The 144,179-nt window shown below is 36.3% G+C and overlaps 3 protein-coding genes and 1 pseudogene across 16 annotated transcripts in view; 2 read left to right on the forward strand and 2 right to left on the reverse strand.

Annotated features, from left to right (window-relative positions):
- Positions 1 to 6,827: 6,827 nt before the first annotated feature.
- LARP7 (La ribonucleoprotein 7, transcriptional regulator) lies at positions 6,828 to 34,572 on the reverse strand. 7 transcript variants are annotated; one of them, XM_037001168.2, is made up of 13 exons: positions 34,422 to 34,572; positions 28,515 to 28,724; positions 27,792 to 27,892; positions 27,629 to 27,712; positions 27,327 to 27,491; positions 27,157 to 27,250; positions 26,745 to 27,086; positions 26,522 to 26,666; positions 24,706 to 24,857; positions 23,707 to 23,828; positions 20,709 to 20,868; positions 20,415 to 20,506; positions 6,828 to 7,906 (listed from the first exon to the last, which is right to left on the reverse strand). In XM_037001168.2, exons 2-13 carry the CDS (start codon positions 28,714 to 28,716, stop codon positions 7,724 to 7,726), a joined length of 1,842 nt encoding a protein of 613 aa, XP_036857063.2. In that variant the 5' UTR covers positions 28,717 to 28,724; positions 34,422 to 34,572; the 3' UTR covers positions 6,828 to 7,723. The 7 variants fall into 7 exon arrangements, with proteins under 7 accessions (XP_036857063.2, XP_036857065.2, XP_036857062.2 ...); XM_037001170.2 differs by having other exon boundaries at positions 6,831 to 7,906; positions 26,522 to 26,660; positions 26,745 to 27,089; XM_037001167.2 differs by having other exon boundaries at positions 6,831 to 7,906; positions 23,707 to 23,825; positions 26,745 to 27,089.
- Positions 34,573 to 34,701: 129 nt separating this feature from the next.
- ZGRF1 (zinc finger GRF-type containing 1) lies at positions 34,702 to 107,587 on the forward strand. 8 transcript variants are annotated; one of them, XM_037001198.2, is made up of 27 exons: positions 34,709 to 34,912; positions 36,788 to 36,877; positions 38,075 to 38,155; positions 47,458 to 47,517; positions 48,898 to 49,077; positions 49,397 to 51,644; positions 53,691 to 53,761; positions 55,634 to 55,717; positions 57,758 to 57,943; positions 63,496 to 63,619; positions 66,293 to 66,957; positions 67,662 to 67,800; positions 68,266 to 68,450; positions 69,686 to 69,882; positions 70,994 to 71,133; positions 76,087 to 76,230; positions 77,515 to 77,629; positions 79,043 to 79,305; positions 81,486 to 81,645; positions 84,038 to 84,115; positions 91,949 to 92,096; positions 97,376 to 97,503; positions 98,882 to 99,005; positions 105,705 to 105,881; positions 106,013 to 106,147; positions 106,849 to 106,977; positions 107,287 to 107,587. In XM_037001198.2, the coding sequence occupies exons 2-27, from the start codon at positions 36,857 to 36,859 to the stop codon at positions 107,332 to 107,334; spliced, it is 6,030 nt and encodes a 2,009-aa protein (XP_036857093.2). In that variant the 5' UTR covers positions 34,709 to 34,912; positions 36,788 to 36,856; the 3' UTR covers positions 107,335 to 107,587. The 8 variants fall into 8 exon arrangements, with proteins under 8 accessions (XP_073093261.1, XP_036857093.2, XP_036857097.2 ...); XM_037001202.2 differs by having other exon boundaries at positions 106,849 to 106,962; XM_037001197.2 differs by having other exon boundaries at positions 34,710 to 34,912; positions 106,849 to 107,110.
- On the reverse strand, positions 100,932 to 101,027 carry LOC118968878 (U6 spliceosomal RNA; annotated as a pseudogene).
- A 34,935-nt stretch (positions 107,588 to 142,522) lies between the features above and the next one.
- NEUROG2 (neurogenin 2) overlaps positions 142,523 to 144,179 on the forward strand; it is a 2,432-nt gene continuing 775 nt past the window's right edge. Inside the window, exon 1 of the mRNA XM_017667293.2 lies at positions 142,523 to 144,179. This exon is cut by the window's right edge and continues 775 nt beyond it. Within this exon, the coding sequence (XP_017522782.1) occupies positions 142,523 to 143,338 (816 nt within the window). The 3' untranslated portion in view covers positions 143,339 to 144,179.

Here is a 144,179-nt window from a genome sequence, read left to right on the forward strand (position 1 = left end):
CAGCAAGAATAGTGTCTCATGTGTATTTGTTTCAACTGAATTAAATAGATGAGCAATACAAGCACAGGGTCAATGCTTTGCTGGCACAGGCACATGAGAATTTGTGTAGGGAAAGAGAAAGTTCCTTGGTCTCTCAATGTCACAAAATGGTACCCAGCACTATCATTCCCTTACACATATCCCACATCATGGAGTCTACTTGGGCACATGTCAGAGAAAAGAAAGGGACTGATAAATTGGAAGAGTGGTCAGTAGGGCACAGACTCAGGAATTTTCAGCATGTTGCCATAGAACTTGCCCTACTGAACTAACAGCAAGGTTGCATAGCCATCAGCTTCAGAGACTCTCAATATGGATCCAGTTCAAGCAAAGAATTTAGAAAGGAAAAAGAAGAGAAATAATTGCCCTGCATCATCTTACAAAGAATCTGGATCCAAGAGGAGAGAGCCATGCACACAGCATTGAGTAAATAGGAAGTGCTAAGAATTGGCCAGCATTTTTTTTCATGATCAGTTAGCAATGATCTGTTCCCCTGATGGGTTAACAGTAAGAGTGATATTTCTGGAACAATGTACTCTGAAACTTTCCTCTTTATTTCTTATTTTACCTCTTGTTACTAAAAGAGTAGTTTAATTGTCACAGCACCAGCAAAATTCAGGGTATTTCATGGCTGGTCTTGCCTATAGATAGGGGAAGAAAGGAAATGAGGAAAGAAGACATGCCCTGCCTAAAAATATCTTCCTATCCTTGAAATTCTATTTCACAATCTCTTTGTGAAAGGCTTACATAGTGTCTGCACATATTAATTGTTCAATATATGATGGGTATTTCTACTAACATTGTAATATACATAGCATTATATATTGTCATTTGTTTAACTCTACAATTTTGTAATCCTTGAAGGGACAGTACTCATAATTCTCCTGTGGCTTCATATCTCCCTCAGAATCAAAATAAAATTTTTTTACACTGATCCCCCCAAGGCCTTACATGATCTGACCTATAGTTCCATTCTTGGCCTCATCTCTTACCACTCTACTTGATGGACTACACACCAGCCATGCTGGCCTTCTTGTTGTACTTCAATATCTAAGGCACCCTCCCACCCCAGGCCCTTTGCATGTGCTGTTCCTAGGCTTGAAAGGTGGAGAGTTGCCTACACACATCCTTCAAGTCTTTGCTCAAATGTCATCTTGTCAGTGAGACAAACTCTTAGTGCCCTATTTAAATCACAATATCTGTATATACATCATTCTCTAGAACTTTCTATCTCTTTTCTTGGTGGTATTTTTCTCCATAAGTACATATTATAAATATATGTATTTATATATTCATTGCTACCTTCCTCCACTAGAGTATAAGCTCAGCAAGGGCAGATATGTAATTTTGTTGCTAATGCTTAGCCCTTCATAGCTGGACGTTAAATATCTGCTGAATGAATACATGAATGAATCATACACATTGCCATTTGTAATGGAAGATCTAAGAAAATATTTTAATGAAAGTACAATCATGAAAGGGGGCATGAGAATCAGATGGGACACAACTCAAGTAGGTGAAGGGTATAGTCTTGGAGATCTAAAGGTGAACTTGTCTACTTGATCATTTTGTAGAAGTCCAATTCTCTTCAGTGAGCCAGAAATAATATCACATTCACCCTGGCAATTGAGGAAAACCTAACTCTTGTGCCAGAAATTCCACTGCTTGTATTAAAACCCTTTAGTGACCATTTCTCATTCATATTAATAACTCTCTACCCCTCTAAGGGCAGTAGAGCAAAAAAACCTTTAAGAGCCTAGAAGGGAACAACTAACTAAATATAGCCACATCATACTGTCTTGTAAGAAAGTCTGTGTAAGTCTGCCAAAATAAGACTCCATCAACAAGGGATGCATTATGTTGTTCCTGGTTTCAACCTTGAGATAGGAAAGCTTACGTAACCAAGATTTGCAGTTCTCTATTTCTCACATAATAATCAGAAATCTAAAATGATCTGGTGTTTGGACCATCCTTTCAAAGTGCAACCTGATTATTTAAAGTCAGGGACTACGTGACTCCAGGCAAAAATATCCTGTATCACCCTGGAAGCTATGAATGCCTTTCCAGCTGCTGCAAGAACATTTGTCATGTGGTGACAGCATTCTTCTCACTTCAGAGAGCACGCAAGCTCTCAAACCAGTACGGGCAGCCTCTGCTGCAGTTTCTGTGTCTTGCAGACGTTAATATTCAAGAGCCTTTTGAGAGCAGAGCAACAGAAGGAAGGTCTTAAGTGCTCTCCTACTCTTTCAAACCTTTCCAAAGTTAAGTGTATTATCAGAAGAGACTACATTTCTGTGATAATGCAATTTGGGGCCAGAGGTGCCGTGAAACCAAACATCTCTTCAGGCTTGCGCAGTGTCTCACAACTCCTGGTTTAAACATCAGCTTTGGATGTCCACTAAAAAGGGGCAATAAAAACTTGCTCTGGAAAACATTTAATTATACCCCTATTCTCTTTCTTGGCATCGCTAAGCCAGACAGGAGGCAGTGATGGAGGGAAGTTCTCTTTTAGAGGATGGTGATCTTTTTTACATAGCCACCTACAGGGAGGAAAATTAAGCATAAACAGAGGGGCTATGTTGGAAGCAGACAATAGATGAGTTCACAAAGGGATCTGATGTGGGATTAAAGTAAGCAGAAGAAGCCAGATAATATGCAAAAATCTATCATCTGAGATGATAATCTATTTACACGTACTTGGTCCTCCAAGTGTGGTCCCTAGACCAGCAGTATCAGCATCACCTGGAAACTTATTCAAAATGCAATTTTCAGGCCCTACCAGACCTACAGAACCAGAGATGGTGGGTGGAGACCAGCAAGTCCTCCAAGGGACTCGTATGCACACAGAAGTGTGAGAACCACTGGACTCGTGGATCATGTGCCCTAGTGCATGAGTATGCCAACATTAATGAGCACAAGTTATCAGCCGGTGAGAGATCACAGCCTTCAGTGCCCTGCCCAGAATGGGTACCTCATTTTCCTCTTGGGCACTTGTGCAGGGAAGGAAAGGAGGGGGCCAGGGAGCATACTCATATATATCAAAGAGGCAGAACTTCTCAACTTCCATCGCTCATCTCTGGCATTTTCTCTTTTATTATACTCAAATTATGGGAAAAAAATTATTCCTTAACACCATTTACATCATATGAAGTAAATGTACGTAATATTCTACCAAGCTGAAATCAGTGTTTGTGTACTATTTTGTGATGCATTTTTATTTTTTATTTATGCTAACAGTTACCTATAAGGGATTTGAGGCTACTTCTTTTTTTTCACTTGGTTTATGTACACACTTCCACATATCAGTTCAGCCCAGATGCTTGTCATTTTTATGCTTTACAACCTTTCTGTGTGTTTCCTCTTCGGTGGCTTCTAAATAGGAAACAACTAACTTATATTTATGACAAGAGGTGGCATCAGCATTTGAGTCTCCTACAGAAGACAGCATTGAGGGCTGCCATGTGCTCTGTTCAGCTCAAAGAGCAAAGAAACAGAATCAGTCCCAGTTCAATAGAGACAACAGTCATGTGAAGCAATTTAAGGAAATTAACAAAGACCATAGTAAGAAGCACCAGAGAGCATAAGGGATGAGGGAATATACTCAGTGAAAAAGAGATCTGAGTGGGAAGTTTTGGATCAGCACTTAGAGGAAGTGATGGATATAGATTGGCCAAGAGTGGGACAGCCATTCCAGGTTTAGAGAATGGCCTTTCCAAGAGCTGAAAGAGAGGAACTAGCAAGTCATGTGCTGGGTACTATTTGCCAATTTACTTGTCTCCAGAAGAAGGTCATGCTAGGGAATCACAAAGGAGGAGGTTGGAGAGTTGACAGGGAGCCCAGAGTGCTAAACTGAGAGATATGGTAACTAGTAAACAGGGGATCCTGATAGATTCACAAATGAGGCAGCAATATGATGAAAACAAACAAAAAAGTTGACATCCAAAATGAATATTGATATAGAAGTAAAATCCTGGATTTATGTTGTTGCCCATATAAGCTACTTAAAGCAAGAATCATTGTGAATAACATATATAATAATTATTTGCACTATTATCTCCTTTATATATTTAAAGTGTTTTGACAACTTTCTACCCTATTTCCTCCAGCACCACAGTGTAAAATACTACTGATGTACATTTGTGCTGGAAACAATAACCCTTGACTGGCACACCAAATTCTATCATTTAGAAATAGTAAAGTTTTTCTGGAACCAATCCTAATGCTGTATTTCTGAACTACATGTCTGAACCCCTTCTACTTGCACTGAGCTATGAAGGCTGTACCATTTAGCCTTAGCCAAACCAGGCAAGCTACTTAGTCAAACTTTACATATGCTGTCAGCTTCATTAAGGCAATTGCTTCTATACTTACATTTCACCATCTTCAACTGAAGCAGTAACAAGGCTGAAAATTGTTCTTAAAAATCTTTTTTAAGTATTTTAAATATGCCAAAAATATTAGATACAAGGAAAAATGTGATGCTATACTGTCCAGTACTAATCCTGAGTTCTACTTTCTCTTTTTAATTTATATATATATATATATATATATATATATAATTGAGCTATAATTGCTCACTCTGGGGTCCACATAACTCAAGGATACTATGGTGAATTTAATCAAGGGCAGAACTGATGGTAAAAAATCAATGTAGGAATTTTGCCAAGGCTTAGTAGCCTAGGAAGTAATGATTTCAATGTGAAACTTTTCCAAACCCCTCAAGGACACTAAGAGCTGGGAGAGTGAAGGATTGAAAAGAACCCCTGGATTTAGTTCAACATGTTTAAGGGTCAGCACTAACTTTTTAGCCAAACTGTATCAAGTATCGAGAAATGAGGTCTGAGCTTTGAGATTAAGTCATTGGGATTGCTGAGAAAAGAGGTGTAATGATTTCCTACTTGATGTAAGCCAAAGAGAATCACTAGGAAGATTCCTTGCTTAGGGATTCATTATCATTCTTATATTTTTTTCTCCGGTTCCACTATTCCAGTTCCTCCTGTGGTCCTATGGGCCCATCAACTGTGATGGAGTGAGAAAACACATACATTGACCTTAATTAACAAATCTGACAAGCTCAAAAGGAAACGGAGAAAACGAGGGAGACGAGTGAAGAAAAGGAGAGTGATGATTAATTAGGATGGAAAAATCTTCTTAATTGGGAAATGGAAATGTGCTTTTCCATGACTTCACTTTCCACATTCTTTTCTACTGAGTGTGAACATAGAAATCCACTGGAGTGTGCCTTAGCATTGAAAGATTCACTTGTCATATGACCTGACCCTCATATACATTGGTGTCTGCCTGAGAAAACAGGGGCTCTTTCTAACAGTGGTGGGGAGATTGGCCCTTTTGAGCTTAAAGAATGAATTTTTCCAATGAGGCATATTCCTGCGGGATATTTTTTTCCCCTGGGATAAATGGGACTTTTAGTGGTGTTTCTCTTTATTGTTGGCTTTAGCACCTAACCCCAGCATCTGGGACCACTCCACTTGTCCTGTGACTTTGGGTAAGTAATTAAACAACTCTATAGGCTTCTGTTTCTCATCTGCAACATAAGGAATATTTACTAGATGCTTGTATGTCTTCTTGCACACAAAAGCTTCCATCCGTGATCATTCCAAGTGCAGCCCTCCCTCCTCAGGCCTGCCCATCCCTGCCTTGAAAAGAATCTGAACTTTGGAACCAACAACAGAAATGTTTAATCTCTGCAGCTGTCCTTGGGTTCTCCAACTTTATAGGAGGAGAAAAGCGACTTTTTGTTCCTAGTTAGATCTCAACAGCAAGTATAAGGGATGAAAATTATTTAATATTGCAAACCTTTATTACAGAGATTAAAGAAGTTTCCTAAATGAATTCCATATGTAGATTTGAGAGCGAGTTTTGTTTTGTTTGGTGTAAAAGTGTTATTTAGTTAGAATGAAAGAGAGACTAAGTTTTTATGTTTCCTTTATTGATTCATAATGGAAACTGTGCTTTATAAGGAAAGAACCTAACGAAAATGAGGAATTTATACAAAGAACTAGATAAGAAGAAACTGAAGACAAGAATGAGAAAAGAAAAATGAGTAGAAAAAAAAATAGGTCAAAGAAATGTGTAAAATGTGCCAGTGAAGAAAGATTACTCAGGCTTGCTTACAGGTCAGTCAGTAAGCATTTATGGTTCCCCTTTTACTGTGCACCTCAAAATGATACTTATTACATTGGGACCTAAAAATTATTTAATGTTTTCAATAAATTTCAGAAGTACTGGTGGGTGGGGAGTGTGAGGGCGATAATGGGGCATGAAAATCTCACTCATAATATAAGTTGGTCATGGGGATAGAAGTGCAGCATGGAGAATATAGCCAGTGGTTTTGTAACATCTTCCTATATTGTCAGATAGTAACTGCACTAGTGGGGGTGAGGATTTAATAATGTGTGTAATTGTTGAACCACTCTGTTGTGTACTTGAAACCAATATAATATTGTATATCAACTATACTTCAATTAAAACAATAAATGTATAGTGCTTGTATTACAAGTAAGTACCTGTATTAGCTTTTATAATGAATAATTCAGAGACTAAAAAGTGAAAGTCTACACCCCGTCCCACTTTTCAGACATACCCACTGTTAATAGTTTGGTTTATATTTGCCCACATTTTTATATATGCATATACAAATTTTATATCTATATGTTTATTTATAATTGTTTTATATAAGTGAGATCATTCTGCTCTTCAACTTAGTTTTTCTTTTAACTGTATTTATTTTATAATCAGAAATAAATGAATATCCACTATATATTATGTAGAATTAAATACACCAAATACAAGTTAAGCCCCTCCCCCACACTCATAATCAAACAGGGATAGGGAGATGACTTTCAGGTCACCTGGAAAACCAAGCTAGTTAGTTCTGGTTGGAGAGGTTAAATATATAATAGAGAATATGGGCCATTAATAAACTGGTAAATCTATTTATTCATTGATGTTAAATAAGGTCATCTTTTCTTCTTTAAAAGTAATCTAAGAGAATTTGATATATTAAAGCTGAGCCTAATATCAGATCCATCTAAACCAAGATATGTCCACAGAAGCAGAGAGCAGTCCTGAGGACTAGAATCCTGGATAGGATCAGTGGGGCATGCAAGTGAAAAGCAAGATGTGTTCAGAAGCTTACAGACAGCTTATTCTTAGAAAGGCAATGTTTTTAATCAGATTACTAAAATATTGAACCTGCAAGTGGGAAGAAACAGCACATATGAATACTCATGCTGGCATGGATAAAGAGCAACAGTTCAGATGGTGCTCAGATCCATGACAGGCATATTCACAGCTAACTAAGATTTATAGTGCCTTATAAATGTCTACTAAGGTCTTTCCTTCCTTCTAGTTTCCCCTATTTCATTTCGAATGTGGAAGTTTAGGCCCTTTGAGGGGTGGGAGAGGGCTATGCCCAGAGTACTTCAGTATATGATAATGATGTTAATTCATCAGCCATTCATTCCGTCAAGCCTGCGTTAGATGTCCTCTGGAAGAACCACTGCAGGAGCTCAACTTACTTGTGAGAGTACTACCACCCAAGAGAGATGATTCTGGGCCCAGGAGCACACTAACTCGGTGTGCTTCAATGCCCAGCCACCCTGGAGACTCTTGGCCAGCCTCCCAGGTCTGACTTACATGCTTGCCTTTGGCTCTGGTCTAGTCAGTCACGGTCATGGTAGCAAGGTAGTTTCCTGACATGCATGGCACAAACCACCTCAGCTTTACAGGAGTTGGGAAAAAAGCTTTTCAGAATATTTAGGAGGCCCTTACTTAAGAATCCACGGACCACCTCTTTTGTACTCCAGCTCTTCTTGCCTGTCATGAACACTTCTACGATGTTACCCTAAGAACACATAAAAATCAAAAAACAGAAAACTGAATATGAAGCAACAAGATTGATTAATAAGTTGTTATAGATGACACAATGGCATGCAAATAGATTTTAAAGATAATGATGCTATTTTTGACAGTTGGTGAATGATTACCATTTGACAAGCATGTGCTAGATGGTAGACAATACTACTCTCTATTTTGCAAATTAAAAACCTGACTTGTAGAAAATAGTATTTATTGACAGAAAAATCTTTACAGTATACTATTCAGTAAACATAGGAAGTTGTGAAATTGTAATAATACATATAGAATTTAGGTGATTTCCTTTCTTTTTTGTTCTTACATATTTTCTAATTTTTTCCTCAGTGAGTTTGTTATTTATGAAACTGAAATATAATAACAGGAGTTATTTTTTTTAATTAAAGAAGATGTTTTTTGAATTAAAACTTTAATGTTATTTTTCAGTACTTGAGATAATTAAAAAACATATCTTCATTCCTTTATTTAGCCTTTCTTCTTTATTCTTTGTCAAACTTTTTGGCTTATTTTTTTTAAATCTAGAGACAGGGCAAATAGTGTTGGTTTCCTTAGTAATAGCAACTAAAGCTCTCAAACATTCTTTTCTTTTTGTTTTTTCCATTACTTTCTTTTAAAAGTGTTTGGATTTCCTGAGTAATAGATATGCATACTAATTATCAGTTCAATTTTATTCTAGGAGTTTGAAAATGATGACTGTGAAAACAGCCTGGTTCAAAGTTTAAACTAACAATTTTAAGTGGGTCACCAGTTACTCCTAGAATCTCAGACACTTTTCAATACTGTAATTTAAGTTCAAGGGTTGATAATATTGTACAGATGTCAACAAGGGATCTCATATTAAACATGAAGATTGTTATTTGGAGGATTCTTCAACTTTCTATTCATATTTTTAAAATTAAATAAGAGGAATGCATGTTTACTAAAATATGTGAACAGAACATAGAAAAGTCTCCCTTTAATTCTTCACCAAAGAGATTACTGATACCATTTTTCTGTACATTATTCTAAAATGTGTTTAGTGTACAAAACAGCACATACAACGTTTTCTTAAGGCAGATGTGTTCTCTTGAATATGTTTACCCAGATGGGCTTACACTATATTACTGACATGACATCTTTTCTCTACTGCAAAGTATTCAATTGTATAAATGTAGCATAATGTAAACAACTAACCCATTTTTGATGAATTTGGGTTTTTCTTTTAGAAACAAATCTGGAATGAGCAAACTGGTAACACAAAAGAACAACTACATGTTTGATTCTGTTTAAATAAAGCACAAAATCAGGTGAAAGTAGTCTATGCTGTTAAGAGTCCAACCTTGGGGGAGGGAGAAGTGACTGGAAGAAGGGTTTCTGGGTACTTATAATAAGCCGTTTCTTTATTTGGGTGCTGGTTACCCATGTGTGTTCTTGTAAAATTCCATCCATCTTTACTAAACTTTAAACTACAGTTTGCAGTGCACATACTTCAGTATGAAGTTGAAGAGATAGGTGTAAGTGCAATTGCTGTTTGTAAGACTCAAACTCTGGTGCTTTATGCAACATAGAGTGATTAGTTAGGTTAGTTTTATTGAGTTTTTAGTTGTGCTTTTGCATATTTAGATGATGAAATACATAATAGTTACAAATATATGACTGACATGTATAACTTTTCCTTATCCTCTCCAGAGTGCAGCTCGAGTATCACAGCTCCAATGCCCAGCTGTTTGAGGAGAAGTCCAAGTCCCCTGCTTGCTAGGCCTCCTGCTAGTATCTGAATTACTGACTGTAGTTCCTTTTGGTCCAACAGTCTGTAGAACATGTCCATTCAGAACTCCACTGTCAAATTAACACATATTAAAAAGCTTACAATCACACTCGGCCCCACCAGCCAGCCTCCTGAAAATCAACTCTCAATCTTTTTTTTTCTTAAAATCAACTTGTGTTCTACCAGACAGCCTAAAACCTCAGGTAGTTATGGATTTTCCATTTTCATCAACATTTATATCTGATCAGCCACCAAGGATTGCCAGCTTTTCCTCTCACCCAGGCCTCGCATTCATAACATCCTTTCCATTTTCACTGCACTCCATTTCTTCATGACTGAAATATTCTAGTGGTTTTCTAATCTTGTTTCACTGACATATATTCCTTCTTTACTCAAATCGTTAATGTTGATGTTGGTTTTATGAGACTATTTCATGATAACTTTCCATTGTTTAAAGTCTTCAACTGCCCACAGGACAAACCCCTGAGTCTGACATTTGAAAAATTTCTATGGACTGATCCATATCAACCTATTCCATTCTTTTATCTTTTCCTACTCTTTTTACCAACTTCTTCAGCTGCTGAGATTCTTCACTGTGTCTCAAACACACCAGGCAAGGTCCTTCTTTAGTACTTACACATGTGCTATTCTCTCAACTCTACTACTATGTGGGATAGGAGCTTGGTTAATCACCTTTGCCCTCTTTAAGAAATTATCCCAAACCTGTAGTCCTAGTGTTGAGTATGCAGAGAATCTCCTCCTTTTGCTACAACCGATTGATCCAAGAAAACACCTGACCCAAGCTTGGTCCATCACATTCTGTCTCCTGGGAACTGGTAATTTTTAACTGAGAGTTCATGGGGCTGGAGAGGCTTGTTGCTGAGTCAACTGAATATCAACTGACCCTGCAGTAGTCTCTTTAGGAACACCTACTGTCAAGAGGTCCAGAGCTGTCTGGGCTCCTGCTTTTTGAGGCTTTATTATTCATCTAGTTTCTCCTCAGATTTCAGAGCCTTCCTTGTATCCATGCAATAATATTTTCTGTTAGCATAATAGAGTTAGTTTCTATTTCTTGCAATCAAAAGAATCTTAAATAATACCATTTCCTCTCACTTGCCCTTGAATACATTGAAATACTTTTCACTTACTGTAACTACATTGCTGGGTCTTCTATTCATCTATCCTTACTCTGGAAAGTGAAGAAAACTGAATCAGCAATCACTGAGTGTTTACTTCACGATCTGCGCAACTGTCTTGCCCACAGGTTTCAGCCCCGGGCAAGTTCACTATGGATTCAGTGAAACCAAAAAAATGACAGTAGAACGTTCTTGGGGTGAGTTATATCTAACTTTATTTCCATGGTGAAAGGTCAATCACTAAAATTCCGTTCACTCAGAGCGAGTCTGCATGCAGCAAGCTGGTCTCTGCCTCTGGGCCTCTCGGCCCACAAGGCCGTCCTCTGGGCCTCTGTCCTTGGCACTGTCACCACTCCAGCCTCTGCTCTGCTCTCCTGCAGCCTGCAGCCATGCCACTGTGTCTCCCAGGGTACTGAGCAGGGCTTTTTTATATAGAGTCAATAACAACGTATTGCCCATATGGGTGTAGTGAGCTAGCCAACCAGGGCCAGGGGAGAATCCTGGCCATAGGAACCTTCGCTTGATCCACAGCAAGTTACAGCACAGCACACAGTTCTGGAGTTATTCTTGTGCCCTGTGCATGGCCTGGAAAAAGCATGAAACCCACTGGGCCAAGCACGCAGGAACAAAGCATTCCTACCCACCTGGAGTGAATTCATGACTTGGAACTAATTAGGACAGTGGCCATCTGAGATATATGTCTGGAAACAAATGAGTCCCCACTAACTTGGTATTGTATAAGCCTCCAGAATTTTGGAGAGAGAACCCTAAATTGACTTAGATTATTATTAGCCCTTTGTGGGATGCAGGGCTTGAAGTAGAGATTAAGGTCAATTATAGGAAAATAAAGTTTAATTTCACACTTTAACTTGTGCTCTGAGATTTATATTGCAACGAAAGAACGGATTTTATACTACTTTAGGTAAATATGATGAAGTGTATACTATTATTTGACCATACCCATCTAGTTCAAAATCTAATTTATCGAATGCACAATGAATTCACTAGTAAACCCACAAGATAAGAAGTTATTAAATAACCATCCCATTTTTGTATATATTACTTTATAAGGATCAGGCAGATGTATGTTTGAATGGTTAATTTCTAAGTAATTCCATGAAATGTTCAAGTATAGGAAAATAAAAAACTCTTAAATCTTGACAACTTTTATTTAGTCATACCACTAGAGACTTATGGAAATACAAATGCAGATCTATTCCATACAAGAGAACAAAGCTTATCAAACAGATTCAAGACATAAAATTGCTTTTTCTTTTTCTGGCATCAGCTAAACCTTTTGTAAAGACAGAAGTGTTTATACTTTGATTCTTCAATACCAGTGAGCCAGTGTAAGCTATTACCATAAACGCTGCCACTGATTCTGGCTGCACTCTGGCTCCTCCATGACAGCACTATCCAACTGAAATGCAGTGAGTGCCACATTAAGTCAGTTAAAATTTTCTAGTAGCCACATTAAAAAAAGTAAAAATAAACAGGTAAAGTTAATTTTAGTAATATACTTTAATACAATCAACAAAAAAATTACAATGTTTCCCATATGAAGACTATTAATGACATTATTTTACCAAGTCTTCAAAAAATTGGTATGTATTCTATACTTACATTTCAATTCAGACTAGACACATTTCACGTGTTTTAATAGCCTCATGTGTATTGGGCAGTGCAGCTTTAAGTAATTATAAATTAATGACATTTTTAGAGAAAAAAGTTATATAATCTTTGGGATTTCATCATTCTAAAGAAGTACCCGTTTGCTCCTACATCAATCCCTAAAGGTAACTCCAAGAATGAAATTAATGAAAAACCTAACTGTAATATTGTTCTATAAATTTGCATGCTGTTGTATGCTTGGCTTACTCTTATGGACACAAAAGAAACTGGCTTTTTTTTCTACACATGCATCTTATCGTCTCCCCATGAAAACATAGTAATTTCTTTCTCTATACATTTGTAATGAAGTCATTACTGTCAGATTGTTTTATTCATTTCAAAACAACTGAAATGTGTTAAGGGTTATATTTTAAACACATTTTTATCAAGTAATGAGCATTCACAAAAGAAAAAGGCTGCTTACTGAGATCTTCAATAAGGCTGCAGTTATAAAACTTCATGATCTCTGCTAACTATATAGGTGGGGAATAAGTACAAGTGATAGTGTTTACTCTTTCCTAGTGTGACTCCTTCCTAGTTTTTCATTCCAACTGCTCTTTTATATTACAAACTTCTCAAGGCATTTAAGAAATAAAATGTGATTTATTTTTCAAAGAAAGTATTGCTTTAAGGCTGCAAAGAACAAACATACTCACACTAACTCAAGAAAGAGCCTTGCTTCTACCCAGTCTTCTGGACATTAGAAAATAAGAAATGAAGTACAGACAGACTAGAATCATAATTCCCAGACTGGGAAAAAAATTTATTTTAAAAGCAGATTAAAAGATATGGCTCTGTAAAAATATAAAATATCTATACAATAACTGTACAATAAAGTAACCTGAAAGCCAAGTGGTCCAATTTGGGAAAATATATTTACAGGTATATGTTAATAGTATGAAAAGTTCTCCTGCATACTGACCATTAAAAAAAATCTCTAGCCTTTAAAAAACTTAGAAAATTCACTGAGGACATACAAATATTTAACAAGCCTGTGAAAGTACTCAATCTTTTAATTAGGGAGATTCACATGAAGGCAGCAATGAGATACTTTCACCTCTCAAAGATCAGTAGAAATGAAAAAGACTGATTAGCTCCTGTATTAATGAATTTAATACACACACAAAAAAGCTAAAATGTACCCTTAAACTTGTACAGCATTTTTGGACTATTTTGGACACTAAATAAAATGTATCTTTGCCCCAGCAATTCCAGTCAGAAATCTATCCTGCAGACTCATTCACACACAGTAAAGGTGGATGTCATGTTCACTGGCATTGCTTTCAGTAGCAAAAAAGAGCAGACAAGTGCAATAGATGCATAGCTTACAGTACTCTGAGATGCAAAACACTGGTAGGAAAGAAGGGAGGCAAGCAGGTAGGGATAGAGGGTGGTAGAGATGAAGGTTATCATAGTTGTTAAATGTGTGGTCTTCAGATTTAGAGAAATTGAGTTTAAATCCCAGACTAGTTAGCTATTATGATGACCTTTGGCAAGTGCTTCAGTGCCTTCTTTTTAAAGTAGTGATAATAAGGGTACCTACTTCACTGAGATGACACAACTAACATGTAACAGAAAAGAGCCAATATGGTTCTCTTTATGAAAGTAGTTCTGAGCTCTTCTTGCAAGGTGCTTAAATAAAATTAGTTTTAGAGTTAAGTAAGCAAATCCCACTGACATGTACAAAGACCAGTATGTAGTAGGCCCTTTTAAAAAAGTAATGTGACTACTGAATGAGCAATTTGAAAAATATCCTTTATGGGATTAAATCATAACATGTCCTTGGGGAACATCCTGAAGTACACATTCAATTTCACTCAATTAAAACAAATATTAAGCAATTACTATGTGCTAAGTGTTGGATAAGGGATACACTTACCCAAAAGATCAAAGGTTCAGAAACCTTGGAAGGTCATGTGGAATTGATTTTGCTTTGAGGACAGCATCCAGTATAATCTGGAGTAACTTGTTACATCACTTACATTGTACAGCAATTATATGTTGACTTGTCTTTCCCAAGGCTATAAATTCTTCAAGGATAGGGGACTTTATCTTTTCTTTTTATCTCTAATGTCTTTGGTATCAGTATCTGATATCTGCCATGGGCTAAATAAATATCCCTTTAATTAAATGAAGAATAAATGAAGGAATGAACTAATGGGGTTTCTCCTTTATTTTGATTTATCCTATGGACTTTATTTAACAAACTGTAATTTTCACTTATTTTTGTTTATTGTCTCTATCTATTGCTGGAACGTAAGCTCCACAAAAGTGAGATCTTCGATTTGCTTCACTAATATCTCCCAAGTGCTACAACAGTGTTCAAAGATACTTGAGTGTGTGCTTATCTTGTTTAGTAACTGCCAAGGGGAGAATTTCTGAAATCTTACTTGGTAACTTCTTCAAAGTCACCTTAAGACAGTACTCACTGAGATCAACTCAATTCTTGAAATATACATCTGCTTTTGATTACTTGGGATCAACTGGAGTATATTTAGTCATAATCTTCATAAAAGACCTCAGCAACTATTCACAGATCTTTTCCTCCAAGAGTATATATGCTAGCTTTTCTTCATGGAGAAAAATGAGTGTGTCAGTGGCAATTTGCCAGGATACCTATTTTTGGTAGTAATAAGCTGTTGTCACCCAGCTAGTAAGGTAGCCAATCTTCCAAAATCTCTGGCCCAAAGAAGTGAATAGATTCCTGATTGTAGGCTTTCCACAAAGCACAGAAAGAGCAGCCAAATTAGGTCCCCCACTTCCGTACAAAACTGATGGAACTAGGAATCGGTTTGTAGCCCTAGGAAATGAATCCCATGGTGTCCCTGTTCAGAGTACTTTCTTGATATTCTAATAAGACACTAAGAAGCCAGTCATACATAGACCCAGTAGATTCAGTTCTGTGAAGGCCTTAAATGCTCCAGTCTGTGATTTTTCTGAATAAAATCATAGACCTCAGTTATGCCTGAGGCTGATTCCTAGATTTTTTTTTTTCCATATTCACAGCATCTGGTACATTTTATTTTGGTTAGACTTCATTTATTTGGTTGACTTCATTTATTTAGTTAACTTCATTTATGAAAAACAAACTCAGTACTTAAAAATTTTAACAAATTTCAATTGGAAACAGTTCATATGTGTGCTCAAAGGAAGCTCAGATAGGTAAAGCACAACAAACATCACACACATGCCTCTGCATAAATTAACAAAGCGATACTCAAGATACTTGGAATAGAAAAAGCCACAAATAAGTACAGTGAGAGTCCACTGTTAAACATTTTTTCTAAACTATATATTTATGTAGTATTGTATTTGAAAATATATTGTCTTTGTAGCATTAAAAACAAAATTAATGAAAATGTTCAAAATGCTTTTATTTACTGTCACTTTGAGGTTGCTTTCTGTAAGATAAATTTCAACAAATAAAATGTTCAGTGAAAAGTGATAGTATACAATGTACTTGTCTATAGAAAAAGGTCTTATATATGAGTTAAGGAACAAAGATATTTCTTTTAATTGAATATAGGTTTTAGAAAAACATTCATTATGCATTACTGCCATAATAAAAATGGATTTTGTAAGATCAGCTCAAGTCCAGTGAAATTTTAAGAGGTGAACCAAAAGTTTTTTCAGTCATATTCAGAAAATCTAATGTGTTTACTTGCTTGTTGAGTCTTTGCAAGTCTAATCTTTTCAGCTTTGGTGATTAACTACAGAGAAAAAAATCAGAAATTAGAATGTATTGGATACCTAAAACAAAAAGAAAATTACTATAAAAATTTTACAACTATCAGCTTGAAAAACATTTTTTTAAAAAGGGGAAGAGTAGACAAATGAGATAATTTAGCTTAGGTCAAATCAAGTACAAAGAGAACTGTCTAGACAATGGCTTATTAAGTATAACAAATATTAAATCTTCGGGTTATCCAAAAACCTTCCCATTTTAGTTCCAAAGTACTAAAAAATTTTCAATTGAAAATGGCCATTTCACACTGGCAATTTTTTAAACCCTTTAACAGAGTTCAAGACCTTTATTTGTTAGTTGTTTTCTATTCCCTTAGGAATGAGTATTAATTACCAAGACATTTCTTAAATGACATGTAGTTCTTAGTAATTATATTATGCTTGAGAATCCATGTATTATTTGAATTAGACAGCATGTTTTGGGGTGAGTCCTAAACAAAGGTTTGCTTACAAATTGCTTAAACATTTGAAAATTCACATATTCCAAATAAGGATCTATTTTTTTTTTCAGGGAAATTGTTTTCATTTTGTTGACAAAAAAATTCAAGGTAAAGTAGTTCTCTATTATAAGATTAATTCTCACAACTTTCAAATTGCTTCCTATTTGATGTTGTATTTCTTTACAGCACATCTGAGTGTTATTACAAAACCTAAGTCCTATTTAACATAGAGGTTATTTTTGCAACAGTATGTATAATTCCATTTTATCATAATTGGGCACAGAAAACACACAAAATTCTACATGAAGCAAAAGGCTATACAGATTGTCTTAGATACTATGGTGGCCCTAATCTCCTCTGTTTTGACCAGCTCTGGTCCACCAGAACCATTCACAATATTCTAACTCGTGTGTGTGTGTGTTTTACTAAGGTATCATTGATACACAATCCTATGAAGGTTTCAATTGAGTAACATTGTGCTTACTACATTCACCCATATTATCAAGTCCCCCTCACCCACCCCACTGCAGTCAGTCTCCATCAGCATAGTAAGATGCTACAGTCACTACCTGTCTTCTCTGTGGGATCTGCTATTAAGAGTACTTATTATTTATTACACCTAACATAAATACTTCAATAGTTTTAAAGAGGACAAATGAAATTATATGGAATGTAGAAGACCATTTAAAATGTCTAAATATTCCAAAACCTTTCTCAATGGAAAAATTTTAGCTTTCTTATCTAGCTTTGCGAGAAATGAAAATCTTATTCTCTTAGAGATACAGATTCTAATGAGCAGTCATTAAAATAGTTTCTTTAAAGTTGTGACATATGGCCATTAGCAGGAAGTCACTTTTATTTATTTTTCAGTTTCTTAAAATGTTTACTGAAACATAAGCTTACTTGTGAAGAGTGTGACTCAGCCTTTAGAGAATGGCTGGAAAGTTACAAAGTATTTTAAAAAAATTCAAAAGTTGCCGAAGTCTCCAAATTGTTTATGACAGAAAACAGTGACTACCACAACGTGAGGATTACATTCATAAAGGTCATTAGGAATTAGCAAAGCTAGAATCAGGGTTTATTCCTATAGAAGTCCAGGTTTATGGGACATTTAAGTATTTCTTATATTTTTTTTACTTTGGAACCAAAAATAGGGTGACCCTGTGTTTGTTATTTTTGTAGGGAATCACTTTTAAACTAAAAACCTATTCAGCAGTGAGATGAGTCAAAATACAAGTGTTTAAAACTTTGTCACACCAATATGCTGTTCACAAACTATATGAATTCTCCTTTAGGTGCTGAATATCTGACATTATAAGTAATTTGTAAAGACTATTTTGATAAAAACAACAAAAAATTCAAATATGCTTTGAAAGCTAAGGAGAAAAGCCTCATTCTGTCTCCAGTAGTGGTCACCTGTTTACCAATGTGCTCAAAGTAATAAGGTACAATACAAAGATTTGGAATAGCAAGAATGAGTTAGATCCCATTTGGCAGAATTTTTTCTTTATTTTACTGATATTTTGTGAGACATCTAAATTTAATTTGCCCGTACCTGGTTTTTGTATATAAAAATGTCACATGTAGAAAATAAAAATTTTACCATTCTTTTTTTCTTCTCTTTTAATTCTTTATAAACTAACTGGGGCTTAGGAAATTGTTCCCAGTATCCTTCTATTCCATAATGTGAAAAAAAAAAAGGGATTTTTAATTAGTGCTTTTCTTTCACTCAATAATATAATCCTACCAAATAAAATACTACTGTGGAAACATTGGGCTGTCATGTCAATAGGTATTCATATCATACATTCGGCTAATTTTTTCTAATACTTAACTCCCATTACTAAGGTACTTGCTCCTAGTACTCCATCTATACTGGCCTCCCACTTTGACAATCTCCTCTCAAGGCCTCTGCATTTTCTATTGCTTCTGCCTGGAAAAACTCTGCATCTGAACTTCACTTGCTTGTCTGCCCACTTCCCTAAAGTCACTGTTACAGAGGAGAACTTCCCAGACAACCATATCTGATATAAAGCTATCCCACAATACCTTTTCATATGACTTTTCTGCACAGCAGTTGTCATCACCTGACTTTTATATTGTTTATCTGTAAGCTTCATGAAAACAGGGGACTTTGTTATGTATGGCTGTATTGCAGTCCCCAGAACAGTAGCTAACACAGACAATCAAAAAATATTAATTAAATGAATTAAGAAAAAGGTAAGTTAACAAGCTAATTATGGTTTATCCCTCTCCTCTGAAAAGCTTCTATAGTCCCTACTTTGTGTGGTATCGTTTTCATTTCTTGAGATAAGCCAACTAGCTACTTCCATAGCTTCAGCTAGAATCCTATACTTTCAGGGGTTTCTGTTTATTAAACGAATCATGTTAATGAACAAGCCTGATGGTGCAACAGGTAAATGAAACCAGGACAAGAACTCTTCAACTCAATGATAGAACCAATCATTGTGTTCCAACCTAATTTATAAAATTCCCTAGTCAATGTTTATTTCCTTGCCTCAAATTTAATTTATGGAGATGGGATTTTTATGGAAAAACAAAATTACTAATTCCTAGTTTTAAAAAATATACAATTTAAATGAAATTTCACACCAATTGTAAGGGTAAAGTTATATAACAAAGTGATTTCGTTTCAGTTGGGAGTTCTGGGTGAATGATTTTAACATATAAATAATCTCACACAGGCATTGAGATTTACAACTCATAGACCTGAAAAGAGTTCTTAGGAAGGAAGGAAGGAAGCCTCCCCATCTCAGCAAATTCAACCTGCATTATGGAAACAGAATTAACAAAGACAAAGGAAACCTCTCTCAAATAATCTATTCCAATGAATCCTTGATGTTCTAAGACTGATGAAAAAACTTGATTTTTAATTGAAAAAACAAAAATTATATAAGTATGACCCAAATCAACAAACATAGAATACAGGAAGTATCACTTTTTTAGTGCTAACCAATCATAAAAGGATGTACATCTTTGTAGATTTTTCTGACTTGTATAATCTACATTTTAAAATTTTGCTAGTAGTAATATTAGTTATTATGTGCCCTATTTTGTTCTAAGATGTACTAACTTCTACATGTATAAAAATTTGTTTTAAAATAATAAACCTGATAGCTCATAACAATATTTGATAAATTATTCAGGACCATTTAAGATAAAATTATTGAAAGAGAATAGTTTTATAATTATTTAATGTATTTAAACTTGCTTATATCACTTGATGACTATTCTAGAAAAATAAAGGAATAAAGCTTATAATTGGTATAGGGAATGTCTTGTATAGTTTCTCAATCTTATCTTGGAGGCTCATATCTTTAAAAACTACACCCTAAGTACATTGTGTTTTCACCATTAAGACAATCTTTAAGTAATCATTTACCACCAAACTACAAAACACATCAGAAAGAAGTCAAGACTGTTTAAATTTAAATTATATCACTAGTTAATTTAAAAAAAGGAAAAAAAACTTTAGCAGTATGTAACATGGTTGGAGTATACAATTCTAATTTTGTGTATTTTAAAACCGAGAGAAATAAGTATTACTTCTCAATTTTAACAGCAATACATACCATGAAAATCTTTGTTACGTACAGCAAAACCAACATTATTTTAGGATTACCCACTACTGACTTTAGACATTCAACCTCTGAAAAGCTTAGGCTACAAAAAAAAAAACAAAACCACACCAAAAAACAAAAAACAAAATGAATTGATTACCTTCTCAGTGCCTCTTTTCTTTTCACGAGGCTGATTAAGTTTGGCCTGCCTATCTACCAGAATCTTTTGCCAGTATCTCTGTTCATGATCACCTTAAACAAACAAAAACAGTAATAACTCAAAAATACACATGAAAAGACATTCAAGGAATTACATTCTTAATAATAGAACAGTTATCTGATTATATTCACCTACTTCATGCACAGATGAAAAAGAAATACTAATTAGCCAAACTCAGAAAATACAATACCCTCACAAGAATTGTTAAAAAAAAAAGATTCAATAATGCTTTACCAGAAAGGATCTCGAGTTTCCAGCAGTGTTTCTTTTTAATTTCCATATATGCATTTATTACTGCTTGAGCATCTTCAGGAGTTTTAAATCTAGCATGGCATTCTGTATCTCCTTCTAGCAAATCAACATAAACAACTTCTGAGATAGCTGCCAAAGTATCCTGCATTAGAGTTAGGAAAGACTTAAAATAAATAATAAAAATGTTTCATAATAATTCTAAAAATTATTCCAATGGTTGTGTCAGAATGTATTATATATAAATAAGCCACATGTAGCTTAAAATACAGAGTAACTATCCTACATCAAATATTTCTTCTAAGATAATACTCAAAGCTCTTAAAAATTGACATAAAGTTGAGAAGCAATTTAACATCAGCTCTAGTCATAACTTAGTTTCTTCTATTCAACAACAATCTTAAAATCTTAACTAGAATGGGAATATTGCATAGGGGCAACAGATTTGTGGAGCAGAATGTACAAGTACGCCCCCCTACCCTCAAATCAAAAAGAGGGGTCCAAAGTCAGAGTGCAGTTAAAGGAATAAAATTAAAATAAAAAAACAGGTTGAAAGAGGTGTTTCCACTCAACTTGCACAAAATCACTTATCACGTAAAATATGTTTAAAAAATTCACCCTTTTGTAACAACTCGGGGAAAAAGAAGTTTCATCAGAACCTACAAAAATCCCAGGTTCCTGAGTGACTCTGGGAATATAGCTCAAGAGCTCTTACTTTCTGATAAAATACCTAAGTAACCTCTTCTAAACAAGTTGCAGTCACCCAGCAAGGAAAAGTTTTACCTATAATGCCTGCTGTGAGGGCAAATTAACAAGATTCCTGCATTCCTAATCATTTTTTTTTTTCACAGCAGGTTCTACAGTGTCTACCATGCAATTATGCAGGAATGTTACACTAATTCTTAATTCATCAACTTCCATTCTAAAACTAAAGAAATACTGGGGATTCCAATTAGAAAAAAAAAGCATTTTATCCATCTGGCTTTTTTGATCCAAAATTTCAAGCAACAAGTAATTTAGATTACTTTAAGGTGTTGGATTTAAGAAGTTTGAATTACAGAAAGAACCAAGCAATACATGGATATATTATTCCATTATAGAATAAGAGAAGTTCATTAGTTAATAACAAAGAATAAGTAGTAAAAACCTGCGAGTCTGAAAAACCAGGAACTAAGTCTTAAATCCCATCTCTTAGCATACTATCTAAATGTTTGCTAATTCAATGAAAAAAGTAAGAGAACTAGAAATATACTTGCCAATTCTTCCACTGGTAGTTGTGAGAGTTTTGTAACTGATTTATCAGACAGATTAGATTACTACAACTCAAAAGATATTTACTTAATATCCATTATAATGTCAGGCTAATCTCCAGATTTAAATCCTTCTTAGAATGACAAATAAGCCTGGTAATCACATGGGCAAGTCACAGACAGCAGGGACCATTACCCTAGCTCAATTTTGTTCCAGCAAAATTTAAGTAACTACTAAGTTGATTAATGCAGTTATTTTATGATTTGATGATCATAGAAGAATTTGTAGTTGATGAAATTACAATGTAGATAATAAAAGTTATTTGATAAATAGCATAAAAAGTTATCAGTCATTCCAAATCACTTTAATTTTTCTATTAAATATTTTGTAATCTAATCATAACATCAGTTACATCCTCAATTTTTTTAATCCTTATTTGAAATTCTATACTGCTACCATACTCTGAAGTTAAAACTGGTAATACCAAATTGGATTCATCAAATCCCTTCTCAACATGGTAAAGAGAATCTAAATCTGTATGTTAGTGACAGCTACTGGATTTTAGGATAGGATTTCAGATAAAGAGTACGTACATATTATTACAGTGAGCAACCTCAGTGGTTATACAAGTTAAAAAAGGTGGACTGGTAAAAGTCTGAAAACTAAAAATATAAGACATGGTGCTTAATGTTAGTATAACAATGTGAAATATATTTGCTATGCTATAGAACATCTTACATAGTTTAAAAACAAAGTATCTCACCTAAATTTGGGTGATAGACTAAGTAAATAAGATATGGTATTTTCACCCAAAGGAATATGTCAATAACAAACATTGTTGCATTGGTATAAACTGTAAGATAAGCTATATAAAGTGAAAACAGAAGATTGTAGAAGAGTATGTGGGATTTACTTGCACATGCATGCAAAATTTGTGCAGCTTTTCAAAGAACTTTATAAGTTTCTGTAATTTCTTCAAATTTTTAAAACAATTGACATGGATTGAAAGTACCAAAAAAATTTAAAAGATAGAACTAAAGAAGACTCTTTTCACACCCAAATCCTACATACCATTGAGGAAAAAATTTCATTTCCCAAGAGGATTCATTAACAGACAAAAATAAAATGCACTGTATGTGAAAAATATGCATATTATGCCTTTTATTCCAAAATAGTTTCAACTTTCTTAGGTCACAAATTCTTTTAGTTATTTATTGAAAGCTATGAGCTCTAGTGAAAACAAACTACAAATTCTCTAATTCCCTCCAAAACCAGACAACAGCAGGTGATGCTGATTAAATCTTTTTAAAAGTTTTGACATTAAGTATTTTCTAAAGTCCATTTTCTCTGAAATCCCTAAAAAATGAATACTGAGAAAAGCATTTTACTATATCTACTCAATTAGTTATAATGACTATAGTACGGTTTCTTCTGTCAACTACACAAAACCATTAGAAGCACCAATAAAATAAGCACAAATTGCAGTTTTCTTATGGAAGGACGTTTAAAGTGTGCTTGCTCACTGTAAATTTGATCCAGTGAGAAAATTCAGTCTTTAGATTTTGCTGCTTCATGTCAAACTTGAGTTACTATGAAATCAAAACTGTAGAAGCAATTTGCCACAGAAGAATAAATTCTAATTTGATTTGTTTTCGGTATTCAAAACATTTTCACAAGGGAGAGTTTTTAAGAGGAAGGGGGACCAACTACCATGGGGACTCAGAAGCATTACCCTGACTTGTTTTCTGCCAGGTAGAGGCTCGGTGCTGATTATCTTCACAATCACACCACTCACAAACTGTGGTCCTGCTGTATTAACCTTCTCCTGGGGACAACACTCTTCACTGTTTGCTGCTGGTTTGCAAAGGAAAAGACCAGAAAAAAGTCTCTTACATTTAACAAATTAATATTTAGAAGGCCCAGTTTAGAATACCAACAATGATTTTCTAGGCTGATATAAGTAATTTACATTTACTTGATTTAAAATGTACTTGTAAAATAATTAATTAAAGTGATTATTAAGAAAATTATGTTTAAGTCATACTGTTTATTGCAGAGTACTATGAAATAAAATACAAAACTCATTATCCCAAATGCAAACTTACTGGTAGAAGAGCATGGTAAAACCTTAAAAAGCTCCTTTTCCCTATCTGAATCAAGTAACAAAGTACTCTACTTAAATAAATAAAATAAACAGGCATAGGATAATATATAAGAATATTCTACATATGTATTGATTCAATGTGAACATTTATATTTTTAATTTATAGGAATTTGAAATATACCCTAATATTGAAGATTTTATAAGAATCTTGTTTTGTTCCTAGTTATAGGTAATACTATGGAATTAAAACACAGGTGTGAAATTAGTCTTTATTTCTACAAACTTGCTCAATTTGTCAACTAGGCACCCTCTACTAAATCTGATAAATAATGAAAACTGCAGAGAAAACTTGTGTGATTAAAATAAGAAATTGTTTAACAGTCTTAAATATATTTTTATATCAAGAATAAATCACATCTGGACAACTGGAGAAATCAATTTTTCTAATAATTGTTAAATAATTTTTTAAAAATTAAAATAAGTTTTATTTTTAATAATTCTTTTCTAATTGTTAAATAAGTTTTATTTATTGTATAAATAAGTTTTAAAAATTAAAGTTTCTCCTATAATAACTCAGAAATAGTTATAAGTACAATATAATGCTATAAAAGCTATCACAATGCTTACCTTTCTCATTTTTCATTCCAGACTTATTAGGTACTCCATGGTCTGTTTCCATTTCCGACTCTGATTTTATTTGGGATATTGTTTTTTTTAAGGAAGCCATGCTGGCTTTTTGCAGTGCTAAATACTCTTTTTTCAAATCTATCCATTCACTCCTATAATGAAAAAAATTGACTTTTGAAATAGTGACAAAAGATGATTAAATAAAAATTAATTATCTAAATACATACTCACTGTGACTTGCAACCACTCCTCCTCCCAGCTTTTCTTTCTTTAAACACATACACTCAAATTATTTCCTGAATTTTAAGTCTATCTAGCAAAGCAAAGGGGGATCCCCCTTTCCCCAACATTCAGATTAAATGTTTTAAATTTGCCAGTTCAGTTCTTGAGTATGCTTCCGTAATCGAATTTATGAAAATAAAAGTTTAGAATTAACTAACTAGTAACATTTACTATAACAGTCCTCTCTGAACAAAAATGAGAGACTAAAATTTAAAGATTATTTGTTAAACTGCTTCCAACTTGAGAGATAACATTCCTCAGCATTTACTCGAATCAAAAGGAATTTCTAAGACGAAAATACCACCCCATGGAAGCAATTTATTTATTTACATATATTTAACATGTAGATGTTTCTTCAAACTGCTAGAGCTCCTCTAGATAGAAACACAATGTCTCTTCTGGCTCCACAGGAGCACTCATTGTTACCCTAATCTATGCCATCAAGCAAGCAGGGGATTTTTTTTTAAGGGGAGGATATCTTTTGGTAATGGTTTTAGCTGTTAACATTGACATCTGTATACTTCAAAAAAAAAAAAAAGTATCCAGACCCACCCAGGATCGTAATTCTCAGAGAGCTGATACATTAGAATAACAAAAGGCTCTTGTAATGATTCTCTGAGATAAAAAGGCAAAAGGAATTCAGGAGTTAAGAATAGTATAAATAGAAGTGCCTGAAGTCCTTGCCTTTTAACCTTCAGGAGGAGAACACGACACTTTGGAAACTAAAATTCAGGAAGGTACAGAAAAACTTTCTTCAAAAGGTATGACGTTTTGTTTCATTCTATTTGGACTCTGAGCCCTCAAGTGTGTATGGACTCCCTTTAACTTTAACATGGAAGTGCTTTCTGTGACTTTTAATAGTAAGTGCTTCCATGTTTTAGTAGAAGTGAATCCAAATTATTCCCCTGGATCAACTTGGCAGCCTTACTTATTTGTAGAGCCAAGGGGATACCCTCTGCTTTAACATGGGGGTACCTGCTGTGTAAAATGAAAGTAAGTGCTTCCATGTTTCAGTGGAGGTGTCTCCAAACAGACACACCACTTGTTTTGACTCAAGATTATTTTCTAAGTTTATAAGTTAAAGGATGTTCCTGATTCCCGCTCTTCCCAAGACTGGGCTCCCCACCACTTAAACGTGGATGTACTTGCTTTGAAATAAAAAAAGTAAGTGCTTCCATGTTTTAGTGATGGTAAGTCTTCCTTTTAATTCACAAGTTCATAAGACGTCTGGAGTACTTCACAGAACTGTCCGTCTATGGTAGTATTCTTAAATTGGATCTTTAAATCTGTTAAGGAACACTCTCTACTTGAACATGGAGGCACTTGCGGTGACGTGATAAAAATAAGTGCTTCCATGTTTTAGTGTGGTGGTTCCCTTTTAATTCTTTATTGTGTTATAACTACCACTATGCAGAGAGCTTGGCTACAGGCCATTACTGTTGCTAATATGCAACTCTGTTCAATACAAATTGGAATTGCACTTTAGCAATGGTGATGGAGTGTGTCAACTGCAAACAATATAACATCAACTTACTTTGATAGTACTCTTAATGGTATGACCTCTTCTCCCATTTTATGCCTCTCCTTGTGTTTTTTCTTATGTTTCCTTTTTGCCTTTAAGAGTGATCCGTCTTTCATATCTCCGGTATCCTTTTCCTCCTCAGTAGAGACTTCTAAATCTCAAAAGTTAAAAATCAAGAAATGAAGATAAGAAATAACCTTATTTACTTAATCCTAACCTGAAATTTACTAGATACCTTTGTTTTCTTTGGAGACTTCTGAAGCTTCTTTTTTAATGTTTTTCTGACCCATTTTCTTCACTTTAGATCTGGGAGTTAAGTATTCTGCATCTCCAGAACTACTTCTCTTTCTCTTCCCTGTTCTGACTAAGGGTAAGCTGGATACTTCAGCTTTTTCCCGTTTTTTCTTTTTCTTTGAAGGTGGCTTTTGGGGTTCAGTTATCTCTGCTTCAGAGCCCTCGGACGTGATCCTGGATCTCTTCATTTTGCAGACGCTCTCCTTGCTTGTGTCTACACTAGACTCTTTCTGGATATTGTCCTTTTTCATTCTGCCTTTCTTCTTCTTCTTCTTTTTCTTCTCTTCTGTAACAATGCTATAATTAGTTTACTAATTTTATTCCCATACCTACTTAAATATTAAATAACTCACCTGGTACTCCAAGGGCAGGAATGGGCTTATTTTTCACTGTCTTAGGAAATATACCAGGCTTTCTAGGTGCTTCTTCTGGCGGGTTGTTAAGAAACTGAAATCGGCAAAACAAGTTTTTATTATTTAGAACCAATAATTTCTTTGCTTTTCTTTTCAGGTTCTGGACCTACCTCAATAGCTTTTGCTGCTTGTTCTTTGGTTTCAAATTCTACAAAGGCAAATCCCTTTGGATCTCCAGTAGATTTATAATGTGGTATGCTTATATAAACAACATTGCCACATTTCCCAAATACTCTTTCAATCCAGCTGTGATTAACATTTTTGGGAAGTAATTCCTATGATAAATGAGAAGCAGTGCCAAATGTTAGAGTTCTTAACCCAGATCAATAAATTTTTACTTGACTATTAAAATGTTTGTTGTACTTGGAGTTGGGGGACATCAGCTCTGAGCTTTTCTAGCAAAATCACTTACCACGTACACTGTCCGCTCATCCTCATCCTTTGGTCTTTCACCCAGAGGCTTTTTTCTTCTGATTCTCGTGCCTTCTAAATCCAGCTTTAAAATGGTACATAGAGTTTTAATATATTAATGTGTATGTTTTAATATATAGTCACAAAAAAATAACAATTCTTACCTCTACAACAGCTGAGCTCTTCAGTGCTCTGGCAATTAGCTTTCCATCAGTGGTCAATTTTTTCATTTTGTTAAAAGACACGAGAAGTGATATATCAACATCTAGTGGAAATCAAAAGTGAATAAACAAAAAGCAGGATAATGCCCAATTGGGATAAATTCAATTTTCTCTAGGTGCAGCGTACGTGACAGTCATGCTCACTGTCATGTTACATTAACACTAGTTGAACACATTTCCCTCTTAAAACTAGGAAAGGTTGGGATTTGGACTACTAGGTAAAATTCCCTGGTGTGAATTAACCCCTTAAGCATATGCCTCTTTTATTAAAACAGGTCACATTTTGATTTGGAATAACTTAGGAGTCCTTTTGTCATTAAGCCTAGAAATACATAGTTGGGAGGGGCATTGGCAAATGTCAAGGGGGTCGATATAACTACATTATCTGGTGAAAGGTACAGCTTGGGGAACAGTTAATGTAATATAATTTTCTGTGATAACAATCACATCAACTTCCAGTGAAAAGTGTCAAGCTAAAAGTTCAGGAAAAATGTCTGCAGATGATGGCACAGTGAATAGTATAGTACTTAACCTATATACTATATTACTGTATATACAATACAGTAATATATGTAGTGTATACAGTACACAGTACAGATACAATTTTGAAAGTCAAATGGAACACATCTAAAGAAGTGTTTCTACCGTATATTGAAGCAAACTTACATCCATCTCTAGATTTTTCTATATGCTCTCGGAGAAATCTATCCTTGTGAAGATTTGCATCTCCAAACCAGAAGTCCACTTGCTTAGCAATATCTGCAAGCACCTGTTTAACTCGAGACCGTTTCTTTTTTTCTACTTCTTTTTTCTTGTCAGTGCTTTCCTCTTCCATTGCCTTTTCTGGATTTCCACTTTCTGTTTCCATTCCTGGAACTGGAATAAATACTTAAGTCACCACAAGTAACTGGTAATTAGAAAAATATTTAAATTAACCCTTAATTGTCTGAAGGGAAAATAGACTCAAATTTGGCTACCAGATGGCAAATTTTTCAGGGGAACACTTCCCAGACATTTTCATTAATTAGCTTGAGGAAACTCACTGGCCTTGTAGTTCTTAAACTTAAATTTTATTTCAGCTCTTCTCTGTTAACTGGCCTTTTGCTTTTAAAATAATTTACCTCCTATGTCATATACTTGGCAGTTTTGTATGCCTTTTAAATTGCAGGACCTGATTATCCTAGTACAGAATAAAATATATATATACATCTATATCCCCGCAAAGCTACACTTAAAGTCAGTAAAAGTATAAGATTAGGTGATGCATTCTTTATCTCAGATCTCAATGAAAGTTACATTTTTAAAACTACAATCTCTAATGAAATAACAGATTTTTGATCTTTTTAAAATGTTAATTTCTGCTCACTAGAAGCAGAATTCAACTGGTAAGCTGTAGAAGTGGCCATCTCTTTCAGGTGACCTTCCTATCCCAGAGTTTATTTCTTGGGCAGCAATTCCTAACCCTGCCTGTCCCTCAGGTTACTTTGCAGGTCTCTTCTCCTTTGTTCCCTCAGCTCCAGCAACACTGGTCTTGCTGTTCCTAAAACTCAGACAGCAAACTCTTAACAGAAGGCCTTTTGAACTAGCTTTTCTCTCTGAAACACTTGTCCCCTAGATAACATGGCCGGCCTGTTCCTCACTTGCTGATATCTTCAAATTTCACCTCAGTGAGGTCTCCTCCCACAGCCAGATTTAAAACTGCAAATTTCTGGACCGATATAATGTGCCTTGCCTTATTTTTCTCCATTACACCTATTACCTAATACAACTATGTTTTTATTCTTTATTCTTAGGATGTAAGACTGATAAAGTTTGTCTGTTTTGTTTACTGATGTATCACCAGTCCCTAGCACATGGTAGTCACTCAAAAATTTGAATGGTGTCATCTTACTCTCTAGGGGGAGGGACACAAAAATGAGTATATGAGCAAATGCTTAATAAGAGGCTTGGGATGACGTAGGTCTGCCCAAGAACAACTTTAATCTTTCATAATACGGTTTTCTTGGAAACTGGACAGTTAAGACAAATGGGGAGGGTTGCATCTGTTTCCCTGTTTGCTGCAGGGTGGGAGCCACTACTAGCTGATATGCAGGCCTTAGGCCTGTATGACCAGAATGACATAATAGACTGGTGGGCCAAAGGAGCTAAAGCTTTACATGTCAAAGTGACCTAACATGCCTTGGGCCCTTACCTGTGGAAGCCATACTTGTCTGCTATAGGTAAGGGCAAACTACAACAACCAACCAAAACAGTGGATCTGGATTTATTGCTGGATTTCGTTAAGTGTTGGGTCTGTGCCTGCAGTTGAGATGAAGATGCTGTTCCCACTGTATCTTCTTGCCATGTATTTTTTAAAGCTCAGTAAACACAGTATTAGACTAAAGCCTATTTGCATTTCCTGAGTAACTGCTAGAATCCATCACAGCAGCAGGGATGCTGCACACAGTAACAGAAATAGATAATGTGTTTCAAAATGACATTCAGTAAGAGGGTACAAAGCCTCACGCATTTTATTTAAAATCTCCAACTAAACAAGCATCTCACCAAGGTCAACAGAAGAGTAGTTTGGCATCTTTAGAGCAGGCTTCAGTTGATTAGGCAAGTACCAATTTTGGAAATATGTTACTAATATTTATTTAGACGTTGCTAGCATAACACATGAAATGGAGCAAGAGTAAGAATTCATCATTAGAGAAACAATCAGATGTCATTTAGTGCTGCCATATAACCATATTGCTCACCTCATACACTCATTTCAACTAATCCTGTCAGGTTTTTCTTCCCACCATTCTAGTGAAAACAATGATCTCAACTATCAACTGCACACGCTGCTGAGAGGGCAAGTAGATTCCCCTCCTTGAAAACATTTCTCTTCATTCCAGGAGAGTCTTTCTCCTCAGTTTCCTTTTCTGGACTCTTCTACTCAGCTTTACCTTTACATGCTGCTTACGACTGCATTCAGTCCTGGGCTCCTTCAACTATACACACATCTTTTCCGAGGGTCCCTGGCTTTAGGCTTCTTGGCTCTATGCTGATGTTTCACAAATCTATATTCTCTACCCCTGATCTCTCCCATTAGCTCTCCATTCCAGTATTCAACTGTCCACTTGACATCTGCACCTATTTATCTATGAATATCTCAAGTTTAAAACAACAAAAATTGAACTCTCAAATTTAAACAAATCTATTTTTTGACTAGTTTACCCCACCTCAGACAACACCAATCAAAAGGGCAAAAATCTTGAAATTCTCCTTAATTCTTTTCCTCATACCCCACAGTCAATTAGCATTTATTAACTCCACCTTTATAAAATATAACCTGAATATGAATACTTCTCATTTCTTCCATCACAACCACCTAGTCCAAACTACGACTGTGTCTTCCCTGAAGACAAGAGCATTACCCCAAGAGCATTCCAAAGGGCACTTGTTCTACTCCTCTTCATTACCATCAGTTTCCATAGCAGCCGAATAATCACTTAAATATGTAAATCATACCATGTCACTCTCTTGCACTCAATTCTTCAAAGGTTTTTATCATACTCAGAATAAAATTCAAAATCCTTACTGTGGTCCAGCAGGCCTTACATGATCAGGCCTGGTGATTTTTAACTTTATCTCTTACAATTATTTCCTGTGGACTTACTCCAAACACAATATACCATCTTTCTGTTCCTTAAACATGCTAAGGCCTTTCCCATTTTAAGGCCTTTGCTCTTGCTCCTATCTTTACCTTAACCACCACATCTATAGGGATTATTTCCTTATTCATTCAGGTCTCTGCAAATGTAACTTTCTCAAAGAGGCTTTCTCTGTTACCCAACTTAAAATATTCCCTCCTCACAATCTTAACCCAACCCACCACCTCAGTCACCACTTTTTATCCTTGTATATCCTCTTACCAATACCTAGAATTATAGTTTTATTGTCTGTCTACCCCACTGGAATGTAAACAATATGAGAGCAGGGACTTTAGCTTGTAGCTTGATCATGACCTAAGCATTTGTTCAATAATTAAACAAATAATGTATTAAAAAAGATCTTATAAGCTGTAAAATGTTAAGCATTTCAAATCATTTTGTATAGGGGTAGGAATATAAATAAAATACAAATATAGGCTATGATTATCACTACAGCAGGATCTACTGCTGACTTTCCTTGGCGAAAAAACTACAATTTATAAAGGGCAGACTACCAGCTCTCCATTCCTTTCCTTGTCAAAGCCACCACTGAAAGAAATAGTGGACAGAACTGCATGAATAGAAAATACCCATAGTTTTCCCAGAAACAGACTTTTCCCATTAATTGCCTCATTCTAATTTGTGGCTTGGAGAATTAAGCTCAAACTACTGCCTAGTGTGCATAACACATATCTATAATTTGTTATCTTAAAAATATCCATTCTGTATATCATCAAATAAACCTTCATTTTAGAGGAAGCTATGGTACAAATTGGTACAATTGGTACAATATGGTACAATCAATGGCTGTGGAAGATCAGGAAGTTATGTGGCTGTACTTCTGTTACTGCCTTGATTCTCAAAGTCTACCTTCTCAATGGCCTGTGATAACATATGTGTGCTGTCATTTCATACATTCCAAATGAAACTTACTGTCTTTCTGACCCAGGTCTGTTCTTCTCATCATCCTCATCTTATCTGATGATGCCATATTCCTCTGAGTTAACCAAGCAAACTATTTATAAGTGAATTACACACCTCATCTCTCCATGGTCTACAAAATGTGGATAAAAATTATACGTACATAATGGGGTTGGTGAAGATTAACCAAAACAATGCAAATAAAGCACTTCTAAGTGCTACTATACAGCACACACATAATAATACGTAACTATTATTATTTAATCATTTACCAATTTGTCACTAAGTCCTATCAACTCCACCTCTAGAATGGCTCTTATCTCTCTATCCAGGGTTGTCCATACTGTCATATTATATGGGAATAGGTTATAAATTGTTCCAGAAGTCACCCATCCTTCACAGAAGCTGTGTAACATGTCTAAAACACACTTCTAAACAGGGGCTTTAAACAAGAATAAAAGTTACTCTGTAACAACACTAGTTACTCACATACATTGTTTTAAATCCTCACAATCCCACTAAGTTGTTTCTTCCAACTTCTTTTTTTCACAGAGGCTCAAAGGTTTAGTTATTTAGCCAAAGTTAGCCAGGTAAGTAAGCTCAGGTTTGTTTGCCTCCCACATTGCCTACCTAGTAGGACTTCTTGCAACCTGTCAGTCACCTTGCGTTCTATGTGGACTCAGGAATTCTTACCCTGAAGTCCATGGAATCTTGGGTGGGTTTCAAGAATCCTTGTGTATCCCATGCAATTGTTAAAAAATAACTTTAAAGAAAAGGTAAAATAATGATTCTTGTACAAATATAAAACAAACACATGTCAAAGATTTTATTTAATTAATTTAGATTTATATTAAGTAGTTAACCGGGGAACTAGTTAAGTGTTAAAAACCAGTTCAAAGGATAATTCAGAAACCAGACAGACACACAAATATCAGCAATCAGGAACGCTGCAAGGAATACGTTAATAGATGCAAAACTGGTCAAGGCAATAACTGCAAAATTAATTTAACAAATCGCAAGATTAATTTCCATTATTACTGTTTCCTACAACTTACACAACGGTAAAATAGCTTCATAACAATGAAAGGCAGAGATAACCTGGAAGAGTGACCTAGGCAAGACATATGGTATTTTTTTTCTTGTCTATTTCAGTCTTTCGCAGTTTTTCCTGACGAAATTACACGTAAAATACTTCCACATGTAGATGAATTTTCCTGTCTCTTCCATAACTTCTACCACGTTTTTTAAAGTACTTGGTGTGCCAAAAAGGTTAAGAACCCTTCAAAGGTTAAGATGACTACTCAAGTTACGCGAAACCGAGCCTGGCTTTGCTTTGAAATGTTTTTTCGTCTTTCTGGCCTTAAGGGTCCCTATTCTGTTTTCAAGGCCCAAGTTAAACAACATCTTAACTCTCCGTCGCTTTCCACCGACTCCCCCAATTAATTGACTCTTCATCAGTTTTCCCTTTAGTATGTCTATTAACGCACTTAGTACACTGTATTGCACTGATTTGTTAGCTCCCTCCCATAACTGGATTTTCAACTCTTGATGACATGGACTAGAGTCTTCAAAGAGGAAATTACTTAATTTTAAAATATAAGTCTTTACACACTAGCTATCCTTTGGCTGGCAAAACTCAAATCCGCGATGTAAAGCAATTTCCCTTTGGACTACTGCCCCTCTCGGCACCGGTCCTTCCGCCCGACGCCGCAAATCCCGGGGAGCCACAAGCCTCCCCAAAAACCGACAATTCGCGCCCCCTATCTCTGAAAACTAGAACTACAAGAGCTGCCAGAGGACTTTGCGCGTGCGCACAGAGAACTGGAACAAGTAAACTGACGGGTGGTAGGAGGGGGCGGGATGAAAGGGACGACAGATGATAGAAATGGGTTTCATGAAAACGGAATGGGGAATTTTGACCTCAGCCAACCTGTGTGACCTTATATATATGCATATTCCACTTGGAACTTACTCCGTTCAATTCCCAAATACAGGGCCAGTGACTGCGTTCTTCAGCCCTTTCCGTCTCCCGTTCCTTACAGTCGTGGTTGGTTTCGCGTCATAAGATGAGCGACACCGTTCTCCCAAACGCCTCGGAGAAGACGGGCCCGGAGGCGGTGCGTCCGTCTTTTACGTCACAGGCGTGGGCTGGCACGGGGTTGACCAGGGGGCCCGCAGCCAATGAAGAATTTGATTGGCGGTTTGAAAACGGAGTTTCTGGCTGGCGCGGTGGAGGGCGGTCTAAGTAGTGGGTCCTGATGTGCTACGGTCCCGGGCTAATGACGTCACAGTCTTTCGCGGGAGAAATTCGAAAGTGGATTTCTATGTAATGGAAAGGTGAAGTGAACTGGTTCCTGTGTTTTCGGGGAGTGAAGGTGGATACACAGGGGGATTTGAGCGAGAAGCAGCGTCACTGGTTTGGGGCGAAGGGACGAAAGAGTCTGCTCTCCCGGAAGCTAACCGGTAGGGATGCAGCCTGTAACCAGGATTGGGTAGTGACAATCACAGCTTGTTGGGACTCTCTAATAATTAGTGCCTCGTTTTTACTGCTTTTCCCAGCCCCTTCTTTGCAGTTTCCGCATACGTGTGAAGACCAGAGAGGACTTAGCTGTTTGTCTTTAGGGACTGACAAAGGGTTAAGTCTCCACTGTCATTTGGTTACACAGAAATCATGATAATTAGAATCTTGGCAAATGAAATGCGAGCTTCTTTTGTTTTTGGTTATTTGGACTGGATGGTTTTTTAAAACAAGATGTTCAGTTCGTGCTTTTGAACTTTTTACGCCTGTGAACCTTTTAGGGATTCGAAAGATCCTTCTTGTTCCAAAACAGAAGGACCAAAAACTTCTTGTCGTTCTTAACATGTAGAATGGTGCTTATTTTGGTGAGAGCACGAAATATTATGTATAAATGTGTGAAGCAGCACAATAACGTATGTGTATATATATATATATATGTATATATATCTGTGTAGATATGTAGGTATGTCTGTACTTGTATCATTATCAGAGCATCTGTGGTCTCTGATATCAGGTATCGGATAACCTGATAGTGATGCCAGGTTATCAGGCATCACTATCAGAGCACCACTTAAAAAACTTCTTTGCGCATTAAACTTTCACCCTTTAGAGGTGGGTCAAGACTTGAATTGTTTGATAGATGTGGGTAGATGAAGACTTTCAGAAAATGTTTTATCCTTGCACTTCACTTAAATATATGATGGTGATGGCTAAAACCATTTTTCCTGTTTAATGACAAGAAAGGGATGTTAACTCTCCTTTGAATGTAAGAATTAGGGCTTTCTAAATATTTTAAAATCCAGTTAGCCTTCTTTTTTGAGGTTTCATCCCAAAACTAATTTACCACTTATGAGAGTTTGGACCTCCTCAGTTCCTTTTAAATAGTAAATCCTACAAGTAATATCTCTAATTTAGGAAAATAATGTAGAGTTTATCTTGCAATTCCTAAGTAGTATATTAGTAGTCCTTAATTAGTGAATATTGGACTCTTAATCCATAAATTGTGACGACAATATCTACTCTTCAGAATTATGAGACTGATATTATATGTAAAGTATCTATCCCTGTATGACATAGTATCATATGGTATTATGGTATTTGTGAGTATATATGGTATTTGAATTTCTAACCAGTTCCCAGGTGATATTGATGTTGTTGGTCCAGGGGTCATATTTTGGAACCACTGCTTTAGAAAAAAGAGTAGTTTTCTTTGGCATCTATATTTATACTTCTTCAGTTCACCATCAGTGATTTTAGGTCTGTAAATTTTCCCATAGTAACAGTTTTATCCAATAGCACAGGATAACTACAGTACTCATTGCAGTGATACTGAAAAGATTTTTTCCTTGCAGAGGCTTTATAATGTATATTTAGTACTAGATGCTGTGATGGTATCTAGCTATATATTGACTAAGATGTAAAAAAAAATTAAAATGCAAGGGGACCATCTTGTGCTGACCATCGCAATTCAGAAAACTTGAAAAATTGAACCACTTTCTCAAGGGAACCAAGTGTTCACAGGAGAGAGGAATCATGTTTACTGATACATATTAAGGCACATGGAAAAAGGTTTACAGAATACTAATTATTTTGAATATTTTATTTAGTTTCTCTTTACTTGACAAATTATTTTTCCACAGTGTGGTGTCACTTTAATGTGCTCCCAGTAGAATTTGATTACACCTGAGGTTCCCTTGGTAGTTACATAGTCTTGGAACTCTTCAGTTCTCCTCTCTGGTCAAGAATCTGTGGGGGAAAAAATTGCATTTGATAGTTATTCTTTTCATCAGTGTTGAATCTTCTTTGCCATTTCATTTTAGGTAATATAAATAATTTAATAACCACTATTATTTTCTGGACCTGATTGGTTTTTAACTTCAGAAGAAACAATGGAAAACCAAGAATTTATTGTAAGTCTTACTAGTTTTTACTATTTCCTTTTTCTCCCTTTCTTCCGTATTTCACAAATGTCTTGCTAGGGTTGACCGAGTTAGCAAAATAAAAAAACAAAACAAAACAAAACAAAAAGCCCAAAACCTAAAAGTAGTATGCTCAATTACTTTGGAATTTCAGATAAACAGTGAGTAATTTTTTAGTGTAAGTATGTATGTATCAAATTGCCCTACATTTTATCTGGCAGCCCTGTCACTTGCCTACTATTCATGTTTGTTAAGCAGAGTCCTCTGAAACAAATTCTCTGAAAGTTTGGGACCAAGAAATGATTTCTTTCTCTTGAAGAACTGTAATGCTTCTTCTGTCTAGTTTAGTGGTTCTTAAACTGCTTGATCTCAGGACCTTTTTGTACTCTTAAAAATTATTGAAGGCTCCTAAGAATTTTTTATTCTGAGGCTTATATCTGTGGATGTCTTTCATACTAGAAATGAAAACAAAATTTAAAAATATTTATTAATTCACTAAAACTAATAAACCCATTATACTTAACATAAATACACTTTTATGAAAATAGCTATACTTTCTAAAACAATTAACAGCAGAAAAAAGTACTGAAAAGAGTAGCATTGCTGTATAATTTTTGCAAATCCCTTTAATATTTGACTTAATAGAAGAGAGATTCTCAGATCTGTTTCTGCATTCAGTCTGAAATTGAGTCTTGCAATATTGCACATACACGTAATGTTGGGAAACTTCACAATGCATGGCCAAAGGAATAAAAGCAAAAGGCAAATAATGTAATGAAAATAGTTTTGACCCCACAGACTCCTAAAAAAGTCTTGGGGATCTCCAGGAGTCTCTGGACTATAGCTTGAGAACTGTACAGATTATAGTTACAGTGTGACACAACAAATTTTTCCCTTTCCAATGAATAGAAAGCTCAGAATTACTAAGAATATTATTTTTTTGAAGTTATTTTTGTTGCTCAGTTAACATTTCAGTTTCTTCCTTAGATTTTACCTCTCCTTTCCCCCTCCCTTGGCTTTTACGACCTAGTTTGTTTTTTGTGGTTGATGTTCTGTTATTATTTTTATGGAATCTGTGCTTTCATTTTAATAAAAGATGTGTTAAGTATTTTTTGTATGTAGTAAGGGTATAAAAACACATGACATTTCATACATATAAGTATGTATGTTTCTTCTTTTTAAAATAAGGTTCTATATACTCATCAAAAGATGAAGAAGTCAAAAGTGTGGCAAGATGGAATTCTGAAGACCACTCATTTAGGAAACAAAGTAAGTGCAAAACAGTTCACTACAGAGTCCAAGAGCTAGTTTCTTGCCTCTTGACTGAATATTAAGAAAACTCAGAGAAAGACGAGTACCAAATGATTTCACTCATCTGTGGAGTATAACAACAAAGAAAAAACTGAAGGAACAAAACAGCAGCAGACTCGCAGACTCCAAGAATGGACTAACAGTTACCAAAGGGGAAGGGCCTGGGGAGGGTGGGTTGGAAGGGAGGGAGAAGGGGAATATAAGGGGCATTACAATTAGCACACATAACAGAGGGGGACACAGGGAAGGCAGTATAGCACAGAGAAGACAAGTAGTGACTCTACAGCACCTTATTATGCTTATGGACAGTGACTGTAATGGGGTATGTGGTGGGGACTTGATAATGAGGTTAATCTAGTAATCACAATGTTGCTCATGTAATTGTATATTAATGAAACCAAAAAATAAAAATAAATAAAATTGAAAAAAATAGAAAAAGAAAACTCTGTAGATGATAATATGTTAGATATGTCCATAAGCTGACATAATGTGAGAGCAGAAGTTGTAAAATGATTTCCATATCACAATGATTAATTTGTGTATTATAAAGATTGAATAAATATTATTTGATTTTCCTTTAATTTAAACTTGATTTTCTATGAAACTTTTTCATAATTTAGGCACATTTTTTTCTTGGTAGGCAATAAGAGTAACTATACAAACAAAACTACCTATTAAAATGTTTCTAACACAGTAATGCTCAGAGTTAAGTGGTACCTATAGAGTTGACATACTATTATTAGAAAAGCTGCAGACTCCTGAAATTATGTAGAGAATTCTACTCCTCTATTTTGAAATTTTCTTTGAATCCATCACTTTGATTGTGATGGACCTATTAGTTTTAAAACTTATTTACTAGGGTGATCTTTCACTATTAGGTACAGTATCCTGCCTTGTGGGTTTCTTTCCCACCCCCAGTTATCTCCATCTACCAAATGTTAATGTTCTCCTTTTAACAGTTCTCATTACCTTGTTTAACACTCTTGCTTTCTCCCTTCTTCACAACACCTCTTCTTCATTTAAATTCTGTGATACCACACTCTTCTGATGTTGCTTACTGACCACTTCTAAATATTTTCTTTGGTCTCTTTCTCTTCCCAAACTTTACATTTGTACTTAGGACTCAGTCCTATGTGCTCTTACAAAGAGATATATAAAGATATATAAATCTTTCTCTCCCTTTGTGCCCCTCCATATATTAATATAACTCGATATGTGTCTATATATACATAGTTCTATTAGTTAGGTACTATTTATACATATGTAACATATTTTCTAGAGGGAGAGAGAGAGAGCAAGGGTGAGAGAGACTGAACTGGCTCATGTGATTGTGGAGGCTGACAAGTCCCAAGATCTGTGGCAAGCACAAGACCCAGAAGAGCCGATAATGTAGTTTCGGTGTAAATTTCGGCAGGCAACAGCCAAGAGTTTCTCTTTGAGTCAGAAGACAGGAAAAAGATAGGCAGGCAGGAGGATTCTTTTGTTACTTGGCCTTTTTGTTTTACTCAGGCCTTCCACTGACTGGATGAGAACCATCCACATTAGGGAGAGCAATCTGTTTTATTTACATATTTTTGAAATTGAGTGGTAATTGATAAGTAACATTATATTAGTTTCAGGTGAACAATGTAATGATTTGATATAGGTATACATTGTCAAATGATTACCACAATAAGTCTAGTTATCATCCACCACCATACAGTTACAAAAATGTTTTTCTTTATTTTCTTTGTGATGAGAACTTTTAAATTTAATTAATCAAAGTATCATTGATACACAATCTTATGAAGGTTTCACATGAACAACATTGTGGTTTCAGCATTTACCCATATTATCAAGTCCTCACCCTCGCATTGCAGTCACTGTCTATCAGTGTAGTAAAATGCTACAGAGTCATTACTTGTCTTCCATGAAAACTTTTAAGATTTACTCTCCTAGCAACTTTCAAGTATGTAATGTAGTATTATTAACTATAGTCACCATGCTGTACTCTACATCCCCAGGACTTATTTATTTTATAACTGGAAGTTTGTACCTTGGGACACCCCCCTCACCCTTCTGACCTTCCCCCAATTTGATATTTTTAAAAAACTTATTAAGTGCTTACTATATGCTAGGCAAAATGCTTAAATGTCTCAAATTCCTTAATTCTATATAACTCTCCTGTTAGGTACGAGCTTTATATTTATTTTACTAATGAGGAAACTGAGGCACAGAGAGGTGAAGTAGCTTACCACCACTCTCACAGCTAAAGTGGAGGACACATATATAAACCCAGGCTTTTTGGCTCCAGAGCCTATGTCCTAATCATTCTATTGTCTCTCTTTAAAACAGTCTCTAATTTAAAAGAAAAAATTTACTACAGATGAGTTAAGAGTATATAGGGCATACTGACAAGATGGTGATCTCCATCCATACTCCTCAACCTAGCAGTTAAAGTTCTCCATATTCTGTCCTTGTTCTATATACCTGTCATAAAGTTATTACTAAGGGAAGCTTTTTACATAGAAAGGTTACTTATTATTTTTAAAATAACATTTATTAAAACAAAACTCAAAGAAAAACTTACAGCTTGAATCTTAAACCTTCAAACTCAATTTATAAATTTTTCAAATTTATAAACTTAGTTTGATTGGGGTCCTAACTTAATGTTCAGTTCTAAGAGGAAAGTATATTGCAAATACAGGCTTACCTCAAGAAAGAAGACCAATCCCAAATGAACAGTCTAAACTCACAATTAATGAAACTAGAAAAAGAAGAACAAGTGAGGCCCAAAGTCAGTAAAAGAAGGGACATAATAAAGATCAGAGAAGAAATAAATAGAGAAGAATAAAACAATAGAAAGATCAATGAAACCAGGAGCTGGTTCTTCAGGAAAATAAACAAAATAGATAAACCCCTGAGAAGTCTTATCAACAAAGAAAGAGAGTGTACACACATAAACAGAATCAGAAACAAGAAAGGAGAAATCACTATGGACACCACAGAAATACAAAGAATTATTAGAGAACACTATGAAAAATTATATGCTAAAAAATTGTATAGCCTAGAAGAAATAGAAGCTTTCTAGAAAAATGCAAATTTCCAAGGCTGACCCAGGAAGAAACAGAAAATCTGAACAGACCAATCACCAGCAATGAAATTGAATTGGTAATCAAAAAATTACCTAAGAACAAAATCCCTGGACCAGATGGCATCATCAATGAATTTCATCAAACATTTAGGTAAGAGCTAATACCCATTCTCCTTAAAGTTTTCCAAAAAGAAAAAGAGGACATACTTCCATATTCATTCCATGAGCCCTGTATCACTCTAATACCAAAACCAGGCAAAGACACCACACACAAAAAAAAATTACAGACCAATATCTGTGATGAACATAGGTGCAAAAATGCTCAACAAAATGTTAGCAAGCCAAATTTAAAAATACATCAGAAAGCCCATCCATCATGATCAAGTAAGATTTTTGGGATGCAAGGATGGTGCAATATTAGAAAATCCATCAATGTCATCCACCACATCAACAAAAAGGACAAAAACCACATGATCATCTCCATAGAGGCTGAAGAAGCATTTAACAAAATTCAACATCCATTCATGATAAAAACCCTCAACAAAATGGATATAGAGGGCAAGTACCTCAACATAATAAAGGCCAGATACAACAAAACCACAGTCCATATCATACTTAACAGTGAAAAGCTGAAAGCTTTTCCTCTAAGATTGGGAACACGTTAAGGATGCACACTCTCCCCATTTTTATTCAACATAGTACTGGAGGTCGTGGCCATGGCAATCAGACAACACAAAGAAATAAAAGGCATCCAGATTGGTAAGGAAGAAGTCAAATTGTCACTATTTGCAGATGCATGATACTGTACATAAAAATCACTAACAATCCATCCCAAAACTACTAGAACTAATAACTGAATTCAGCAAAGTTACAGGATACAAATTTAATACACAGAAATCTGATGTATTCCTATATACTAACAATGAACTAGCAGAAAGAGAAATCAGGAAAAGAATTCCATTTAAAATTGCATCAAAAAGAATAAAATACCTATAAATAAACCTAACCAAGGAAGTGAAAGACCTATACCCTGAAAACTACAAAACAGCTTGAGAGAAATTAAAGAAGATACCAATAAATGGAAATACATCCCATGCTCTTGGATAGGAAGAATTAACACTGTCAAAATGGCCATGCTGCCTATAGCAATGTACAGATTCAATGCAATGCCTACCAAAATATCAACAACATTCTTCAACGAACTAAAATTCATATGGAAACACCAAAGACCACGAATAGCCAAAGCAATCCTGAGAAAGAAGAAGAAAGCTGGGGAGATTCCACTCCTTGACTTCAAGCTCTACTACAAAGCCACAGTAATCAAGATAATTTGGTACACGTGCAGGAACAGACCCATAGATCAATGGAACAGAATAGAGAGCCCGGATATAAACCCAACCATATATGGTCAATTAATACACGATAAAGGAGCCATGGACATACAATGGGGAAATGACAGTCTCTTCAACAACTGGCGTTGGCAAAACTGGATAGCTACATGTAAGAGAATGAAAATGGATTATTGTCTAACTCCATACACAAAAGTAATCTTGAAATGGATCAAAGACCTGAATATAAGTCATGAAAACATAAAACTCTTAGAAGAAAACAGGCAAAATTCTCTTGAATATAAACATGGACAACTTTTTCATGAACACATCTGCTCAGGCAAGAGAAACAAAAGCAAAAATGAACAAATGGCCCCACTGTTATTCAACATAGTACTGGAGGTCCTAGCCACAGCAATTAGACAAAACAAAGAAATACAAGGAATCCAAATTGGTAAAGAAGAAGTCAAACTGTCACTATTTGCAGATGACATAAAAAACCCTAAAGACTCCACTCCAAAAATACTAGGACTGATATCGGAATACAGCAAAGTTGCAGGATACAAAGTTAATACACAGAAATCTGAGACTTTCCTATATACTAACAATGAACTAATAGAAAGAGAAACGAGGAAAACAGTTACATTCACAATTGCATCAAAAAAATAAAATACCTAGGAATAAAGCTAACCAAGGAAGTGAGACCTATACCCCGAAAACTACAAGACGTTCTTAAAAGAAATTAAAGAGGACACTAACAAATGGAAACTCATCCCATGCTCTTGGCTAGGAAGAATTAATATTGTCAAAATGGCCATCCTGCCCAAAGCAATCTACAGATTTAATGCAATCCCTATCAAATTACCAACAGCATTGTTCAACGAACTGGAACACATAGTTCTAAAATTCGTATGGAACCACCAAAGACTCCAAATAGCCAAAGCAATCCTGAGAAGGAAGAATAAAGTGGGGGTATCTCATTCCCCAATTTCAAGCTCTACTACAAAGCCACAATAATTGAGACAATTTGGTATTGGCACAAGAACAGAGCCGACCAGTGGAACAGAATAGAGATTCCAGACATTAAACCAAACATACATGGTCAATTAATATATGATAAAGGAGCCATGGACATACAATGGGGTAATGACAGTCTCTTCAAGAGATGGTGCTGGCAAAACTGGACAGCTACATGTAAGAGAATGAAACTGGATCACTGTCTAACCCCATACACAAAAGTAAATTCAAAATGGATTGAAGACCTGAATGTAAGTCATGAAACCATAAAAAGTCTTAGAAAAAAACATAGGCAAAAATCTCCTGGACATAAACATGAGCGACTTCTTCATGAACATATCTCCCTGGGCAAGGGAAACAAAAGCAAAAACTAACAAGTGGGACTATATCAAGTGGGAAAACTTCTGTATAGCAAAGGACAGCATTGATAAAACAAAAAGGTATCCTACAGTATGGGAGAATATATTCATAAATGACAGATCTGATAAAGGCTTGACATCCAAAATATATAAAGAGCTCATGCACCTCAACAAACAAAAAGTGAACAATCCAATTAAAAAATGGGCAGAGTTGCTGAACAGACAGTTCTCCAAAGAAGAAATTCAGATGGTCAACAGACACATGAAAAGATGCTCCACATCGCTAGTCACCAGAGAAATACAAATTAAAACCACAATGAGTTATCACCTCACACCAGTAAGGATCGCCACCATCCAAAAGACAACAACAAATGTTGGCGAGGTTGTGGAGAAAGGGGAAGCCTCCTACACTGCTAGTGGAAATGTAAATTAGTTCAACTATTGTGGAAAGCAGTATGGAGGTTCCTCAAAAAGCTCAAAATAGAAATACCATTTGACCCAGGAATCCCACTTCTAGGAATTTACCCACTTCTAGGAATGCAGCACTCCAGTTTGAAAAAGAGAGATGCACCCCTATGTTTATTGTAGGACTATTTACAATAGCCAAGAATCGGAAGCAACCTAAGTGTCCATCAGTAGATGAATGGATAAAGAAGATGTGGTACATATACACAATGGAATGTTATTCAGCCATAAGAAGAAAACAAATCCTACCATTTACAACAACATGGATGGAGCTAGAGGGTATTATGCTCAGTGAAATAAGCCAGGTGGAGAAAGACAAGTACCAAATGATTTCACTCATATGTGGAATATAAGAACAAAGGAAAAACTGAAGAAACAAAACAGCAGATTCACAGAACCCAAGAATGGACTAACAGTTACCAAAGGGAAAGGGACTGGGAGGATGGGTGGGAAGGGAGGGATAAAGGCAGGGAAAAAGAAAGGGGGCATTACAATTAGCATGTATAATGGGGGATCACGAGGAGGGCTGTGCAACAGAGAGAAGACAAGTAGTGATTTTACAGCGTCTTACTACACTGATGGACAGTGACTAATGGGGTATGTGGGGGGGACTTGATGAAGGGGGGAATCTAGTAAACATTAATGTTCCTCATGTAAGTGTAGATTAATGATACAAAAAAAATATGTATATATATGTTGATTGAATAAAAAAGAAATGAACAATGGGATATCATCAAACTTAAAAGCTTTTGTACAACAAAGGACACCATCAGTAGAACAGAAAGGCATCCTACAGTATGGGAGAATATATTCATAAATGAAATACCTGACAAGGGGTTAACATCCAAAATGTATAAAGAACTCACATGCCTCAACACCGAAAAGGTAAATAACCCGATTGAAAAATGCGTGGAGGAAATCAAGACACTTCTCCAAAGAAGAAATTCAGATGGCCAGCAGACACATGAGAAGATGCTCCACATCATTAATTATCAGGAAAATGCAAATTAAAACCACAGTGAGATATCACCTCACACCAGTTAGGATGGCCAGCATCAAAAAGGGACAACAACAAATGCTGACGAGGATGCAGAGAAAGGAGAGCCCTCCTGCACTGTTGGTGGGAATGTAAGTTAGTTCAATCATTGTGGAAAGTAATATGGAGGTTCCTCAGAAAACTAAAAATAGAAAAACCATTTGACCCAGAAATCCCACTCCTAGGAATTTACCTGAGGAAAACAAGATACCAGATTCAAAAAAACATGCAACCCAATGTTCATCACAGCACTGTTTATAGTAGATGGAAGTAACCTAAGTGTCCATCAGTAGATGAATGGATAAAGAAGATGTAGCACATACACACAATGGAATATTATTCAGGCATAAGAAGAAAATAAATCCTACCATTTGCAACAACATGTATGGAGCTTGAGGTTATTATGCTCAGTGAATAAGCCAGATTGGAGAAAGACAAGTACCAAATGATTTCACTCAACAAAGCAAAACTGAAGGAACAAAACTGCAACAGACTCACAGACTCCAAGAAGGGACTAGCAGTTCCTAAAGGGAAGGTCTTGGGGAAGGTGGGTGGGGAGGGAGGCAGAAGGGCATTAAGGGGTATTATGATAATCACCCATAATGTAAGTGGCTCACAGGGAAGGCAATATAGCCCAGAGAAAACAAGTAGTGAGTGTATAGTGTCTTTCTATGCTGATGGATGGTGACTGCAAGGGGGTTTGAGGGGGAGTGGACTTGATATATGGGTGGATATTGAAATCACAATGTTGCTCATGTGAAACCTTCATAAGATTGTATATCGGTGATGCCTTAATATTAAAAAAAAAGGATGGAGGGAAAAGGAGCCCTTGGAAATACCAATTTTTTAACACCTTTTTTGAGATTTAATTTCACTTTTCAATTTACTTCTTTAAAGTATACAATTGGACAGTTATTAGTATATTCACAGAATTTATTAACTATCCCTACAGTCTAATTTTAAAACATTTTTGTCACCCCAAAAAGAAATTCCATACTCATTAGAGGTCACTCCTGAGTACCAACTCTCAGCCCTAAGCAACCACAAATCCACATACTATTTCAACAAATGTTTCTATTCTAGACCCTTCACATGAATGGAATTATGCAGTATGTGGTCTTTTGTGAATATGTTCATTTAGTATGTTTCCAAGGTTCATCTATGTTGAAACGTGTAACAATACTTTATTCCTTTTTATTGCTGAATAATATTCTATTGTATGGATATATCATATTTTATTTATCCATTCCTTTATTGATGTACATTTGGATTGTTTCCACTTTTTGCCTATTAAGAATAATGCTGCTATGGACATTTGGTGCAAGTTTTTGGGAATGCATACATTTTCATTTCAGTGTTTATATACCTAGGAATGGAATTGCAGGACCATGTGATAACTGTATTTAATCTCTTAAGGAACTGCCAAACTTTTCCAAAGTGATGGGATATTTAAGAGTCCAGTGGAGAAACTACTGTGAAGACTGCCTAGAGAGACCCAAGGAGTAAACCAGAAAATTACAATCTCATTAGCTTCCTTTTTCTCCCTTAGCCCTCACATTCAATAAGTTTTATTCATTATACTTGATAAGCAATTGTGTTATCTCAATGCTAATGACTTATTTCAACCCTAATCGTCTGGTGATCCTTGTGCCACACCATTATAATAATCCTTTACTGATCTTGTCTCTTGTTTTGCCCTCTCTAATGTATTCCAATTCTTTTTTTTTCCCAATTTCATTATGAGATCTTCCTGGTAGGGTTAAGTTCTTGACTTTCATGCATGTATGCCTTTATTCTCTTGCACAGACTGAATACTTAATAAATATTTGAAATAAATGCATTTTGTAATCCAAGTTAACAAAGTGGGTAATTCTTTCATTTTATGATTCACTTATATAACAATTTTTGATTTGCTATTGAAGATGTTTAAGAGAAGCAGAAGTATGTTTTCTTTTTTAACATTTATTTTGTTTTTAATATAGGCAATTTTATATGATGACAAAGGAGAATGTCTGGAGAGTTTATTTCTTAAGTGCCTTGAGGTATTTTAATGTTTCAATCTTTAAGTTATTGTTAAAAAAATCTCTTTACTTCCTTATGAATATTGTTAAATATAGTATGGTTAAAGTACTAGTAGTAATAATTATAGCTAGTATTTCTTGAGCATTTATTGTTAGCTAGACTCTGCTAAAAATATTTCATTTAATCCTTACACAACCTTGAGATTTTTATAGATTAAGAGTACAGTACAGAAAGGTCAAGTAACTTGCCCAAGCTCGTAGAGTTATAGTGTAGGGCTAGGATTTTAACCTTGAAAGAGACTCTGGAGTCTAACTCAATTAAGTGGTTTTGATAGGCAGAGAACTACAGTTGGAAATATTCTATTATATTTAAAATATTTTCTCAAATACTCTGTTTTTCTTCTGCTGGAAAAAAGAAGGGAAAGGAACTAAAGGTATATTTTAGTATAAAGAATAAGGATATTAAAGTTGGTTATTCTGGGTTCATTTCCCACACTCAATTACTGCCTATCTTAACCTAAGCTTTGTGTCAAAATGTAGATCATAGATTTATTGGGTTGATCTGAAAATTAGAAATAATTTCTGCAAAGTACTTGACAGTTTAGTATAGTGATTTCCAGAAGTGTTAAAATACATATTCTTATTCATTGGGTTGATTTTGGCTATGGTATTTAATCTTAAAATTTTATATGATATTAATAGTGGTTGTGGTATTTTTATATTTATCAATACGGCATCTAGGATAATCACTATCTTAGTAATGCTTAATTGGGGGGAACTTCTGTTGTTATTATTTCACTTTAAATCATTTCATTAGTAAAGACTAAGCACATTATTTGTGATAGTTCACTGATTTTGTGTATTATCAACTATTGTGGTCATGTTTTTATGCTGCAGTCAGAGATGGTGGCAAGTGCTATATTTTATCAAGGTGATTAAGTGCTTCTTTAGAATACAATTGTGTAAGCAACTAAAAATTTATAGTAATATTTTGTGATTATGAATATGTATCTAATTCACATTAATTAAAAAAGATATATAATTGATATTTAATAGCTTTCATTAAAAGGATTACATTAAGTTTGTGGATTCTGTGATGAGGAAGCATTTTTTTCATGCTTGTTTTTGTATTCCCAGCATGCAACAAAGGGCTTCTATAGGTTCCCAGTAAATATTGTTGAATAAACAAAGAAAAATTTTTCTTGTATTACTACCTTCTTTTGTGTTTGTTGATAGTTAACTAGTGCATAATAATAAGTAAAGAATTTACTTGCTGAGCCATTCATTCAACAACTGCTTACTAAATATCCACTGTGTCTTGCTAGTGCTAATGAATTTACTGGAATACATAATCAAAAAATTAGATGTATATGATTTTGACATTTATTCTTTAAAATTTAGGTGAAACCCGGAGATGATTTAGAAAGTGATCGATACTTAATCACAGTTGAAGATGTTAAAGTTGCTGGAAGCATAGCTGTTAAAGAGGATGTCATTAAAGAAGCACCACATTTAAATTCAAGGTTTAAATCTGGCCGATCCCTTGGATGTCAGCCTGCTGGTTTAAAAAGGAAGTTTACTGTAAGTTTCTCTGCTGAAATAATAGATAAATATATATGTTAATAAAATTGTTTCAAGAAGTAGTGAATTTTGAAGCTATTGTACTCTATCATTAAATAGCATTTTACAGTATATGCTTAGGTAGGTAGACAGAAAGTAAACCCTAATTAGACAAATCTTAATATAAATGAGTGTTTGCATTTTAACTTAACAAACTTTGTATCTTAATTATTACTTTACCTTGCAAAAAAACCCCACATCCCTTTTTTTTCTTAGCCAGTTCATTTCACAGTTACTTTATAAATAATAAAATACCTAAAAATTGTTTTAATACTTTCAGGGTTTTCAAGGACCACGTGAAGTGCCAAAGAAAATGGTTATTACAGAAAATGGTGAATCAGCCGCATCATTTGAGGCTAAGAAACTTGGCTCTGTTTTTCTTTCTCCATTGTACAGCACACCTCCTTTGTTTTCTACTGTTGGCAAGAAAGATATAAATAATATGCTAACAGACTCTGAGAACATTGTTACTTATAAGAACAGAGAGAGAAATTTTTCTTCAATTGTCTGTACTCCATCCTTCAAGATTAACCAAGAAATGCTATGTGAGGAAAATTATTTTTGCCCTCCTATCAATTCTGTAAACAAGCATTCATATTCTTTACTGACTAATGAAGGCATGAAAAGAGATGGGTTGACATCTCACTGTATAGGAGTTTCACAAAACATCAGAAGCAAAGCACAGATACTAGCTCTTCTTAAGTCTGAATCAACTAGCGTGTGTAAGGAACTAAATTCTGAAATTATACAACAGTTCCCTCAGATACAACTTCAAGAAAGTACAAATATTCCTACTAAACCAAAGTCCTTAATTGAACAGGAAGAGTGTGCTGAGGTGAAGAGCACAGAAAGTTTATACTGCCAGCATCAATTAGAAGATACCATGAGAAATAAAAGCTGGTGGGCCACATACTTACCCTCACAGAGTTCACCTGTGCATCCTACTGAAGATGGAAATGATTTAAGGAAACCCAAGTCTCAGGGAGATGATACAAATTTAGATTGGAAAGACTTTTCGGTACAAAAAGGAATACAGTTCTTTGAAACATGTGCTGAAAAGGGAAAAGAGTATAATAAAGACAAGTCAGTAGATAATAATGATCAATTCCAGGATCAGGAAGAAAAGTTAGAAATTCCTTCATTCTGTGAAAACAACAGCTTACCAGTTACCTGTAGCAATGTGGAAAATGATGCCTTATTATCAGAATTGGACAGTCAAGAAAACAATAAAATAGCTGTTAATCAAAATGACCAGCTGTGCATAAAAGGATCAATTGTCATTAGAGAAAATGCTCAAGAGAGAAATACACATGGAACACCAGAAAAGAAGTATAAACAACCAGTGTTATATTTGCCAGAATCTGATCATCCAAAAATTGAATCTTCTCTAAGTGATAATTCTAGAATCTCTGATGGCATTGCTGACATGTTTTCTAAAAGCAATACTGATAGTGAAATCCTTAGTGGTAATCATGAGTCCATGAATAATGCAACACAACCACTTGTGGAGGTGACTTTTAATCTGAACAATTTTGAAACTAGTGACACTGAGGAGGAATCACAGGAAAGCAACAAAATTTCCCAGGATTCAGAGGGTTGGGTTCAGGAAACTTTGGTTAATGACATCAATTCATGTGTTCAAAAGGGATGTAAAGATACAAGCTGTAAAGAAGTTGGCAGTGAACGTTTGTCTCTCTTAACATCTGTTGGCAATAAACCTAAAGAGACCCTACCATCACAGTTTTGTGATAAAGTGCATGTAGGTTTTGACACAGGACCTTGGAAAGCTAGAAACACTGGAAAAGAAATAGAGAAGAAGTATAGTGATACATTAGGCAATTTTGACTCATCTTTAGAGTGGACTGATGATGTATATGTAGATAAGGAAGATGCTCATAAATCTATCCAAAAAGTCATAACTAACTATGATTTTGCTTCCTTCTCAAATAAATCTAAAGCTATAAACACAAATTTACATATTCCTCATTTTGTAAACATAGCCACTAATTGCATTCCTGTAAACAACCTGTTTTCAGAACAAGTTAAGCCTCAGCCATTTATCCAGGGGAGTGACTTAGACAAAAACAATGAACAGGTTTTACCATCAACTTCTAGCAGTGACATCAGCATCCAACTATTAAATGCCAATCAGAATCACTCTGAAGAATGTATTATGCTTGATAAATCAAATAGCCAAGTTTCCAATTCTTTGTTTTATCCTCTGGGAGAAAAACATTCTATTCCCAAAGACACAGAAGCATCTATTCCTGAATTTGAAGATTTGAAAGGGATTAAAAGTTTACACCATGACCATATTGAAATAGAAGATGGTGGAGAAAGCAGGCAATGCCAGAATAGTGCTAGAAATTCTTTAGAACTTTCTGATTTAGTAAACAACATTTCTCTCTTAAAGTCATTGTCTGAATACAGTACAGCTTTAGAAGGCTTGGAAATACTGAGAAAGAAAACTGCTACCTTTAAACAACAAGGAACTCTGCAGACATATGAGCCAGATGGCAAGCCTGAAGGTTAGAATGGCATATTTGTTTTGGATTGTCTCTGTATAGCTCAAAGGATGTGCAGGTATTTGTTTTGAAGGCTGCATTAAAGAATTATATAGTATTTCTTGTAGGTAATATGTGTATTTGGTAAATTAATTCTAATAGAGGATAGTCTAGCAAAAAGTTAAGTTTTCTTCTTAGCAGAGTCCCATAGTCAACTCCTCAGAATTAGCCACCATTATCCTCTGGGGTATCTTGCTAGAAATACTGTATGTATATATTAGCACATAGAGGCACGTATAAACATGTATGTGTGGGTGTATTATAGTCCATTCCTATCATTGCACATTTTTGGACATGTGCTAGGAGATACCATTTTTAAAAAATCATGGGTTCACATTGATATCTCTAATTCCAATTCTGAGCTACAGGGCTGTTCCTCTCTTGTCTCCATTTCTTATTATGTTTCTTTATTTCCACAGTGAGAAAGTTTCCTGGTTCCCAGAACATCAGTATATTTACTTCCTTAGTTCTACAATACACATCAGACAGTTTCCAAATTGTTAAACCAACATCACTACTAGCAAAAAACTTTACAAATGTGTAAAGATCACAAGTCCTTTGCAGTTTTTTTGTTTATTTGCTTTTAGAATATATTCTGAGAGCGTAGAGTTGGCATACTATATTCACAAATTACTGGGATTACTTTAGTATGATTATATTATCATTTGATATATAGCTGAGTTCATTGTTTATATTCAGTATGAGGGTTTTTTTTTCCCACCCTTGTTGATATTTTTCTGTATGAAATCCTAACCTAGTTCAAAGTCAAAACTGTAAAAACATACTCAGATGCCTTCTGTCTTATTCCTACATACCTTTTATAGTTAACCAATACATCATATCTATTTCTTGTGGCAAAAATAAACAGTTCTATATATCATTTCTTGTTTTCCCTTATTCAGCATGAGATACCGTACTCTCTCTATATATATAGTCTTTAGTAACTTCCTTCTTTTCACTTAATAATATATCCTATATATCACTTTTTATCAATTAATAGGATACATCTTCACTTATTTGTTTAAAGCTGTGTAATATTCCACTGTGTGGATGAACCATTATTTATGCAACCAGTCTCTAATATGACAATAAATAACCTTTTTGAGTACGGACTTTTTCTTTTAAGAAAAAAATCCTGTTTTTAAACAGACACACAGTAAGGTGGTATGGCCTGGCTACCCTGTCCTCTCCATTCTGCAGGGTTGCCAACCTCTCTATTTCAGTCTTTAGACTTGTTTTGCCTTTTGCCTGGACACCTTTACCACTCGCATAGCTGGGGTTTTCTTGTCTTCAGGTCTCAGCTTAAATGTTACTTCTCATGAGGAGCTTTGCAATCACCATATCTACAGTTATTCTCTATCGTGTCAACCTTTGTTAGGCAACCCTTTTGTACCACAATCTGAATTTATCTGGTTTATCTTCTGTGGCTCTTCCTTTTCGAGATCTTGTTTGTCTTGTTCTCTGCTGTTTTCCCGGTGACTGACAAACTGCACTTGAAAATAACTGTTGAAGTTTTTTTCCCAAACTATAGTCCAATGGTGACTCAGACTCAGAAATAGCATTAAGTTTTTTTTCCTTTTCTGTGTTTACACAAAGCAGCAGTGAAATTGTGGTCTTGGTTGTCTTGCCTCTGAAGTTAGTTTCACTTTTAGCATTTTTAGTGTAGATTATTAGCTGTTGACTCAGTACTTATTTTTTAATTAGTTTGAAAAAAGAAGAAAGAAAGCAGTCCTACCCATACTTTGAAAGTAACCAAAAAGGCTTTAAAAAAAATTTATCATGAAAATGTCTGACGTACATAGGGAGACTAGTACAATGAATCTTCAAATACCCAAAATCCAGATTCAACAATTATTAAGACTTTGCTTCATCCTGAAATTTAGGTTATATTCCCCATTTAATTGAGTTTTAGATTTAAGTTAAAAATAATTCTAGAGTAAAAATTAATAATAATTTTAGAGTTCTAGTATACGTATGATGAATAAGATCATTTGATTTTGTCCTTTATAGCCAAGAAACCATTGACTACAGTAGTTTCACAAGCTATACCAAAGTCTCATCTGAATCAGGATTCGCCACAGGTACATTTTTTTTCTATCAGTGTATTCTTTTATTTTAATATAGAATGTTCTGTAATTTGTAATGAGATTATCATAATACAGAGGATTCCAAGCTGTCTCAGTTCATGACCTCACTTGTATCTCAGTCATTTTTTCATACATCCCTTGGCCTAGTAGTTCTAAGAAATACCTAGCAGTTCCATTTAGTAAGTAGTTAGTATTATTAACATATTAAGTACTATGTCCTAGTAACTTAATAAGCATTTCATTTTTATCTTTTCCAGTTTTACTGAGATGTAATTGATATAATATTATATTAGTTTGAGGTATATAACATGATTTGATATGTATATATTGTGAAATGATCAGTGCATTTTATTTTTAAATAAACAGTTACTGATAGAATATGTGTACTTGTTGGGCACTGTACAGATTCTCAAACCTTGGAATAGATTTCTTGTTCCACATTAATGTTTGCATGGCGATTGATTTTTATAATAGCAGTTTCCAGAAACCCAGTCACAAATATGATGTTATTGAAAGAAATGACATAAGATCTGATACTGAAACTGAACTACCTTCAGTTACTGGTTTGTTGAGTGTCAGACAGATATTGAGTGATGCTGTATTTCCCTCAAATTTAAAACATCTTGTGGAGCCCCTGCTGATTTCACTGTGGCACCCCAAAGTACCTTGTTGCACAGTTCAGGATCCATGGTAATGATATGAAAAATAATACTAATTGGGATGACTTGAAATTCTAGAATAAGCCATATAGATCAGTGTTTCTCAATGGGGATGCTATTAACATTTTTAAAGGGACAACTCTTTCATTATATGGCAGTGCTCTTTCTAGTGGATATGCTTAAAAGAAAAAAAAGTGAAGTGTTTCATTTGCCTCCATTTTGTATCCTGCTCTATTTTCTAGCTTACCATTTTTTTTCTTTTACTAATCTAGGTTCTTTTTCCTTTTTTAAATACAGGAAAAAGTGAAGAAAAAGCAAAACATACCCTACCACCCAAAGATGATAATTATTAACATTTCTAGCATTTTTGACCTATTTTTAAAAATATGGTTAGAGTGATGCATACAGTTTCATATCCTTTCCCTTTAATGTCATTTTTTTTACAGTATTAAAAGCTCTTAAATATCTTTTTTTTACATATGCATGGCAATTCTTCAGCTTTTTTTCTTTTTTTCTTAAACTAAAGTATCATCATTGAAATACAATCTTAATGTTGTTTTCAAATATACAATGCAATGGTTCAACAGTTACCCATATTATTAAATCCTCACCCCCTCTAGGCATTCACTGTCTGTCAACGTAGTAAGATATTACAGAATCATTGACTGTATTCTCCATGCTATATTACCATCCTTGTAACCAACTTGTATTATGACTGCAAATTATTATGCTCCTTTATCCCCTTCACCCTCCTCCCCCTACCTTTCTCCTTGGTAACCACCAGTCAGTTCTCAGTGTCTGAGTGTGCTGCTGTTTTGTTCCTTCTGTTTTGCTTTGTTTTTATACTCCACAAATAAGTGGAATCATACAGTATTAATAGTCCACATTAACATAAATATTAGGTTTGCTGGGTGATTTATTATGTACCCAAAAATTTTTCCTAGTGTTAAAAGATTTAATTAAAGTTTTAGAACTAGAATTTTCTAATATGCTGAGTTTTAAAGTTAATTAGCATAGTACTTTAGCTGCAGGAGCACTCCTTTGCCAGGCGTAGCTTATTATATGTATGTATAGAGAGAAGCAAGATGGAGATGCAAGTCTATTTTAAAAGAGTAAACTTTTAAGTTTTAGGATTATTTTCCAATAAAACTCATAAATCACCTACAAAACTATTCTAGCTAACATACTTAATGATATTTTATTCTAGTTCTTTTCCTTGGCAAGTAAAGAAGAGACGACTTTTGTAGCTGTTACTCCTAAACGAATAGAGAGAAAAACCTGTGACTCTAAGGTAAAATTTGTGAAGAACATTGGTTTTCTAATCCACTGTTTTCCTGCTTTTTTTTTTTTAACACAACTTACAGAGTTTTCACAGGCAAAAGGTTAGAGGGTATAATGAATTAGCCTGTTTATTTTTTATTTTTTATTTTTTTATTAAGGTGTCATTGATACACACTCTTATGAAGGTTTCATGTCAAAAACATTGTGATTACTACATTCACCCATATTATCAAGTTCCCCCCATACCCAATGAAGTCACTGTCTATCAGAGTAGTAAGATGCCACAGAGTCACTACTTGTCTTCTCTGTGCTACACTCTCTTCCCCCGCACACCATGTGTGCCAATCATAATACCCCTCTATGCCCTTCTCCCTCCCCCCTCACTCTCTCCCACCCCTCCTGTTTGGTAACTGCTAGTCCCTTTTTGGAGTTTATGAGTCTGCTGCTGTTTTGTTTCTTCAGTTTTTACTTTGTTGTTATACTCCACAGATGAGGGAAATCATTTGGTACTTGTCTTTCTCCACTTGGCTTATTTCACTGAATGAATTAGCCTGGTTTTAAGAACAAGAGAAACTAATGACTCCTACTCCTTTTTTTGGTCTTGAGCCCTCTCCCTATTACTAAAGAACAATTACAAATGGACTAATAATGTGATATGTACACATAGGATACCCTGGGGGTTGGACATGATCTATAGAATATGATTAATGAATGTTTCATGGAGAACAAAATGAAGATCTTTTAAGATTTAAGTTGCAGTTTACTTTCCACTTCTACTTCTGACAGAATATGTAGAAGTATATATAATCCAATCTCTACAACAAAAATTGATAGAGACAGCAGCATATAAATGGTTGGGTTTGGTAAATAGCAATTCAATTCCTAAAATCCAACAGGCCTCTGGAAGAGGTATACATAGAAGCATAGAAAACAAGGCATGTATATTTATTTGGAAAATGTGTATTCCACATTAACAAAGCAAAAGTATGCAGCCTTTAAATTTGAGACCTTTTTAATTGGAATGTATATGTTTTAAAATTCAGAATATTTTCAACAGAAGTCCTATATAAGGGGGCACTTAGGATTTCATTTTCCTTTCAAATACATGATTTAGAATCTTGATTTTTAAATACGGGAATATTAAAATTATAGGTTCTTGTAATTTTGTTTATCAGAAATAAATTCATCCTTTATGTACATTCCTTTGGCTCTATCAGCAATCTTATTTTCCCACACATTCTGGGCAGGCTGTATCACCCAGTGTGGAATAAAAATCCTAGAACCCTCAAGAGGGCAGCAGAGAAAGCCATTTGAAGCCTGAAAGCAGACTGTCTTTGAGGTGATGAAAGCACCTCTCTGGGGTACATGTCTGTATTGGCATCATGCTCCTTGGCCTTTGTTCTCAGAGCAATAAGATCAGATCTCCTAGGAGGCTGAGAACTTACCGTCTTTCTTGGCATTAAACTTGATAGTTTACAAAACCCCTAAACAAAGGAAAATGCTTCCTGTGTTTCTTCCCTTTCTTCCCTTCCTATTATCATGTGTTTATCGGTTGCCTTCTATATACTAAGCAGGGTGTTAAATGCAGGTGATTTCTTGATGGAACAAAAAGGTCTCTACACTCAAGGAGCTTACAGTACAGTTAGTGTATGCATAAGAAGAAACTTCATTGCAGTATAATGTGATAAGTTTATAATGGAAAATTGTATAATGTATAGTGGAGGCATACAGAATGGAGCAACTATGTCTTTCTGGCTTAATTAGCCATTAATACTATACTCTTTATGTTCATAACAAAAAAATTAATACTTATTAATGTTAACTTGAATTCAGTTAAATTAATACACTCCAAATTAGTAACTCTTAACATATGTTTTAGGATAACAGGAGTATTTCCTGGTTTTCAGTATTGGTCCCTGTTAGTAATTATTTATATTAAGTAATATTTAAAAGAAATCTGAATTATGTATTATTTTCTGTATATATGTATGTTGTGAATATATGTCAGTATATGCTTATGCAATACTCATTTTTAACAATTTTCCTGTAGCCTGTAGAGTTTCAAGGGCACCAAGTGAAAGGATCTGCTACTAGTGCAGTGATGGTGAGAGGAGACAGCTCACAACTAGAATGCAGTCAGTTTCCAGATAACACTGAGTGTGAAAACTACATGACAGACACTTGCTTTTTGATACCAGAGTTGCCTAGCACTTGTATGCAGATTGACTTCTTGCAGGTAAAAATATTTTTTTTTTGCCAGATCATTTTCTTTATGTCAGTACTAAATTTTGTGAAGAGTATGCTTAAGTCTTTATACAGATGTAAATTAAAAAGGAGGTTTTAGTAAATTGACAAGCATAATATCTCAAACTAAGACAATATTTTATTTGAAAAGTTTACTGACTTTAGGATCAAGAATTTAAAGGATTACTTTTTACTTGACAGAAGACTAGGAATTCATGACAAGAGCAGACATATTACATATAGATAATATGTTTGACAGCTAGTAGATTTTTGTTTTCTTCTAATATAACCCACAGCCCCAAGTATGACACCAAGTACCTCTCATTTCTACCAAACAGAGGTCATGAAGAGAGAATGAAATGCACGTATTCAAAACAGTATCTGTTAAAGAGATTTAAAAATTTTTTTCCTTTTTTCTTAGAGCATATGCACATACAAAAAAGCACAGAGACCATCGTACACACCTCAGTAATAAGCAGAAAGTGAATATACCATGTAACCTCTGTGTCCTTAGAAATAGATCATTACTAGCATCCCACAAGTCCCCCTTCTGCTCCCTTCCAATCACTACCCGTTCCATTCTCTCCAAAGATAACTACTATCTTGACTTAAAATACCACATAGTAGTTTTCTTTAAAAACATTGTGTAAATAGAATAATACACAGTGCATTTTTGTTCTGCATTACAGTTTTGAAGTTCATCCATGTTATTGTCTGTGGCTGTGGTTTATTCATTTTTGCTGCTGGTATAGCATTCTGTTGTATGAATACACCCCAGTTTATTCATTCTTCAGTCGTTTGGGTTGTTTGCATTTGGGGCTTATTCCAGATAATGCTGTGGTGAGCATTTATGTGCTGTCATGAACTTGTACACACATGACGTGCTGCTGTTACACCCTCCAGAAGTGGGACTGTTGTCATCTCTACTTTTAGCAGATGATGCCAAACTGCCTCCAAAATTGTTGTTATAGTTTACATTTTTATCAGGAGTGTCTCAGAATCTCCATCACTCTACATCTTCTTCAATACTTGGTGCTGATAGTTTTTATTTCCAATTTTAGCTATATAAAATTTTGGTGGGTATGTAGTAGTATTTCACAGGTATTTCATTGTGGTTTTAATTTGCATTTTCCTGCCTAACAATGAGGTTAGGACCTTTTTGTATGCTTGTATGCCTTCTCTGTACCCTCTTTCATGAAGCATTCGTTCAGGTTTCTGCTTCAGTTTTTAATTGATGTGCTTATCTTTTTATTAATTTTTGGACTTCCTTGTATAGTTTGCATATATACTCATACGGTCAGTTGTATACTTTACAAATAGCAATTTATTATTTCCCTCCTAAGAGTCTGAACATTCATATCATTCTTTAGATTATAATTTTAAATCAGCAGAGAAGACTTCATGGAAAGCAAATGAGAGATAATGTAAACAAAGTTTTCATAGTTGGGAGTGAAAAGTTTTGGTAATCTTATAAGAAATGAATCTGTTTAAAAAGATAACAATCTTAAGAATGATTAAAGATGAATTTTTTAACATGATTAAGGAAGTTTATCAACAACCAACCAGCACTATTTTTGTGATGAATTGGCAGAATAATTTGTTAGAATAAATTATGAAATGTAGATGACTGCTATCTTTGTTATTTAAAGATGTTTTAATTTTTGCAATATGACATGAAATGAGAGGCATACATAATTGGAAAGAAGAAATTGAATTAGACGAATCAATTAAAAATGAGAAGTTTGAGAGGAATTTTGTAAAGGAGCTAAAGACAAGATAAACCTGAAAAATTAATAGCTTTCCTAAACTACTTAGAAAATATAATAGAAAGAGTCCCAACAATAGTCACAAATGATATACAATGTCTAGGCATAATATTAATTAGAAATGTGTGGAACATATGTGAAATAGACTGAAATTTTACTGTGAAATATAAAATTCATGAAAAAATAGGAATTCAACGGTGTCTATTGCATGCCTTCTATAGATTGGGAACCTGTAAGTCAAGTATAGAGTGATGGACAAAACAGGTTTGATCTTTGTTTTTAAGGGCCAGCAGGGGGAGAGAGATGTTAATTAACAAAACAAACAAACAAATAAACTGAGGTAACTTCCATGTAGGAAAGCTCTGAAAGAACTCTGAAATTGTAGGGGGAGTCTGCTTTATGGATGATTAGGAAGGCTTCTCCAGCTATGGCAGCAGTGGGGGAAAAAAATACCAGGCCAAGAAATAGCAAGTATAAAGACCCTGAGATTGAAGAGTTGGTTGGACTTGAGAAAGTGAAAGAAGGCCAAAGTAGCTGGATTGTAGTGATTAAAAAGGAAGATGGTACTTAAATTAGATTGGAAAAGGGGGTAGAATCAGACGTATGAAGTGTCAGCCAGGTTAAGAACTTTGATACTACTCTGTTCCACTGGGAAGTCACTGAAGCATTTTCAGCAGAACATCACATGACTTAATTTGTATTTTAAAAGGTCTTGCTGGCTGCTTGTGGAAGAGGGATCCAGTGGGTGCTGTGTTGAAAGCGGGAAAACCAGTTAAGAGGAACCTTTGGTATAGTGATTGTGGCAGTGAAAGTATAGAGTTGATAGATAGGTTTAAGGTAAATTTTGAAGAAGGTAGAAGCATGGATGTTGCTGGATTGGATATGAAAAGTAGGATGAAGGAAAGGGAGTAGAAGGATTCCTCGCTTTCTGACCTAACAGTTGTATGGACTGAGGTGCTTTTCACTAGTGGGGTAAGATGGAGGAGTGTATTAGTCTACTAGGTTGCCATAACAAAATAGCACAGGATGAACAGCTTAACAATATAAATTTATTTTGTCACAGTTCTGGACATTAGAGACAAGATCAAAGTTCTGGCTGATATGGTTTCTGGTAAAGACTCTATTCCTGACTTGCAGATGGCTACCTCTCACTCTGTCCTTACGTGTCCTTTCCTTGGTGTGTGTGCATGGAGAGAGCAAGCGAGCAAGCTCTCTTCTTATAAGGACACTAATTCTGTTGGATCAGGGCCCCATTCTTAAGACCTCATTTAACCTTATTACCTCTTAAAGGTCCTATCTCCAAATACAGTCACAATGGGGGAGCTTCTTCATATGAGTTTGGTGGGGGCACACTTCAGTCTATAACAGGTAGGAACAGGTTTGGTAAATACATTGGAATCCATAAAGAATGCCTCTGTGACAGTCAAGTAGAGATGTTAAGAAGGAAGTTGCATACACGGGTCTGGTACAGAGGAGAAGTTTGTGTTATTTGCACAGAAAAGTTTAAAGCACCAAGAATGAATGGGTTAATTTAAAGAAAGTACACAGAGAAGATTATGTGTTATGTGCTATTCTCAAGAATCAGGAGGTGGAAAGGGTTAGTTATAGTGGTTACTGTTGAGACATCCAATAAGATGATAATAGAAACATGTTCATTTGGCAACTTGGAGGTCATTGGTGACCTTAGCAAGAGCAGTTTCAGTGAAATAGCAGTTTCACTGAATAGTGAAATAATTTAGAGCTGATTAAATAGTGAATGAGAGGTAAGAAAATAGAGACAATGTGTTGGAAATCTCCTTAAAACTATTCGCATATCTATCAATCAGTTACTCATTGATCAAATATTTCTTGAGCATTTGCTGTGTGTTATACTGGTCTAGATGCTAGAGATAGAACTGTGAATAAACTAGGCAAATACCTGCCCTCAGGGAATCTACATTATAATGAAAGGAGAAAGACAATAAACAAATAGGTATAAATTACTTCAGGGAGTGTTTAGTGCTATGGAGAACAATAAAGCTGTGTAAGGGGGATAGAGCGTGCAGATGGGGATAGAGTTCTATTTTACGTAGGTGAAGTAAGGCCTCTGATAAAATGACATTGGAGTAGAAACCTGGATGAAGAGAGAGAGATCCAGCAATTACCTGGAGGAAGAGTATTTCAGGCACTGGGAATAGCAAATGCAAAGGTTTTGATGTAGGAGAGTGCTGGACAATCTATAGAGCAGCAAGAATGTTGCCATGGAGTGAGTGAATGAGTGAAGGGGAGAGTAGTAGGGAGTAAAGCCGAGAGGAGGTAAGGGGCCTGAACTTGCAAGGTGGCTGCAAAGGACATTTTAAAAACCTTGTATTTTGAGAGAGATCAGAAGCACTGGAGTTTTAATGAAAGGAATAAAATGATTGAACTTCCATTTAGAAAGAATTCTCTGGCAGGTTTGTAGAAAACAGGATGTAATATTCAGTAAGTATTGTTATTTTTTTTGAAAGGGCAATACAATCTAGACTGCCTACATTTGAATCCCAACTCTGCTGCCTATAAACTAGATGAATTTAAGCAAATTCAATTATAATGTTATTTTTCTTGAAAGGGCAATACAATCTAGACTGCCTGCGTTTGAATCCTAACTCTGCTGAGTATAAACTGGATGAATTTAAGCAAATTTAATTGCTTTACTGCTCTTTTTCTCAGTTCCCTCAGTTGTAAAATAAGGAATATAAGAGTACCCACCTTATATATAGTTGTGGAAAGGATCACTTAAGTTAAAAACATGAAGTGCTTAGACCAGTACCTTTTATGTAGTAAGAATTTGATAATATAGTAAAACTGTTACTATGGTGATGATTGAATTGTAATTTTCCATTTGTTTGTTTATTCTGCTAGACTGAACTTGAATGCAGGGACCATGAGTATTCATCTTCACATCCTTAGCTCCTAGCTCAGCACTGAGAACCAAGTGGCTAATCAAGAAAATGTTTTAAAAGTTACATATAAATTTTTCATCTTTGTTGTCATTTACTCAAAAGAAAAAACACACACACAAACACATTTTAACAAGTTCAAACCATTTGGAAATGTACAAACTTATAAGCAAAAGTACCCTTTCCATCCCATACTCATGCCCATTAGAAGCTGCTCTTAATAGTTTGGTATATATTTTTCCAAACTTTTATTCTTTTATTATATTCCTATGCAGGTAATACATATTAAATGTGATCACCATATTAGATTTTTAAGGTAGTTAATTTCTGTAAGTACCAACAAAATTACTGTTTTAAGGAGATTAGCATAGTGTATAATATGACTGTTCAGTTCTAGAATATATCAAAAAAGTTCACTCCGTTTGGAAGCAACCTCTTGAAGTTTAGATCAACTATAGATAAGCCCTAGACCTGAGGACATAAGAGAAAGCAGTTAAGTCCTTGGATCTGCAGGAAGTTTTACCTTCAAAGATCTATATTTAAGAGTCTGATTTAACCTGAGCCCCTAAGACTGGAAATTGATCTTCAGAACCAAATCCCTGTAACCCAGATCAAGCCAAATCAGAATTTGACTCATTTTAAATAAATCCAAATAAATTTCATTTTTTACCATACTTACTGATTTTGGTGAGTTTATTCTATCCTGTCCCTCTTAGAAGATTTTTTGCCCCACTTATAGCTCTACATAATGTGTTTGAAAGCATTTCTTTTACAATATAGATTACTAGAATTCATTCAAACTATTAGAGAAAAATGCAATAAGATTTTTGTCTGTGGTTTTGTTTCTTCTCTCTAAATAGGTGACATCACCAGAACAAAAGAACTCAGCATTAAGCCCTGTTTCTCCTTTTTCTTTGAACTCAAGAGATGAAGACTTCATGCTAGAATTCTCTGAGGAGTCCCTGAAAGCAGGAACTTTACCTGGTGATCCTCACTTTCTCAACTTAGATAGCTGTTACTTACCATAGTTCTCTAATATCTACGTGTCCATGTAGATTGAGGTTTATGTGAGATTATTACTGAACTGAAATTGGAACCAGATTCAATATTGTACCCCCTGAAGCCTTCCTATATATAACATTTCTCCCTTTTGAGTTTTTCTGTGATAGATGACTCTTACTTCCAAATGTAACACTCCCTTGTAGCTATCTAGTTTTTTATTTCTCTTCTCAGCTGTTCATTGCAGACTTGTGCAAGTGTCTTCTCCTATCGCACTACCTCTCACAGCTGTAACTCCAGAGCCTGGCCTCCTCTATGGGCCTTTCCCCTCCCAGGGGATTGATTCAGTGTGAATGTCTGATCAATACTGTTGGTTGACCTTAGCATAACCTCAATTTTCCCTTTTCTGCTTTGGGATTTTGGCAATATCAGGGAATTCTTTAACTCTTGCTACCTCAGTTAATTCTCAGGCCTCTGTGTTATACATTTTGACTCTTCCAATGACTAATTTCTTGCTTCTTGATAAGTATAATACATTTTTTAGGATACCTTCCATTAACTTTTATTTTTCTCTCTCTTTTCTTGTAATCTTATCAATGTACCTTCCTCTGATTCTGAAATTATATTGGGTGATGGATGAAGTTGTAGGTTTTTAAAAAAATTTTTTATTTTTTATTTTCAATTTTTTATTAAAATATCATTGATATACAATCTTATGTTGGTTTCATATACACACACAGTAGTTCAGCATTCACCCATATTGTCAAGTCCTCACCCCTCCAGTACAGTCACTGTCCATCAACATACTAAGATGTTGCAGAATCATTAACTCTATTCTCTGTACTGTACTGCTGTCTCTGTGACCAACGTATATTGTGACTGCGAATTATTGTGTCCCTTAATCCCCTTCCCCGTCCTCCCACAAGCCCCTCCCCTTTGGTAATCACTAGTCTCTTCTCAGTGTTTATAAGTCAAGTTGTAGGTAATTTTTTTGGTCATGGGTAGATGATACAAAAAAGAAAAACCTTGTAATGTGAATAAGCAATTGAATTGGAGAAGGTTTAGTAGGTGTGGTTGGTAGAAGAAACAAGGTAGGTAAAAGTAACTTTGGGAGGAGCAGGTATCTAAAACAAGTGAAGTGACAATAAAATAATGGATGATTTTCACAGTTATACCATGAATCTTTTACACTTTAATGAAGTTTTAACTTTTCTGTCAGTGTTGCTTGATCAAATTAATAGGATTACAACTTAATGTTTTATAAAAGAGTATCATTGGCTCTAATTCCCAATCAGAATATAAGTTGGTCATGGGAACGGTAGTACAGCATGGAGAATACAGTTAATGATTCTATAACATCTCACTACATTGATGAACAGTGACCACACTATAGGAGGTGAGGATTTAATAGTATGGGTAACTGTTGAACCACTGTGTTGCATTCCTGAAACTAATATAAGATTGTATATCAATGATACTTCAATTAAAAAAAGCAGTAACAAATATTAGTTGAATAAATAAATGAATGAATGATACTGCATGGGAACTATATAAGCTTAAAGTTTTTATCTGACAATGTTGTGGTTTCTTATTTTATAGTAATATACCTTCTTGACAGTTTCTGTTTTATTAGAAATAAACTCTGGGGATCACTTGGGAAGGTGGTAGAGCAGTAAGTGAGCCAATGATACTCTTTTTTTTTTGTATTTTTACAAAATACAGTTAGCCATACTATCAGATCCTCACCCCTACTACTGCTATTATTACCTGTCAGCACGGGAAGGTGTTAGAGAATAATGGACTCTTCTCCAGGCTGTGCTATTACCTGTGACCAACTTATATTATGATTGAGAATTTTTGTTCCCCTTATCCCCCTCACCCTCCTCACCCACCCACCCACCCAAACTCATCCCTCATAGTACCACTAGTCACTTTTCAGTGTCTGAGTCTACTGATGTTTTGTTCATTTTGTTTTGTTATTACTGCTTTTTTTATTTTCTGAAATGTATCTATTACTAACACTGCTGACAGAAGGAATTATAAAACTCAACCAAAATCTGCTGTGAGTTTATCACAGTTGAACTTATCACGTAACAACAGATCAAAAAAAGCTGAAAGTCTTTGCCATGAAAGTTGACATACTTATTCATGAGTGTAATAAATATATAAAGGAAGTTACAATCACATAGACAGAGAAATGAACCGTGAACTTCACTTTCTGGAGAAGGAATAGAAACTTGAAATAAAAAACTAGTTCTAGGTTCTTGTCCTGACTCTGTGAATTCGTAGTCGTGTTACCTGTAGCCCTTGGTAATCTCATCTGTAACATGAGAATGATGAATCTTTCTTGGTTGTAAAATAATTTGAAAACTTAAGTGCTATGTAAACATAATGTAGTCAATGAGGAGAAAAAATCCTTAGCTAAGGGGGAAAAGAAAAAGAGAAGGATGTCAAGTTCATCAACCTTTAAAAAATTTCAATCTTTAATTAAGTTTTGAAGTCTTTAAGACTAAAACCATTAAATTTTTGCTTATTTTAAAAAAGAAAAACATGTTTTTTTATTTTTGTAAGGCAAGTTGTTACTTCTTGCTTTTTTTAATGGATACCCTCTCTTTCAAGATCCTATGTGATAACTATAATGCATTTTTATTTAAACAGCCTGTTTTCTTGCAGTAATGAAAAAATCCACTTCTCTGGAGAATAAGAGTCTTCCAAGGCTTCCGTTAGTAAGTAGAACCCAAGTTCCACTTACTACTTTGTCTGCTGATGGGCCATCTGACTTAGATTTTTGTTCATATGTGATCAGCTGTGACAGGCAAGAGTCTTCTGGCTCCCCCATATTCAACTTGTGTGAAGAGTCAGCAGTTCTTTCTTTTAGCTTTGGGCCTGAGGACCAAAGTGAAACTTCTTTCTCTAGGGAACCTAGGGAAGTGACTGCAGGGGATGCTTCACTTCTTGATAATATATCTACTGAAAGCAAGTGGCTGAAATACCAAAACATACCCCAGTGCAACCTGACTACTACAAACAGAGTTGATAAAGTAACAGATGGCTCCATTGCTGAGGCTGATGCTGGGATGCATTTTAGTGACACAGGTGAAAGACAGAGCAATGCTGCAAATGAAAGCTCTTTAGACTCTCTGCATTTGCAAATGATAAAAGGCATGCTCCATCAACAGCAGCAGGATTTTAGCAGTCAAGATTTGGTTTCCAGAAAGAAAACACTTTCTTTGAATTTAAAGCAGACTTCCAGGACTGAGGAAATTCAAAATACATTAGGAGAGTCTGCCTATTACAACTACAGTGTAACAGGAGATTTACAGGTGAGGAAATGTACCAGGGCCTCGTGGTGCATTTTTTCCAATAGTAACTGTATGAATTTCAACAAAATAATTACCAAATCAAATAGGAGCAATGATTTTACTCTTGGAGTTGATGGCTTTTTTTTGGAGTTTTCCAGAACACTAGCTAGAGTCACGTCATTTTTTACTTAAACTTTTCCCTAGTGGGTGTAAACAATAAATGAAATTATATATTTTCAAGTGTCTGGTACAGTATCTGGCACATAATAGGTACTTAATAAATTATAGCTCCAACTGTTTCCACTATCACTTCCACAACTACTATTATGATTGTTTTCGTTTTTCACTCTCACCTCAGTTTTGCTTATCAGATCATACAGCTTATTACACATTGGTTGTGAACAATTCTTGCAATAGTTGTAACTAGAAATAGAGATACATACTGATCCACTCTCATCAGTTAAGCTTTTCCTCACAAAAAGTATTTAAAAACTTACTAAGGCACAGACAAGAAAAGTTGGTCTTATTTATAATTAAAAGTTCCATCCACTGCCATTCTTGCTATACTGGTTTCTCAATTAAAATTAGGAAATGACTTTTAAGAATGCTGGAAAACCTTAAGAATACTTTGCTTATTTTCTTACATATCTGTAGAAAATAATTTACTTATTAATAAACAATATTTTTCTGGAGTTGTTATAATAATCTGAATTATTCCACTTCAGGAGATAAATGGCTCTGAGCTATGCTTCCCAAGTGAGCAGAAAATAAAATCTGCTTATCTTCCCCAAAGGCAAATTCACATACCGGCTGTTTTTCAGTCTCCTGCTCATTATAAGCAGATCTTTACATCTTGTCTCATAGGTATGACTTATCTTTTCATTCTATTGTGATTAATTGCTGCTTAATGTGAGTAGTATACTGTGAGAAAGTATAATGTATTGTGAATTTTCATATTAAATCCTCTAGATTGTTTTATTTTCTGTATGCTTACTAAGTTTTTGATAATTTATAGATTAAGATTAAAATTTAGTTTTAAAAGTGAGAAATGACAGTATTCTTCAGCTTTTCTTCTAATTTTTTTTTAACCAGAAGTGTTACAAATGGTTTTGTAAATTAAGTAGGAAATTTTAAATATGGCTTATGATTAGTTTTGATTGTTTTGTTGTACAAGGGCAAAACTTGCCTCTAAGAAATGGATATTAGTATTAGGTTTTAGTTTGCTCTATTAAAAGTGTATTTTCAAATTTATCTAACAAATAACACACATGTGATAAAAATATGAAATTATTTTGTATTAATTCTCATCTGTTATCTTATTTTTGGTAGAACATCTAAATATATTGATATTTGGGTTGGCACAAAGGTTATACAAAGCTCTATCAAAAGTTGATATATCATTTTATACATCATCAAAAGGAGAAAAACTGAAAGATTTAGAAAATAACGTGCCATCCTGCCATCATCATCAACCTGCAAAACTTGTCATAGTTAAAAAGGAAGGTCCAAATAAGGTATTGTTCCCTCTTTCCCTCCTGTTGCCCCACCAAATACGTGTCTATAAAAAGTTTAGGTACCTACTACTTTATGACAAGCATAGTTAAAGAGTGAGTCTTGATTAGAAGCCTTCTAGTTGAAGCATTAGTAGCTAGCATACAGTAAGCTCTCAATAAATTTTCATTAAAAAATGATCAGTGTTCTAGGGCACAAAAATATGAATTAAGATCAACTTTCAAATTGCCTAGGAACTTATTGCATAGTAATGGATGGAAAGAGAAGTATGAAAGAAAAATTTTATGTAATACTCTAACTGATAGAGTAGAATGATATGCCCAAGTTGCAGTGAGAGCACTGAGAAGGGGCTGTGTCCCTACAGAAGGCTTAGAGAATGCAGAGATGAGCCCGGAGGGAGTGAAGATTGAAACTAGCCTACTATCTGATCCCCAGTATGAGTAACAGACTCTAAGGCCACAGGAATAGGAAAGCATCCTGATTTGGTTTGCATTGCTGTTCACAGATCATTATGGAAGAAGCCAAGTTAGTAAAATATTCTCATATTTGACTGATGGCTTGTACTCATTTGTAAGACAGTATTTCACTCATAATAATATAATTTTCTTTCATTGTTTGCATATTCTAATTCATCGTTAGTTGAATGTGTAAATTTGGATTTGAATTGTTGTCAAAAGCAAGAATTCACAAGTAATATTATAACCATAACAAAAAAGTCTTTTCTTCTTTTCAAGATTATTTGATGACACAGTTGTCATGCTCATAGTATATTGTTGGATATAAGGTTTAGGTTGTAGAGTAAAAGTTGTAATTTTATTTGAGTTTTACTTTTTTAAAAACCAACAATATGCAGGTGTGTATCCTCATGTGTCTGTGTACATGCATTTATATGACTGAGAAAAAGGCTGAGAAGAAATATACAATATGTGGCTTGTTCAAAGTTGTTTCTGGACAGTTTTCCAGGTGCCTATAGTGAATATTTTAAATTAAAAAAAACATTAGTTTTAAAATAACCTTATATTCTCAGAATATGTAACTTTTGATAAAGAGAAAACAAATGGCAAATAGGTGATTTTACGTCTTAATTTATTGCTTAATAGAAAGATTAAGTTGCATAATAACTAATTTATTGGAGTACATTAATGCTGAGCAGAATTTATAAAAGTCTTGACAAACAAATACAAAAACAGTAAAAAATAACATTAACTCAGTAAATTTTGCTTTCTTTTCCCCTCAGGGTCGTCTCTTTTATACCTGTGATGGACCCAAAGCTAACCGATGTAAATTCTTCAAGTGGCTTGAAGAAGTGACCCCAGGATATTTAACACAGAAAGAATCTCTACCTAGCATGGTTTTAAGTGATATGAAGAGTGTTGGCTTATATTTAAGAAGTCAAAATATACCCCTCTATGAGGAATGCCAGCTTTTGGTGAGGTATGTTTTATTGTACTGAATAATTGCCTCTAATTATTATAATTATTTTGATGTCACTATATCAAAAAATAGCGACCTCACAGAATTATCATTAGTTTTAAAAGAGATAGAGATAAGAAAAGTATCTAAAAGACAGAGTATCTCAGTTTTTATAACTATAAAATGGGAATAATTCCCTAATACAATTTTTGTTCCCCTCTGAACATCAAGCAGTGTCAGTATGCTAGGGTAACTGGCAGCAGTGCTATTTTTCTAACCATTTTTGTATATAGTTGCAATCCTAAGGGAAACCCTATCGAACAAATCACAAGAATAATTTTAATCAGTGCAGGATAATAGGTAATCGTCATTCACAATCCTGAGCTACATAGTTTATATTATAATAGAAAGCTACTTTTTGGAAACATGTCTAATTAAAAGTGGCATTACCCAAAAAGTAATGAGCATTTGCTTGGTAATTTAATAGTAACATTTATTGGGAGCTTATATATGCCAGTTACTCTTCTAAGCATTCTGATGTATTATTTAATTTAATCAAAATAACCTACAAGATATGGAAATAATGGGGATAATTTATTATTCCCATTTTATAGTTAGAGAAACTGAGGTACTCCATCTTTTAGATACTTTTCCTATCTCAATCTCTTTTAAAACTAATGATAATTATGTGAGGGTTGCTATTTCCTTCCTTTAACATAGTGCATCTTAATTTTGTATTTATGCATGAAGTATATAAATGTACACACGCCCTGGTTCTCTCTTTTCATACTATATTTAAAGATTTCTTTAGAAACTTCTACCTTCAAGCTTCCAGTTGTAAAAATATAAGTCCTGGGGATGTAAAGTACAACATGGTGACTATAGTTAATAATACTGTATTGTATATTCAAAAGCTGCTAAAAGAGTAGATCTTAAAATTTCTCATTACAAGAAAAGAAATTTGTAGCTGTATGTGGTGATAGATGTTAACTAGACTTACTGCGGTGATAATTTCACATACATATGTCAAATTATTACATTGTATACTTCAAACTATATGTCAATTATATTTCAATTAAAAAATTTGTACCTTAGTGTTCAAATTAATTTTTGTTTTTTACTCATTTTGCAGAAAAGGATTCAATTTTCAAAGAAAACAATATGGCAAACTAAAGAAGTTTACTACTGTAAATCCTGAATTTTATGATGAACCCACAAGCAAGCTTTATCTTAAGCTGAGTCGGAAGGAAAGCTCTTCAACTTACAGCAAAAGTAAGTTGATCTGATCATGTTGGTGACTGAGTCTAGCCTTACATCTCAGTTATATACAGCTATCTAAATTCTTTGTATTAAGGAGAGTTTTTAAAGTACAGTTTAATAGTAGTATATATTGTTATTGTATATAATAATTGTATATAAGACCATTTCTAAAAATTGTATTTTAAAATTTTGTTTTCTAAAAAATAACTATCAAAAGTTACAAAATTTGTTTAATTTTGTTTAAAAAGTCACACTAAGTTCTTGGCATCATGTAAGTAATTAGGTATTGATTCAGCTGTACTCTGACCTATTATCAAAACTGAAGTGAAAATGTAATGATTTTCTTATGAGACTGTTCACACAATTTGACAACAGTGGGCTCCAAATTTTATATATTTGGAAGTAAAATCCATAATTTTTTTTTTCTTTTTTAATCTAAAGACCTTAGGTGTACTACTTTGGGTTAATCATTATCTTTGGCTTCATGACTTATTCTTGTCATTTGTCCTTACCTAACTTGCTTTAATTATTTTAAATAATGTAAGTATCTGTGAATTCACAAACCAAAGTAAAATCTAGTACCTTTATAGCTACTTACATTTAATATAAAGAACCCCATTGATTCATCTGGTTGTCTCTCCTTACCTAAGATAACTATCGTTTTGATCCCTGTATTCATCAACATCTTGGTTTCCTTTGTATGTAAGTTTAAATGAATTCCAAAAGAGCATATTTAAAATTTAAAATTTTTAGGTTTTTAAAATGTTATTAAAATGGTATAATTCTGAATGTAATCTTTTTCAATTTATCTTTTTCACTTAATAATATATTGCTGTCGTATATACATATTATTGATGTTGATCTAAAATCTAGAGTCTAAATTACTTGTTTTGACTGCTATATAATATTTTGTGAACTCATTCATTTGCCAGTCTATTGATGGTCATTTTGGTTTCCAAGTTTTCCTGTTGTGAACAGTGTGTTGTGAATATTCTTACACTCCCTTGTAGATGTGCAGAGTTTCTTTTGGATATAACCCTAAGAATGAAAATGCTGTGTTACAGGATATGAAAATGTTCCACATACCTTTAGGTTGTAGTGTCAAACTGATTTCTAAAGCAGTTCAATTTATACTTACGTTATCTTATATGTCAACCTACTCAAATAAGTATAAAATACCTCCCTATTGTTTTCATTTGTATTTCTTTGCTCACCAATGGTGTTGAACAGTTTTCATGAGTTTATTAGTTACATGTTTCTTCTTACCCATTTTACTGTTTTGTTTATAATCTTATTATAGTTTTTATTTATTTTTCAAGTTAACCTTTTATTGATCATGTATATGATGATGATCTCCCAGTTTGTATGTCTTTTCACTTACTCTAAGATATCTTTAGATAAACAAAAATTCTTTATTAAAACAGGTTTATTAGTCTTTTTTTTTTGGACACTGCTTTTTATGTCTTATTTTAAAAGTCTTTCCCTATGCTGAGGTCTAAAATTATTCACCTTTCTTTCTACTAAGTATTTCAAAGTTTTGTTTCTGACCTTTTTTTTTAAGTTTATTAAGGTTTTCTTAATAGTATAGTACATGAGAAAATCTTCAGCCCATTTGGAGTATTGTGTATTTTTTTTGTACATGATATGGGATAAGGATCCAGTTTTACTTTTTTCTCTTTAATTACCAGTTTTGCTAGAAAAGTAATCATTTTTCATTAATTAGCCCTTCTTTTCTTCTCTGAATAAAAATGCTACCTCTGTCATATAACCAGGTTCAAAATGATATAGGTCTGTTCTGGACTCCCTATTTTATTCTGTTGCTCAATTTGTGTATCATGATGCCAGTTCCACACTGTCTTAATTACTGTAGCTTCATCTATGGTACACTTTCTCCCTGCTATGTTATTACTTTTTGGATCTTATATATGGAAGTTATTTTATTAGAAGCATTTTAAGTTTATATTTTAAATTGCTATTCTCTTCTTGGTAAATTAACTTTTATCATTAGACACCCTCCATCTCTAAATACTTTTTTATTAAAATCTAGTTATTAATATAGCTATATGAGATTTATTTTGACTAGTATTGGTCAATAAGTCTTCTCATCTTTTTGTTCCACCTTTGGTTCTCTGATATTATAGATGTGTTTCTTACAAACAACATATGTGTGAATTTTAAAAATTCAATTGACCTGTAAGTGAAATAAGTCCAATAGATAAATTTATTATAATAATTGATGTACTTGGATATATTTCTATAATTTTAAGTTATTTCTGTTTATCCCACATTATCTATGCTCTTTTTAATCCCTTCCTACATTTTTTTTTCTAACTCAGAGTTACCATCCAATAAGACAAGAACTTGTTTTTTCCTCTTGAGCCCTTCTTTCATTCCTCTCTCCTGCCATTAGGTGGATACCATCTAGACTAGTGCTACTCAAAGTGTGAAGACCAGTTCTGGTCTACGAACTTACTAGTTTGTCAAAGAGAGGTGAGGAGCTGCTGCAGAATGTAATTCATCTGTGTGATTAAGGAGACTCTAATTTAGTTGTGTTTTGCTTTGGTTTCTTTTGTTTGTAGCAAGACTTTCTGAATGAAGAAGCATCATGTTGATTTGTTGAGTTTTTTACATTCTAGCACAGGCTTCTTGTACAGACCAGTAAGCTGCTTAGGACAGACTTGCTTTTGAGTAGCGCCAGTTTAACATGTAACTCTTAGGTTAGTATGGATTTATTTTCTGTATTTCTTTGGATATAACTACTTTTTAGAAGAGTTCTACAAACTCGTCCGAGGTATTTAATTATCTTTATTTCGTGTAGCCTAACTTTTAGTATCTCCTGGATTTTTCTCTTATTTGTGTATTTCGCCAAAAACTATTTTGTATGGTAAGCTTCCTGAAGCCTTGCGTGCCTGTGGTTATTTTTATTATACATTTATGTTTGATTCGTAGTTTAACTGCATATAAAATTCTAGTTCCAAGTTTTTATCCACATAATACTTTTGATCTACAGAACAGCAGTTTCATATGTTTTAGGCTAATATTTAATATACTTGGTTATCTTCTTGCATCCATTGTTGCTATTGAAAAATCTGATGGCATTCTGATTCTTACTCTTTTCTATATTGTTTGTCCTTTTTGGATGAAACTTTAGAATTTTCTCTATGACTTTTATAGTCTTATATTTCCCAATAATGTACCTAACTGGGTTTTTCTTTTTCCTCCTCTTGGCACACTATGAGCCTTTTGAATCTAAAATCCTGTCTCCAAACTCATCTGGTGTACACATTAAGTATGTACAGCTTTTTGTATGTCAATATTAGCTCCATAAGATAGTTTAAGAAAACAAAACTAAAGTCTTTCATCTTTTTTTAATTCTGGAAAATTTATCTCCATTTCTTCAAATAATCTTCCTCTTTTCATTTCTCTCTCTAGGATTTCTGTTATTCAGATGCTAGGACTTCTGAATCTATCTCTTTATCTCTTAACATTTCTTTTATATTGTTTTGTTTTTTGTCCTTTCTTCCTTTGGGGATATATTCGCAAATATGATCTTCTAAATTGCTTAGTTATTCCTCAGATGTATCCATTCTGCTATTTATCCCGTCAGTTATGACTTTATATCAACTGCCATATTTTCAAACCTAGTATTTTTATTCATTTCTTTTACATATTTTCTTGTTCTTCCTTTGCACTGCTAATATCTTCCCTTACCTCTTTTAATCTCTTTACAAGGATAAATTTAAATTACTGTCCACCTGTTCTGGTGTTCCTTTTCTGTTGGACTCTGTAATCCAGTATGTTTTTCTTTTGAAGTCTTTGTATTCTTTAAATGCCTCATTATTTTGGCCTGTGAACTAATTTTCCCTGGTGGTGTCAGCTCTTCTTTCTGGAAATGCATATGGGTGAAGGCTGACCTGAGTCTGGTCAGCTCCAATGAGCTCAGGGAGTTGGGTTCAGTTCCAGATCTGCCATTTACTGTTCCTATGGATAATTTATTTAACTTCCCTGGTCCTCAGTCCTTCATCATTTAGATGGTGATAATAATAGTACCTATCTTACATTTAGATTGTCTATGGACCCTGAACATTTTATTAAAAACAAAACTCCCAGGAATTCCAGTCTTAGGAATTTACCCAAAGAAAACAAGATCATAGATTCAGAAAGACATATGCACCCCTATGATTATTGCAGCACTATTTATAATAGCCAAGACATGGAAACAACCAAACTGTCCATTAGTAGGTGAATAGATAAAGAAGATCTGGTACATATACACAATGGAATATTATTCAGCCATAAGAAGAAAACAAATCCTACCATTTGTAACAACATGGATGGAGCTAGAGGGTATTATGCTCAGTGAAATAAGCCAGGTAGAGAAAGACAAGTACCAAATGATTTCACTCATCTGTGGTGTATAAGAACAAAGCAAAAACTGAAGGAACAAAACAGCAGCAGACTCAGAGAACCCAAAAATGGACTAACAGTTACCAAAGGGAAAGGGACTGGGGAGGATTGATGGGAAGGGAGGGATAAGGGGAAAAAGGGGCATTACGATTAGCACACATAATGTAAGGGGTGGGCACGGGGAAGGCAGTATAGCACAGAGAAGACAAATAGTGATTCTATAGCATCTTATTATGCTGATAGACAGTGACTGTAATGGGGTATGTGGTGGGGACTTGATGATGGGGGGAATCTAGTGACCACAATGTTGCTCATGTAATTGTATATTAATTATACCAAAGAAACAAAAAAACATTAGAACTAATTTGAGTTAAAAACATAAAAACATGGAAATGACATGTTATGTGTTCAAGTCTTAGTTTAGATGGAATCTTATAGGTTACAATAGCCAATTATATTTTTTGAAAAGTAATGTAGGACTGTGCATTTAAGAAATCCAAAGTAGCTTTGGAGTAAGCATAGTTCTCTGAGTCCTTTGAAAAATGTTTGTCTTTTCAGATGATCTTTGGGTGGTTTCAAAAACCCTAGACTTTGAATTGGATACTTTTATTGCATGTAGTGCTTTCTTCGGACCATCATCTATCAATGAGGTGGAGCTATTACCTTTGAAAGGTTATTTCCCCTCTAACTGGCCCACTAACAGTAAGTATTACCATGCTCATATTATTTTATATTTAAAAAGAAGGATGGACATGAGGTGCACTGTGAACAAAAATGATGACTTTGTGGGGGATTGTTTGATTAATGCCAACAAAAATTATTTACCTGTTTCCTACTGGTATACAGTGTGCTCCTAAAAATGTTTATGAAAGTTGAATATACAAATATTTCTGGAGTTTGAGTCCCAGAGGGCTAACAATGTCATAAAATCTTGACCCCTTATTTAACTGTCTTGTTAAAGTAGTCAAACAATGTATATATACCTGATTTAAAAAAGAACATAAACATTAAACATATAAATAAGAATTTTCTCAAATAAATTGTTACATCAAATTCTGATTCTTTTGGTTTACTTAATTCCCTTGTTTTATTATTCTAACAGGGTACAAATGGTTTATTTTTACATTGACAAGGTCTTATAGATTTTGCAAGAGATTTTGTGAGTGTTTGAAAAGGAGGGCACGATTTTTATTTTGAGGGTATTTTATCATCTGTCTTGAGAAATTATTAATAAGATGGTGGCTACCAGCTTTATCTTTCTTTTAATAAAGGAAGCTTTAATGAGCTGAATTTCTAATTCTGTGAATCTGTAGGCTTCTCTATAGTTTTGATCTCAAATAATTTCTGATGGTTGAATTTGGCTCAAAAGTAATTAAAGACACAACACTTAGTCACTCATTTCAAGTATTTCATATACTTTTTTATTTTTTCTTTCTGAACTGAATAAACCTAGTCAACCAGCTTGAAGCCAATAGAGCCAAATTAAGTGAACCTTAATTCATTTATTTATGCATACTTTCATATATGTTGCTGTTGTTTCCTCACCAATGTCAGCATTCTAATTTTCCACTTTCCATATATTTCTATAAAATAATTGAGGAAGAAATGTAAGAAAATCTTCAAAAATTGCATAAATGTTACTCTCTAGTGCAAGGTGGTATACTGATTAAATGGTAGTGCTAGCTGTCAAGCAGTGTCACCATGTACTACCTCAAAGCAGTCGTTCTTGTTCATTAGCTGATGGATGAAAGAGTCCAAATATGATTTAAGTTATGCAATGGATGGGCACCAGTAAAATATGAATGAACAAGTAGTCTAGTAGTTTAATTGATAGAAGAACCGCTGCATGGAGTTAAGAGCTTATTTTATGTTATGTGATTAATTCAGTAGCTGAACTCTGAGTTATATGGGCATATAACAATTTTTTTTCATCCATTTTCCTTATATTAAGTGTTCATTTTCTGCCTCCTCTCTTCCTCTCTGCAGTAGTGGTCCATGCATTATTGGTTTGTAATGCTAGCACAGAGCTGACCACTTTGAAAAACATTCAGGACTACTTTAATCCAACTACTCTACCTCTAACACAGTACCTGTTAACAATGTAAGTCATTAATACCTTTGGGTCATTGATATTCATAAATGGTGAAAATGAAATGCAGTAAAAGTAGATTACATAAATTTTTGGTATCAAAGTTTTAATTATCTTTCAGAGACTATGAGATTACTGTCTGTCAGTAGTTGAAACTAAAAAGAGAAAGGGAATTATACATCACTTCCCATCCATTCATCCATCCATCCATCCATTTATTTATTTATTGTGGTTGGGGTGGTAAATGTTACTGCAAATTTTTTCCTTTTGTTAGGGAATAATTCTTAAGGATCTTATTTTGAGTGTTAATTTTATTTTTTTAATCATCTGTATTTTTATGCCATAAATTATTTAACATTAAAAATAATCATTTTGTAGCTTAAATACTAATAGTAATTTGATATTAATTTTATTCTTGACATAAACTACATTTAATTTTTAATTTTTCAAGCACCAGGTCCCTTTTTAAATATTGGAGGTGAATATGATTTCACTTATATGCTGAGTCTAAAACAAAACAAAAGAACAAAACAGAAAAATACAGACACTGAGAAGTGACTGGTGGTTACCGTGGGGGAGGGGTTGGGATGGGTGGGTAAAACAGATGAAGGGCATAAAGAGGTACAAACTCTCAATTATAATATAAATTCTCACAGGTATGAAAGTGCATCATAGAGAATATAGTCAGTCAATAGTTCTGTGACATCTTTCTATGTCGACAGATAGTAACTACACTAGTCAGGGTGAGCATTTAAAAATGTAGCTAACTATTGAATCATTATGTTGTATACAAATTTTTAAAAATAAAATAAATATTGGTGATTATATTAAATTTATTAAAATGATAGAAAAAGTTTAGTTTCTAATTTAGAGTGTTATGACCTATGCTGTGCTTTTTCATTTTTCCCATAATGTAGTCCTAGGTAAAAAATAAATATCCTTTTGATTCCATTATGTATTTATGTATTTTGAAATAAATTCAGTCTTTATAGAAATAGAAATGAAACCAATTTACTTGTAGTGGTTTTACCTGAAAAAGAGGCTATTATTAATTTTCTAAATCAGCTTTGTATAGTAGAACATGGACTTCAAAGTTGTATACCACTTATTAGCATTGTGTTTTTTGGGAAATTTTAAAACTATTTCTGTATCTCTATTTGGAATAATTAACTACTTCCTACTGGTCTTGTGAAGATTACATCAAATGATATGTAAAATGTTTACATTGTGCCAGCACATAGTAGGTGTTTAACAAATGCTAGTTCTTTTCTCTTCCACCCCCCTTCAAATTGGGATATATATCCATTTGTACCCATAAAGAAAAGTTCTCTGTGATGCTTATAAGGTGAAGACTGAGTTACGAATAGGTTTACTCACTAAGTCAAAAGACCCTCATTTTTCTTTTACTTGCTGCCTTTTTACTAGGTCTTCATCAACTACAGTTAGCAACAAGAGAGTCAATAAGAGAAAGTTTATCCCTCCAGCCTTTTCAAATGTCAACACAAAATCTGAACTACTCAGCCTGGAAGCAACACTGCAGTTAGCTAGTGAGTTAATTCAGGCACACAAGTTAAATGAGGGTCAAGCTACAGCTCTGATTCAGATTGCTCAAATGATGGCATCAGACAGAAATGTTGAAGGAGGAAAGGAACTGAGAACCCACACCCTCCCTGTAACAATCATACATGGTAAGAAACAAGCAAGAAAACAGTTCTAGTAAATACATTTTTATGTAAGTGTTTGTGATTCAGTCTGCACATTTATAATTTCTTAGTCAAACAAGATTCCAGAATAACTCTAAATAGATTTGTTGAATCTGAACCTACTTTAATAAGCTATGAGACGAGAGCAGAACTGAATCCCCAAAAAAGGAGAGTAGGCAACATACTTGATGAATGAGTAGCGTACACTCATCAAAAGATGTTTATATGTTACTCTGTTAGAGTGGACTTCAACAACTCTGATCAACAAAGCCTTTTATGAATTCCTAGTCCGCTTGCTGTCCCATCCTCACAACAGGTACTCCAAAGCTTCATTCATCTCGTAACCTCATTCTTGCCACTGCCCCACTGTCTCTGACATTGATTTTGCCTATAAAAATAGGCAATGGGGTTCATTAGAGAAACTCCTTTCAATGTCCTGCCTCCTACTCCTTTTACCTAAGTTTGGACCTATTCTTACTTCTTTTGGTTCTGTCTCAGTGAAGGAGCTTTACTTTCTCCTCTTCAGAGCTTTGGCCTCTCTATCTGGACTCTGTCACCTTGTTAGCTCTTTCCTCTAACCTCTCACTTAGCTTAGGTGAACCTCCATTCCAAAGCTGATCCTACTTTTGTCCTATTTTGAGGATTTATATCGCATCTACCCTACTGATCAAGCTAGCTGCCTGGAGTCGTCCTTGATTATTCTTTCTCCCTAGATTAAGTGACTTTCTCTCAAGCCTCCTCTCACTCTTTTTTTTAAAAAATTTTTTATTAAGGCATTATTGATAAACACTTTTATGAAGGTTTCACATGAAAAAACAATGTGGTTACTACATTTACCCATATTATCCAGTCCCCACCCATACCCCAATGCAGTCACTGTCCATCAGTGCAGCAATATGCCAGAGATCCACTATGTGCCTTCTCTGTGCTACACTGTTCTCCCCGTGATCTCCCACACCATGTGTACTAAACATAATACCCCTCAATCCCCTTCCCCTTCTCTCCCAACCCACCCTCCCACACCCCTCCCCTTTGGTAACCACTAGTCCCTTCTTGGCGTCTCTGAGTCTGCTGCTATTTTGTTCCTTCAGTTTTGCTTCATTGTTATACTCCACAAATCCTCCTCTCACTCTTTTACCATTTATCTCTTCCCATTGGATCAGTCCCTGAGATGTTTCCCTTCTAGTTTCTACCTATCTTTCACACCAGTTCTCTCTCTCAAGTTTATTTGTACCTCCTCACTTCAAACCTTCATCATGCCTCCATATAGGTGGGTGGGTGAGAGTATGGGCTCTGGAGCTAGAATCTGGGGTTTATATCCTATCATTCATTATGATCTGTATGACCTTGGGCTGGTTACTTATCTCTTACCTTAAATTTCCTAACTTGTAAACTGGGGTAGATAATAGCAGCTGTTTCCTAGAGCTGGAGGAGTAAATTAGTTAATGTTGGTAAAGGGCTTAGAATGGTGCCTGACACATGGGAGGCATTTTTGTAAATTTAGCATATATTATTGTTAGGATTGTCAATGCTTTCTGATTGACCTCCTTTAATTTTACTTTTCTTCATATTTTCACTCAAGTAGTTTTTCTAAAACACAATCTGATTAAGTAAATTACATTGCTTTAAATCCTTCAGTGACTTCCCCTGGCCAGTAAGACAGAATTAAAACTTATTAGCCATAGCAAGCAGGACTCTTATGATTTATTCCCTTGCTTGCCTCATTCTTGCCCATTTGCTATAGCTTATATAGAAATACTTCACAGCTACATGCTTTCTCATGCCTCTGCTGAGAATGATCCCTTCTTTAAGCCATCTCGATGTCTTATTTTGGAAAACTTAGTTCTGCTACTTAGTTTTAAGAAGCATTCCCATTTCCACCAAAGCAGAAAGAAATTGTTCTTCTTTCTCTGCTACCATAATAGTGCTACTTGCCATATTATTTTACCATTGTTCCTTTACTTTGTCTATTTTCCTAAGTAGATAGGGTCTCATTAAATATAGAGGTCTTTGATTATCTCTTGCGTTAATAAGCACATAGTAGAAATTCAGTTAATATTTTCTAATGAATTAAATGGAGAACAGGAGATAAATGAAGTATTGTGCTTTCAGAAATTTATTTTTGATATTGCCTTAATTTTTCCCCCTTGCTTCAAAATAATTAGGTGTTTTTGGAGCAGGAAAGAGTTACTTGCTGGCGGTGGTGATTTTATTTTTTGTTCAGCTATTTGAAAAGAGTGAAATTCTTACAGTTGGAAATGCAAGACCATGGAAACTTCTGATTTCTTCTGCCACTAATGTAGCTGTTGACAGAGTACTTCTTGGGTAGGTATGACAAGTGTAAGTAGCTAATATTTGAGGAAATTTTTGAGAGAGGCAATCCACCATGGGCCCTGAATCTTCATACACATTTTTGCAGGGTGTGCCAGAAATGAAAGGCCTTTATCTATAACTCAAGAGCCAGCATCCAAGAAACAGTAACAGGCTAACTTAGTTTCTAAGTATGATAAAACCAATAACAAACCTGACAATTTGGGCAGAAGAATAGGATACTAATGTAAGAACATGTAAGGCTGCAAAGTGCACTGCTGGAGTAGGCAGTCTACCCTGGAATCCTGAGCATTCCCTGGTCCAAGGCCCTGAACGCTGTCACCCAAGACATTTCCTGGATTGTGTTTGCAGTAAGCAACCTTGATTGACAAGGTAATGTCTCCCCTCAGGAAAAAGAGCAGGTTTGCTTATTGCTTCTTATAAAAATAGTGGATCCCCAAGTTCAGTGTTTCTTCCCTACAACTCAACCCACTGTTCAGGCATCCTTCTGGACCCTCTGCATCTCCCCATAGGACTTAGAGATCAAGAGAAATCAATACAAATACATTGATGCTTAAGCTGCTTCCTGTGCCATGAGTAAAAGTCCTTTGTCCATGACCTAGGAGTCTTGGAAGTAGATTAAAATTGCAGAACCAAGTTATAGTCATTCTCTTGTCCACCTGCCTGTATGAACACATAATAATAAAATAGCTAAACAGTTTAATTATATTATATGTTTGGTTTCAATAAGACAAACCTAAAGTCAATTGCAATCTGTTTTGTAGGCATACAACTTTTAAATTAAGATATGAACATTTTTTAAACTTTCCGACTTTGAAAAATTGACCTTCTAATGTGTTCTACCAGTGTGCACTCTTTTAAGTTAATCTAAAACACTAAAACAGTGGCTGAGGACATTTTTGGATTTAAGACAATGAGGAGTTACCCAGGGACCAAACAGAAAAGAACTTTAGATTGCTTAGCCTGAGATGAAAACATAACTGTAGACTATTAGCAAAGAAAAGCTCAAGAGGCTGGAATGAAGAGGGAAGGTATGTACTGAATACTGAAAGGTAATAGAAAATATTTAGAAGAGATTCTTTAATGCTTAAGCCTCTGATAAGGACCTGAGAAATGTGATTCTGTAATTAGAATATATATCTCAACTGTGTGTAGACTGGATCCACACATTTCTTCACATTGAAATAACATTTAGCTGTGCAATTGGACAATGAATTACAATTGTAATGAACAAGATAGGACAAAGAGTTTGAGAAGAAATGAAACATACTTTTTACCCTATGATAGCAGTATGATGAGGATATTGCACCCTTTATTATAGGATTAAAACAAATTGCATAAAAAATATGTGAACCAAGTTTTCAGACTGAAAAGTAGCTGCCTATTCACTAAGATGAGGACTATAAAAAAATGCAAAAATTGAAATCTATTCATGTACATATTCATGTAAGCCAAATAACTCTTTCCGGCTCCAAAAACACCTAATTATTTTGAAGCAAGGGGGAAAAATTAAGGCAATATCAAAATTAATTTCTGAAAGCACAATACTTCATTTATCTCCTGTTCTCCATTTAATTTATTAAAAAATATTAACTGAATTTCTACTATGTGCTTATTAACACAAGAGATAAATAAATAATGAAAAAGAGCTTCTAATTTAGTTAGGAAAACTGGAGAGCTATGGTTGCTTTATTTTTCAGCTCTTCTGAATACCCATTTGAGGTGGTAGGTGTTTCAGAGGACCAGATGTTCCCTGAGCTCTGTTACTAGCATAGAGCTAGAGCTATGAGATAAGTAAGAAAGAAGGGCAGGTGAGGGCTGTTTCTTCACAAAGCCCTAATTGGTGGTGATGTATGCAAAAGAACCAGCATAGCGTTTGGAGGTAGACAGACTTACATGGATTTGAATCATGGCTGACTCAGCAGCTGTGTAGCCTCAGCAAAATCCTTCTCTTCTGAGTTTCAATGTCCTCATCTCTAAGATGAGACATCATACAGAGCTGTAATGAGTACTAAATGGGACAATGTATGTAAAGAGGCTAACACTTCCTAATAAATCTTGATGCTAAATATATGGTAGCTATTGCTTTTCATAGTATTATGCCTTTAGGGGTAATTTTATTTGGGATAAATACTAACATTGATATTTTATGAACATTTAATGAACCCTTATAAGACAGCAAATATTTTTAAATTCTCTAAAATTATTATAAAAAACTTTCAGCTACATTGAATTTACTTTGAGTTTAGGCATTTTTACATTGAATTATAGAACTATAAAATTACTGTTACACAAAATGAATTTTAATAACAAATATTATATGGAACTTTGTTTTATATTCTGCTTTCTAAATAATCATAATCTATTTTGCCTTTTTTTCTTTAAGGCTTCTCAGTCTTGGATTTGAAAAGTTTGTCAGAGTCGGGAGTATCAGGAAGATTTCCAAGCCAATTTTACCCTATAGGTAAGAATGCAAAATTCCAAAGATCACAGGATGTTCAAAGTAGTATGATAATTTTATAAAACCCTTACCTTCAATTTGGTTTTTGAAGAAGAGTGGAGAAAGCCTTATTTTTATTGGTTGACTTGGAAAATATTCATTTTATTTTTTTACAATTTTATGAGAAATAGAATAAAGAGGGGCATTCTTTTATGTAATTTGTTTATTTATTTATTTTTTAGTAAGGTATCATTGATACACATTCATATGAAGGTTTCACATGAAAAACATTGTGGTTACTACATTCACCCAGATTATCAAGTCCCCCCATGCCCCATTGAAATCACTGTTCATCACTGTAGTAAGATGCCACAAAGTCACTACTTGTCTTCTGTGCTACATTGTCTTCCCTATGACCTCCCCCACACCATGTATACTAATCATAAATACCCTGCAACCTCATTCTCCCCACCCATCCTCCCCCAACCCTCCCCTTCGGTAACCACTAATCCCTTCTTGGAGTCTGTGAGTCTGCTGCTGTTTTGTTCCTTCAGTTTTTGCTTTGTTGTTATACTCCACAGATGAGTGAAATCATTTAGTATTTGTCTTTCTTGCTTGACTTATTTCACTGAGGATAATACCCTCTAGCTCCATCCATGTTGTTACAAATTGTAGAATTTGTTTCTTTCTTATGCTAAATAGTATTCCATTGTGTATTTGTACCACATCTTCTTTATCCATTCATCTACTAGGTTGCATCTTGGCTATTGTAAATAGTGCTGCAATAAACATAGGGGTGCATATGTCTTTTTGAATCAGAGAACTTCTCTTTGGATAAATTCCTAGGAGTGGAATTCCTGGGTAAAATGGTATTTCTAAGTTTTTTGAGGAACCTTCATATTGCTTTCCACAAAGGTTGAACTAGTTTACATTCCCACCAGCAGTGTAGGAGGGTTCCCCTTTCTCCACATCCTTGCCAGCATTTGTTGTTCCTAGTCTTTTCTATGTTAGCCATCCTAATGGTGTGAGGTGATATCACATTGTGGTTTTAATTTGCAGTTCCTGATAATTAGCAATGTGAAACATCTTTTATTGTACTTGTTGGCCATCTGAATTTCTTCTTTGGAGAATTATCTGTTCATATCCTCCACCCATTTTTTAATCAGGTTATTTGCTCTTTCCATGTTGAGGCATGTGAGTTGTTTATATAATTTGGATGTTAACTCTTTGTTGGATATGTCATTTACAAATACAGTCGCCCATACTGTAGGATACCTTTTTGTTCTGCTGATGGTGTCTTTGCTGTACAGAAGCTTTTTAGCTTAATGTAGTCCTATGTATTCATTTTTGCTTTTGTTTCCCTTGCCTGAGGAGATGCGTTCAGGAAAAAGTTGCTCATATTCATATTCAAGAGATTTTTGCCTATGTTGTCTTCTAAGAGTTTTATGGTTTCATGACTTATATTCAGGTCTTTGAACCATTTTGAGTTTAGTTTTGTGTATGGAGTTAGACAAGAATCCAGTTTCATTCTCTTGCATGTTGCTGTCCAGTTTTGCCAACACCAGTTGTTGAAGAGGCTATCTTTTCCCCATTGTATATATCTGTGGCTCCTTTATCGTATAGTAATTGACCATATATGCTTGGGTTTATATCTGGACTCTCTATTCTGTTCCATTGGTTTATGGTTCTGTTCTTGTACTGGTACCAAATTGTCTTGATTACTGTGGCTTTGTAGTAGAGCTTGAAGTTGGGGAGCATAATACCCCCCCCACTTTATTCTTCCCTCTCAGGATTGCTTTGGCTATTTGGGGTCTTTTGTGGTTCCATATGAATTTTAGAACTATTTGTTCTAGTTCGTTGAAAAATATTGTTGGTATTTTGATAGGGATTGCATTGAATCTGTAGATTCCTTTAGGCAGGATGGCCATTTTGACAATATTAATTCTTCCTATCCATAAGCACAGAATGTATTTCCATTTATTGGTATCTTCTTTAATTTCTGTCAGGATTATCTTATAGTTTTCAGGGTATAGGTCTTTCACTTCCTTGGTTAGGTTTACTCCTAGGTATTTTATTCTTTTTGATGCAATTGTGAATGGAATTGTTTTCCTGTTTTCTGTTTCTGCTGTTTCATCATTAGGATATAGGAATGAAATGAATTTCTGTGTATTAATTTTGCATCCTGCAACTTTGCTGAATTCAGTTATTAATTCTAGTAGTTTTGGGGTGAATTCTTTAGGGTTTTCTATGTACAATATCATGTCATCTGCAAATAGTGATAATTTAACTTCTTCCTTACCAATCTGGATGCCTTTTATTTTTTTGTGTTGTCTGATTGCTGTGGCTAGGACCTCCAGTACTATGTTGAATAAAAGTGGGGATAGTGGGCATCCTTGTCTTGTTCCCAATCTTAAAGGAAAAGCTTTCAGCTTCTTGCTGTTCAGTATGATGTTGGCTGTGGGTTTGTCATATATGGCCTCTATTATGTTGAGGTACTTGCCCTCTGTACCCATTTTGTTGAGAGTTTTTATCATGAATGGATGTTGAATTTTGTCAAATGCTTCCTCAGCATCTATGGAGATGATCATGTGGTTTTCTTCCTTCTTTTTGTTGATGTGGTATATGATTTTGATGGATTTTTTAATATTGTGCCATCCTTGCATACCTGGAATAAATCTTACTTGATCATGATGGATGGTCTTTTTGATGTATTTTTTAATTTGGTTTGCTAATATTTTGTTGAGTATTTTTGCTTCTATGTTCATCAGAGATGTTGGTCTCTAATTTTCTTTTTTTTGTTGTGTCTTTGTCTGTTTTTGGTATTAGTGATGCTGGCCTCAGACAATGAGTTTGGAAGTATTCCCTTGTCTTCTTCTTTTTGGAAAACTTTAAGGAGGATGGGTATTAGGTCTTGATAAAATTTGGCGGTGAAGCCATCTGGTCCAGGAATTTTGTTCCTAGGTAGTTTTTTGATTACTGATTCAATTTCTTTGCTGGTAATTGGTCTGTTCAGATTTTCTGTTTCTTCCTGGTTCAGCCTTGGAAGATTGTATTTGTCTAGAAAGTTGTCCATTTGTTCTAGGTTATCCAGTTTGTTAGCATGTAATTTTTCATAGTGTTCTCTAATAATTCTTTGTATTTCTGTGGTGCCGTGGTGATTTTTGCTTTCTCATTTTTGATTCTGTTTATGTGTGTAGACTCTCTTTTTTTGTTGATAAGTCTGGCTAGAGCTTATCTACTTTGTTTATTATCTCGAAGAACCATCTTCTGGTCTCATTGATTATTTCTATTGTTTTATTCTTCTCGATTTTAGTTATTTCTGCTCTGATCTTTATTGTGTCCCTCCTTCTACTGACTTTGGATCTCATTTGTTCTTCTTTTTCTATTTTCATTAATTATGAGTTTAGATTGTTCATATGGGATTGTTCTTTCCTGAGGTAGGCCTATATTGCAATATACTTTCCTCTTTGCACAGCTTTTGCTGTGTTGAATTATTGTTGTCATTTATCTCCATATATTGCTTGATCTCTGTTTTTATTTGGTCATTGATCCATTGATTATTTAGGAGTATGTTATTAAGTCTCCATGTGTTTGTTTTGTTTAATTTATTTCTAGTTTCATACCTTTGTGATCTAAGAAGCTGGTTGGTACAATTTCAATCTTTTTGAATTTACTGAGGCTCTTTTTGTAGCCTAGTATATGATCTATTCTTGAAAATGTTCCATGTGAACTTGAGAAGAATGTATATCCTGTTGCTTTTGGATTAAGTATTCTGTAGATGTCCATTAGGTCCATCTGTTCTAGTACATTGTTCAGTGCCTCTGTCTCCTTACTTATTTTCTGTCTGGTGGATCTGTCCTTTGGAGTGAGTGGTGTGTTGAAGTCTCCTAAAATGAATGCATTGCAGTCTATTTCCCCTTTAATTCTGTTAGTATTTGTTTCACATATGTAGGTGCTCCTAATCTCATAGAATCAATGACTCTATGTCTTTTGGTTGGTGCCTTCAGACCATTTATATTTATGGTGATTATTGGTAGATATGTACTTATTGCCATTGAAGGCTTTAAATTTGTGGTTACCAAAAGGTTCAAGAGTAAATTCCTTACTATCTAACAGTCTAATTTCACTCACTTAGTATACTATTAGAAACACAATCTAAATGTTCTTTTTTTTTCTTCCTTTTTCTTCATCCTCCATTCTTTATATATTAGGTATCATATTCTGTGCTCTTTGTCTGTCCCTTGACTGACTTTGGGGGTGGTTGATTTGATTCTCTATCTGCATAGTAATTAATTGGTCTACTTTTTTTTGCTATGGTTTTATTTCTTCTGATGATAGCTATTTAGCCTTAGGAACACTTCCGTCTGTAGCAGTGTCTCTAAAATACATTGCAGACATGGTTTGTGGGAGGTAAATTCTCTCAGCTTTTGCTTATCTGAAAATTGTTTAATCTCTCCTTCAAATTTAAATGATAATCTTGGCAGATAGAGTATTCTTGGTTCAGGGCCCTTCTGCTTCATTGTATTAAATAAATCATGCCATTCCCTTCTGGCCTGTAAGGTTTCTGTTCAGAAGTCTGATGATAGCCTGATGGGTTTTCCTTTGTATGTGATCTTTTTTCTTTCTGTGGCTGCTTTTAATACTCTGTCTTTATCCTTGATCTTTGTCATCTTAATTATTATATGTCTTGGTGTTGTCTTCCTTAGGTCCCTTGTGTTGGGAGATCTGTGCACCTCCATGGCCTGTGAGACTGTCCTTCCCCAGATTGAGAACATTTTCAGCAATTATCTCCTCAAAGACACTCTCTCTCTTCTTCTTGTCGTACCCCTATAATGCGAATATTGTTCCGATTGGATTGGTCACACAGTTCCTTCAATATTTTTTTATTCCTAGAGATCCTTTTTTCTCTCTGTGCCTCAGCTTCTTTGTTTTCCTGCTCTCTAATTTCTGTTTCATTTACTGTCTCCTCTACTTAATCTAATCTGCTTTTAAATCCCTCCATTGTATGTTTCCTTTCAGATACTGTATTCTTGAACATTTGTATCTCATTCCTGAATATTTTTCTGTAGCTCCATGAGCATGTTATGGTTTTTTTTTTTTTTTTTGAGAGGGCATCTCTCATATTTATTGATCATGTGGTTGTTAACAACAATAAAATTCTGTATAGGGGACTCAATGCACAATCATTAATCAACCCCAAGCCAAATTCTCAAAAGTCTCCAATCTTCTGAATCATAATGAACAAGTTTTTACATGGTGAACAAGTTCTTACATAGTGAATAAGTTCTTACATGGTGAACAGTGCAAGGGCAGTCATATCACAGAAACTTTCAGTTTTGATCATGCATCATGAACTATAAACAATCAGGTCAGATATGATTATTTGTTTGATTTTTATGCTTGATTTATATGTGAATCCCACATTTCTCCATTATTATTATTATTATTTTTTTTTTTTTTTTAAATAAAATGCTGAAGTGGTAGGTAGATGCAAGATAAAGGTAGAAAACATAGTTTAGTGCTGTAAGAGGGCTAATGTAGATGATCAGGTGTGTGCCTATGGACTAAGTATTAATCCAGGCTAGACAAGGGCAGCAAGACATCCACGGATGCAGAAGATTTCTCTCAAAGCAGGGGGGGTGAGGTTCTGAGCCTCACCTCTGTTGATCCCCAAATTCTCACCTGATGGCCCCCCTGCGACTGTGCCTGTCTTAGGTTGTTCCTCCCTTGAGGAATCTTACCTGTCTCTGGCTAACCAGTAATCTTCCAGGTTCATACAGGGAAATGTAAAGTTGGTAAGTGAGAGAGAAGCAATATTGTTTGAGAAGGTTAGCTTTTTACTTCTTTGCAGATTTATGCCCTGTGGCTTCTATGCCCAGCATTTGTCTTGAGGTATCTTTACCACTTGGAAGAATTATGATACTCGGTAATTTCGATGAGGCACGAATTCTACTTAAGGTTTCTAATTAGGAAGGAAGAAGAAAAGCTATAGAAGTAGCAGATGGAAGAAAACATGGGAATATTGATTATTTCTTTGACATATCTTCTTGTAGTGTAACATAAGCGTGTATAGGTTTTAAACTACTAATTAAATTGCATGCACACATTAACATAATAGGAATACAGCTACATAACCAAAGCAGACCTACAATTACCAGCCATATCCAGTGAAACCAAGAAAACCAGTTAGGCACCCTAGGCATTTGTGAAAACTTATCAATGATATGATGGATATTGTCTAACTGAATTTGAATATTTTGAGAAAAATCAGACATATTAAAACAACACGTTCCTGGGAACTGTTCACATCCCATATGTTCTTTTAACAGTAGATAGTCTATAGTCGATAGATTTTGGAGCGCTGCAACTTGCACTTCTCCTAATTCTTGGTTGAGTTCCGACAGTATAGATCCAGTCAAATTTGTTGTTTTCCTGTATGCACAGGCCAGCTTAGATATCTCCTTCTTCATTCCAATGGCAAGTCCAGGAACCGGTGGGATGAATGCAGCTACAACTGCGACAGCGCCAGGATCTTTGTTGAAGTTTTTTGATGATCATCTTCTGGAATGACTCTTCCAGAGAATGTTAATGTTGGAAGTTCCTCTTCATATCGTATTTTAATTCGTTTTCTGGGTAGCCAAATTAGGCTTTGATCCTCTGTATAAACACAAACAAACCCTTTGCCCACACTTTGATATGCCCTTTATACCATTGTGAAGAACTTATTGGAGATCACCACACAGGAACTGCTTTTTTTTTTTTTTTTTCATGTTACAGTTTTTATTTTGAATTTTCTTTCAGGAAGATTGATAAGTTCAATTTCACTTGGCCCTCTTTCTGATGTTCGTGGGATTTTGGTTTGAACCAGGTTCCTCTGACGTTTCATAATTGTAGGTGGCACCCTCTAGTGCCCAGAAGCTCTACTCTCTGGAGCTGCTCAGCCCCTGGAGTGATGGTGGGGGTCACAAGGGAGCGGCACTGGTGCCTGTCAGGAGGAAAGAGCTCTTTCCTGCGTCCCAGCTGCAGTGCCTTTCTCCACTGCCAGGACCCATGGGCCTAGCACACAGGGAGAAACCTGTATGCTTTGCACTTGTAGCTGCCATAGGCAGTGCTGCTCTCTGGCTGGCCTGTCACAATGGTGGGGCAGCCAGTTTTCAAGCTGGTGCTGGTGGGGAGGAAGGTGCAAGAAACTGCGTATCATGGTAGGAGGCCTCGGAGCTGCATAGCCAGCCGATGGAGTGGAGCGCCTCAAGCTCCTGAAAGTTCCCAACCTGCTGGGCAGAGTGCACCTAGGCAATTTTGTCCACCTGTCATTTCTCCTGAGTGGCAAGCTCTGTGCAATCCTTGCCCCTTTAGCAGCCCTCTCGCTTTTAGGATGTCTCTCAGACTGCCTGCCTTTCTTTTGTCCCAGATTGGCCATTTGTGGGTGACTGTTCTCCACAAGCAGCTGGAATCTCAGTCTTTCCAAATATTCCTCCTGTCTTAGCTTTCCGACTCCACTAATCTCCAGAGCACCATGTAATGTAGGTTCATGCTCCCAGAGCAGATCTCCAGGGCTGGGTGTTCAGCAGTCCTAGGCCTCCACCCCATCCCTGCTCTGTTTCTCTTCCTCCCTCCAGTGAGCTGGGGTGGGGAAAGGGCTTGGGTACCTCCAGATAATGCTTTGGTACTTTACCCTTTTCCTTGAGGTCTGCTGGTTTCCCCAGGTATAGACAGTCTGCTCCAGCCTTCTGTCCTGTTGCTCTTTCAGGATTTGATGTATTTGCTGTATTTTCATGTTATATGTGATTTTGGGAGGAAGTTTCTGTCTCACCTCTCATGCCACCATCTTTAATTCCCTCTGTAACTTATTTTTAGCTTGCATGCTGGCTCAGAAAATGAAAGTGAACAATTAAAAGAACTGCATGCACTAATGAAAGAAGACCTGACTCCTGTGGAGAGAGTGTATGTGAGAAAAAGCATTGACCAACATAAACTGGGGACCAATAAAACCCTGCTGAGGCAGGTAAGGGGAAATAGCTTCAATTTGTTTCTTAATTTATATCTACTTTTCAGATTTATTTTATTTATTTTAATGGAGAACATTTTCTTTAAATAAAGCAAACAATTGACCATTTAGATTCAAGTAAGGTGTGTATATGTCTATCCAGTGAACATTTTATTACAAAATATTCTTCAAATCTGAGGTCCAACTCACCATGACTGACTCATCTTTTCTCCTTTCCCTTAATTTGTATATCTTTTTAGTTTAATGAGGAAAGAGAAGAGGTGGGAATAGATTCCTGACAAGTTAAACTAAATGTGGCTTTTTCTAGGTGAAAGAGAGAAAAAGAAGGTCTGACCCTGGGCAAAATATCTAAGTAATTTTGTGTTTAATGCTATCATAGAAAGCCAAGGCTGTCAGCATCTGCCTGTGTCCTGGTATTTAAGAGGCTCAGAAACTTGCTTCTAGGCATTGGGAGCTAAGACTGAACACACAGAATCCCAGGCTACATCAAGTTCTGATCTGGGTGGTGTGGGCATCAGGTGATAGAAGAAAAACAATTCAATTAGTAGCTTCCTCTTATGAAAGGAGGATTAAAGGGGGGATGGTGGAAAAGGGGGTTGTTGGCTTCTTGGACCATGTGGACATTGGTCACTCTCTGCAAGAGATTTGGGAAAATCAATGTGCTTGGGTCCCTGTATTGGCCAACAATTGCTAGAAAAATGCTGCCTAACAAACAAAATCTCAGTACTTTGAGACAACAAACTCTACAGGTCAGTTGGTGTGGCTCAGCTTGAAGTTATGGGTCAGGTCTCTCATTTTGAAAACTGTTGCCTATGGCATGGTCACCACCTCCTGACAGATGGCAAAATTCAAATCTAGGCTAGATCACACAAAACAGTTAAAATTTCTGTTCATGTCATGTCTGCTAACATTCCATTTGTTGTTACAGGTCATATGGCCAAGCCCAGCATTGGTGGGGCAGGGAAATTCACTTCACCTGCTTTTCTGGTGGGAAGCACTGCAGTCACATGGCAAAGGGTATGGGTGTGTCAGGAGAAATTGGAAATAATAACCAATCTACAAGTTTTAGTTCTAGAAGACTTCAGAAGGCTTGAGACTAGCTTTCTGTTATCTGAGTTACAGAGTTAACTCCACTTCCTTCTCCCCTACCAAATCCCAAAGAGATTACTTTTTTAAATTAATGCAAATTAGTCATTTAGCTAAATGACTAACCATTTTACTTGCTTATCCAACATAATACTGATATGTAAGAATAATTGATAATGTCATCCACCACATCATCAAAAAGGAAAAAAAACACATGATCATTTCCATAGATGCTGAAAAAGCATTTGACAAAATTCAACATGCATTCATGATAAAAACTCAACAAAATAGGTATAGACGGCAAGTACCTAAACATAATAAGTGCCTTGTGTGACAAACCTACAGCCAATATCATACTTAACAGTGAGAAGCTGAAAGCTTTTCCTCTAACATCAGGAACAAGACAAGGATGCCCACTATACCCACTTTTATTCAACATAGTACTGCAGATCCTAGCCATGGCAATCAGACAACACAAAAAAATAAAAGGCATCCAGATTGGTAAGGAAGAAGTAAAACTGTCACTGTTTGCAGATGACATGATATTGTACATAAAACACCCTAAAGAATCCATTCCAAAACTACTAGGATTTATATCTGAAATCAGCAAAGTTGCAGGCTGCAAAATTAATATACAGAAATTTGTTGCATTCCTATACTAATGATGAACTAGCAGAAAGAGAAATCAGGAAAACAATTCCATTCACAATTGCATCAAAAAGAATAAAATACCTAGGAATAAACCTAACCAAGGAAGTGAAAGACCTATATCCTGAAAACTACAAGACACTCTTAAGAGAAATTAAAGAAGATACCAATAAATGGAAATACATTCCGTGCTCATAGATAGGAAGATTTAATATTGTCAAAATAGCATCCTGCCTATAGCAATCTACAGATTCAATGCAATCCCTATCAAAATACTGACAGCATTCTTCAACAAACTGGAGCAAAGTTCTAAAATTCATATGGAACCACAAAAGACCCCGAATAGCCAAAGCAATCCTGAGAAGGAAGAATAAAGCAGGGGGGTTCTCCCTTTCCAACTTCAAGCTCTACTACAAAGCCACAGTAATTAAGACAATTTGGTACTGGCACAAGAACAGACCTATAGACCAGTGGAACAAAATAGAGAGTCCAGATATTAACCCAAGCATATATGGTCAATTAATATATGATAAAGGAGCCATGGATGTACAGTAGGGAATTGACAGCCTCTTCAACAGCTGGTGTTGGCAAAACTGGACAGCTACATGTAAGAGAATGAAACTGGATTACTGTCTAACTCCATACACAAAAGTAAACTCGAAATGCATCAAAGACCTGAATGTAAGTCATGAAACCATAAAACTCTTAGAAGAAAACATATACAAAACTCTTGAGTATACATATGAACAACTTTTTCATGAACATATCTCCACATGGAAAGGAAACAAAAGCAAAAATGAACAAGTGGGACTATATCAAACTAAAAAGCTTCTGTACAGCAAAAGAGACCATCAGGAGAACAAAAAGGCATCCTACAGTGTGAGAATATATTCATAAATGACATATCCGATAAGGGGCTGACATCCAAAATATACAAGGAGCTCACGCACCTCAACAAACAAAAAACAAATAATCCAATTAAAAAATGGTCAGAGGATCTGAACAGACACTTCTCCAAAGAAGAATTTCATATGGCTAACAAGCACATGAAAAGATGCTCCACATCACTAATCATCAGAGAAATGCAAATTAAAACCACATTGAGATATTACCTCACACCAGTTAGGTTGGCCAACATCCAAAAGACAAACAGCAACAAATGTTGGCGAGGATGTAGAGAAAGGGGAAGCCTCCTACACTGCTGGTGGGAATGTAAATTAATTCAGCCATTGTAGAAAGCTCTATGGAGGTTCCTCAACAAAGTAAAAATACAAATACTATTTGACCCAGGAATTCCACTCCTAGGAATTTACCCTAAGAATGCAGGATCCCAGTTTCAAAAAAAGACATATGCACCCCCATGTTCATCGCAGCACTATTTACAATAGCCAAGAAATGGAAGCAACCTAAGTGTCCATCAGTAGATGAATGGATAAAGAAGATGTGGTACATACACACAATGGAATATTATTCAGCCATAAGAAGAAAACAAATCCTACCATTTGCAGCAACATGGATGGAGTTAGAGGGTATTATGCTCAGTGAAATAAGCCAGGCAGAGAAAGACAAGTATCAAATGATTTTACTCTTCTGTGGAGTGTAAGAACAAAGCAAAAACTGAAGGAACAAAACAGCAGCAGAATCACAGAACCCAAGAATGGACTAACAGTTACCAAAGGAAAATATACTGGGGAGGATGGCTAGGAAGGGAGGGAAAAGAGGAAAAAGGGGCATTACAAATTGGGGTAGCATGGGGAATCACCCCACAAGTAGTGATTCTATTGCATCTTACTACTCTGATGGACAGTGACTGTAATGGAGTATGTGGTGGGGACTTGATAATGGGGGGAATCTAGTAACTACAATGTTGCTCATGTAATTGTGTATTAATGATACCAAAATAAAAAAGAAAAGAAAAAAGAAAGAATAATTGATAATGGTTTCTTTGATAATTTCTAAGTGAAGGCCCAGTTGCCATACTCTATTACTCACTGGTATTACCTGTTCACAAATGAAAACTCTTCTGGGGAAAACATTTTTAAAAAAGTTTTCTTTAGCAAATTTCTAAGGTCCAATTAGGCATTCAGATCTCACCCATTCCTACAGTAAGATGTCTACAGTAAAACTAATTTTTAAGAATACCTCGTAAGTAATTAGTACTTCCTCAATCAATAATAAAATCTCTTGCTGGTAGAATCTCAGTGGTACAATGACTTAATTTAAAGATACAATAATAATTTGAAGAATCTCAGTGGTACAATGAGTTAAAGATACAATAATAATTTAAAGATACAAGTCATAAAACTTTTTAAAGAAAATTTAGTTCATTCTATTTTTATATTAGATTTTCTTTAAATAAAAAAAAATTGTTTCCTGGTTCACACTTTAGCGTTCTTACTCTAAGGTTGTTTTGGTCAGATACAGTTACCAGATAGTAGGTAACAAGTGGTATTTGAGAGTGCTACCAAAGCAGTGTATATTGCTACAAGGATGTCCTCTGCAGGCATGTTTTAAAAGACTGAATGTTTAAAAACTTTGGAGTTTCTAATATAAATGTGGCTTTAGGATTTTTGTGGGGTTTTTTTTTTAATGAAAGAAAGAAAACCCAGCTGATAAAGTACTATTTATCATTAAATGTTATTTATTGTTAGAGAAAATAAGGTGTTTATAATATTTTCCTGTTTCACAGGATCTGTGGAGGTAGTATTTAATTTAAAAAGCATATATTTTTGTTATATTTATTGACAAAAGATATGGTTAGTTTATATGGACTGCTCTGGCTACCAAGAAGTGTGATTATACTTCAGATCGTTAGAAGAGAAAAAATGTTTGTGTGTGTGTGTGTGTGTGTGTGTGTGTGTGTGTGTGTGTGTGTGTGTGTGTGTTAGGAGATTACTAGGCCAATGACCACATCCAGTTATAAAATTCACTGATTTTCCTGTTTATATTTAGTTCCAGAGATTAAATATTAGCTTGATTTCATCAGGTTTTTGCCTTAAGAATAATGGTATTCTAATTATTTAAGACTTGAGATTCAAATATACATACAACTAGAAGTATACTTTTATATGGTATTGTTTGGAGTTTGTCAGCCATCTTTACCTTGTTAAACAAGTCAAAATACTAGTGTGCTTGAAGGTTAAGCAAAGAACAGTTCATTAGCATGTTCAGTGCTTTTGTAGAGAATTTTAGCCTGTTCTGAAAATAATGTATGTTGTGTTTATTCAGCCTCTAGAGGGATAAAATATATATGTCATTCTTGATATTTTTTATATCTTTGGTATTATAATACCTTCCTTCTCAATGTCAAAATGCCCCTTTATTTATTCTTATTAATTAGCTTATGGTTTAATACTCTATTTTGTAATTTAATTTCTTAGATGGAAATACTGAAAATGTGGAGATAAAGTGACCTATGATTTCTGATTGACAGCAATTAAATTAGAACTAGTTCATTTCTGATTTTAGCCTACAAGTTCTTTGATAAATACATTATTTTAAAAATATAGTTGTTAATTAGTAACATTCTTGTTTTAATGAAGGTTCGAGTAGTTGGAGTTACCTGTGCAGCCTGTCCATTCCCATGCATGAATGATCTTAAATTTCCTGTAGTTGTGCTGGATGAGTGTAGCCAAATAACTGAGCCGGTCTCTCTCCTTCCCATTGCAAGGTAACCTAAAAGATTTTTTACCAAAGGACACTTAGATGCTACAAGTATTTCAAACATTTCCTTAGTTTAGACTCTTGCCACACTTTAAATTTTTAGCATTTCAGCTTCTAAACTTTTTTTAAAAAATGCAGAGGGAAATTTAAGGGGATGGGTAGGTTAATGTATCAAAATATTGCTAGGTCACAGTTTAGACATTTGGATCACATAATCCTTAAAGCTTTGGAAGCTCTAATGCTAGGATTCTATTAGAACCTTGCAGATTCCTCAACTGGATTAAACTTTCCTCTTTAGTCATGGTTTGAGAAACCTAACTCTGCTGAAGAATGTTCTCCAGTTGCCTCACCTTGATATAATTCCAGTGTTTAGGTTATGAAAATATATTTTAGATTATGAATGGCTATAAGGTATATAATGGAAAGTAAAAATGAAAATTTGTCTACTGAATTCAGAAGACTTAAGTCTTTTAAGCTATCTCAGACAATTTCAACATTGTGCTTTTAAAGTATCTTTTATTGAGGAATCCTAAAGGTAGTGGAAAGAGTCTAGATTTGGACTCAGTAAGCCAGAGTTCTGGTCCTTGCTTTGTCCCCAGTTAATGAGAGAGTGAGTACCAACTGTCATGATTTGCCTCAGACTTAGGAGGTTCCTGCGTCATGGGGCTTTCAGAGTGTAACTGGAACAGTTCTGAGCAACCAGGATGAGTTGGTCACCCTACTCAGGAGTCAGGGATGGAGGGATGGGAAGGCCCTACATGAAGGGTAGAGGAGTAACACTTATGGAACATCTGCTGTGTATTAAACACATTACATACTTCATTAAATCCTTACAACAACAGTGCAAGGTTTTACTATGTCCAGGTTACTGCTAAGAATACTGAAGCTTGGAGAGATAAATACTTGCTGTGTCCATAGAATATAATTAACTGAGATTTGGATATGTTTTTTTCTATAACACTTGGATTTTTCCCCACTATATCCTACTCCTATTTCTAAATGTCTCTCAGGAGACATTTAGCCCCTGAGAGCCTAATTTACTTCATCCCTAAAACAATAGTTTAAGCCAAATGATTTCTAAGAAAGTTTCTAAATTTATAGATTCTCAACATCATTGTTTATCAAAGCATGTTCTGTGAAATAATTCCATGCAGAGGCAGGGGACCCTTAGTAGGTTTTATATGGGAAAAAATAATTCTGTAAAGAATTATTTACTGCACAACTTTTCAAAGCCTTTTAATATACGTACTAGTATTATTAAGGCTTGTCAGAATGCTTTGTGGTATTTGAATTCTTTGAAATACATTTTAGAAAATAGTGCAATAAATGATGTCAATGCATGCTATTCTTGTTGCTTAGATTAATTTTTGGAATTTTGTTTTTAGATTTGAATGTGAAAAGCTGATTCTTGTTGGAGATCCCAAACAGCTTCCTCCTACTATTCAAGGTTCTGATGCAGCTCATGGAAATGGATTGGAGCAAACTCTTTTTGATCGGCTTTGCTTAATGGTACTACTGCTAAATTCATACAGAATTATCACTTGTTGATTATACACTGTATAGGTTGATAAAGAATTAAAATATTAGAAGACCTAGTCCCTGCCCTAAAATAATTTTAACTGGAGTTATTTAGAAAGTGCTCATCTTAAAGATAAGTAAAGCCCTATAATTTAAGTTCCCTTTTATGATAATGCATCCTTTCTCTGTGTACTTTAGTGCAGGTATACCTTGCTTTATTGTGCTTCACTTTATTGTGCTTTGCAGATAAAGCATTTTTTACAAATTGTAAGTTTGTCACAACCATGTGTCAAGCAAGTCTATCAGTGTCATTATTCCAACAGCATTTGCTCATTTTGTGTCTTAGTGTCACATTTGGATAATTCTTACAATATATCAGACTTTTTCATAATTATATGTTGTGGTGATTTATGCTCAGGAATTATGACTTGCTGAAGGCTCAGATGATGGCTAGCATTTTTAGCAATAAAGTAATAAAGGTAGGTGTGTTGTTTTTTTTAGATATAATGCTATTGTACACTTAATAGACTGCAATATAATATAAACATAACTTTTATATACATTGAGAAACAAAAACATTCATTTGACTTGCGATATTCATTTTATTGTGGTGGTCTGGAACTGATTAGGTAATATCTCCTAGGTATGTCTGCAGTGAGTGGTAAGTATATTACTTTTGCTTTAAAATAAAAAAAACCTATAATGTCTCCATTATCTGTGTTCCCTGTTGTAGAGCTGTTGTAAAGCTGTACTTCACACTGCAAAAAAATTTTTAATTAGTTGTTAGTATATTTTTAAATTGAGGTAACATTCACATAGCATAAAATTAACCATTTTAAAGGGAATAATTCAGTAGCATTTAGTATATTCAGAATGCTACGCAACCACTACCTCTATCTAGTTGCAAAACAGTTTCATCAACCCAAAAGAAAATCCCATACCCATTTAGCAGCTGCTCATCATTCCCTGCTCCTAGCCTCTAGCAACCACCAGTCTCTGTCTTCAGTCTGTATGGATTTATCTATTCCAGATATTTCATATCATACAGTCTTACAGCTTTCATATTATATAACTTGGAGTCTTATAGTATGTGACCTTTTGTATCTGGCTTCTTTCACTTAGCAGGGCATTTTTGTGGTCCGTCCACATTGTAGCAGATACCAATATTGTATTACTTTTTTTTAAAAGTGTATTCACAATGTAGTGCAACTATTGCCTTATCCATTTCCACAACTTTTTCATCAAAAGAACAGAAACTTAAATTGCTTCCCCTTCCCAGACAAGGCACATTCTTGGGCCTCAGATGTCCCATCAGTTTGATGTTTGATCCTTAAAATCTTCACTTCCACTAAAACTGCTCTGTGTACTTTTCCTGTTTCGTTAGTTGTCTTTGGAGCCATTTCATGATGTGACTTCTGGGGAGGTTAGGAACATCACTGTACAGACAGTCCCTGACTTAGGTTCAGCTTATGATTTGTTGACTTTACAATGGTGGGAAAGTGATACACATTCAGTAGAAATCATACTTAAAATTTTGACCTTTCCCCAGGCTACCCATGAGTGGCATGATACTCTTGTTATGCTGGGCAGTCATTGTGAACCACAATCTCAGTCAGCCACACATCACCAGGGTAAACAACTGACACACCTACAATCATTCTGTCCCCATACAACCACTCTGTTTTTCACTTTTAGTACAATATTCAAATTACATGAGATAGTCAGCGCTGTATTCTAAAGTAGGCTTTGTGTTAGATGATGTTGCCCAGCTGTAGGCTAATGTAAATGTTCTAAGCATGTTAAAGGTAGGCTAGGCTAAGCTATGATGCTTGGTAGTTTAGGTATATTAAGTGCATTTTGTTTTTCTTTTGAAAAATTTAATTCTTTTATGGAAAGCTTCACAAATGTGTGTCATCCTAAATTTGTGTGTCATTCACAAATGTGTGTGTCATTAGGGGCTGTGCTACTCTTCTCTGTATCACTCCAATTTTAGTGTATTTGCTGAGGAAGTGAGTATTACCTAAACTCTTTATCAGGACACAACCCCGTAAGTCAGGGAAGATCTGTACTGCATTTTTCCCTTCCACTACAGAATTTTGTTTCTTTCTTTATGACAAGCACTTTTTAAAGTTTATGGCATTGGCTTGGCTATAAGCCTTCCTTTGTTGTATGGCTACTGAATATTTTCTTTGCTGTTGTTTTTAGTATTTTTGTTCTTTTAGATATTGGAGAATAGATTCTGCAAGGCATCTTTTTCTACCCTCTTAATTCAGAAGTTCCCCCTTACATTGAGTTTCAAGTTGCATTGAGTTTTGTGTTGCATTGTAGTCAATTTTATGATGACTCAAGCTTTCAGTTGTCTTGAGCTTTTAATTGTAGTTAAATTGAATTGCAAAACTTTCTACCCCTTCCATGAATGAACAAATGGGACTACATCAAAGAAAAAGTCAGTGCCCATATTCTTTTGAATCAGACCTTTTCAATGGCTTTTAAAAATCTTAATTTAAAGAAGTATTTAAAAATTTTAACCATTTTTGTATAGGTATTATAGTTGTATTACTCAGAATTTAAGAGGAGTCAAAAAGTATGAAAACAATGAAAACTTTCACTCCTGTTCCCCAATCACTCAGTTCCTCTCTCTAAAAGCAGCTCTTATCCTTTTCTTATATCTTTCTGGTGACAATTTATGCCACTGTAAGCAATACATAAAATATTTTCCCCCTGTTTTGGTTGCGTACATGCATACTGTTACATGCCCTTTGTTCTTCCCCTTACCTGTTGTCAATGACTTTTAAAACATGAGGTAGATTTTTTAAGGGAATTTTAAAGGGGCAAATAAAGGATAGACAAAAAAGTAACTTAGTTACAGATGGAAGAATATAAAAGTTAAGATGAATTAACTTCATTCATATAGATAGTTCTCTAAGACATAGTAAATGTTGAAAGAAGCAAGGTACAGAGAGATATTTAGAGTAAAATACCATTTACATGAATTTCAGAAGTACAACAAATAATACATATTATTCACAGGTACATGCCAACATAATAAATATATGAAACTTGTTTGGGAATGTGATAAAATTCTGTATTAGAGCTATTTCGGAGGAAGGTAGTAGAGGAAAGAGATCAGGGAGGGGCTTTAGCTATATATGGCACATTTTATTTATTAGCTGAAGCAAATATAACTAAATACTAATGTCATATCTGGGTAGTGGGTACATAGGTATCATATCTTCTTTGTTCTTATGTATATTTGCCTACTTCAGAATTAATTAAAAGTAAAGGAAATAAAAGTAATACTACTCATTATACAAAGTGTGTAAACTATGGAAAAATAAAGGGGGAAAAATATATATATATATAAAATAACTTCACTGACCCCAAAAGAAAGCCCTTTGTAATATTTTGATATTTTGCCTTACAGCTTTTATCCTAGGGGGGGTGGATGCATATATGAAATATATGTATTTTTGTGATATACACACACACACACACACACACACACACACAATACACAATGGAATATTATTCAGCCATTAAAACAAGAAAATCTTGCCATTTGTGACAACATGGATGTAACTTGAGGCCACAGTTCTAAATGAAATAAAGGGTATCCAGATCGATAAGGAAGAAGATAAATTGTCACTGTTTGAGATGACATGATATTGTACATAAAAATCCCTAAAGCATCCACCCAAAATCCTAGAACTAATAACTGAATTCAGCAAAGTTTAAGATACAAAGTTAATACACAGAAATCTGTTGCATTCCTATATACTAACAATGAGCTAACAGAAATAGAAATCAGGAAAACAGTTCCATTTACAATTGCATCAAAAAGAATAAAATACTTAGGAATAAACCTAACCAAGGAAGTGAAAGACCTATGTCCTGAAAACTACAAGACACTCATGAGAGAAATTAAAGAAGACACCAATAAATGGAGATCCCATGCTCCCGGATAGAAAGAATTAATATTGTCAAAATGGCCATTCTGCCTAAAGCAATCTACAGATTCAGTGCAAAACCTGTCAAAATACCAACAACATTCTTTGATGAACTGGAGCAAATAGTTCTGAAATTCATATGGAACCACAAAAGACCCTTAATAGTCAAAGCAATCCTGAGAAGAAAGAACAAAGTGGGGGGGATTATGCTCCCCAACTTCAAGCTCTGCTACAAAGCCACAGTAATCAAGACAGTTTGGTTGGTACTCAGAGACCAATGGAACAGAATAGAGAGCCCACATATAAATCCACACAAATATGGCCAATTAATATGTGATAAAGGAGCCATGGATGTACAGTGGGGAAATGACAGCCTCTTCAACAACTTGGGTTGGCAAAACTGGACAGCTACATGTAAGAGAATGAAACTGGATTATTGTCTAACTCCATGCACATACATAAACTCAAAATGGACCAAATATCTAAATATAAGTCATGAAACCATATAACTCTTAGAAGAAAACACAGGCAAGAGTCTCTTGAATATGAACATGAGCAACTTTTTCTTGAATACATCTGCTCTGGCAAGGGAAACAAAAGCAAAAATGAACAAATGGGACTACATCAAACTAAAAAGCTTCTGTACAGCAAAGGACACCTAAAAGACATCCTATAGTATGGGAGAATATATTTGTAAATAACATATTCAATAAGGTGTTAACATCCAAAATATATAAAGAGCTTATACACCTCAGCACTCAAAAAGCAAATAACCTGATTAAAAAATGGGCAGAGTATCTGAACAGACACTTCTCCAAAGAAGAAATTCAGATGGCCAACAGTCACGTGAAAAGATGCTCCACATCGCTAATCATCATGGAAATGCAAATTAAAGCAGCAATGAGGTATCACGCCCACACCAGTTAGGATGGGCAGCATTGAAAAGATTAAGAACAGCACATGCTGGCGAGGATACTGAGAAAGGGGAACCCTCCTACACTGATGGTGTAAGCTAGTTCAACCATTGTGGAAAGCAATATGGAGATTCCTTGAAAAACTAAAAATAGAAATACCATTTGACCCAGGAATTCCGCTCCTAGGAATTTACCCAAAGAATACAAGTTCTCAGATTCAAAAAGACATATACACCCCTATGTTTATTACAGCTCTATTTATCGTAGCCAAGACATGGAAGCAACCTGTGTGTCCATCAGTAGATGAATGGATAAAGAAGATGTGGTATATATACACAGTGGAATATTCAACCGTAAGAAGAAAACAAATCTTACCATTGGCAATAACATGGAGGAAGCTAGAGGGTATTATGCTCAGTGAAATAAGCCAGGCAGAGAAAGACAAGTACCAAATGATTTCACTCATTTGTGGAGTATAACAACAAAGCAAAACTGAAGGACAAAACAGCAGCAGAATCACAGACTCCAAGAAGGGACTAGCAGTTACCAAGAGAAGGGAGTAGGGAAGGAGGGAGAAGGGGATTAAGGGTCATTATGATTAGCACACATAATGTAGGTGGCTCACAGGGAAGGCAATATAGCATGGAGAAGACAAGTAGTGACTCTATAGTGTCTTACTATACTGATGGACAGTGACTGCAATGAGGTGTGGGGGGAATTTGATTATATGGGTGAATGTTGTAACCACAGTGTTGCTCATGTGAAACCTTCATAAGATTATAGATCAATTATACTTTATTAAAAATATATATATAAATATCAAATCAATATATTGTATACCTTAAACTTACACAGTGTTACGTATCACATCTCAATAAAGTTTGAAAAAATATAAATATGTATTTTTACACAGTTGAGTTCATACCATAAATATTTTCTATCCTTTTTTTTAACTTTATTTTATAATAAATAATTTCCTGGGTCACTCTGTAATCATCACTGTTGTCATAAGTATGTTTAATCATTAAATACTATGTTGTGTGGACATATCATAATTTAGTCATTTCTCTAACACTGCAGTTATGAAGAATGATCCCTTGTTCATTTTCATATCTAAAATTTTTGTCTGAGATTTCACATGCCTACTGAATTAGATTTATATATAAACTTATGCTGTAAAGAGTACTGATGATTGATTTTTTTCTCATGTTTTTCTTCCATAGAAGATACATTGTCTATATAATCATTAATCTTGTGCTTTGTTATGTTTTATTATTATGACTAACTTGTTCCTATTCAAAATGCTCAAACAATACAAACAATACTACAGAACATTTTGCAAATAAAGAACATGTTCCAGAAGACCCCTAAAATAGATGGGACTTGGATTTTATGATGCATTAAGAAAATTGGAAAGTTCTTTGAAGACTCATAATGAAAAATGTCTTTTACCCAAGGAGGAAAGTTAATAAATGAGTTGTCAACAATTCTTTCTAATTATTTTTAAGATTTGTTTTCAATTTAGTGTTAGACCAACTTCGTATAGATTATTAAAGCATACGGTTAGGTGCCAAACTTACCAGATAAAAGTCTAAGATTTGACATGTTTTATATTTTGTAATTTGGTGGTATAATAATAGCTTATGAAAATATTTTTAGTAATTTTTTTTTAAAAAGTATTTTTATTTGGTCTTTTTTAAAAATCATGGTTGTAATTCATTTACTAAGAGCACAATATGGCATTATCTTTAATTTTTAAAATACTTTATTTTTCCTCCTAAGAAAAAAAATCCTGGTTTAATTTATTTTTCTGCATTTAAATTTCTTAGGGTCACAAGCCAGTTCTGTTGAGAACCCAATATCGTTGTCACCCTGCAATCAGTGCTATTGCTAATGATCTGTTTTATGAAGGAAACCTCATGAACGGTGTTTTGGAAACAGAGAGGAGCCCTTTATTGGAATGGCTACCAACCCTGTGTTTCTATAATGTTAAAGGACTGGAACAGGTAAATAACATTAATGATGAAGTCAACACAGTTGAGTTTCCTGGTTTAATTTTATTGTTGTTTGTATGGTTTTCTTGGTCTTCCCATATCCTTTCTGGGAAATAGAATTTAGGATCTGTTTCTTATTCCAGATTGAAAGAGATAACAGCTTTCATAATGTAGCAGAAGCTGCTTTTACACTCAAGCTGATTCAATCACTGATTGCAAGTGGAATAGTGGGCTCTATGATTGGTGTGATAACATTATACAAATCCCAGATGTACAAGGTTTGTATTACATATTATGATATTTATCATATATTAAATATAATTTTATGTTACAATATTTGATATTACATCTGTAGTGGTTTAATTTAGTACTTGAAAAAATTTTGGGACTGTAGTTAATCTATTAAAAAAGAAACATTCTAATTTTTGTTTGGTCTGGCTTTTTTTCTGTATAATTAAATGTAAACCTAACAAGGTTTAATTAAATTCAGTTTACAGCTGTTGGGGCAAAAATGCAAATAAACAAATTAGAGGGAAGAAAATACAGTGCATGCTTTGTGTTTTGGGACAGGTGGGATTGAATCTGTTTTCTAAAATTTTCTTTCATTATTATTACATTTTATAAGTAAATCAAGAGATTCCAGATATCAATGTACTCATGAGCCAATTACTTATAGCTAGCTTTTATTTTTTAGTATTTTTCATCTAGTTCATTATTAGTTTCTTTATAGACTCTAAATTAGCATATCCAAATGAGTTCCTTAGTAATAAATAAATCATCACTTCTGGTTTTGTTTCAAAATCTGTATATTCATTTAGTTAATTATCTGTCACTTTAGACACTAGCCAAATCAATATGACTCATAAAAAAGAAAATGAAAATTATCCACTACTAGTCAAAATAATTGCTGTGAGTAGATTCAGGACTTAATTTTTCACAATCTCTGCACCATATGATCCCTGTCTTTTTTCCTCCACAGCTTTGTCATTTACTCGGTGCTGTGGACTTTGACCGTCCTAATATTAAAGCTGTGCAGGTGTCCACAGTAGATGCTTTTCAGGGAGCTGAAAAGGAGATCATTATTTTGTCCTGTGTAAGGACAAGACAGGTTGGATTCATTGATTCAGAAAAAAGAATGAATGTTGCTTTGACCAGAGGAAGGAGGCATTTGTTGATTGTGGGAAATTTAGCCTGTTTAAGGGAAAATCGACTATGGGGCCATGTGATCCAACATTGTGAAGGTAAAAACGAAAATGTGTTTAACTCAAGCATTTTGAATTAAAACTGACTCTTGGGTTAGTGCTTGGACTGGTTCAGTTAGGAACAGGCTCTGAATTTGCCACCGTGGGAGATGACTGAAATGATGATATAGGACCACTATGAGATATAGTTGTCTCACATTTTGTGTCTTTTTAAGGAAGAGAAGATGGATTGCAACATGCAAGCCAGTATGAACCACAACTGAACCATCTCCTTAAAGATTATTTTGAAAAACAAGCAGAAGAAAAAGAGTGAAAAAGATAAATCTAAAGATAAATCTTATTCACAAAGACTGGTATATTTTGTATTTATGTAAATTCAAATTCATTTTACACTTGCATTTTTTTATTTATTTTACCCCCAAACCCTTGTTATCAAATAAATGCTCTGATATTTAAATAATATTCAATAAATACATATAAAAATTTTGCTCTTCAAAAAATCAGATATTATTTAGATTGGCAGTTCTTGAAGGTAACATAAAATCTTACTAATAAAAATAAGTTTTCTCCAAAAATTATGGCTTTTATATTCTAAAGAAATGCATTTTACAAGAAGCATGGAAAAGCTTTCATGGCAAATAGCAATATTACTTCAAAAATAAGTGAATTTCTCAAAAGCTCATCTACTAGAACATAGCTGTACAACACACTCCTTTCTAAACATAGCTCTATCAGAATCTTTTAAAAATAAATATAATATCCTGTCATTTTACAAAAGAGGAAGAAAAATACTACAAGTTTACTCCTGGAGATAGTGCTCAACACCCAGCCATGGCCAGTACCAGCACCATACCTCATAAAGCAGGTGCTCAATAAAGTATCTGTTGGCTGAGTGAACAAATAAATGAATGAATAGCTTTGGTTTATTTCCTTGAAGTCTTTTTCCCATACATTTGCATAGTAGTTACTGGTATATATAGTATATAATGGATTAAAAAAATTTTTTTATTACACACACATAGAAAAGTATACACAAATTATTAAGTATACAGCAAGTGAATTTTCACAAAGTGAATATGTCTGTGTAACCAGCACTCAAGATCACAGAACATAAGCAACCTCATGGAAACCTTTTGTCCTTTCTCAGCTACTACACTCATCCTCAGGGTAACCTATATCATAACTTCTAAGTCATAGATGTTTAATACATATTTTCATATTGAGCTTTATAAATGGAATCACACGCTATGCTCTTTACATCTGATTTATTAAGTATTATTTTCATGAGATTTATTCACACTGAATATCGGTAGTTTTTAATATTCTCATTCTATTATAACCCATTGTAAAAACTACAATTCACTTACCTATACTACTATTTCCCCCCCACTTTAATTGAGAAATAATTGACATGCATCATTGTATAAGTTTAAGGTATACAGCATGATTGGTTGATTTGCATATATTGTGAAGTGATTACCACAGTAGGTTCAGCTAATACCCATCTTTACATTCACGGGTGAAAGAAAAAAGAAGAAAAGGAGAAAGGAAAGTAGTTTTCTCCTTGTAATGAGAACTCATAGGATTTAGTCTCTTAACTTTCCTATACATCATACAGCAGTGTTAGCTATACCCATTATGTTGTACATTACATCCCTGGTACTTATTTATCTTAGAACTGGAAGTTTGTACCTTTTGATCACCTTCCTCCAACTCCTCGTCCCCCAGCCCTCCACTTTTGGTAACCACAAGTGTGATCTGTTTCTGCAAACTTGAATTTTTTTTTTTAAGATTTCACAAAGAAGTCAGATCACACGTATTTGTATTTGTCTGATTTATTTCATTTAGCATAATGCTTCAAGGTCCATCCATGATGTTGCAAATAATAGGATTTCCTTGTTTGTTTGTTTTTAATGACTGATTAATATTCCATTGTATATATACACATAAATTCTCTATCCATTCATCAATGGACAGGTTATTTCCATATCTTGGCTGTTGTAAGTTATGCTGCTGTGGACCTAGGGTGTAGACATCTTTTTGTGTTAGTGTTCTCCTTTCTTTTGGATATATTCCCTGAAGTGGAATTACTGGATCATATGGTAGTTTTTTTTATTGGGAGAAATGCTCCATACTGTTTTCCATAGTAGCTATGCCAGTTCACATTCCCCCCAACAGTATACAAGGGTTCCCTTTGCTCTACACCCACACTAGCATTTGTTATCTTTCTGATGGTTGTCAGTCTAACAGGTGTGAAGTGATAGCTCAGTGTGGATTTAATTTGCATTTCCCTAATGATGTAGTGGTGGTAAGCATCTTTTCAAGTACCTGTTGGCCTTTTGTATGCCTTCTTTGGAGAAATGTCTATTCATGTCCTTTGCACATTTTTTAATTGGGTTATTTGACAGTCTCCTAATGAGTTGTGTAAGTTTATATGTTTTGGGTATTTACCCCATATCAGATATATGGTTTACAAATATTCTTACCCATTTTATAGGTTGTGTTTTCACTTTGTTGATGTTATCTTCTGCTGTGCAGAAGCTTTTTAGTTTGATATAGTCCTACTTGTTTATTTTTTATTTTGTTGCTTGTCGTATAGGTTTCATACCTAAAATTTCATTACCAAGGTCCATGTCAAGGAGTTTTGTACCTGTTTTCTTCTAGGAGTTTCATGGCTTCAGGTCTTACACTTCAGTCTTTAACCCATTTCAAGTTAGTTTTTAAGGTATATGTCCAGGTTCATTCTTGCACATGTGAATATCCAATTATCCCAGCACCATTTATTGAAGAGACCATCTTTTCTCCATTGAATATTCTTGGCTTCTCTTTTAAATATTAGTTAACTCTATATGTGTGGGTTTATTTCTGGGCTGTTGATTCTGTTCCATTGGTCTATTTGTTTTTATGCCAGTGCCATACTGTTTTGATGACTATAGCCTTATAGTATAGCTTGAAGTCAGAAAATGTGATGCCTCCTGCTTTGTTCTGCTTTCCCAGGATTTCTTTGGCTCTTTGGGATCATTTCTGGTTCCATATAAATTTTAGGAGTGTTTCTTCTACTTGGTTAAAAGATGAGATGCCTTAGGAATCTTGGTAGGGATTGTATTGAATCTACAGACGGCTTTTGGTAGTATTTACATTTTTTTTTTTTTTGAGAGGGCATCTCTCATATTTATTGATCAAATGGTTGTTAACAACAATAAAATTCAGTATAGGGGGGTCAACGCTCAATGTACAATCATTAATCCATCTCAAGCCTAATTCTCGTCAGTCTCCAATCTTCTGAAGCATAACGAACAAGTTCTTACATGGTGAACGAATTCTTACATAGTGAATAAATTCTTACATGGTGAACAGTACAAGGGCAGTCATCACAGAAACTTTCGGTTTTGATCATGCAATATGACCTATAAACAATCAGGTCAAATATGAATATTCGTTTGATTTTTGTACTTGATTTATATGTTGATCCCACATTTCTCCTATCAATATTATTATTATTTTTATTTTTAGTAAAATGCTGAAGTGGTAGGTAGATGCAAGATAAAGGTAGAAAACATAGTTTAGTGCTGTAAGAAGGCAAATGTAGATGATCAGATGATCAGGTGTGTGCCTATGGACTAAGTATTAATCCAGGCTAGACAAGGGCAGCAAGACATCCACGGATGCAGAAGATTTCTCTCAAAGCAGGGGGGGTGAGGTTCTGAGCCTCACCTCTGTTGATCCCCAAATTCTCACCTGATGGCCCCCCTGCGACTGTGCCTGTCTTAGGTTGTTCCTCCCTTGAGGAATCTTACCCGTCTCTGGCTAACCAGTCATCTTCCAGGGCCATACAGGGAAATGTAAAGTTGGTAAGTGAGAGAGAAGCCATATTGTTTGCAAAGGTTAGCTTTTTACTTCTTTGCAGATTTATGCCTTGTGGCTTCTATGCCCAGCACTTGTCTCGAGGTATCTTTACCACCTGGAGGAATTATGATACTCGGTAAATTCGATATGAGGCACGAATTCTATTTAAGGGTTGTAATTAGGAAGAAAGAAGAAAAGCTATAGATGTAGCATATGGAAGGAAACATGGGAGGATTGATTATTTCTTTGACATATCTTCTTGTAGAGTACCTTAAGTATGTATAGGTTTTAAACTACTAACTAATTTGCACACACATATTAACATAATAGGAATACGGTGACATAAACAAAGCAAATCTATAATTACCATCCATCTCCAGTGAGGCCAAGAAAACCATTTAGGCACCCTAGGCATTTGTGAAAATTTGTCTATGATATGATGGATATTGTCCAACTGTACTTGAACAGTCTGAGAGAAATCAGACAAATTAAAGCAGCCCATTTCTGGGATCTGTTCACATCCCATATGTTCTTTTAACCATAGATAGTCTATAGCCATGAGATTTTGGAGCGCTACAACTTGCACCCCTCCCAACTCCTGGTTGAGTTCCAACAGTACAGATCCGGTCAAATTCGTTGTCTCACTGTATGCACATGCCAGCCTAGACATCTCCCTCCTCATTCCTATGGCAAGTCCAGGAGACGGTGGGCTGGATGCAGCCACAACCGCAGCATCGTCCAGATCCCTGTGGAGGCTTTTTGATGATCATCCCCTGGCACAAGTCCTCCAGAGAGTGCTGATGCCGGAAGCTCCTCCTCATATCGTATCTTAGTTCATTTTCTGGGTATCCAAGCTAGGCCTTGATCTTCTGCATAGAAACAAACAGACCCTTTGCCCACACTTTGACATGCCCTCTATACCACTGTGCAGAACTCATTGGAGGTCAGCATACAGTAACTGCTGTTTTTTTTTTTTTAATTAAGAGAAAGGAATATTATCAGAAAAGAGTACCTCCATAGCTGATCATCTGACACCCTTTAAGTGATCAACATTAAGGATATTTAAAGCATGCGTTGATCTTTGATTTACCAATAGTTTTATCCTGTTAAGGAGTAATCCCCCTTTTCTTTCTTTCTTTTTTTTTTTTTTTTAATTTTTAATCTACACTTACATGAAGAATACTATGTTTACTATGCTCTCCCCTATATCAGGTCCCCCCTAACAACCACATTACGGTTACTGTCCATCAGCTTAGCAAAATGTTGTAGAGTCACTACTTGTCCTCTCTGTGTTGTGCAGCCCACCCTCCCCTTTCTCCCTCCCCCCATGCATGCTAATCTTAATACACCCCTTCTTCTTCCCCCCCCTTATCCCTCCCTGCCCACCCATCCTCCCCAGTTCCTTTCCCTTTGGTACCTGTTAGTCCATTTTTGGGTTCTGTAATTCTGCTGCTGTTTTGTTCCTTCAGTTTTTCCTTTGTTCCTATACTCCTCAGATGAGTGAAATCATTTGGTATTTCTCTTTCTCCGCTTGGCTTATTTCACTGAGCATAATACTCTCCAGCTCCATCCATGTTGCTGCAAATGGTTGGATTTTTCCACTTCTTATGGCTGAGTAGTATTCCATTGTGTATATGTACCACATCTTCTTTATCCATTCATCTACCGATGGACATTTAGGTTGCTTCCAATTCTTGGCTATTGTAAATAGTGCTGCGATAAACATAGGAGTCTATCTGTCTTTCTCAAACTTGATTGCTGCGTTCTTAGGGTAAATTCCTAGGAGTGGAATTCCTGGGTCAAATGGTAGGTCTGTTTTGAGCATTTTGATGCACCTCCATACTGCTTTCCACAATGGTTGAACTAATTTACATTCCCACCAGCAGTGTAGGAGGGTTCCCCTTTCTCCACAGCCTCGCCAACATTTGTTGTTGTTTGTCTTTTGGATGGCAGCTATCCTTACTGGTGTGAGGTGATACCTCATTGTAGTTTTAATTTGCATTTCTCTGATAATTAGCGATGTGGAGCATCTTTTCATGTGTCTCTTGGCCATCTGTATTTCTTTTTTGGAGAACTGTCTGTTCAGTTCCTCTGCCCATTTTTTAATTGGGTTATTTGTTTTTTGTTTGTTGAGGCGTGTGAGCTCTTTATATATTCTGGACGTCAAGCCTTTATCGGATCTGTCATTTTCAAATATATTCTCCCATACTGTAGGGTTCCTTTTTGTTCTATTGATGGTGTCTTTTGCTGTACAGAAGCTTTTCAGCTTAATGTAGTCCCACTTGCTCATTTTTGCTGTTGTTTTCCTTGCCCGGGGAGATATGTTCAAGAAGAGATCACTCATGTGTATGTCTAAGAGGTTTTTGCCTATGTTTTTTTCCAAGAGTTTAATGGTTTCATGACTTACATTCAGGTCTTTGATCCATTTTGAGTTTACCTTTGTATATGGGGTTAGACAATGGTCCAGTTTCATTCTCCTACATGTAGCTGTCCAGTTTTGCCAGCACCATCTGTTGAAGAGACTGTCATTTTGCCATTGTATGTCCATGGCTCCTTTATCAAATATTAATTGACCATATATGTTTGGGTTAATTTCTGGGGTCTCTAATCTGTTCCACTGGTCTGTGGCTCTGTTCTTGTGCCAGTACCAAATTGTCTTGATTACTATGGCTTTGTAGTAGAGCTTGAAGTTGGGGAGTGAGATCCCCCCTACTTTATTCTTCTTTTTCAGGATTGCTTTGGCTATTCGGGGTCTTTGGTGTTTCCATATGAATTTTTGAATTATTTGTTCCAATTCATTGAAGAATGTTGCTGGTAATTTGAGAGGGATTGCATCAAATCTGTATATTGCTTTGGGCAGGATGGCCATTTTGACGATATTAATTCTTCCTAGCCATGAGCATGGGATGAGTTTCCATGTATTAGTGTCCCCTTTAATTTCACTTAAGAGTGACTTGTAGTTTTCAGAGTATAAGTCTTTCACTTCTTTGGTTAGGTTTCTTCCTAGGTATTTTATTCTTTTTGATGCAATGGTTAATGGAATTGTTTTCCTGATTTCTCTTTCTATTGATTCGTTGTTAGTGTATAGGAAAGCTACAGATTTCTGTGTGTTAATTTTGTATCCTGCAACTTTGCTGTATTCCGATATCAGTCCTAGTAGTTTTGGAGTGGAGTCTTTAGGGTTTTTTATGTACAGTATCATGTCATCTGCAAATAGTGACAGTTTAACTTCTTCTTTACCAATCTGGATTCCTTGTATTTCTTTGTTTTGTCTGATTGCCGTGGCTAGGACCTCCAGTACTATGTTAAATAACAGTGGGGAGAGTGGGCATCCCTGTCTGGTTCCCCATCTCAGAGGAAATGCTTTCAGCTTCTCGCTGTTCAGTATAATGCTGGCTGTGGGTTTATCATATATGGCCTTTATTATGTTGAGGTACTTGCCCTCTATTCCCATTTTGCTGAGAGTTTTTATCATGAATGGATGTTGAATTTTGTCAAATGCTTTTTCAGCATCTATGGAGATGATCATGTGGTTTTTGTCTTTCTTTTTGTTGATGTGGTGGATGATGTTGATGGATTTTCGAATGTTGTACCATCCTTGCATCCCTGGGATGAACCCCACTTGGTCATGGTGTATGATCCTTTTGATATACTGTTGAATTCTGTTTGCTAATATTTTATTGAGTATTTTTGCATCTACATTCATCAGGGATATTGGTCTGTAATTTTCTTTTTTGGTGGGGTCTTTGCCTGGTTTTGGTATTAGGGTGATGTTGGCCTCATAGAATGAGTTTGGGAGTATTCCCTCTTCTTCTATTTTGTGGAACACTTTAAGGAGAATGGGTATTATGTCTTCTCTGTGTGTCTGATAAAATTCCGAGGTAAATCCGTCCGGCCCCGGGGTTTTGTTCTTGGGTAGTTTTTTGATTACTGTTTCAATTTCTTTGCTTGTAATTGGTTTGTTTAACTTTTGTGTTTCTTCCTTGGTCAGTCTTGGGAGGTTGTATTTTTCTAGGAAGTTGTCCATTTCTTCTAGGTTTTCCAGCTTGTTGGCATATAGGTTTTCATAGTAGTCTTTAATAATTCTTTGTATTTCTGTGGAGTCTGTCGTGATTTTTCCATTCTCATTTCTGATTATGTTGATTTGTGTTGATTCACTTTTTCTCTTAATAAGTTGGGCTAGAGGCTTATCTATTTTGTTTATTTTCTCAAAGAACCAGCTCTTGGTTTCGTTGATTTTTGCTATTGTTTTATTCTTCTCAATTTTGTTTATTTCTTCTCTGATCTTTATTATGTCCCTCCTTCTGCTGACTTTAGGCCTCCTTTGTTCTTCTTTTTCCAGTTTTAATAATTGTGATGTTAGACTATTCATTTGGGATTGTTCTTCCTTCTTCAAGTGTGCCTGGATTGCTATATACTTTCCTCTTAAGACTGCTTTCGCTGCATCCCACAGAAGTTGGGGCTTAGTGTTGTTGTTGTCATTTGTTTCTATATGTTCCTTGATCTCTATTTTGATTTGTTCATTGATCCATTGATTATTTAGTAGCATGTTGTTAAGCCTCCATGTGTTTGTGAGCCTTTTTGTTTTCTTTGTAGAATTTATTTCTACTTTCATACCTTTGTGGTCTGAAAAATTGGTTGGTAGAATTTCAATATTTTGGAATTTACTGAGGCTCTTTCTGTGAGCTAGTATGTGGTCTATTCTGGAGAATTTTCCATGTGCACTTGAGAAGAATGTATATCCTGTTGCTTTTGGATGTAGAGTTCTATAGATGTCTATTAGGTCCATCTGTTCTAGTGTGTTGTTCAGTGCCTGTGTGTCTTTACTTATTTTCTGCCCGGTGGATCTATCCTTTGGGGTGAGTGGTGTGTTGAAGTCTCCTACAATGAATGCATTGCAGTCTATTTCCCTCTTTAGTTCTGTTAGTATTTGCTTCACATATGCTGGTGCTCCTGTATTGGGTGCATATATACTTAGAATGGTTATATCCTCTTTTTGGACTGAGCCCTTTATCATTATGGAGTATCCTTCTTTATCTCTTGTTACTTTCTTTGTTTTGAAGTCTATTTTGTCTGATATTAGTACTGCAACCCCTGCTTTCTTCTCACTGTTGTTTGCCTGAAATATGTTTTTCCATCCCTTGACTTTTAGTCTATGCTTATCTTTGGGTTTAAGGTGAGTTTCTTGTAATCAGCATATAGATGGGTCTTGCTTTTTTATCCATTCTATTACTCTATGTCTTTTGATTGGTGCATTAAGTCCATTTACATTTAGGGTGACTATTGAGAGATATGTACTTATTGCCATTTCAGGCTTTAGATTCGTGGTTACCAAAGGTTCAAGGTTAGCTTCTTTAGTATCTTACTGCCTAACTTAGCTCGCTTATTGAGCTGTTATATACACTGTCTGGAGATTCTTTTCTTCTCTCCCTTCTTATTCCTCCTCCTCCATTCTTCATATGTTGTGTGTTTTGTTCTGTGCTCTTTTTAGGTGTGCTCCCATCTAGAGCAGTCCCTGTAGGATGCCCTGTAGAGGTGGTTTGTGGGAAGCAAATTCCCTCAACTTTTGCTTGTCTGGGAATTGTTTAATCCCACCGTCATATTTAAATGATAGTCGTGCTGGATACAGTATCCTTGGTTCAAGGCCCTTCTGTTTCATTGCATTAAGTATATCATGCCATTCTCTTCTGGTCTGTAGGGTTTCTGTTGAGAAGTCTGATGTTAGCCTGATTGGTTTTCCTTTATAGGTGACCTTTTTCTCTCTAGCTGCCTTTAAAACTCTTTCCTTGTCCTTGATCCTTGCCATTTTAATTACTATGTGTCTTGGTGTTGTCCTCCTTGGATCCTTTCTGTTGGGGGTTCTGTGTAATTCCATGGTCTGTTCGATTATTTCCTCCCCCAGTTTGGGGAAGTTTTCAGCAATTATTTCTTCAAAGACACTTTCTATCCCTTTTCCTCTTTCTTCCTCTTCTGGTATCCCTATAATACGAATGTTATTCCTTTTGTATTGGTCACATATTTCTCTTGGTGTTGTTTCATTCCTGGAGATCCTTTTATCTCTCTCTATGTCAGCTTCTATACGTTCCTGTTCTCTGGCTTCTATTCCTTCAATGGCCTCTTGCATCTTATCCATTCTGCTTATAAATCCTTCCAGGGATTGTTTCACTTCTGTGATCTCTTTCCTGACATCTGTGATCTCCTTCCGGACTTCATCCCACTGCTCTTGCATTTTTCTCTGCATCTCATCCCATTGCTCTTGCATTTTTCTCTGCATCTCTGTCAGCATGTTCATGATTTTTATTTTGAATTCTTTTTCAGGAGGATTAGTTAGGTCTGTCTCCTTCTCAGGTGTTGTCTCTGTGATCTTTGTCTGCCTGTAGTTTTGCCTTTTCATGGTGATAGAGATAGTTTGCAGAGCTGGTACAAGTGACCGCTGGAAGAGCTTCCCTTCTTGTTGGTTTGTAGCCTTTTCCTGGGAGAATAGCGACCTCTAGTGGCTTGTGCTGGGCAGCTGTGCGCAGACAGGGCTTCTGCTTCCTGCCCAGTTGCTTTGGGGTTTATCTCCACTGTTGCTGTGGGCTTGGCCTGGCTGGGGCTGTTCCTCCAAAATGGTGGAGCCCCGTTGGAGGGGGAGCGGCCAGGAGGCTATTTATCTCCGTAAGGGGTCTCTGTGCTCCCTGCTGCCCAGGGGGTTAGAGTGCCCAGAGATCCCCAGATTCCCTGCCTCTGGTCTAAGTGACCTGTCCTGCCCCTTTAAGACTTCCAAAAAGCACTCTCCAAACCAAAACAACAACAGCAGCAATGAGAGAGGGAACAGAAAGAAAGAAAAAAAAAAAGGAAAAAACAAGCGATTTTTTTTTTCTTTTTTTTGTCCTCAGTTGCCGGTCCCAGGCACCCGCTCACTGGTCCTGCTGCCCTGTCTCCCTAGCACCAGGGTCCCTGTCCTTTCAAGGCTTCCAAAAAGCACCCACCCACCGGTCCCGCAGGGAAGGAACGCTCGATATTCTTTGTCCTCAGGCACTGGTCCCAGGCACCCGCTCACCAGTCCTGCCGCCCTGCCTCCCTAGCACCGGGGTCCCTGTCCCTTTTAGGCTTCCAAAAAGCACTCGCAGAAAAGAGAAAAAAAAAAGGGGGGAAAAACACGCGATTTCCTCTGTCCTCAAGTGCCGGTCTCAGGCACCTGCCCACCGGTCCCGCAGGGAAAAACGTGTGATATTCTTTGTCCTCAGGCGCCGGTCCCAGGCACCCGCTCAACAGTCCCGCCACCCTGCTTCCCTAGCACTGGGGTCCCTGTCCCTTTAAGGCTTCCAAAAAGCACTCGCCAAAAAAAAAACCGCTCCGGTTTCTTTCCACCCACCGGGAGCCGGGGGGAGGGGCACTCGGGTCCCGCCGGGCCGGGGCTTGTATCTTACCCCCTTCGCAAGGGCGCTGGGTTCTTGCAGGTGTGGATGTGGTCTGGATGTTGTCCTGTGTCCTGTGGTCTCTATTTTAGGAAGATTTTTCTTTGTTATATTTTCATAGCTCTATGTGTTTTTGGGAGGAGATTTCCACTGCTCTACTCATGCCGCCGTCCTGGCTCCGCCCCCCTAGTATTTACATTTTAACAATATCCTTATAATTCATGAACATGGGATGCCTTCACATTTATTTGTCTTCTTTGATTTTTTTCATTAATTCTTAGAGTTTTCAGAGTAGAGATTATTTACCACCTTAGTCAAATTTATTCCTAAATATTTTATTGTAAATGGAATCAATTTCTTCTTTTTCAGAAAATTCATTGTTGTTGTATAGTAACCCTATTGATTTTCACATGTTAATTCTGTATCGTGCAGCTTTATTGAATTCATTAATTAGATCTAATAGTCTTTTGGTTGAATCTTTAGGATTTTCTATATATAAAATCATGTTATCTGCAAAGAGAGACAATTTTACTTTTTCCTTTCCAATTCTGGTATCTTTTATATCTCTTTCTTGCCTGATTGCTCTTGTTAGGACTTCTAGTACTATGTTGAATAGGAGCAGTGAGAGTGGGCACCCTTGCCTTGTTTCATAGGAAAAAGTTCTTGTCCCTAGAGGAAAAAACAACTTTCATCACTGAGTATGATGTTAGGTGTGGGCTTGTCATATATGGCCTTTATTATGTTGAGATATGTTCCTTCTATGCCTAATTTATTAATAATTTTTATCATGAATGGGTGTTGAATTTTGTTGAATGCTTTTTCTGAATCTATTAATGTGATATGTCACATTGATTTGCAAATTTTGGGCCTTCCTTGTATCTCAGAGATAAATCTTATTTGGTCATGGTGAACTATTTTTTTTTAATGTGCTGCTGAATTCAGTTTGCTGGTATTTTATTGAGAATGTTCATATTTTTATTCATCAGAGATATTGGACTGTGGTTTTCTTTTCAGGTAGTGTCCCTGTGTGGTTTTGGTATCAGGATAATGCTAACCTCATAAAATGAATTAAGAATTGTTGCCTCCTCTTTGATTTTTTTTGGATTAGTTTGAAGAGAATTGATATTAATTCTTTAAATGTTTGGTAAAATTTACCAGTGAAGCCATCTGGTCCTGGTATTTTCTTCATTGGAATGCTTATGATTTACATGTTTTTTATATTGTGTAACTAACAACAAATTATTATAGTTACAGTTTTTAATACTTGTTTTTTAACCTTTTAAACTAGAGTTGTAAGTTTATTATGTACCACTGTTATATTGCAGAATCTAACTATAGCTGTATGTTTACCATTACCAGTAAGTTTTACACTACCTTTAATATTTTTATGATGCTAAATAGCATTCTTTACATCGTCTCAAAGAACTCCCTTTAGCATTTCTTGTAAGGCAGGTCTGGTGGTAATGAACTCCCTCAGCATCTGTTTGTTCAGGGAAGTCTTTATTCATCCTTATTACTGAAAGATAGCTTTGCTGAGTATACAGTTCTTGATTGACAGTTATTTTCTTTCAATGTTTTGAATATGTCACCCCATTCTCTCCTGCCCTGAAAAGTTTCCATTGAGAAATCTGCAGATATTCTTATGGGCATTCCCCTGTACGTAACTTCTCTCTTTTCTTTTTATGCCCTTAAAATTCTTTGTCTTTGACTTTTGACAATTTAATTATGTGTCTCAGTGTAGCCCTCTTAACATTCAACTTATTTTGTGTCCTTGGGTCTCATTGATCTGGATGTCCATTTCTCTTCCATTTTCAGCTATTACTGCTTCAAATACATTTTCTGTCCCTTTCTCTTTCTCTTCTAGTTAGGACTTCTAGTACTATGTTGAATAGGAGCGGTGAGAGTGGGCACCCTTGCCTTGTTTCTGGAATTGCCTTCTCTTTCTGGAATTCCTGTGAAGCAAATACTATTTCTTTTCACTGTGTCCTACAATTTCCATAGGCTTTCTTTACTCTTTCTCATTTTTCTTTTGCTCCTCTGACTAGTTAATTTTCAATGTCCTATATTCCAGGGCACTGATTTTTTCTTCTGCGTGATCAAGTATACTTCTGAAACTCTCTATTGAGTTCTTCAATTCAGTTATTGTATTTTTCAACTCTAGGGTTTCTGTTCAGTATTTTTTTATGGTTACTCTCTCTTTGTTGAACTTCTTATTTTGTTCATGCATTATTTTCCTAATTTTGTAGTCTGTGTTTTCCTATACTTCCCTATAATTCCTTTAGAGGATTAGTCTGAATTATTTGGCAATTCATAGATCCCCATTTCTTTAGGGTCAGTTATTGAGCTTTATTAATTTCCTTTGGTGGTGTCGTATTTACCTGATTTTTCATGATCCTTGACTCTTTATGTTCGTTCCTGCACATTTGAGTAATTGAGCTCCTCTTCCACTTTCACAAGTTTGCTTTGGCAAAGACATTTTTCACCAGTTATTTCCATTTGGGTTTCTGGGTGTGTCTGCTGGCAATGTCCTTTGGCAGGTGGGACCTGCTCTTATAGTCTATTTTGAGGCAAGGCAACTGTTCTCTTCCTAATGGTATTATATAGGTAACACAAATTATGTTTTCAATCCAGTTTTATCATCCTTGTAGCTTATGATTATTCCAACTAATGACAGTTGGTCAGCTATGAGTGTCAAATATTTTGTGTTTTCATGCTTATTTTAATGTGGCAGAGACCATTGAAATCTTTAAATGGGAACACATTAAAATCTTTAATAGATATTCCCATTCATTCAACAATATTCTTTCTAGAACATAATAATAGAGACAAATGTTATGGTATAGTAGGTGGTTAAGAGATTGAGAATTAGGTAAGAGTATGGTCAAGTAGTATGGTATGTCACCATTTTTGCTAAGGGGTAGCTATATCTTATAACTACATACCTAATTTTTTCATTTTTCTAATTTATAATACATTAACAGAGTTCTGAAACCTAATTAACAGGAAACAACATTGGTGTTGGAGAATTGCTTCTGGACCAACCCTTTTTAATTTTATAGCCCACCTGCATAATTCACCATATAAGGCACTCTTTATACCAGGCACTTCAGAAAAGAGAAAAGAGTAATAGTGGCATGGGAAAATAAGTGAAAAAAAGGAAATGACTCTGTCACTGTTTCTTTGATTCCCCTGTTCCCTCAGCCTAGGGTGGAGATTCACAGTTCAGGCTTTCTTTCCCTCTGGGTGGACATGACTTACAGTGGCTATGGTGTTTGGGTTTTTTCCTTTGGTTCTCATCTCATCATGGAGAAAGACTATTAGATTGAGTCATAGAACATCATCCCAAGGTGTAGTATCAGTTGCAACAGGTCTGGTTTATATGCAGGGCTCAGATTTTACAGAGTGCTGTTGCCCCAGCCTTATCTAGCAGAGCACAGTCTTCATTCATTCTCTCCAGGGTTCGTACAATAGAAATGGGATGAGAAAAGGTTATCCTTTCATTCAAAGCCCAAGAGAAGCCAGGGATCTATTGACTCATCTGTTTTATCTTTCTTAATTTAACAAATAAAAACACTATTCTTGTTAGGTGTTACTGACCATATAGAGTTGTCTTTGATTCATAATATATTTTGAGCAAAAACATACTACTGTACCCTAGATGTTAGTATGGCCTTTTTTTTAACCTTAAATCATTATGTATATATATATTCTTTTTAATTAAAGTATCATTGATATACAATCTTATCATGATTTCACATAAACAACACAGTGGTTTCAACATTCACCCATTTTATCAAGTCCTCACCCCCTCCATTGCAGACACTATCAATGTAGTAAGATGTTATAGAGTCATTAATTGTCTTCTCTGTGCTGTACTGCTTTCCCTGTGACCTACCTATATTATGACTGTGAATTATAGTGAGTATGGCCCTTATTACTAAAACAAAACATACTACTGTACCCTAAATATTAGTATAACATTTATTTTTATTTTTCAAGAAGAAAAAGGCCATAAAAATAATTGATATAGAAAAATCTCCAAAATCCAGGCTAACATCTACTTTATATTTTTCATCTCAAATTCCAAGATTGTTTAGACACAAATTGAATTTTAGAATATCTTATTCAATAAATAACTTCTCATGATTTTGCAATATACTCAAAGTAATAAGCCTGTTTTACAGCTAGAGACCATGTATTTATAGATAGCAATAATGTGAAAACAGTATCTCCCATCTTGTGTTCAGTAAGTGATAGAATTATATGAGAATGTTCTCTGGATTTTTACTATTGATCTATTAGTTTATGCATCACATACTGAAACAGAATGAAATTTATGGGCTTTATTCATAATTACCTTTACTTTACAGGGTGTGTTAAGTTTTTTCCCAAGATTTTTTCACAAGCATTACACTAATACCTGATGGTATTTTCACCATTTTATAAATGATGAAGCCAAGGATGAGAGAAGTTGTCCACTTAATCTACCATAACTAGTACAAGGCAGGCCTGGAACCTAGACTAACCCAACTGAGGCTCTTTTGCTATACTGCACTGCCTTCATGTTAAGTCACTTCAAATTACCAAAAGGTGAAAGACTGAATCCCAAAATCCTGCACTCATCTTTGACCCAACCAAACAGACTTATTTCCTTTGGTTAACTTACTATGTAACAATTAGTTAGCAATGTATTTGTTTCAAAAATCTGTACTTTACTGCTAAATATATTTTACTGGAGAAATAGAATTGTTTATTTCTCTTTGAAGGTCTTTGAAGATCTATGTTTGCTACTAGTAGATCCAGTTTTCTACTTAATGCAAGAAAAACTATTAGTAAAAATGTATTAATAGCTGAGCAGGTGATTCTTAAAATTCTTATTATCAAAAGTTGTTTTAAAAATAATATGTGTGTCTCATATTCTGCTCTGCAGCCAACCCCTGTCCTTAGAAACATACATTTCAATATTTGAGTTAATAGTGAAAAACTACAAGTTAAAATGTGAGATTATGAAGCCCAGCTTAAAACTTCACAATAAAATGTAACTTTTGATATTCTTCTGTACTATATGAACAAAAAGAATGTTTGGTTTGGCAATGGCAAAGCAACCCCTCAAATGCTGCATGCTCTTGACTATGGTTTAATTTAAAGACAGCTGTGAAATAGCGTTATACTAATTCGATTTTTTTATATTAAATAAGAATGAAATGGAAATTGGTGATTTACTTGACAGATATTGGATGTTGAAAATTAAATAATTGTTCTAAAAACATTAGCTCAACGCTGATTTGAAATGCCTGCTTTGTAATTAGCCATGAGTGAAATGTATGTTTTGTTCAAGTTGTGTTCTTGGTTTATATTAGCATGATTTGATTATAAAGTAAAGGAAAAATACAATCCGTGTATCTGCAAGCCTCTGCGTTCCTTTCATCCTGAAACACTAGTTAGTTTGGTATTTTTCTTTTAACTCTTCTGTTAGTCTCTTAATTATTGATTTTCCTTACTATTCTTCATTATAATCAGGCAAATATGTTCCTGATAATGGAGTGAAGGAGAATGTGTGTGTGTAAAATCAGAAAGCAGTCAACTTTCAGACTAAAGAATTAGTAGAGGAAACCTATGTTTAAGATACCTATGGCTTCTTTTAAAACAAAAACTTGAAGTACATTAATTTTATTGGCTGGATTATGATAGATTTGTGGCTTCTTGGAATAGAATTGATTCTCTGGTTAGGTTAAAGTCAGTTCATTCATTGAGTATTTACTCTGTGGCTGCCCTGTGTTCAATGGGCAGCAGTCTGGTTTGACCTTCTGGAACATGTGTGTATAGCTTGTTCTATTTGTCATCCTAGGCATGGAGTATAGGTGATCTAGTTACACATCCCTACATGGGGCAAGCAAGATAAAGCTCTCCCTGATGGACAAACTTGGGGGAACTCCTGAGGCAAGAAAATTGGGCTTCTTTGATCATTCTTTTGGAATGTATACTTCTAAATAAACCAAGAACTAACATAGGTGGGAGCTCAGATACATTTTCCCCTACATCCTCAGCTTCCTTATTGATAGAGACAGTATCAGGCTTGGAGTATACAGGCCAGATCTTTGAAGACCAAGTAAGGCAGTGAGAAACAGAAGAGGAATGGATGTGCAGGAAGGGCTGTAACTGAAGGGGAAAGTTGACAACTTCTGAGGCATGAAAAGATCCCAGGTCTTTCAGCACAGATGGTGTGTGTGTGTGTGTGTGTGTGTGTGTGTGTGTGTGTGTAAAACCACATGACATCTTCATCTGGTCTATGAGTCCTCTTAGGTATCATAGGTTCTATCCAGTGTTTAGAATGGATAATGATGACCTTTCTGACCCACATGGAAACCTCAAGTAAATGAAGAATCAGGGCATCAGGCAAAGTATAATACTGAGTCTAGACATTGTTATATGAGACTTGCTTTTATGTGCCAAGCATACTGCAAAGCAAACTGACTGAATATAAGGGACCAAGGGGAAAATAGATAACATATTGTGAAGGAACTAGATATATAACTTTAGTGCCAACAACTCTTCAGAATCATATTTTGCATTTATAATTTGGGATCAGCACCAGCACAAGTGTTTAACCTTTGAATGATACAACATCTAGAATGTCTAGGTGATCTGTTTTCCCTTCTTTAAAAATTGCTTCTTTTAAAAATATTCTTCTATATTTTTAAACAAATCAAACTGAGCTTATTTTCTTACCTTCTCCTATTTGTTCATATTCTGCCTAACTTACATACTTGAAGCATGAATACTTCACTTTGTATTCTGTTTTTAATCATTATGTCACATCTATTTACATGGAAAAGGTAATAACATACACATGATACAGTATTTAAGAAAACAAAATGGATTTGAGTATAAATTCTACCAGCTACCCACTTTTCTTCCCCAGAGGCAACTAATATTATAAGGTGATTTAGATTTCCTTCCAAAAATATTTTACTAACATGTAAGTACACAGTGTAAATGGTTTTCCCCTTTTACATGGTAGCCTACTCTACACACTTTCTTGTTCCTTGCCTTTTTCACCAAAAAATACATCTTAGTGTTCATTCCATATTGTCGATCCTTTTTACCCCCTTTAAAAAAAATTAAGGTATCATTGATATACAATCTTACGAAGTTTCACATGAGCAACATTGTGGTTTCAACATTCATACATATTACCAAGTCTACCTCACTTCATTGAAATCATTGTTCCTCAGAGTAGTAAGATGCTATAGAGTCATTACTTGTCTTGTCTGTGCTATACTGCCTTCCCATGAATGCTAACTACAATGTTCCTTAATCCCCTTCACCCTACCTCCCCATCCACCCTTCCCAACCCTTCCGCTTTGGTAACCACTAGTCCTTTCTTGGGTTCTGTGAGACTGCTGCTGTTCTGTTCCTTCGGTTTTGCTCTGATGTTATACTCCACAAATGAGTGAAATCATTTGGTACTTGTCTTTCTCCATCTGGCTTATTTCACTGAGCATAATACCTTCTAGCTCCATCCATGTTGTTGCAAATGGTAGTGTTTGTTTTCTTTTATGACTGAGTAATATTCCATCGTCTATATGTACAACATCTTTATCCATTCATCTATTGATGGACACATAGGTTGTCTCCATGTCTTGGCTATTGTAAATAGGCAATAAACATAGGCGTGCATATGTCTTTTTGAATCTGGGATCCTGTTTTCTTTGGGTAAATTCCTAGGAGTGGAATTCACGGATCAAATGGTTTTTCTATTTTTAATTTTTCGAGGAACCTTCATATTGCTTTCCACAATGGTGGAACTAATAACATTCCCCAACAGTGTAGGAGGGTTCCCCTTTCTCCGCATCTTCACCTCATCTTTTCAATGTTGGCCATCCTAACCAGTGTGAGGTGGTATCTCACTGTGGTTTTAGTTTGCATTTCCCTGATAATTAGCAATGTGGAGCATCTTTTCATGTGCCTGTTGGATATTTCTTCTTTGGAGAAATGTCTGCTCAGGTCCTCTGCCCATTTTTTAATCAGGTTGTTTTTTGGCTGTTGAGGCATGTGAGCTCTTTATATATTTTGGATGTTAACCCCTTATCAGATAAATCATTTATGAATATATTCTTCAATACTGTAGGATGCCTTTTTCTGCTGATGGTGTCCTTTGCTGTACAGAAGCTTTTTAGTTTGATGATGTCCCCCTTGTTAATTTGTTATTTTGTTTCCCTTGCCTGAGGAAATGTGTCCATGAAAAAATTGCTCATACTTATGTTCAAGATATTTTTGTCTATGTTTTCTTCTAAAAGTTTTATGGTTTCATGTCTTACCTTCATGCCTTTGCTGCATTTCAAATTTACTTTGGTATATGGATTTAGACAATAATCCAGTTTCATTCTCTTACATGTAGCTGTCCAATTTTGCCAACACCAGTTGTTGAAGGAGATGTCTTTTCCCCATTGTTATTCATGGCTCCTTTATCATATATTAATAGATCATATATGTGTGGATTATATCTGGGCTCTGTATTCTGTTCCATTGATCTATGGGTCTGTTCTTGTGCCAGTACCAAACTGTTTTGATTATTTTAGCTTTGTAGTAGAGATTTAAATCAGGGCCCATTATCCATCCAGCTTTGCTATCCTTTCTCAGCATTGTTTTGGCTATTCAGGGTCTTTTGAGTTTCCATATGAATTTTAGAACTATTTGTTCTAGTTCATTGAAATATGCTATTGGTATTTTGACAGTGATTGCATTGAATCTGTAAATTGCTTTGGGAATAATGGCCATTTTGACTATATTAATTCTTCCTATCCATGAGCATGGGATAGATTTCCATTCATTAGTGTCTTCTTTAATTTCTCTCAGGAGTATCTTATACTTTTCACCTCCTTGGTTAGGTTATTCTGAGGTATTTTATTCTTTTTGAAGAAATTGTAAATGGAGTTGTTTTCCTGATTTCTCTTTCTGCTAGTTCATTGTTAGTATATAGGATTTCCCCCTTTTATCTTTTCCTGACTGCCCAGAAACCATTGTGTTTAACCACACTCTCAAGTGCCTTGGTGCATCACCTCTTTGCTGCAGTTTGTTTCCAGCTGATAAAACTCAAACCATGGATGCGGGTTTTTCCCAAACATCATTTTCCATTTTCTTACACCTGAGCAGCTGGTTGCTCTAGAAAAAATTATACTGATGTGCAGATGGGTGCCACAACACATTTATGATAATGGATCTCACAGGTACCATATACCCAGAAATTACATGTCCCTAATAAGCTCTTCAATTCATTGTCTTCAGTCACTCTTCCCACCAGAATGACTTTTCATGCCATATCCCATGATGTCAATCCTCTGAGAGCAGGCCTTGTTAAGAAGAACAAAGTATTTTAACATATTTCAAATGTCAGAATACTTTTCCCCTCCCCAAGCCAGTAATTAGGAAAGTTGTGTAAAAGCATAGATATGGAAATCAATGGAACAGAATAGAGCATTCAGAAATAGATCTCCACAGGTAAGGAAGTTTATTTATTTTTAAATTGAAGTATATTGATGCACAATCTTATTTATATTGGCTTAAAATATACAACACAGTGGTTCAACAGTTACTCATATTATTAAATCCTCACTGCTGTTAGTGCAGTTACTATCTGTCAATACAGGAAGATGTTACAGAATAATTAACTATATTCTCCATGCTCTACTATGATCCCTGTGACCTACTCATGTTATAATTGGGAATTTTTATTTTTGACACAGATACAAAGATAAGTCAATAGAGAAAGGAGAATCTTTTCAACAAATGGTGCCAGAACATTTAAAACCCATATGCAAAAGAATTAACCTTAATGTATTCCTTCTACCATATGCAAAAATGAGAGATTTTTGTAAGTGTAAAACTATAGAACTTCTTAAAGAATCATAAGAGAAAAGCCTTGATTTAGTTGAAGATTTTTTAGATAATATACCAAAGCAACATCTATAGAAAAAAAATTGATAGAAAGGAACTTCATCAAAATTTAAAACTGCTTTTCAAACAAACTGTTAATGGAATGAAAAGACAAGGGATATATGGAGAAAATACTTGCAAAGCACATGTTTGATAAAGGACTTGTTTCCAGAATGTATAAGGAAATCTCAAAATAAGAAAGCAAATAACCCATTTTTTAAATATATATAAGGGATTTAAAGAAACTTAACCAGTAAAGACAAAAGAATGGTGAATAAGCACATGACAAAAAACCCAAAACTTAATCTCATTTTTTATGAAGGGCATGCAAATTAAAACCACAATGAGATACCACTATACATGACTAAAAAACAAAAACAAAACTGACAATACCACATGCCAGCAAGGATGTAGAAAAGTAGAACTTAGACTCTGCTGATGGGAATAAGAAATGGTACAATAACTTTGGGAAATAGTTTAGCAGTTTCTTACAAATGTACACTGAGCCATATGACCCAGCAATCCTATCCCTGTTCCCAAGTGAAGTGAAAACTATGTTCACTCAAAAACTTGCACATGAATTTTATAGTAGCCTTATTCAAAACTGCCCCAAACTGAAAATAACCAAAATGGCCTTCAACTAGTGAGTACATAAACAGTGGTACATCATATAAGGGAATACTACTCAGAAATAAAAAGAATGAACTATTGATGCTTACAACATAGGAAAATCTCAAATGCATTGCATTAAATGAGGAAACCAGACTCAAAGGGATACATAGTCTGTGATTCCACTTATATGACAGTTTGGAAAAGGCAAATGTTTAGGTACAGAAGATAGGCCAGTGATCGCTAGGGACCATGAGAAGAGGGACTGACTATAAAGCAGGATGGAGATTTTTTTGGAGAATGAAACTGTCCTATATCTTGATTGTGGTGGTGGGTACAGGCCTGTAGGCATTTGTCAAAACTCAGAGAACTATACATGAAAACAGGGTGATTTATTTTATGTAAATTATACCTCACCTTAAAAAACAAAAGCAAATGACCAATACACCATTTTTCTTCTAAGATTCAGCTATGCTCATGTCTATGATTGTGCTTCTAATTCCCTGTTGCCCAAGGGAAATGTTACCTTTGCCTCCTCAGATTCCATTCCATTCAACTACTAAGTACCATGTAATCTTTCTTATTTTACCTCAAGTTCCTGAAACAGAGAAAAGTTTTCATTACTGGTTGTTAAATTAAGGCATTTTGTTTACATCTCCCCATTTAACTCATCTCCAGTTGAGTAAAAAAGCCCCCCAAAATTATTAACACAGTCTGCTGGGTGGTCTGCATATCATGTTTAGATTTAGGAGGGACCACATAAGATGTCACTAATGTACCTTCACCTTTTACTAAGATTACAACCTTGGACTATCCAGCAATCAAGATAAAATTGAGAAAGAGGCAAAAATCTCCTTCTCTTTATTACTTTCCATGGGTTTGGGAGTTTGGAGCTTGCGCTCATTAGACTCAGTTTTGAGTGACAGAAAATCCTGTACAACACTGGCTTAAAGAAGTAAAAATTTATTTCTCTCATGCACACAAGTTTGGAAGTAAGCAATAGAGAGAGCTGGCATGGCATCTCTGCTCCACTGTCTCCAGGCTGTGCACCTTTTCCTCATGACCCAAGATGGAGATCCAGGTAGCACATCAACGTTATAAACAACAGGGTGGAGGAAAGGGGACAGAGGGCATTCCTCTACCTGTAAAGACATGAAATTGTATATACCGTGTCTATTTACATCTCTTTGGCTAGAATTGGTCATACTGACCCCTCCTAGCTGTAAGAAAATGAGAAGTATAGTATTTACTGTAGACAGCTTTGTGCCCAGCTGAAAGTTGGGGGTCCTTTTAGTACAGAAGAAGGAGAAAATGACTAGCAGAGGACCCCTGGCAGGCTCTTCCACAGTGATGTCACATTAAAGACATTCCCACTCAATCTTGTCTGTATGTATCTATTTATTTGGTCATCTTAGTCCCAACAATTCATGGGGTAGGTCTTAGCTTTCATGTGGAGTTCTGGATCTAAGGGCAGGTGTCTATGGGGACACAGGGATTCTATGTAACTACTGGGTACATGAGATTTTAGTACCCTGTTTGCACTTGTTTCTGATTATGTTGGCCCTGAGTGGTATTTTAATATAATAGCCAATGAGAAAAAAAGGCAACTTAACGTATGTTAGTTGTTGACAATTGATGATAGTTGAATGACACTGTACAAAGATTTCTCAGTACATCTAAAAAAGAAAAGTGTTGAACATCATCATATGATATTTGATGTACTTCTCAAGGCACCCAAACCTGAAGTTCCACAGAGGCAAGTTGTATGAGATTTGTATTTATAGGTAGTTTTAAAAAAATATATGCATACATACATTCAACTATGAAGTGCCTTCTGATTATATATGAAATCTATCATGTCAAATTAATATTAATTTGGATGGAATTGCCTTTCTAGTTGTGTTTATATTTGATTTGTAAATTTCATTAGTTTTCATGTTTGTATAAGAGATAGAAACAAGATTTAGGTTTGTACATCTTTAGGTAACATCATCATAAGAATAGCCATGGTCTACACTGAGGGGGACCACAAGAATTATTTCCTTTTCAGAAGGGCCCATACAAGGAAAAGGCACAGGGTTGGGACCGTCAGATCTGGGTACAAAGGGTGACAGGTCTAGACTGTGATGGGGATCCTGACCTTTAGATAACCTGTGCCCTTGGGCAATAGTTTCCTCATTTGTGAAAATGGCAAAGACAATATTGTACTCTGTAGGATCTGAGTGAAGATTAAATGAAATAATAGTTGAAAGTTTCAACCTGACATAGTGCTTGGCTCAATATAGGTCTACTTCTCCTCTACAAGAAGGAGTTCCTATTTCCTGTTTTCATCAGATGTCAGCCATGAATAAGCCTCTTAGAAAGCACCCTAGAACACACTGCCTCCTTTGGCTATTCACTGCAACTTAAAAATAAGGGGAAAGATTACGTGGAGAAAAAACTGTAAAAGGAATCATTCCTTTAGAAAACAACTTTTTCAAGAGCATCAATGTTGATCTGACACAGCCTTGGCACGGCCAATGACCTATGTACTGTCCGGTCAATATTAATTAATGAAGAGGAGGAGGAGGTGGTGGTCCTCATTTCTGTGAACGCCACACTGACCTAAATTCTGACTTAGCTCTCTATAATGATTAAATTCACTCTGTGTTCTCTAGTCATAGATTTATTTCTTCTTAACTGTTGAGTTAGATGGAATTCTAGTTGTCCACAAATTGTGATTGAAATCACTCGATGTTCTTCCTGGGTCAAATGCCTGGAACCAAGAAATGTATTACTGACTTTGTATTAGACTGTATGCGTGTTTTTACTTATTATTATTTAAAAATTTTGTTTGGCTATTTTATTTCACTCCTATTTTATGAGGAAAGTTAAAGCACTCTGAGTTTTGGTAATATGACGGCAAGAAAAGGCTGTTATTTTAATAAGACACTACTCCTTAATTAGTTTATTTTGAACAAATGAATTATTTCTGTGCATCAGCACAGGGAAAAGTAGGCGTTGTTGATGCCAGTTTCACAAGGAGACTGAGGACCAAAGGATAATTCAAAGAAACCGAAACACCATGTGATTCTTTGGGAGTAGCCAGCAATTTTTCCTAAGAAACAATGTACTCAGCCTTAAAACAACTTCCTTAAACCTCCAAAGGCTCATTTTCTGAGAATTAGTGTTGATCTCAAATCCAATTTAACTTAAATAATTTGAAGTATAAGAACAGTGGTTCATGCAAGGTCCCTTTATCAGATTCATGGAAATAATAGAATTGTATTTTATCTACTCCAGTTTTTAGTCACATATTCGATTCTCTCCAGCTAGAAAATTTAAAGAAAGGTAGGGGAACTATGTTCTATTTAAGGCATTAACAGGGGTTCAGATTTCAGTTAATATTGATATAGAGTTTTCTTTTTATTTGTAGCCTATTTTATTTTTTCAGAATTTCTTAGTAGACACACCATAAAAACAACTTTAGAAAATAACTCTTGATTGTTCTGCCCAGTATTGCATTGTGAGATCATTCTGTTTTTTTTCCCTTCAAGAGAAAATGAACTCTTAAATTCCTCAAAATAAAAAAATCCTGGAGAAAAAGAGAATTTGCCGAGAATGCCATTATCCTCCTGCAAATCCTTCCTTTGCTGTTATTCTCAGTCCTGCTGTCTCATGCGCTGACAATACTACATAGTTTCACTGTGGTAATTGGTGCTATAAAAATGCAGAGTTAAATAGAGACCCACAGTAGCCTCCTTCAGGGTAAAGATGGCTTCTGTCAATAGAGAAGGCCAAAACTCTTAAAGCATAGGAAAGCAAAACTCAGAATTAAACATTTTCTGAATCCTTATTATTCTTAAAAGCTTGAAATACTATATTTATGAGCACAGAATGAAAGAGGAGGAAAGTTTTTAATCACTACTGAGAACAGGTCAAGAAAAATTACATTCAAAATTAGACACAAAGAGACTCACAGACACTGAGGAATGACTAGTGGTTACCAAAGGGAAGGGGTTGGGATGGGTGGGAGGGAGCGGCATAAAGGGGAGGGGCACAATAATTCTCAATCACAAGGTAAATTGGTTACAGGAGGGTAGTACAGCATGGAGAATATAGTCAATGATTCTGTAACATCTTTCTACATTGCTAGATAGTAACCCCACTAGAGAGGGTGGGGATTTAGTAATAAGGGTAACTGTTGAACGACTGTGCTGTATATATTTGAAACCAACATAACATTGTAATCAATGATACTCCAATGAAAGAAAAAAAATAATTAGACACAAAGAATGCCCTGTTAGCAAGCATTATTAAATAAGGAAATATATTACTTGGAGACATTGGTAAAAAGTCTGTCTTTAGAAATCCATCAAAATCCTATGAGGTGGTCTTATGTCTCTGGGAAAATTAGATGTGACTTACCCAGAATATAGAAAATAATAACATCAGGGAGCTTTCCTTTCTCTCCAACCCCAAGAATTGTAATTTAACAAAAATGTTGCAATTAGCGCTGAATGTTTCTGTCCTATACAACAGTGTTTACCTTATAGCTCAATAGCAGATTTTATGTTTGTTTTCAAGTCACCAGATCTCATGTCAACCCAAATGGTCCAGCTCCTGGGCAATTTTATTGTGGATGAATTCTATGATATAACTTCACTCCCTTTAGACACCTCTAATCCGAAATTTACTTCTGATCTTTGATGAAGACTACAAAAGACAAAGGCCATCTCCAGAAGGTCAGTGTTTTTAAAAAATAATTCCAAAATGTGCTTGGGAACACAAATAAGTTAAATTACCATTATCCAATGGCAAAAAAAAGTGCTATGAATATTTTTCTTCCAGGATGTATGTTCCCCTCCAATCATTCATATATATGTCATCTACTATTTGGGGTCATACCAAGGATTATATCATGATTATTAAAATTAAATAACCATCAAAAATATTTAAAAGCCTGCATGGCATTTTGTTATTATGGCAGTACTTTAATTTCTAATAAGTCTCTACTGTTAGAAAATGTGGGAAGGCTTAAAAGATGCCCAGGTAAAATGCTGAAAGTGTAAGTTGGTAAGTACCTGTGGCACTGGGAAAGCACAGTTTGCTCGACAAAGTTAAGGACAAGTCAGTTTTAGCGGGAAAGATGAAAATAGGGAGCGGAAATGGGATTTTGAACGTCTGCATGTGGGGGATGAGGCCTAAGGCAACTGGCACTGTATGCCTCATGGCGATCTCCCCAACAGTTGACACACATGATACCTAGCTAAAATGTATACGAAATACCAATGCGCCAGGGAATAAAAAATACCAGGAGAGCGACAAGCTATCTGGAGAATGAATCTGTTAAGTGGTTCTGCGTGTGTGAAATAGTTATTTGCACACACACTGTATGATATACAGATATGCTCTATAGCCGGTAAGTACATAGGAGGTGCTTTCAACAATCTGCACAGCAAGCCTTTTCCTGAGCCTTTCGCTTCTGGCTGTTGAATAGCGAAATCCTCAAAACAGAAGTCTTGGCACCCAGGCCCGTTTGTTCTCAAACTTGGCTGCCATCGGAACTGCCAGGGGAGGTCTACTAGGGAGCCGAAAGGTTAGAAGCCGCCGGGTACCGTGCGTTCGTAATACGAGTCCAGGTGAAGGCCTCAGAGGGTGTCCCGGGCGGAACTGCAAAGAGACCCCAGCCGAGAGTTTTGTTTGCGCTCGGCGGGCCTGGCGAGGGGCTTGCCCGCGGACACGGAGACCCGCCAGGGGGCGCCAGGACCGCGCTGCGCGTCCATCCCTCCCCGCCCCGCCGCAGGCCGCGAAAACTCTAGGCACGACGACAGGAAAGTAGCGTGACCCCGGGCTGCGGCCGGCTGTGGGGGCCCCTCCTCCAAACCCCTCCGCTCTCGCGCTCCCTCGCGTTAAGACCTTGTTTTGCGCTTTGTTTTAAAGGCTTCTCCGTCAGAATACGGCTTGAAGGCGTAAATGAGAAAGGCTGGGGGTGGGTGGGGTGGGTGGGGTGGAGGGAGAAATGGAGAAAAGAGGCTCTGGGGGACTGAATGCCTTCTTTAAATTACTGCTGACACCTCGGTTCCAGGCCCCTAAAATCTCAATCAACAATCCATTAGAACTCAACAGGAGTAAAACGAAATCCTCGTTTAAGTGTATTTATCCGATCTCCTTTCTCTCTTTCAAATGCTAAATCCATTTCAGCATATGCCCCCTTCTTTCTCTCGCCTTTCTCTCAAGACTGGCAGCCCATACCACTCTTGTAAATATGAAAGATGCTAATCATATGACATATCACGTCTCCGTCGGAGCCGGAATAAAGCCTTCAGATTTGGGATCATTGCCTCCAGACAACAGCTTCATCAGCCGGAAAGTTGGTTTTTTTCTCCTTTCCTTCAACTCTCAATCCCTTCTTTGTCTGGAGGAAAATGCAGCCGACTCGAGCCACCCAGGCCATATGGTTCACTCTGTATTTTCTTAGTTGAATTCTGTATTGTTTCTGTGACTTGCGAAGTTTTTTTAGAAGTTCGTATAAAGATATAGAAGAGCTACTTGTGCAAGGAGCTGCGCGGGCGCGCCGCGGCCGCCCCCTCCCGGCCTGGAGACCCGGCCCTCGCCGCTCCGCGGAGTGGGTGCCCGCGAGCATTATCCCACTAGGGCGACGCAGGAGCGAGAGGCCGCAGCTGTCTGCGCGCTCCGCGCCTCGCAGGGTGCCTGGCACAAGTAGGCGCTCGAGAAATATTCGGTGGAGTGAGAGAATGAATAAATCAGCTAGAGAGTAGACCCAAATGTCTGGGGTTCTCAAGTATCATTTGGGATCTCCGAAAATAAAACGTAGCCTCGCTCTCTCCCGACACTATTTCATTACACTGTTTTATTGTCTACATAACACAAGGTTTTTTTGTTTGTTTTTTACTTAGGTAACTCTTGTTCTTTCTTGTCTACTTATTTGACGTAGGCTCTATGGGGCTAAGAATCATGCCTGTCTAGTGCAGTGTCACCGTTCTCAGGGTTGTTACAGTGCTTGGCACACTGGGTGCTCATTAAATGCGTTTTAAATGAAGGAAGGAACAATGATTACATGAATGAGTTAAAGCGGTAAAGTAGTATCCTGTTACCGAAAGGTACAGATTAAAGGAATTTATCCGCTAAAGACTCGAATTTATTTACCCCAACCTCACCCTTTTACTTTATATCAGTAACAACAAACATTTATTTCCAGAAGAGAATTCAGTGTTTGGGGGTTTTTGTTCTTTCCTTAATGGGAAGAGGGGAGGGAAAATCAGCCTTCAGAACTTTATCCATTGCTCTGAATAAGTTGTGTGCTTTCCAGGTTGGGTACTGTCCCTACGAGGGAGCAGGCTGCCAAATTTCCTTTCTCTCCAACTCCTTACACAAACCCCAAAAGGCCCTTTCACCAAATCATTAAATTCTACAGAGGTGGTCAAGCTCGCACTGCTTTTCATGAAATGGAGAAAGAAAAGGGTCCTTGAAGTTTAGAAGATGCCCAAGGAAAACTCCTTGAATGACATCAAAAGAATGAGTTTCCATAGCTGTTGAAGCACGAGGGCCGTGTATCCGCACAAAGGGAGACCGGGGCACCGGGACGGGCCCACCGCTCTGTCCCAGGACAATTGGGTCACTGAAATAGGGAATTAATTACCATTGGAGAGTGGGCAGCCCATTCACCACTGGCTGAGTTTTATTAAACGCCAATATAAATAACAAAACAACTCTTGTGGCTGCACTATTCCTACACGCCAAAGGAAGGATTATGCTGGGGATTAACATCTTAAAGTCTATGAGACTTTCTGACTCAAGGCTCGGAGCTGGTAATCGTGTTTGTCTCCTGGTTCAGCGATTAGTGCTCTCTTTCTTGCACTTTCCCCTGGATAGCCAATGTCCCTTTTTGCAGGCATAGAGGGTTGGGGTGGGGGGAGAACCTTCTCTCCCCAGTGAGCCCCCGGGTTCCTATTCACGCGCCTGCTGTTCTTTTCCCCTTACCTGGAGAAAACAATCAGAAAGCTGGTGGGGATTGGCAAAATCTCCTACAGTGATTTCTTTCCTTCGTGGGAAAGAAGAGGGGCGCTTGGGTAGCCGGTCGCAAGGGGGTGAAGAGAAGCCTGCCGAACGCTACCCTGCCAGAGCGGGTGGGGTGAGGGAGGGTAGAGTCTGCGCAGAAGGAAGGGAGCCCCCAGCACCTGCAGGGCAGATTTCGCTACCATCAAGACGACCTTGTGCATCAAGCTGGATTCTCTATGAGTATTTGGCGTGGGGCACCAAAGCACGTCGTGGGGGCTTGAGGCAAGTGTCTCGGGGATAGGGCTCCCGGCCGGGGGTGGTCCCTGCATTGCTTCTTGTCGCTGTCCTGCATCTCCTCCTGAAGATGTCTCTGCCGCTACCAATACGGACGGGGGAGGGGATGGCGCGGTGAAGCCGCAGTGCCTCCACGTAGCTCCGACCTCGGTTGGTGCCGAATTCTATTGGGACAGGATCCCAGGGGAAAACCAGAGTGAGACAGAATTTCGTGCCGGGGTCCAATATGAAGGTGGGGCGCAAGTTTACGCTGTTACTGTTCTTAGCTTCCTTGGCTCCTGGGAGGGGACCGCAAGAAAATCTGAGTTCACACTCGCTCCCAGCGCTCACAACCAGCAGTAACGAATTCTGGCACTGAGTGCGAGAAGTGCTCTGCGGGACAAGTTAATCATTCCCACCTCGTGTTTCCTGGCTTTGGAAACTCAGTTTCTCGCCCCCAGTACTGAACTACAGATGTTCAGTATTGGCTTTTTCTAGCCATCTTTCGCCTTTTCTGAGAGCTCACCCGGAAGATTAGGATTTAGGTTACAAAATCCCCCTTGGCAGACATGTGATCCTGTCCTTTAAGAGAAGCGTAGACGCCATCCCCCCTTACCGGAAGGCAAAATTTTGCTGTTGTACTTTTGGGGAAAATCGCCCTTCTTATCCCTTCTCCCCCCCATATTCACCTGCAACAGCAAGAGCGGCGCGGGGACCATTTGTCCTCTTTGGCCACTTGTGAGGTCGACGTGTGGATGGGATGTAGCTTATGGCCCTACAGCAACACCTACCCTAAACTTTAGGGCTTCGGGTCGTCTCAAAGTTCAAGCTTCTTAGAAGCAACAAAGACTTTCTAAAGACCTCCACCCCTGCACCCCTCCCCTTACTTCACTTTTTCTCGGTACACGCACTCGGCCCCTTTTCTTTCTAAGGCTTGGGTATGAGTTTAAATCATTGTGCCCCATTTCTTGATAACTGCCTGCTTTGAGCTTTTGTTCTCTGAAAGTAGGATTGCACACTGAAAGAGGGGCTGAAGATGAACAGTTTGACCCTTAAGGACAGTTCACGCAATGGACAGGAGCGGCCTTCGGTCACCGTCCTCACTGATGCTATTCACGCACTCCCCTCCCCCTTCGCATAACATTTCAGCCTCGTTTCATCTGGACAATCTCTTAGACCACACAAGTGCCTCTTGAATTTGTTTAAGTTAAAAGAGTGCTAGAAGAGTACAGCTAAGGATATTTGGCGTTGGTCAAATCTTCACAAATCTGAGTACAAACCGAAGTTACTTGCTTTTAGCAAACTTGAGTAAAATGCGGAACAAGTAGAACTCTGCAACTAAGTGTGAATGGATGGTTTCTGGATTGCGCTAGCGTTGTTGGATGGTTCTTAGGGTTGTTTCCTTTCTTTTTATTAAAGTAATATTCTTCATAGGGGAAAATATTTCTAGTGCTCTCTTATCAAAAGCGATGCTTCTCTTGCAATATAAACACACCACCAAAATTCTTAAAATGTAAGTTGATATAGAGAGTGGTTGTTAGTGCCTATACTTTGCACAGTAGTCTAACACACACTACTGTATACGCCCCAAGTAGCCCATATTTAAAGTATAAAATTCTATAAATTCCATGATTTAAATTTTTTTACATACATTAGAGGTTGATTTATGTCAGTGTTTGAATATGTACACAACCATAAGTTTTCCTTTTGATGGAGACTGCCAGACTTAGAAATGTGCTATTTACCCTAAAAATAGTTTGCTATTTCTAAATATCTACACAGGATACACTTAAATATACATTATTAACTGCTTACAGACAGTATAGAAAGCTTGGGTTTTGACCCAGGAAACCATGTACCATTCCAGTGCATCATAAAAACATGAAATCTTGGGCGAACGTAAGCAGGGGTAAGTCAGACACCCAAATACTGTTAACAATCAACAGAAGAAATCCATTGTGTGCTCACTAGCCCTAAGCATTAGATCCAGCTTGATCTCAGTGTTTGTTTGGGGTTATACAAGGCTCACCAGGTGTTCCTTTAAGCCTCTACTTAACTGGATTCTGATTCTGTTCCCCTTCCCCCAACCGCCCCTCGCACAAATACATTTTATCTGAAGTAAACCCGACTCTTCCCAGCCAAATCTGAATCTCAAAACAATTTATCCAAAGAATTATGTTTCTATTGACATGAAAATAAACTTTCCTTTGTTTCCTATTACATTAACCTATTGGGTTACCTTTCTTTGCTAACACCTGCAGTGAGATGTAGCTACCTACAGACTGACACTTCCAGGTTCCTCACAGCATTCTTGAATTTATTTTTAACAGTCTTTGATAATTTCCTCAGAACTTAGCTTTCTCATCCTGTTTCATTCAAATTAACACAAAAATCCTGCATCCACTCCCACATGTTCCTTCAGGTTTTACCTGGCTAGCCAAGACCTTGGAGAGTCTTCTCTTAGTGGGGGTGGGGGTGTCTATGAAGAGTGTTTACTTGTTTGCTTGGTATCAGTGATCGTCCCTTGTACAATAGAATTCTCATGTGTACATGCAATCAAGGTAGGCACTTCTGGTAACTTTATTTTCTGACATGTCTTTTGCTTAACAAAAGGCTTTTAGGGAATTCTGATTCTCCAGGTTCCTGATATAGAGGCAGACACCCAAAGTGAGAGACAGATGCTGTATTCTGGAGAGACTGAATGTGTCACTCTCTTTTTTTCATTTCTGCACTTCTAACAGATGAAATCAAGCTGGTCTGAAAGCGTTGAGGTAGGAACTGGGAGAATACTGGTTTTACATTTAGGGAATTTGTTTCAAAAGAGGAGGAGATGCAAAACACAAATATCAAGGAGCAAAGTGAAAATCGTGGCAGTTTTCATATCGTTTCAAGACTAAAGGAAGTCTGGAGATTGGAAAGCTGCAGAGGGCAACAGTCTCTTTCACCGGATTCTAGTTTTCATTTTCTTTATTTCCTGTCTTCCAATCCTGCCGGTTTGAAAACATTAACAAATTCAACCCATGTGAAAACACAACCACTTTCATCACCTTCTTCTGTGAAATACAACTTGTTTCCAATTCCCACAAACCAAATGTGACAAAGACCTGCAGACAATATTTTTTCTCTTGCCAGTTTTCAACTCCTAACATTCCAGCTGCGCCTTCCTTAAACTTAATTTGCAAAAGGTATCTCGAGGGACTCCTCTGCAATCTACTGGAGTCCAGATCAATCCCCTCTACTCATGCACAGTCTAACACTAGGCCCAGCACACACTCCTGTGGGCTCTGTTTTTGTGCTTAAGAAAAGTCATCTGCGTCGACAAGAGGGTGGGCGTGAGCGTGGGGAACAGAAGAGAGGGAGGGCTGATGAGCAATTCAGAGTTAAGTTTCTCCCAAGTCCAGTAACCCGTTAGCTCTTTTCTCCACCCATTGAAATGCTGGGAGAATCCGGAGGACTGGCCCCATGTCCCTATAACGCCCCCCAGCGCAGAACAGAGGTCACGGAAATGTCAGCGCAGCTCTTTCGCTCGCGAGAGCTGCAAGTAGGCTGCTCCTCCGGCTCAACTGGCTGCCGCCCACCCAGGAACCCTCCTTGATGTCCGGCCCTTCCATAAACTGGGGTTAACCCAGAAAAAAAGCAAAACCAAAAACCTGTGTCAGTGCCCGGAGCTTCAGTTTCTCATAGGTAAAAAGAAGAGGTCCCTTTCAGCTCTAATATGTGAGTGCTTTTATTCTTAGATCCTCTAAAAGCCCATCAAAACTACTCTTCTCCCTCTCCCTTTCCAGGAGACGCCCCCAATGAGTCCTCCAACGTTCTGTCCCATGTCAGTTTCTTTGGAACCGAATAATTCTTGACCCTCCTGTGCCTACAGCTCGCCACTCACACCCCTTTTCTCCCTTAACCAAATGAATGCGCTTTAAAATGTCTACTGTTTGGTAAGCTCCTAAGAGGCTTTGCCAAGACACGCAGGCAGCACCAGAGGGCTAACTGCTTTCCCCGGGATTCTGACCCCCATTAACTAATTCCTGGGATCCCAACATCCGTGAGCTAAGAGGCTGGGCAGCGCCGGGTGTGGTGCGTGCGCGCACGCCGGAGCTGGGGGTGTGTGAAGTGCAGCGGCCAGGACAGGGTGGGGGCGGTAGCCTTGGTCTCCCCAGCAGCCCCCAAGAGCCCGGGCCCCTAATGAGCCGCTGAAAGGGAGCGGGCTCCAGTGCGCGTGGCTCGCAGGCCTCCCAGAGTCCGGGGCGCCCTGATTGGCCAGCTGCGCCTCGCGACCTCCATTCATTAATAAATTAGCGGCACGCTCCAGCCGAGCGCGAGCCACCAATCACAATGGGCAGCGGCGGCGACAACAGCCGCAGCTTGAGCCGAAGCCGCCGCCACGGCTTCAGCATCTCTGACCGCAGCCTCGAGCTCCAACAGGAGCTTTAGAACCATTTTATGCTGATTAGATAAAGGGGAAAAAGAGAGGCGGGGGCGATGGGAGGAGGATGGATGGCGGGGCCAGGGGAGGGGAGAAGTGGGTGAAGAAAGAGAAAGAAATGAATGATGATAATGCGATGAAAAGAATAAGCCAGGGAGGGAAAAGGGGGGAGAAAGGGGGCCTTCACAGGGGGGAGTGGGAGGCGACGGCCCGGCTGGACGGGAGGTGGGGGCCCCGGGGGGCAGATTTGATTGTTTTCTTGGTGGTATATAAGGGGTTTTAAGGAGAGTCGTGTGCCAGACACGCAGCCACTGAACCACAAGCAGCTTCGCTTTAACTGGAGTGCCTGGGAGTCGCGTGCCAGGAGCTGCTCGGCCGCGGACTGACTGACAGACAGACACGCACCGCCACCACAACACACGAGACCCGGGCAGGTCGCGGAGGCCGCCGCGGCTCTTGGCAAACTTGCGGGTGAAGAGGTTCCCCGCGGAGCTGCGCCGCAGTAGCGCCAAGCCCTCTGCTTCCAAGAGGGGGAAAGCACTCAGCGCTGCGCTCCCGGCTGCGCGGAGAATCGCGGCACACGCCAAAGTAACAGCGACGCTGAGGCACAGTTAGTGAGCGAGCTAAGTAAGTATCCGCTCTGTGGCTTCCAACTTGGTTGGGTGTTTCCTGCAGTCTGTCCGACCACGTCCGAACGCCCTTCGCTCGTGCAGAATCTTTGTCGCGGAAGTCGCAGTCTCTTCCCGGGAGGGAACTCGGCCTCCAGGGCGGCCCGCAGAATGCGGGACCCTGTAGGCTAGCAGCGGGGTCACAACGAGGGGCGCTCCTGAGCTTGGAGTGTACCTCGTGGCGCCAGTCCTCTCGGGTGCGCGCAGGAGTCCTCGGTGATTCCGAGAACGTGCCTCTGCTTCTGTATTTACACCTCTGCACTGGTTCTTTTCTCTCCCTGTTCTCTTTCGTAGGATGTTCGTCAAATCCGAGACCTTGGAGTTGAAGGAGGAAGAGGACGTGCTGGTGCTGCTTGGCTCGGCTTCCCCCGCCTCGGCTGCCCTGACCCCGCTGTCGTCCAGCGCGGACGAGGAGGAAGAGGAGCTGGGCGCGTCCGGTGGGACGCGTCGGCAGCGTGAGGCTCAGGGCGGGCCCGAGGTGCAGGGCGGCTCGCCCGCCGGAGCCGAGGGCTGCCGGCCTGCGCGGTTTCTGGGTCTAGTGCACGAGTGCAAGCGACGCCCTTCCAGGGCGCGGGCCGTTTCCCGGGGCACCAAGACGGCCGAGACGGTGCAGCGCATCAAGAAGACCCGTAGACTGAAGGCCAACAACCGCGAGCGCAACCGCATGCACAACCTCAACGCGGCGCTGGACGCGCTGCGCGAAGTGCTCCCCACGTTCCCCGAGGATGCCAAGCTCACCAAGATCGAGACCCTGCGCTTCGCCCACAACTACATCTGGGCGCTCACCGAGACCCTGCGCCTAGCTGACCACTGCGGGAACGGCGGCGGCGGCCTGCCGGGGGCGCTCTTCTCCGAGGCGGTGCTGCTGAGCCCAGGAGGAGCTAGCGCGGCCCTGAGCGGCAGCGGAGACAGCCCGTCGCCTGCTTCCACGTGGAGCTGCACCAACAGCCCCGCGCCGTCCTCCTCCGCGTCCTCCAACTCTACCTCCCCCTACAGCTGCACTTTATCTCCCGCCAGCCCGGCGGGTTCAGACATGGACTATTGGCAGCCCCCACCTCCTGAAAAGCACCGCTATGCACCACACCTCCCCATAGTAAGGGACTGTATCTAGAAAGGCCATCTCTGGTACCCACGCCAGGCCTTAGTACTTTCTCTTTCCTGTCCCAGATCAAGCCCTCCTCCCATCTCTCTCCTGCCCCCACTTTCCACGGCCTGGAAACCATCTCATTTCACAGAGCAGATGTAGTCGTTCTGATTCCTCGGTTGTTGGTTGCATTTCCGGGCTAAGGGTTTTTTTGTTCAGTCACACGGGCTCTAATTTAAGGTGTGATGGACGTAATTGTCAAAGAGGATGGTAGAGTTTTGGGGAGAGCTTCTAAGGCTAAAAAGATGCTGGGAAGAGATGAAGGTGGCATATACAAGGAGTTTGCAGAGCGGACTAATGCCCCTCCCCTCTCTCTGTAACGCCAGAGGACTTGGGGCAGTGCGTGTGAATCTCCAAGGGGGAATGCAACTGGTTCCGGTGATCTCTTCACCTTTGCTTCTACATAGAGATGTTAATGTCGAGTAGAAAGAAATGTATCTTAGCATCTGAATGATTTTACCGGTAACAATATTATCCACAGATTTGCAATGGCTGGCATCTGCTTTATTCCCATTGCTGTCTGCGGGCTGTGGGAATTTCACCTGTCAAACCAAACTTTCCCTCTCTGACGTGCACTTTGTTCTGTTTCCCAGATTCGTCACAATGTCTATTGTCCCGTCCTTCTCTTTCCTTTTTCTTCTCCATTTTGCCATCTGTCTCTTATGATTTATAAGGGGGAAAAAGTTGTTTTGTTAGAGGGCCAGGTTAGAAGTCATTGTATAATTTGTAGGCTTTGTAATGATTGAATGCAAGCGTGGAAATTTAGGCTGAACTCTCTATCAAAAGGAAAAATGTGGAGGAAAAGGGA

The sequence above is a fragment of the Manis javanica genome, chromosome 5, assembly GCF_040802235.1.
Source record: "Manis javanica isolate MJ-LG chromosome 5, MJ_LKY, whole genome shotgun sequence".
In the NCBI taxonomy this organism is placed as follows: domain Eukaryota; kingdom Metazoa; phylum Chordata; class Mammalia; order Pholidota; family Manidae; genus Manis; species Manis javanica.

Excerpts from the sequence above, each read along its gene's own strand:
- LARP7 (XM_037001166.2), bottom strand. The coding sequence starts at position 28,716 with ATGGAAACAGAAAGTGGAAATCCAGAAAAGGCAATGGAAGAGGAAAGC. Across the intron at positions 27,713-27,791 it reads AGAGCTCAGCTGTTGTAGAG|CTGGATTTAGAAGGCACGAG; the intron begins GTAAGAATTGTT and ends ACCATTTTAAAG. Across the intron at positions 20,869-23,706 it reads CTGGCAGAAAACAAGTCAGG|GATACTTTGGCAGCTATCTC; the intron begins GTAATGCTTCTG and ends ACTCTAATGCAG.
- ZGRF1 (XM_037001197.2), top strand. The coding sequence starts at position 36,857 with ATGGAAAACCAAGAATTTATT. Across the intron at positions 55,718-57,757 it reads GAAAAACCTGTGACTCTAAG|CCTGTAGAGTTTCAAGGGCA; the intron begins GTAAAATTTGTG and ends ATTTTCCTGTAG. Across the intron at positions 63,620-66,292 it reads GAAAGCAGGAACTTTACCTG|CCTGTTTTCTTGCAGTAATG; the intron begins GTGATCCTCACT and ends TTATTTAAACAG.